This window comes from Lytechinus pictus, chromosome 9 (assembly GCF_037042905.1).
Source record: "Lytechinus pictus isolate F3 Inbred chromosome 9, Lp3.0, whole genome shotgun sequence".
Taxonomy (NCBI): Eukaryota; Metazoa; Echinodermata; class Echinoidea; order Temnopleuroida; family Toxopneustidae; genus Lytechinus; species Lytechinus pictus.
Genome location: NC_087253.1, coordinates 3,484,366 through 3,628,544, shown reverse-complemented (window position 1 = coordinate 3,628,544; position 144,179 = coordinate 3,484,366). Strand labels below are relative to the sequence as shown.

Below are 144,179 nucleotides of genomic sequence, written 5' to 3'. Positions count from 1 at the left end.
TTTGAATAAAAAGAGAAAAATCCAACGAGCATAACACCAAAAATTTCATCAAAATAGGATGTAAAATAAGAAAGTTATGACATTTTAAAGTTTTGCTTAGTTTCACAAAACAGTTATATGCACATCCTGGTCGGTATGCAAATGAGGAGACTGATGATGTCATCCACTCACTATTTCTTTTGTATTTTATTATATGAAATCTTAAATATTCTAATTTTCTCCTCATTGTCAAGTGAAACAGCGATTAATTCCTCCCTGAACATGTGGAATTATTATTGTTTAATACTATATGATTTAGTCAACTTGGTCCTTATTGTCAAATATATAAAAAATGAAATATTGCATAATTCAAACAATGAAAAACAAAAGAAATAGTGAGTGATGGACATCATCGACTGACCCACTTGCATGACATCGAGTTGTGCATATCACTGCTTTGTGAAAAATATGTGAAACTTTCTTATTTTACATCCGATTTTGATGAAATTTTCAGTGTTATTCTAGTTGGATTTTTCTCTGTTTATTCAAATCAACATTTTTCTGGGGTGGACTTGACCTTTAACTGATGATTATTGTTAAAACAATAAACTTCACTCTTAGATCGCGGTTTTAATTTAAAAAATATCAGAGTGAACAGCAAAAACTGTCGTGTTGATTGGTGTGCGTACATTCAAGGCAACATTCGTCATTTCACTCTGGTGTTGATTTCTCGTGTTAGCTTGATATACATGCACTAAAAAAAAACACTGAGTAAAATTTTACCCAATATTGGGTAGAAAGGGAACATGCATCTTTGCTGGGTATTTTTTTACCCCATATTGGACTAAATGCATGTTTTAAGGATACATTTTCGGGTAAATTTAAACGAAACATTGCGTAAAATTTACAAAATATTTGGTATCTTTTTACCCAAGCAACATGCAGGTTTCCATTTTATCCAGTATTGGGTAAACCTTTTTATATTTTTTTTATTAATTTTTTTAGAGTGTATGGGTGTTATTACAATACCTTCGATTGTTACTTTAACACACGTTTGGTTGTTACTTTAACACTGGTTGGTGTTATGTCCAATATCAAGCCTGGAGTAATATTAACACCATGAAGGATATGCTCCTTTAAGGACACCAACTGGTGTCAGTTTACCAAACCTGTTTGTTTTTTATAGTGTATGAATTTAAGATTTAAAGGTGACTTAATTTTAAGATTTTACCAAAACTTCAAACTGTCTCTGAAGTATTGGTTATGACGCTTTGCACATCGAACTTGAAAAGCGTACCAATTCATAAAACTTGATATAATTTCAAATTTGTAATGCACCTTTAAGCTACTGAAATCACTCGATTTGATTGGTTGAGAGTGAACGGTTTTTTAAAAGAGAAATTGTGCATTAGTTATCATAACGAGAGTTAGTGAAAAAAGATGCTTGTAAGCAAGCAACCAAAAGGACCGACGGCTTAAGGTCCTCTTCGAGGGACCGGGTAAATTAAATTATGTAAATGAAGATTGACATAAAAACCTACCTTTATGGCACATTTTGAGATTGAGTGGGGATTCCATTAGGGTGATCATGTGACTGTCTGTTCCTTAGCAACACCACGCGGGAAACTCTGTCAACCAATCACGTGACCTGATGAACTTTGACCTCAAATGACGTAACTGCACCCAGGGAATGACCGATCTGGGTAGGAAAAATTAGACAAATAGGTAACCTAAAATTTACGGAGAAGAACGCAAGCTATGCTGTCATATAGGCCTATATCCTATCATCCGTAATAAACATATTTTAGTGTATAAAATCTAAAAAGAATTGATAAATGATAACATTAAAAAGGTGACTGAGAATTAGTGTGACAACAAAAATGATAATTTTTGTTTATTTCCTTCATTAAAAAATCCGCTGGAAGTGCAAGTTCTTTCCCCATGATACACTGCCGTATTAAAACAAACATGGCTTTATCATGTATGCAGCAAATAAGGTGGCAGGGGTAACTGCCAACAAGTTCTGACAATTTACTTTATCATTGTAAAAACAAAGGGTGCAAAATTAATTAACAAATTTATATATTTATTTATTCATTCATTTATTTATTTATTCATTTATTTCGTATTATTTCGTATTATTTATACAGAATGGCCCCGTCAGTTGTCTTGCACTGTTTTCCAGGGGGCCCTGTAAACAAATATTTACAATATAACAAACAAATTACATAAGGGAATAACAAACAGAAAATCCAATATAATCGTAAGTAAATACATGCGAAAAAGATGATGGTACGTGAAGGTACATGAGTACAATGTAGGGAATAAGAATCATTTTCAAGTTTCAACCTCGAAATGAAGGATTAACTCAAAATTTAAACAAAACAACATCAAATGCGGTCGCTACGCTCCCTCGCTACCAATAGTTTCGAACATTCATACTACCCTCCCCCACCCCACTGAAAAACAGTAATGTGTACGGACCTCTCACCTTGTACAAAACCTAGTTCATCAGCTAATGTTAGCATTAATTAAAGAAACGAGTTTAAACCAATATATATTTATACCCCTATTATCTCGATGAAAATGTTAGATATTCAAAAACTTTATTGTCCGTCGTTCTGACTATTGGTATTACTTATAAAATTGCTCGTAGTTTTCGTACAGTACAGATGAACAAATAAAATGATTAGCGGACTCATCATAGTTCATTCAGGGAACTGTATTAACCCCCCCCCCCAAAAAAAAAAAAAATAAATAAAATAAAGAATAAGAACATAAATAATGAAAAATAGTGGTCATACTTCACCCCCATACTTGCCTACATGTTACCATTACTTAACACATAATCCTAGGCAATGAATCATGAAGCTAAAATTATTTTTTTACAAGACTTCATAAGAAAACATGACATTTGTCTGAGTGGTTATCTCTCGCTCTTCTCCTGATGACCTGTGTTAATATCATACGGGGCCCCGTTTCATAAAGACTTTTATGATAAAAATTTACGACCAGCCAATCAGATTGAAGGTTTTTAGTAGCTTTTAACAGTTATTGCAAATTTGTTACCATAACAAGTTTCATGAAAATGGGCCCCAAGAATCGCACTACAGGAAGACCTGATACGACAAGGTGAGGAAGATGGTTATCTGGACGTGTAAGCCTTTTAGTCTAGACGTCATCAGATACAATCAGATGAATAAGGACGAGGTCAACATGTGGTCAATCATCAGATAACCTTTGACCCCGATGACCTCTCACAACAGCCACAACACTCAGCTGTATAGTAAAGCTGTTTAAAGGGGCACGAGCATAATGTATTAAACATGCAATTAAAAAATCATTATTATTAATTAATATTGAACACAACAAATCAATACCACATTCAATCAAAACTTTGATATTCAATTACATTTTCAAACATACATAGAGAAAACACAAGAACAAAACTATACCCAGATAAAAAATATACATCAATGGTGCATCAGCAAAAACATGATAATAGAAATTGTTTATTGTTATTGAAATTAATAATATAGAATTATGGATGAAAATATAAGAATTGAAGTTGTGCTTGTTGAAACGCACAAACACAAGTAAAATTGATCATTACAGTTATTCCTTTATCAATGCGAAGACACATGGCATGGCACTTACATAACCTCAAAAAGCATAATTAAGCCGATACAATACCAAAGTCAATTTTTTTTCTTCATGTAATTGTGATGAGACAAGCACAATTCATGCACAAAAGTAAAAGCTAATTAAATGTAAATATCAATTCAATATTCAAAGCTAATATATCACTAGCATTTTTTCCAATTTGATTAATTTGAATTTAAGCTTGAAACCTCATTCAATGCGTAAGGTAGTCACTGTTGAAACTCATTTTGTGACATGGGAGACATACCATACACACATGCATGAAAATACATCATCTGCCCATCTGTTGCATATTCATGACTCCATGTATAACTGTCTGTCTTCATAAAATATTGCTAAACTTTAACATCTAATAATTTGTTATCTTTATTATCAGATTTTGGGGATATTTCCACCGTTTTGCTCGGTTGATTTTTATTCTAGTATATTTACTTTCAACCAGGAGTACCCCTTTAATGAGACCTAAAATGAAAATTGGCAATATACTTTCCTTGAATATGATGATCTCTAAATGCCTCGTGAAAATATAGTCCAAAGTCACCCCACTTTACCCCAATAAAGAGCGCTGACAGATGTTTCTTTTAAAAGTTTTCCCTTATCTTAGCAGCTTATGAATTTGTTTAGAGGCAACGATCAAGAGAGAAAAATAGAAGGTCGCATTTTTGCCCCTGCATAGAAAGAAAATCACCCGAGGCTAAACTCTTCGTTATTAGCGTTACGCGATTTTTATATATTTTTTTTAAACAAAAGATTTGAGGGGGAAAATCAGTGGCGTTTTATATCCAATGACTCCGACTCTTGCATCAAATTTCATACAGATATGATTTCCCTGAAATTATGTTTTTGTTTCTCTGGAATTATATATAAGTCAGGACGGCAATGGAATAAACATTAATATGCAAATTTTAATAATTTACCATACACCATTTCATTGATATTTCTTATTACACCAGATTTGGAGAAAAAAATGCTTGCAAAGGACGTCACCATTATATTATAAAATTGTAATAGCTTTTTAAATCTTTGATGGATTCCCTTAAACCCTAACCAATATCATTTTAATAAATTTCTGCTATTTTACAATAAACTTTATATCAGGGTGAGTTTTCCCTTTAATGAACTAAGTACAATACTTGGGATCCGAATTGTGCTTCAAATTTGAATATTAGAAGAGCGATTTGACATGAGACGGCTGTGAATGTAAGTCCAGGAATAAAATAAGAAAAACCAACTCGGGTGTTTTCAATTTGGTGCAGAAAATCTACAGTATGATTTTAAAATGTTACCCTTTCCATTAGTCAAACATTATAATTCGAATTTTCTTCTCAGAACCTTTCTTATTTAATCTACTGTACATGGGGGGCTTTCGGATTTTTTGGCATGGGGGTTCAAGACTAGCCATTATTACTTCTGCCATTTTTACCTTTGCCATTTTACCTCTGCCATTTTTACGTCTGCCATTTTTACCTTTGCCATTTTTACCTTTGCCATTTTTACCTCTGCCATTTTTACCTCTGCCATTTTTACACCGAGCCTGAACACCGAGCCAAATGAACCCCGGAGTTTTTGCAGTGTATGTAGGCATATTATTCTTTATTATATCGCGCTCGAGTATTGTAAGTATTGTACTAAATAGATATCATATCAACCTAGGCCCTTTTACGAAAACGAGAGAAAATAACATGTTAATTATTATCATGATTTGAATTCAAGATTAATTCACATTTTATGAACTCAAATAAAATAGCCAAAGAGGGGCAAAACCGTTCTGAAAGTAAAACAAACTAAACGAACTATGAAAAAAAATGTTGATAACCGCATCACGGTGATGTAGATACTCCCAGGTCGTGACGGGGAATGGGGTAACTCTTGAAGAAGGAAATTAGAATAGTAGTATTCAGTGGACGGAAATACGAACATTTTTCGAAAATATAATACAAGCGGGTGAGCGAAGCGACCGAGTTGATCAAAAGCCGCACTTGCATTCTTACATTGGATTCTGAAGGATCTGGTGAATAAAGTCCTACTTTGGCTAAAAGTTTGTTTGATCGATCCCCCGGCTACAAATGGGGGGGGGGGGGGGTATCCCGCTTTCCATTCAACCCCCCCCCCCCCGCCAAAAAGGAGAAATATAGAGCTGTGGAATAATCATTGTTTAATTGCATTAATATCGACTTGGTTGAGACTTTTAATCAATACAATTTGAGAAAAAGTGGAAATTGAATCAGATTGTCTATATTAATTCATCATTATCATGATTATGTTAAATTATATTAAAGGATATAGTCTATTATTGTACTACAATCTGAATAAAAATTATAAAGTAATCCAATAGCGAAAATAAAACCTGAAACATTAATTTGCCGTATTTTTCTGATCATTTTTTTTTAGTGTGTTAATGTGTAATAACTAGAACACGCTTACATGGATATCTTCTTCAAACATAATTGACGCTGCATTGAACCTCGTAATTATTGCTTAAAATGGCAGATTAGATCTAACAAGTGGAATATTGCCGAGGATAAGATTAATCATATGCTTCATCAATCATGATGATCGCATGGCGATGCATCTGTACTGAATTAGTAAAAAAAATATACGATATTGTAGCCAAATTAAAAGATTTCTGATACTTACTTATCTTACTATCTTCTATTGTTTCATCTACGTGTGAGTATGAGGGTGTGAGTGGGTGTGTGTGTTTGCTTTTCCTCTCTTGCTCTCTATTTGTTTTAGTTTTTCTGTTTGTTTGTTTGTGTTTAGTGTCTTCTTCTGATTGGATGGGGTGGGGAAGTGAGCATTTGCTTTAAAAAAAGTCTACATTCACTAATTCAATTATATCTGATCCCATTTATCAACTCTCTACGGTATATTCGTCTATTGCCAACCCGTCCACTCATCACATGGTCTACCTTCATTTAGTCTAAAATGCCATTCCGTCCATCAACATTTCGTCTCACAACTATTTGGTCCAATTATCACTTTGTCTAATCATGGACCTAGGTCCATGGTCTAATTGCCAGTTCGTATATGACTATTTCGTCTCATTACCAGTTGGTCTAATACCCATCTTAGTTTAGTTCATTTCGTCCAATTAACACTTAGTTCAATTAGACCAAATGATATATGGACTACATGGCTATTGGACCAACTGGCTATTAGACGAAATGGTGAGTGGACGAAATGGTAATTAGACCACGTGAATAGTGGACTGATAGTAGACCAAATTATAGTAGACGAGTTGGTAATAGGTCCATGGTAATGGGACGAATTGGCATTATAGCAATCAGAAATAAACCCTAACTACTATCAGGGACGTGAGTATAGCAGCGACGTTTTGAGGCAATTTTTTTAATGGGCCAGGCATTGCCTATGGCGCAAAATTTCTGAATTGCTGCCGGCGAGCAAAGCGAGTGAGCAGGAATTCTGATCTTCTTGATACAAAATTATGATTTTCTGAAAGGCCTATATTTTGGCATAGTATTCAGAAAATGACATATTTTCCCCTTTTCCTTTTTTCTTGGTCGTGAAACTTTTGGGGTCCATTCCCTTGAGCTCCCACCCTCATCCCTACGCGTGTGCTTATAGTAGTAATTATTCATTTAGAACTAAAATAATAAGTCCATATGATGGTGACGATTCCAGGCTACCATACAAATCACTCAAACTGTCTTTTCGATTAGGGCAACTACAAATGCGATCGTTTCCTTTCATATTCCCCGAATTATCTCCGACTTCTGCCGGTCTAAAAACACAGGCCATTGTCCTCAAAGTGCGGAAATCTGTTTGGAAATGCGTTGGGCCTGTCTTCATTTAATTTGTTTTCGATTTTACATGTTAGATCTCTCTGTGTGAACAGTTGAGGACTTCCTCACTTGTAAGGCTGCGTAATTGCGCCTTCGTAAGTGGTTGTGTTTAGACTTTTCAAGAAAGTAGACATATCTCTTAAGAAGATATGATGTATTGATGTTGAGCATTGCTACATCTATTTACGACAAATTAAAACGAAGAAAAATTGGGTGCCGATACGAATCCTACATAATTTATTTGCCATTTGCCATCAGCATGAAAAAAAACCCAGGGGTTTCACATCCCCCACCCACTTTCATTGAGGGTAAGAACGAAAAAAATATAATCTTCTTGTAATTTATTGCGTGGTACTGCCCATCCCCCTCTCGCAGACACTTTCAAAGCCGCTCCTTGGCCCCTACAAAAGTTCTTATCAATATAGTTGACGTATGTCTTTAAGGCAGTATCATTTAAGTTCCTTCATTGAAATTTACTTTCATTGTCTACAAGGGAAGGTATATTTTAAGATCAGTAGTATAAAAGGGGATCTTTACAAAAATCTTTAAAAAAAAACTGCGAGCGATCTCATGCTTTTTGAGTATTTTTCGGCTCTTCTAACTAGCAACGGAAGTGCCTTGCCCATGTAGCCAATTTCAAAAATCAATTCTTTATTTCTTTTTTTTTTTAATTGGTGACTCAAGAAAGCTAAGGAGAAAGGGGAAGTTGAGGGCAGTTATAACATTTCTGCAGATTTCCTTCTTTATACCAATTACTTCCGGTGTCAAACAAGTCAACCAAGTCCAGTATCCACGTGTGTTTCAAGTTATACACGCGACGTAGTCTACGTTCCAGAACTTTATGCAGCAGCAATAAAAATAACAATACCACTGACATATGATAAAAGGTTTTTTTTTTAAGATGTTGGACGGACAACGACCGATCAGCGGCGTAAGAATAGCAGGAAGTCACTTTCATTAATTAATGAATTAACACTTTGATGGAATGATAGAGCCTTTTTGCACTAATAGGAAAATACAACAAATCGAACAACGTCAATAAAGAATGTATGAACATATTAACATATTAACACATAAACATCGCATGGAGTCCGAGGTCAACTTTCAATAACTTGAAATCAAATAAACATCTTTCTATTCTACTGTACGTTCTAAATAGCATCAGGAGTTGTGCAGCGCAGTCGAATATACTGATTGTTGGATAGTTTTATTGCTCATAGTTTTATTATCATCATAATTTCGTTATCTTTATCTCTGACCATGGACCTTCTACTAGTACTACTCTAGTACGTCCATGCTCTGACTGACCAATTTTTTTTTTCTGGGCGGACAAGATATTTTATTTGGAGCAGTATTACAGCTATCAGCAATCTATCTTAAAGCTCAAAATAAATCATAACGCAAAACGTATAATTTGCAAAAGAAATTAAAAAAATTGAGACATATAGAAAACAAGGCTACCAATAATGCTCGATTATTTTCGGTTAATTATGGCATTGTTATTTTGCTCGAACCATTTTTTTTTTCAAATCAAATCCTAAGATTTTATAATTGAATCCGGGGAATGGTCAAAGTTCTTGAGTGATAAAAAATCCTTAAAAAGCTGTGTGCGCTATGAACGCCTAGCTTAGCCGGGTAATATAGGAGCGCCTTGAGCACCTAACAAGGTGGATATGAGCGCAATATAAATACCCTATACTATTATTATTATTGTGACTGGAGGAAATGGTGCCAACGTGCAAACGGGTCTGAATATCAAAGACTACAGACGAGACAAAAGGTGTATGAACGGGATATTACAAAGGTGATCCGGTCTGTGAAAATGATACTGTACTTTTAATTATTTCAAGATGCTCAGGTAAAAAATACGAAAAAACACTTCCATGACCTAAATATTTTGTTTGACCACAGAAGGAAAGGCGTTCATTTTGTAGGTGTACTTTTATTCCTTCACTAGAACTTTTTCAGACCTTTTTGGAAAAAATAACAGTCCCTTGTACTTTTTTTCATCTCGCAGAGATAAAGAGTGATTAGCGGGTAAAGTAGGTCCTATCCCGTTCAATTGAAGTTTTATAGGTCATCATCGAGTGCTTTGTAATTTGGAAGCAATCCCAAATTATTTGACAATATTAACCAATATTAAATAAATCAAACTTATCATATTGTAAAAAATCCCATGTTTACAAACTCCTCTCTAGTTAATTATGATTATTTCATTATTTAATTTTTCAATATTAGTATTTATGCTCTATTCTTGTCTATATTTGAATGTGTCACCATGTTTTATATTTGTGTTTGTTTACGAAGGGCCCAAACGAAAACCAGCTTTTTGCTGATTGGGCTAACCTTCTTTTAAATATTTGAAATAAATAAATAAATAGATAAATAAATAAATAACCCTAAAAAGACTGGGCAATTTTTACCCTTGTGATCTCGGCCGTCAAGCGATTTTAGAGCATTTTGGGATCTCACGTGTATTCACGAAATGTTGCGTAATTTCGGAACCGCGTACCCAGGCGTCGTAAAGTTGCGCACGACTTGAAAGAAAAAGGCTATGGAACGACGCGTCGTAAAATTTTCGCGTACTCAAGACGTCTTAAGGGGTTGGTCACTGAACACGTTTCAAGGACATTACCAGGAGGACTCACTCATCCAATCTTGACAAAGAGAGCGACATCGCTTGATGCTATTAAAATCGACCTTGTCCATGTTGTTAGCCAATCATGCTTCACATCTGTTCCATTTGTTAACACGCCATGCTTTCCATTCATTCTAATCTATTTCATGTTTCAAGAAAATGCTACCGTGACACCTACGAAACAAACTCCAAACCGACCGATTGTACGTCATTGGCGATGACGTAATAGATTTGATCGGTCTGGAGTCGGTATCGTTGGTGTGACTCGGTCTGATGAGAAGATTGCATCTGGGCCGCGTCATACAAAGAGTTACGATTGATCCGATCAACCTAAAATGTATGGAAATCCATCAGCATCATATTTTTTTCTACGGGAAATTTATGCAATGTCCTTGGCAAACGAAGATAGAGAATCGCCCTCACTTTTCAAGAAAGCAAAGAATGTATGAATAAACAGCATATCTAGAAAATATTTTGAACAAACATGTATTTTAGAAGTTGACATTGCTGGCTTTCCATAGTTGTGGTTGATCGGATCAATCGCAACCCTTTGTAAGACGGGGCCTGGACTCTGTCTCGTTGATGTGACATGGACATGATAAGAAGATTGCATCTAGTCATACAAAGAGTTATGATTGATCCGATCAACCTCAAGTATATGGAAATCCATCAATGTCATAATTTTTTTCTTGAGGAAATTTCACAATGTGTTTTAAAAACAAAGAGAAGCAGATTGAATTGGCATTCTGTTCGTAGCACCGTCAAGGAACCAATAAGAGTCGCTCTTTCTTATTTCCAATTGTTAAAAAAAAGGCATCCAGTTTGCAGATAGAGAATCACCATCCATTTCGTCTCGTTATATAAACATGATACTGGCATAAAGAATTAATTTCTAAGATTTCTTGTATCGTTTTTTATACTATATTTTTTGTTACTATAAGTTTTTTTTTCTGTGATATTTGTGAGTCACACCTCATCTGGTACGATGCGGTGTCTTTGAATAATATTACATGATGTGCATAATGTAAAAGAGTTTAAGGCCCGTATTCCGAAGTCGGGTTTAAATTGAACCCTGGTTTAAAGTTGTGGTTTAACTATGGAGAGCCATTTGGGGCACAAATCCCTAACAGTACACATTCAATTCTTTATCTCATATGACACCCAAATTGTTCATAATTGTCTGGGAATGATAACTGAAGTATTTTTCTTTATTGTGAAAACAAAAAGAAACAAAATAGTGAACATAAGACTTCAGAATACGGGCCATATGTGATTTGTTCGAATTATTTTTACATTTTTTTCTATGTATGAATCTAATTTGAGAGAAAAACAATATAACATCTTAAAAAAATATATTAACTTTCCTGTATTAGTATGCTGTATACGTTGTTGCAGACCGCGCAGCCATGATGGAAAACACACAGTGTCACACAGTGTAATCACAGTGTGTTCACATAAAGGAATATGTGAAAACATTATTCACACTGTTAAAATGTTCAAATTCAACAGTGTGAAGATGTATTTACACTATGGACACCTCAGCAGCATGACTGTTCACAATGTGTTCACATTAAGAATTTGTGAAAATATTATTCACACTGTTAAAATGTTCAAAATCCACAGTTTGAAGATATGTTCACACTGTGGACAACTCGAAAGTGTGACTGCTCACAGCGTGTTCACATGGTCAGTTGGTCACCAGGTACCCATTCACCTCACCAGGGTCGAGCGCAGCACAGTGTGGATAAATTTCTTGCTGAAGGAAAACACGCTATGACTAGGATTCGAACCCACGACCGTTTGTTTGAGAGGCGAGAGAAGTAAGAGAACTAGACCATAACGAGCCCAAAATAGATCTGGACAAACATGAGCGCGGATCGACAATGCCAGTGACCTGAAGATATAGTTTCTACTAAAATATAATTAAATTGTATACGAATTTAATCAAACCTGTTTTGGCTAAGGAATATTGAAAATATCTACAGATATTCCCTGGAGGTATATGATCTTTCCCTCAAAGAATATTACCTAATTAAATCACATAAAGTCAGCTAGAACAGTACAATTCTACAACCTCTATAGACTTTCACCCCAAGATTCAATAAAGCAATCATTATAATCTAATAATCAGAGATTAAAACGCTGGAATGTTGCAAGAAAAACTCTATTCCATAATTGGTTAAAGGGGAAGTTCACCCTGAAGAAAAGTTTCTGTAAAAATAGCAGAAAAAAATAATCAAAAATAATGGTGAAGGTTTAGGAAAATTCATTGAAGATTAAGTTATTAGAATTTTAAGTTTTGGATTTGTGACGTCATTAACAAGCAGCTGCCATATGTTATGTAATATAAAAGGCATAAATTATATTTTTTATTGGTTCGTGATGACCTATTTTTGTTTTCTTATCAGAAATAGATGCCAAATGATTTGTCTATTGTTTACTGAAGGTACAATGAAATAAATTCTGAGAAAATGACATTTAATCAATTCTTTTTACCATTCGATCAATATGTAGAAAAGCTGCTGGCATATAACGTCACAAATCAAAGAATTACAATTCTAATAACTTGTTATTCTTTGATGGATTTTCTCAAACCTTCGGAAATATATTTTTTTCTGCGATTTTCCAATAAACTTTTTGTCAGGGTGAACTTCCCCTTTAATAACCGAGGCAAAGATATTGCAGAATAATGGAATTTCTGATGGAACGATGAGTGTTTTGAGTGTTGGCTTCTACTGTGTAATTCACATATAAATACACGAGCACGTCATCACACAAACCCACATACACACAATCGCGCGAAACACGCATACCGCTAACGCGTCTCCTTTAAAGGGTAAATTGCCAATTCGTCTACTGCCAACTCGTCCACTCCCCACATGGTCTAGCTTCATTTAGTGTAATGCCATTTCGTGCAATTTGCACTTAGTCTAATTATATAGACTAAATGGCTATTGGACCAACTGGTTATTAGACGAAATGGTGAGTGGACGAAATGGCAACTAGACCATGTGGATAATGCACGAACTGATGGTAGACCAAATGCTAGTAGACGAGTTGGCAATTTGACGAATTGGCATTGGAGTGATTGGACCAAATGAAAATGAACCAATATACGAATTACATGTAAAGTACATTCGCAACATCAATAAAACTTTGACAATATTAAGAATGTGATAGGAAGGCCTATTTTCCAATCCTATATTGATTGTAAGTCCCCTGGGATTATATATCCAAATTGCTTCTCACTTACAAACTCATTGTAGAACATTCTTTTATTCGTCTTTATACCCTTTTTTCTCCGCTTCGGCAAATTGTTGAAATGAATTGAAAAACATTCGTTAATTCGATCGGGAGCTAAAAAGCGGAAGACCAAAAGGTATTTGAAATCAATGAATGACTTCTGGCCGGAAACGTTTCCAGTGCTATTTCAAACATTATACAGGAATCGGGAAACCTCCAATTTAGATTGATGTCGTTTACACGTAAAAGCGTAATTTTCTTGAGTTTCTTTTGATTGTGGGCGAATGTAATTGTGACTCTTTATTGATTGCTTGACTCCGTAGGGACAGGCTACGCTTATCCGAATTTCTGGAGCTAATCGCCTTATTATGCATTTATCTGATCCCACCTAAAAAAAGAAGGAAAAAAAAGTACGGACTGGGATTAAATAAAAAAAATACATTTGACTCCAATACATGGGAATGAAGAAAGTAAGCCTGCCTTGGTTTACATTTTCATTCATAACGGAACAGTTTTCCAGGATTGTAAATGCATTAATTTGTAATAATCCTTTATATCTTTCTTTTACAGAAAGGTTTACGAAAACAACATTCTCCGTAATAAAGTGATTTCAAACTATGTATCATTACTGGCGCTTTGACATGTTGACAAGTGTGTTTTAAAAAGTTAAAAACGCACACGTATAATTGCCGAAAGTTATCATTTAAACTCCAAATAAGGAAATGGAACTCTTCAAAAAATGTTATTTTCACTAAAGGGAGTTACTTAAAGTAATAGCTTATTAGTAGTAGGCCTAATAAATATTTACCTCCAAAAAGCCACAAAATTCAAACTTTCAAAGTAATGATAAAAGATAAATAGGTCAGATAAGTCGTAAAGTATACTGCTGTTGTGAAGTTTTTAACATAACATTGAGTTGATTTACCATTTAATATCCTTCTCATTCGTTGTTGATTTTAAAAGCAAGGTATGATGAGTTTATACCACTTGACGTACAAATTTCCTTTACATCAAGCAGACGACATAGGAACGGAACATAGGTTTGTTATCGGATTCATTGGCGGGAATAATTTCTTGGTTCCGAAGCGCGCTTCGCTGCCTCCACATACTCCGCAAGATAACGTGCAATAAGGCACTTGGCCTGGGACCGGCGAACTGTCAAGGTGAGGACACTTGTTGCACTTTTGATTCAACCTTAGCCTGATGTCAAGGCCGTTGAATTTTATCTTTCATCATTGCACAGCAGATGTCTGGAAGGATGATGTCTTTATTTTCATAGAGCTTGACCTATTTCTTTATTTTAGAAGAATCTTGTATCATTTCGTCGTGGTCTAGTGGTTCTGACTCTCGCCTTTCAAACAGGGGTCGTGGGTTCGAATCCTAGCCATGGGGTGTTTTCCTTCAGCAAGAAATTTATCAAAACTGTGCTGCACTCGACCCAGGTAAGGAGAATGGGTACCCGGCAGGATTATTTCCTTGAATGCACTGAGCGCCGGTGATGGTAGCTCGAGCTAAAGCCGGGGTAATAATAGCAGCGCTATAAATCCGGCTATTATATTTATAATTATTATTTCAAATGAATTGACCTCGGGATGTGACTGAAGAAAAAAAATCAAATCCTTTCATGACCGAGTGGTCTTACTTTTTGTTTTAGCCGCCTGACTATACACTTGAAATTCCGCGGTTCGAATCTCGGCACCTTTGTCTTTTGGTAAAGGATTTTCTTTCAGATGTTGACGTAAACGAAAATTGGCGCGCGTCTACAAAAGCTTAAAATGCAAACACATCCATTCAGGCGCGTAGCCAGGTACGATGGGTACCCCCCCCCCAAAAAAAAAAAAGTGGAGAGAAAAGAAATTCCATGAATCGCAGAATTTCCGCGCTTCGGGCGAGCAGGGAAAATCTTTTCCCTAGCATCATGATCATCTCTTACCCATGTTTGTGTACTCGTTATCAAGTTTTTTTTTCTAACCTTAGAGAACTCAATTGAATTAGATTAAAGACTAGAAATATTATAAATACATTTGGTTGAAATTTGATGAAAATATCAACTGGTCATTGATGAAACATCCGCCCTTGAAACCTTTAGTGGGTGTGGGTTTTCTGCTCCAGGCCTTTCTATTATTTTCTTTACTCTGTTTCGCTGCATAATCTCTTAACCAAATGAATAATTTATTCTGAGACTTTAATATTTTGCTAATATTTCAAAAACAGTAAGAGGCCCATACACATCATAGTCACAGTGATATGCAAATGAGAGAGTTGATGATGATGTCACTAACTTACATTTTCTTTCTATAATCATCATACAAAATATCAATTTTTTGCAGAAGGAAGATTTTCATCGAATCGCAATAAGTTACAATAATCATGAATAAAACAATTACATGTCTTCAAGTAGGAATCAACTTTGCTTCATATAATGTGGAGAAATTTAGAATATTTGAATCATGTTTGTGATATACTGAAGAAAATAAAATGAGTGAGTGGCGTCATCATCGGGTCGCTCGTTAGCGTACCGACCAGTATGATACTGTTTTTTAGAATTAGGTGAAACTTTAAAATGTCATAACTTTCTTACTTTACATCATATTTTGATGCCAATAAAACTATACCTATATAGTCTTTTATATCTTATATGCATAATTTGATAGCTGATATTTTTGGTCAGGTTGATTTTCTTCAAGTTCATTTACAAGTCGAGAGTGAAGTGAAGATACTGGTAATGGTATGGACGAGTCCGGTACCGCCATCTCTGTGGACCCCTTTGATACCACGGGTCATTCCCGGAGAGCTCCGGGCGCTAAGAATCCCGTTCTCCGTTACGATACCCGGGCTTAAAACATTTGCTCAAGGTAACTCTGATGTTGTGTGTAGTTGGTTGTTTGTTTGCATCGTTTATGCATGGAGCTCGCTATACTATCCATGGCTAATGCCACGATCGTTGCTTCTTGTAATGATGTAGCATTATGATATAAATAAAGATTTTAAACTTTCCTTCTAAAGCTAGTTAGAACTTAACTTATGGTAATGATATTTGCAATTTGATAATTTCTAAATAAGAATGTATAAAACTGTGCCCAGAATGTTCTGAGAAGAGGTCGTGATGCACTGGCAGACTGACTCGATGAACATGAATAATATTTTGCAATCATGAAAGAAGTTATTTGGAGCTAGTTGAAGCTAAAGCTCCTTAGAATCCTTGGAATAATAGCGTAACCATGGCAACCAAATTGATGTTATCTGAAATGTACTTAATATTAAAGCTTGACTGAACTGAGCAACATATGCATATTAAAACACGAATCATGGGTTCCAAAGAAAACTCTCCTTCACTTATTAGTTACATCCATATGACTTATAATGAACACTATTAATGTGAATAAAAGGGGGCTTAGCATAGCCCGGATTATTTGGAATTATTAGATTTTATCTCATGAAACTGGAAAATGGCAACATGCAGGTATATAGGCCCTAGTGATCCTCCAAATTGCATGTCTCACGTCACAGATATATTGCTATACATATCATCACCACATTCACAATCAGTACATCGTGACAAAACAAAGTGTGTTGTTTTCTTTCAAAGTATAGCTTGAGTTGTTCCCGGCCCAGAATGCATGGCATATGGACATACATACGGATACACCGTTACAACTTACAAGACAAACATATTTTCAGGCTGAGGGTATTAGCCTAAAGATATATAAGTGTATTCATTTAGATTTTTATATATGCAATTCAACGAAGTGTAGATATTCTTTCAGATCATGGATACGGAATTATTTGTCTGTAAATGTTGAATAATGAACCAGAAAGAAAAAAATGATCAAAGTGGAATAGAATATAAAAGTATGATGAAACTTGGGAACTTACCGATGATCGACGACCGCCCTGATCCAATAACGACGAGCTGATTATTCCAAATGTATAGCAAGATGCCCTTATGCCTTATTCAAACTTAAAATCAAAGTGATGTAAATGACCTCGTTCAAGTTTTTAAACTGTACTGTGGTTCTATCACTAAAAACAAAATCGATGATATAGCATAATTAACCGTGTTGATGGTGATTTCAAAACGTCGAAGTACTTCAAACGCAAAATAGTGAAACTTCAAAAGTATTCAAATGCGAGTAAAGTGTTCAAGATGAAATTGTTCATTGACCAAAAGAGCATGAAGAGACCAAGAAATAAATCTCACAAAGAAATTGCAGTTGGTGTCCAAATCTGTGCCAAAATTGAATTCCTACAAATGACGTGAGTTCTGAAATAATCCGATGGTTCTTTCGTGCGATAAATCAATCAGACGGATGATTTGGTAAATTCTTTTTGAAAATTGCCAAATACGCCTCGTCTCATCTCCTCCCCAGCGAAACTTCCAAACTTATCGCTCCCGAAGTTCCCCGACAAAATGACTTTAGTGTACGCCTCCTTCCACACGAGTGCTCAGACCAAAGTTTGTGGGTGACGACTTTCTTCGTACCTTGTCGCTCTGTGCAATGGGCGTTACATCTGCGTGCATTGCCTGCAAGATGCGTGGGGGATTTTCGGCAGTGACTGTTTATACGGCGAGCCTCGCACTCGATCAATGTTTAGAAACTTCCTCAGCTCTGCTTGGTTTGGGCCTGGTTGACTTGTTCGATTTTCACAGTTCATTAGCGCTCGGCAAAGGATAACTTTGTCCGATGTCTTTCTGCTGTTTGCACTTTTTCTCCGCATACCACCATGTCTGGGGTTTATATCTCAACCATTGCTGCCCAAAAAGGAAAGAAGCAAGACATGTTCTCTTTTTCAACATTTGATTCCTTTATACTAATACTGTCCCCCGTCTTTTCCGTGTTAAAATGTTGCTAGAATGACCATATTTGAATTACTAGTATGTAAAACCATGGACCTAGAGTAGTAGGTCCATGGTAAAACCCAGTCATTTCTAAACCTTTGTAGTTTTCCATTGATGAATCATGATAATGACTTAAAACTTAAAAACTCTGTATGATCATATAAACAAATCGCTTTCATTTGCTCATCATTTGAAGTATCTTGAATTGAGCGCTCTTGTTGTGTTACAGGGAAATGTCCCAGATTAAAAAAAAAAATGTCTACGCTTTCGAATTTCGAGACATTTGGACTGGAGAGGAATTAAAGTTGATATCTCAGTACCCCGTGTCTTACAAGGTGGACGTTATCCCACCGCTGCCGTCAAAAACCTAACCCTCAATTTCAAACACAACTTCTACTTAGTTGTAGGTCTTACTTCATCAGTATATGATTAAGCCTACACCGTGAACATGGATCTTCTATTCTATAGACCCTTTGTGGAGAAGAAACAATGGCGGGTTTCGAACCCATGACCTTGGAACCTATGAACTTGGTATATTATGTATGGGTACCTTCACTGTTTTTTTGTATGTAGTATAGCCAAAATTGTTGTTCGCTGTCAATGCAGTTTTCAAAACCTAGGTCTACTTTTGTTTGACCCAATGTATTCCGGATCGAATCTGGATCGTTTACTTCAACCTCAAAATACACTGCCCTCGTATGAGCTCGATCCCTTCGCTCGCTCGCTCATATGCATTTTCGATTATTTTAGGTACCTCCTCGGTCATGACAAAAAAACATGCGTGCAGTACATGGGAGTCGTGAATAGAATCATGGTATTGCATTTCTGCCTATGCAAGGGTGTAAATTGATTGTCAAGATTAATCAATGTAGGTTATGAAGTACAAATAAATCACTAAGGCAAACATTTCCATATTTCTCTATTTCAAATATAAGTAGAGTTGTAACCGTGTGTGTTTCTTGTAATACTTGCACTATTCTACTTCAGTAAATTGTTTGTTTAAATGGACACAGTTTAAAAGTTCAGCAGTGCGTGCAGAATTCAAAAGGGAAAGTGTATTGTATGGATTGACCTATACTTCATAATTATTTCCTGCAATTTCAAAGACCTCGTATCCGAAAATTCCGATGAATTACTTGGAAATCACGGTGCAGGTTTTCGTATGCACAATTCTCCCTCTGTATATTGTATTAAGACACCATTTCTTCAAGTTATATCGTCGAACTCGTGATGTCATAAAGGAGATTAACAACACGAGAGACCTCAAGAATAAGTAATCATGATAATACACTTACCACATTCATCAAACGCATTTGGAGTGGTGATCAGTGATGGAGCCTATAAAGTCAAATAAATCTGTCTACGGAATGGATTATAACAGTCTTCAACGTGCTTCAACACATTACACAACCGCGATGCGTTTGACCGTGATCTCGCAGACTGTCAAAAGTTCTCCTCGAGTAGATGACGAGAGAAAAGATGGTAATGACATCGATGATTACAGTATTAAATGTCGCAAACCACTTCGCTTCACCGCTCGAAGTAACCCCACACGCCAGCGAGACCCGCCTACCTCATCATCGGGCTACGGCCCGTCTGCGCTCGGCGTGGAGGTCCGCTAATTAATTCACGGGGTTGGGTTACGAGCCGCGAGGCATGGAACGATTTCGAGAGATGAATGAATGGTCCAACAATATTACCCCTTTTGTGGGGTGTGCGTGGAGGAAGGGGGTAGCTCGCCGGTATAAACACGGTTTTTGTGTCCTCTTTTAATGTATTCACATGGTCCCCTTTGTAGCAAATCAATGATTTGTGAAATTTGAACAAATTACGGGAACAAAGTTATGGAAGATGTTTCTTTCTTGGTCTGGTTTGGATTTGAAGACGAAGTTGGTCAAAACTCTATATAAAGTGAGTCATGGAAATATCAATGCAGACACCCACCAAGTGCACCATCATCATCAATTCGTCATTTTGTCATATTGTTATGGAAATATTATCAGATCATTAATATCTCCATGAAAATAGGTCCATGACATAACCATCACACTCACCACACAATCCATCATCATCGCCGTCATCAGGATCGTCAACATAATTCATGACCACTGACAATTTTCTTATTTTCATGTAGTATTCTGGAACCAATGACCACATTGTTGTCTCATCACGATCGTGACATCCAGCGCTTGCAACATCGTTACAAATCGTGCCACCTTTGGCGTTACAACATCTAAAACAACACATTACCACCATAGCAACTACAACTACAACCGGCACGGCACCATCATGACTCCTGTAGTCATTTACACCACTAGGCTACTATAACTTTTACTATACCATGTTCATCACTAACATCATCACTATCGTCATCATCATCCACTTCATCGCTGCAAGTGCAACCATGACAACCACATCATCACCATTTCCAACATGTCCATCACCGCAATTATTACCACCACCACCATCATCATCATCACCACCACTATCATTTCCATCATTACAATTACTATTACCACCACCACCACCACCATCATCATCATCATCACATCATCACCATCATCATCATCACCTTCACCACCATCATCATGATTACCATTACCATAGTCATGACCATCATCATCTTCACCACTACCACCACCATCATCATCATCACCATCACCATCATCACGGTCACCATCTTCATCATCATTACCATCAACACCATCATGATCACCTTCACTACCATCATCATCACCATCATCATTACCATCACCATCGTCATGGCTGTCATCACCATTGTCACGTCTTTCATCATCATCATCATCATCATCACCAACTACATCATCATTAATATCATTACCATCATCATCATTACCGTCAACACCTTTATCATCTCCATCACCACCACTACCATTATCACCATCTTCATCACCACTATCATCACCTTCACCACCATCATCATGATTACCACTACCATCGTCATGACCATCATCATCATCACCACTACCACCATCATCATCATCATCACGATCACCATACTATCAACACCATCATGATCACCTTCACTACCATCATCACAATCACCATCATCACATTTTTTATTATTAAAACAAATATCAGAAAAAAATTATAGATATACATATATCGACATAATACATTTTGAAATGTGGGAGACCTCCATTTTAAGCTTAGAGCTTGAAATTGATAAAGACCTCAATAAATCATCGATGAATGTGTGAAATAATACTTTCTCTTGGTTTTCTATTCATGCAATTGCTGAGGAGAGATAGAAGTTTTCAATGTATGGGGTATATCAAGATGACAGCTGGTCATTTTACCTCTAGGGGTAGATGTTTGGATTTTTCGCCGCCGAAGCCCAGGCGAGGTGGTGACAGTGATCCCATATATGAGCGTCTCTAGGCGATCGTCGCGAGATAAAATTGTCTCCTTCTGTTATCTTCTCGAAGTAAATAGACTTGTTTATGAATCTCACCTTCCGTGATATGGTATTATTCCCAAATCTGTAATTCACCCTTAGGATTGATTTGGCAATTGCAATTGTGGTTACCTATACCAACTAGCATTTTGTCTACACATGGAAGGTGTTACACGATGGTGGTTACACCATTACACCGTGGTGCCACCATCAACCATATTTATTATGGTTCAACCAGTGAATTGCTGGTTCGAGCAATGGTGCAACAATCAGTGGGACCATTTCATGAACCTCTCCATGGTTTCAATATTTCGGCGCTGGATGTATACACTGCTGGACCAATTGGTATGAATGCGCTGATGTAGGTTTTGTGGTGCATGACATTGGTAACAATTCAATGGTTCCAATAAGGAGCCACACCATGGTTTCCATCCCCATCATGCCCATGATGATGGTGTTGGTTTTGTGGTGCATGGCATCGACAACTGTTGCCGGGTGTGTCACCATTCATGGTTGTAATGGTGCTCCGGTGGTATACGGTGTGATATGGTTATTCCAAGGAGCTATTAATAGCTCCATGGTTATTCTAATGGTACAATACGGTACCAATGGTACCAAAACATGGTTATGGCTATCACATGATTAGTGGATTACAGTACAATAAGGGTCTTGCTCTGGCTCGCTTGTGGTTGCAGTATTGTGACGTCATGTTGATCTAGCTTTCTGTATCGGGAGTTCTTTTTTTTTGTTTTGTTGAAAATCTGACATTTTCTGCTTCAGATCATAATGGCACACAGGTGTTACATACTGGAGAGATAAACACCAGTTTTCAAGCGGGTCTATCCGTTCAGAATCAACAACTGGTTACTTTAAAAAAGTACAAACTTAAAGTTCACTCCCGACTAGATTATAAGTCAGATCAAAACACAGATACGCGAGACATCTCTCTCTCTCTCTCTCTTCAGATTGTAAGAAGAATGTACAGAGAGAATGAGGGGGGGGGGGGATGTGAATAAAGAGACAAAGATAGAGAGAAGCTAATCGCTTAACAAATGGTAGAAATGAAAATACAAGGTGAATGCATCTCTTTAAAAGGTCGGCAGATGAATAGGCTCTCATTGAAGTCGAGCCGAAGAGTGGCACAATCAGATTTTCACAATGCGCTCTTGATTACCTCAAAACGGTGTGCAGGAGAATGGCAGCGGTGGGATGTGCGCGTTCACACGGCCATTGTCTTGAGAAATATACACCTATCGGTGCGCCTCTTCTCTGTGTTTCCATAGCTCGCATCGGCGCTAGATTGGTCTTCGACTGGCAGTCTAGACGGGCCGGTCTGAAGTAGTTGTGTTGGAGCTCTGAAAGAGCATGTTTAGCGGAAAGTTGTGAAAAAAAGGAAGTGGTACTTGAAATGCAAAGGTTGACATAGCTTTAACACTTTAACTCTTTAACAAACCAGACCGAATGAATCCCTCTTGATTCGAACATTAGATGATTAAATACCTTTACTTATTTCTAGGAGTTGCACACTCTTCGTCATATTGAGGGGCATTTACTTGATGCGAAAACATTCCAAGGTGTATGGATAATTTGGAATATATGGCGGTGATGGTGGTGGTGGTGATGGTGATGGCAATAATAATAATAGATAGGCCTATTAATAATACTGACAATAATTGTTGCAACAATTACAATGATAACAATGGCAAGAATAATAATACTAACACAGTGGTAACGATTATAATAATCGTTATCACCACTCTTATCACCACCGTCACAGAAGTTCTTTGAAAGAACGTCATAAATCTCACAACGACAGTTGATTGTCACGTAGTTCAGGTGAATGTCATCAGGAACTAGAAAGACTTAAGGTTTTTTTTTACATCACATCTTTTGGAAGATTTTTTCTCACTACAAAATATACTGAAATCAAACCTGTAGGGGGCAACACACCATCACCACCAAGAATGATAGGGAACCGTACAGCTAATGTACATAAAAACGTCAAACAAACCCAAGTTCTGTCAGTCACGGTGATTTATTTACCCCTTTCTACCAGGGGGTATCGCGTGTTGACAGGCGCCACACCCCTTCCCAGTCAGAAAAGATTAACTAAAGTATGTAGAAACGAAACTCCCGTGGTTATTACAAAATGGTTTAGATAACGGTCAACGCATTGCGTCTACCGATTGCGTAACATCGTGTCTCGTGTCACTAGCAATAGGCTCACCACAGGAATTTTTTTTTTTAGTTTTTAGTTTTCAAAGTTTCACAACAGTGGTTTTGTTTCACGCGTGCATGAAACCATGGAACTATCTTCTTTTTTTTTACCTCCATGAGAAATAGATCCACGATTTGAATAAAATAGCATTCCGAAGTACACATTCAAAGTGTTTTCCTATCTCTCTTTTCAAATGAAGGTGTAATGGCGATATCCTGGGGCGCAATGAGGCGATAAAAACAATGCGGGGTTGCGATTGGGTGCAGTGCAAAACTTCTGAAAATCTGCAATTTGCAGACGAACAATGCGAATGAGCATGGAATGATCAAGAATTTCACATTTCTAAATGTTTTTATTGGGACAACAAGGGGGTAGAATGGGCTGATAAGTTGTTATCATGTCACCAGAATAATTGAAATCTCATGTTTGTGTCAGTGTTCTAATTCATCATCCCCCATCACCTTCATCTTCACCGTTGCGACCGTCGTCCTCATCCTTATCATCTCCATCTTCATTGCTTGAATTATGAACAGATGATTTTTCCTTGAAAACTATCACCATTGTGCTTTATAAATATATCAATTAAATCAGCGAGTTTTCGTCCCGGGTTACAAATTTCATGTTCAGCTTACAATGATGAAATTCCATATTATGCAAATTGCGAATGATGTAATATACATTTGATTCATGCCAATAAGGTAATAACCCTTTTATATTGGTTATGTAGTAAAAATGAATTATGAGCGAAAAAGAAAAAAACATATAAAAAAATCGAATCAAAAGAATGCTAGTAAATATCCATAACATGAAGACACGCTCTTTCATAAATGCAGATAATTAGTCTAAAACCTACAATTCATTATATAATAGTTTTCTCACACTTTCAACCATAATATATCATATTGAGTTTCGTCTTTTTTTTTATAACATCTCGTCCGCCCAACGCACCCCCCCCCCCCCCCGTTTCCTTTCCTTTCCTCTCTCTCTTACCAAATGAGCTGTGTTTATCGCCTGTAGGAGCAAGAAAAGACTGCAAAACAAAGGGTGTTTTTACTGCCTATTGTCCGCCATTCAAAGTTCGCGCAATGTAGCCAAGAAGGGCATGGCTAGCCCGCCCGTGCCCCGACGAAAAACGGAAGCACCTCGTATAACCTTACGCTCCTTCGCCCGGGGCTCGAGAGAAGCGTGTATGAATGAAGGCCTTTTCTTTTCATCCCTTTTCTCCTTGCTATTTTCCACTTCCTTTTCATTTTCTCTTCATTGGCAATGAATAGTTAAAAACATACCCCAGTTATGAAATCCTACACAAGTGCCAAGTAAAGTTAGGCCTATACGATCAAATATAAATATATTAATTCATATAGACACATCTGGTCCGTTGCTAAGAGTGCAGTTGATGGCATGAGGTCTTATTAGTTACTTTTTTTGAAGCCGATCAACATTTAAAAATTTTGAATAATGATGATGATGATGATGTTGATAATAATAATAATAATTGTAAAAATAATAATAACAAAAATAATGATGATAATAATGACAATGATGATGATGATGATGATGATGATGGTAATAATAAAGCAATAGCACACTTTCCATCTTAATTAGATGCTCAAGGCGCTTCAGAGAAAAAAAAAGGAAAAAAAGAAAAAAAAAGGATATATTGCAAGTTCGAACTACTGTATATAAGGATAGCCTTCAAAACATTCGTCCGTCAAAAAAGCACAATTTCACAGGTATGCTGCATTACAGTACAAGTCCACCCCCCAAAATAACGTTGGCTAGAAGAGCAAGAGGAAATCAAACAAGCATAACCCAGAAAATTTCATCAAGATTGGACGTAAAATAATAATTAAAAAAAGTTATGACATTTTAAAATTTCACTTAGTTTTCACTTAACATATATGAATAAGAGAGTACATGATGTCATTTTACTCTCTCTTTCCTTTAGTATATCAATCATGATTGTTAGAATTAACAATAATATATTTTTGAAGATTCGACAATAAGGAGACTCTTCACATTCTCCCTCTCAGTTGCTAAATTGTTGAGTGCAGTTCTTGTCGGCCTATAGATAAGGTAAAGTGTCTATTATTCCAAAACCGACACACATATATTTATTTTCATTCTTGACTTAATTACCTGACAAATGTCAAACTAATGCATTAAAAGATCTCACGTGTGGGTATTTTACAGGCACTCTGAATGTATTTCTAAATGTATTTATTATCATCAAAATTACTGGGCGTCACATTTTTATTCATTGCAACCATTTCATATCATTGCCATTAGCATCACTGTTTTATTTATTTATTTTTTTGAAACAAATGCACAAATAGTTACTAATAATGCATGAAGCTTTTCCATGTATTTGAAAGCAGGATAAAAGAGCATTGTAGATTAAATGCCTTGCTTACCGGCATAGGTGCCGCGGCCGGGGATCGGACCCCGGACTTTCCATGTATAGCCAGGCGCCTTAGACCACTCGGCCGAATATTCATATATGATTACTTGGGCACCTGATTGAAATCAATTGTCTTTAATAGAGCAAATCTGCCTATTAAACACTTGTGGGCTAACAAAACTGTTTTAGGGCATAATCATTCATAACATTTGATTTTTATTCGATTTCATCGTTTTTTTTCTGCATTCATATTCGTATAATAAGCCTGCATTTTTCCATAACATATCAAAAATATATATTAAAAACAAAGTGTTTTTGGCATGCATCATAGGGACAAATATATCGTTCTAAACAGAAAATCATGTACAGCCAAATTATTATAACAAACACAATTTGCAGGAGAAGGATGGTCATGGTAAGCAGATTGCTTGAAAGAAATATCTATTCATGAATGGGAATAGTGACAATGGAATTTTGAGAATTTAAGTAATTTATTTTTAGAAGATATTGATGACGATTATTTGATGGAATCTGAAACAAAGTCCAGATGATTACGTAATCAAACGGACTGTACACAATCAACACTTTCACGCAGCCCTCGTAGCGGCTTATCAGTGACAGCGATCCACCAATCCTCAATTAACAATGCTCAATAAACACCCCATTGTGTCGTCACAATTAATCTTATTAACTACCGAATCAAGTAGCTTTAATCAATTAAACTCGTGTACCACACACATATTAACATACTCTAGTTTTTGTACCACACAGCACACAAAACACACTTGTGTGGTATTATTGGCGACAAGCTTACTACGTGTTGATACCCAAGTGGACAAAAGGATCACTATTCATTGTCTATTAGCGCTGGCTAATTACCCGTTAAATAGATTGTGTAATGTTAACGGCGTCGATACAATTATCTGAAGAACACTTGTAAGAGAAGGCATTATATGAGAAAGTTTCCGACCTACGCTCTAAGAATGATAAATTCACGTATAGGTAAGCACTGAAGAAGAGGGGTTGAGGGCAATACCCCTCCCCAAAAGTTCAACTACCAGAAAACAAATAAGGAAGAAGAATCAGAAAGGAAGGGAAACGAAAATGGGTAATGATGCTGTTTTCTGAATATTACAAAATATATCACAAAATTATATTTTCATTTTTTAAAAGGTCAACATTTTTGCTTGCTCGGTTCGCTCGCTCTAGACTTAAAAACTTTAGGCCTATGCACCACACACGCCATTTTTTGCCTTCAATTTCTGGGATTATTACGTCACTGAAGAAAATCGAAAATGAAAGGGGTGCTACCGCAGGGAAAAGATAGCAAAACAAGGAGCTAGGGAGAGCTAAATGGGGGGTGGGGGAGATAAATGATAAAGTAGACGATTTAAACGGAAAGGAAATAAGAGCGAGAGAGAGAGAGAGGGGGGGGGGGGGCAAAAGACGCAGTCCATGGTGTAGAGAATGTGAAGAGGAGGTGGACAATATAGATTCAGGGGGCATGGGGTGGGGTGGGATAGGGGATACCGCCTACAAAAATGATGGAGGGGGTAAGAAAGAGAGAGAGAGAAAGGGGGATGGGGATGGATTCTAAATCAAATAATACTTGTTCGCACATTTTCAACAACAACACTTCGGATTGACAGGGGTCTTTCATCGGAGCAACACGCCTCTATTTTCCACCCTATTCAGCTCTAGTCAGACGCTTAAAGTTAAAACTTCCTGCCCCCTCGGCGGATTTCTTGCAAAAACTGTCAACTTTGTTCAAGTTTAATGCTAAACTCGAGATGCTGAGCCGATGAAACAGAAAACCCAACTCCATCCCCGGGACCGTAAAATGAGAACAACCCATTTGGATCTCTGTACCAACAGCGTTAAAGGGAAAGTAGATTAATATTTTTATAAAAAAAGTGTTACGGATGTTACACAGCAAGAAACTGTGGTAACTGCGATGTTTCAGTGTTCATTCACACCCATAGATGTTATCACAACACCTGCGGTTGTTAAATTTACAGTGTTAGTGTTCATTCAACACCCATATGACGTTATAACAACACATTTGATTGTTAAATTTACAGTGTTAGTGTTCATTCAACACCCATCGATGTTATTCAACACCTGTGGTTGTTACTTTAACACTCTTTGGTCTACATCTTTAGATGCAGACTACTACACCACTTTCCAGATTAACGTTACACTCTCTGAAATTATAATAGAGTGAATTATAATTACCAATTAATTACGTATAAAACTCTAAACGGTCTTGCTTCTGATTATTTATTCGAACAACCAACCAGTAATTATCCTATAATTATTCAATAATTATTCAATTATTTAATCAATCAATCAATCCATCAACCAACAAACCAATCAATAAATCAATCAATCAACCAATCGACCAATCAATCATCCACTCACTCACTCACTCAATCAATCAATCAATCGATCGATCGATCGATCGATCAATCAATCAATCAATCATGCAATTAATTAACCAACCAACATTCCAATCAATCAATCAATCATTTATTCACTCACTCACTCACTCAATCAATCAATCATGCAATTAAATTAACCAGCCAACATTCCAATTAATCAATCAATCGATCATTTAATCAATCAATCACTAAATCGATCAATCAATCAATCAATTAATTAACCAACCAACCAACATTCCAATCAATCAATCAATCATTCAATTTATCAATCAATCAATCAATCATTTAATCAATCAATCAATTAATCAATCAATCAACTCAACCACTCGATCAATACACTGAAAATCCTGAAAATTATTGTTCTTCGGTGTTTAGAACAGAAAACGGGAAACTGGGGCCTCTATGTTAAATCATGGACCTATTACGAATAGGTCCATGATTAAATCTATTTGAAAAAAAAAATTATAAAGTTCCACGTAGGCCTAATGCAAGATCGCTGAGTGGGTGAGAGAATAGACTCTCTACCTATTTCCATGCAGTGTTATAAATACTTAAAGGAATGGTCCGGGCTGAAAATATTTATATCTTAATACATAAAGTAGAATTCACTGAGCAAAATGCCGAAATTTCATCAAAATCGGATAACAAATAATAAAATTATTGAAGTTTAAAGTTTAGCAATATTTTGTGAAAACAGTCGTCATGAATATTCATTAGGTGGGCTGATGATGTCACATCTCCACTTTCCGTTTTATTATATTTATTACATAATGATAATTTTTTTCATTATTTCATACTTGTGTGAATAATATGTCTCCCTTATAATGAAATAAGTTGCAGCAATAAATATCTAATGCACTAAATCACTGAGTTGTCAATCCAATTTTTCTAGTTCTTGGAGAAAAAATTGAATAAACCTAATTTCATATAATAAAATACAAAAGAACAAGTGGGGATGTGACATCATCAGCCCACCTAATGAATATTCATGACGACTGTTTTCACAAAATATTGCTAAACTTTAAACTTCAATAATTGTATTATTTGTTATCCGATTTTGATGAAATTTCGGCATTTTGCTCAGTGAATTCCACTCTATTTATTAAGCTATAAATACTTTTAGCCCGGACCATCCCTTTAACACTTTAAAATGCCCAGATTTTCTCAATTGCATCCGATTTTGAAGGAGTTTCCAGTGATAGACCCACATATATATTTAATTTGGATCTACATTCAATGTTAGGATGTAAATCGCCTTTAAAGTTAAAGAATTTGAGAAAATGAAGTTGGGAAAACCATGGAATTTTAACGAACATTCGGAACCCCTTATGGTACGTTATCCCCTGTCAAAAAAGGTCCTCGCTCTTTATACCACATTTTGAAATTCCATGCTTTTTTCTACAAAGAACATTAACTATTTCACCTTGTCTTCGAGTTTAGTTTATTGACACCAGCATTAAAAGTGCAAATACCTTTCATCTTTATACCAAAGCTGCTGGATACACGCAAATATGCAAGGTGCCCGTCTTGATAAATTAAACGCGTCCATACATACTTGATAGGTGTGTCCGTACATACACTTCAATCCCATTCTCATATCATTTTCCATGCCCGTGCGCCGGCTTTCTTTCTACTATACCTCAGAATGGAAAATAGCGTATATGGACACGCCTCCCCCCCCAAAAAAAAAAAAAAAAATAAATAAATAAACTTAGTATTCTGAGTGATCGAAGTTCAAATTATCAGGCCCGTGTAGGGCCTACACTCTAAAACACAGAGTAAAATTTTACCCAATATTGGGTAGAATGGGAACATGCATGTTTGCTGGATTTTTTAAACCCCATATTAGGTTATTTCAAAGCAACATTGCCGTAAAATTAAAAGAAATATATATTGGGTATCTTTTTACCGAGCCAAAATGCATGTTCCCATTTTACCCAATATTGGGTAAACATTTTTGTTAGAGTGTACATGTTACACCTTAATCCCATACACCTTTCCGATCCATAATAAAGTGAAGGCCTACATGCTTTCCATTTTGTTATTTATGCATGCTGACCGGAAGACTCAACACTTTAGCCCCCCTCTTTTATCGTGAACAGAAATGTTCTTTATCAATATAATATCAGCGCGAAGCGCGGGCTTAAAAGTTTTATACGATGGTGCCTCGAAAGGGTTATTTCAAGCACCTTTGTCGGGAACATGTAAAGATAAGTACGATACGTAACTCAGTGTCCGAAAAGTAAGTCTGAATACGCCTAGAAATTAAGGGATACTTCTGATTGATCCAGGGTAAAACTTAAACAATGAAATCCGCCGTCTGGCATGTCAAGGGGTGGACGGTCGGTGGGTATAAAAGGGGGATGACCGTTCCGGAGCGTGGGTTGATGGGTGAACACAGCATCGGGATGACAGCATCTATTATGAGTGGGACTAAACAGCATTAGCCGAAGGTCTCCAAGCATCCTCTGGATTGAGACGGGTGAAGGCCCGAGAAAAGGGGGGGGGGGGTGCACGGTCGGAATTGGGCAGATGTATTCACATGGCTATACAATTCAATTCAAATTCAAAAGTTTATTGATATGAAATCCTGACATTGAAGGATCATCATCAAAACAAAGAAACATGAAAAAACAAATTAATATAGCGTAACATAGTAAAGAGGGATTAAAAAAATACAAATTTTTGATAAAGTGTTAGATGCGAGATATATACATATCAATGCATAAATATACACACACATACATAATATACCTAAACATAATACACCCATACCTATATAAATACATAAACATATATATTATCTTTTTCTTTCAAGTATCCTCACTCTATATCACATATTTTGCTGATATCCATGTCATTGCTACCTAATATCAATTGGAATTTGTGTTTGTTTGTTATACTTGTTTGGCTATAGGCCTATATGTATCTATATATTGGTTGGCACACTAATTAAACCTGCATGATCCGAGTGGAACTTTGTAAAATTGCAATTAAAAAAAAAGTTTATTGTCAAATTTCAGCGAATTCATCAATTTTTCATGGATTTTTTTTTAAAATTGATAAGAGCTTCCCATTCAAGCTCTCCCCTAACAAAAGTTCAAATTATTACTTACAGTAATGCCACTCCAAGGCCACCTTTTACGGGTGCAATTTTGTACCTTTCTCGTACAGAGAGGTGCAAATTGCACCATTAAACAGATAAATGTGTTTCAAACACAGATTTTCAAATGACATATTTTTGAAGGATGCTCCCACTGTGGCATTGGATTGCACATTTCAAAATGCAAAGTTGAACCTTTTACTCCTCTTGAGTGACATCCAGTAGCGATACCGAAGAGTTTTCCCCTTTCATGGAACAGTCAAACCATATTCTATGATATCTGAGAAAAGAAGATATTATTCATATTATAACAAATAAACAAAATAATGAATTAATGAAATGAATTGAAACACATCTTAAATAATACATATAATATAGCGCCCATCTCAATGCGTTGTGAAACTATTTGACATATGATTTTAATGAAAGTTTCTGTGTTCTTGTTTGATTTTCAGATATATTTGTATTCCAGTGAATACATCAACTTCGAATGGAGCAAAGAATTTGTTATATGTTTATTTTATATTCCGATGATTTAAAAGACATTGCATTTTTTTCAAAGAGACAAGCAATCTCCCCAAAATAAATAAATAAATAAAGATACGAACGAGTTCTTATATGAGCACACAGACACCTCATTACAACTCGAGCCAATCGGTCAATTAATTCCTTAACTGTAATCTTCACAGGCTTCTATATAACTTTTAATGTTTGTTTAGTTTTGTGTGAAGATCTAAAAACATCAATTGAAAAATCTAAAAAGAGAAGTCGACTTTCAAGCCTTCGGCGGGTTTTTGTCTGACCGGTATCACCGCCCCTCTGTCGTGGGATGAGGAACAAAGGAATAGAAGATAAGGATTCGATGATACCTTTAAAAGCATCTTCTTTCTTCACGGGAGCCCTAAAGTGAATAGTATAAGCTACAGTATCACATACTGGCAGACACTGCGACGACCCGCTTAAGAAAATCCGCTGGAGTATTCCTTTCTCCGACCCTTGTAGTAAAAGAAACTCCTGATGAGCTATTGTCTCTAAATCTAAAACGGAGTCGCGCGCGGGAGAAAAGAAAATAGATTTTTCTTTGTGTATTATTTGTTTTGCGCATTGTTCAACCGATTTCGATGGCTTATATGTTTTGATAGCAAGGCTAAGAGATGAGTGTGAGATGACTGTTTTTCTCTTTTGAAGTGGACATCATTTAACATTTCCTCTCCCGGCAGGGAGGGGGGGGGGTAGCAGACAGATGAATGAATTTTTGATGAAAGTGGGAGGGAAACAAATAAAACTGGTTTCCATGGTTTTGGTACATGAATGTCCAGTACTACAGTGCATTTTAAATTTTTCATTACGTGCATGAAATATTGTCCTCCGAGCTGTTCGATGTATTACTAGTATGGAGGAATAGGAAGAGAATTATTGGGTTCAGGAGAAGGAGCAGAGGAAAATAATACGAAGGAGAAGGAGGAGGAGAAGAAGAAGAAGGAGATGAAGACTAACAAGGAGAAGAAGAATAAGAAGAAGGAGGAGAAGAAGAAGAAGGGAAAAGGAGAAGGAGAAGATGAAGAAGAAGAAGCAGACTTTTTTTTTACTTTTCAAAATGAAACTTTATTTACAATCACACTATAAGATAATTACAAATAAAATATCAGAATTATAGACTTTGTAAGTACAAAAAAGGACTCATATAAACAAACCAAGAAATTACGAGAAGTCGAAGAAGAAGAAGAAGGAGAAGTAGTAGAAGAGGAAGAACAAGAAGAAGAAGTCGAAGAAGAAGAAGAAGAAGAAGAGGAGGAGGAAGAAGAAGAAGATGATGAAGAAGAAGGAAAAGAAGACGAAGGAGGAGAAGAAAAAAAATGTGAAGGAAGAAAGTAATTACGCCTTGGGTCTATGTATTATATCTATGCAATGGATGACTCTTGTGCTAAATTGATGCCTTTGTAATTTATCTTATTTTCTCTTCTTACAGTTGTTTGGTTGAACATTCCGTCTTCTGTCTTCTTTTTGAAGATAAATTGCTGAGTGTAACGTATCTCCTACACTATAATTAACGTCTTTTATTCATGTATACCTCCCATATTTTCGTTCGGGACTGAAAAGCTATAATCAAAGTGAATGGAAAACTAGATGATCATAATTGAAAACAAATAACCGTTATAAAGATGACCAACCAGGTTTCGAGAAGTTAAAATAAGTTCGAGATCAGCCAAGCGCGTCGCAGCCGTGTATCCATCATTACCCCGCTTTTCAGCGTCTCAAACTCGTGGATAATTGTCCAATTGTCCCGTTTGAAGTATAAATCCAATGCGCTAAATATTAGCCGGACGTTTTAAGACGCTTTTGTCCATCCCCGTTCTCCAAAGCGATCCTCTCACAGAAATCTATAAGAAGTACTAAAAGGCGATATTCGATCCATCCTCGATACTTTGGGTCTTCCTGTTTGTTTACTTGAATCTCGTTTCTCGTTCTTCAATCGGAAATCGATCTTTATGTCTGCGAAGCGATGGGGTATGACGATTTATAGTATGTCGCATCCCCCCTCAACCTCCTAAAAATGTTTAAGGTGTTTTATGAATAACAAATAATATCGTATAATTTTTCTGTTTTTTACAAATGATATTTATCAAGTAGACAATTACTTTTGGTATACCATACAATATACCCTATTATCACTGTCACCTAAGGAGATGACAGGGTATGCATTGGGGGGGGGGGGGTGGCATCAATTATTAAGATTGAGGGACTCATTTATTACTCTAAAAAAACAACAGGAAAAATTGATGTAAAAATTTCAATTTTGACAAGAAATTATTGATACAAATATTATAACTTATGAAAAGAGTTATCAATAACGCAGGCGTGCAATAACATAAAAATGAATATAAGGTACCCGTTTTCTGAAAAGTGACAATTAGTACAAAAAGTAATTATGTTGGGAAAGGAGTGTTAACTTTTTGGTGGTAGTTCAACACATATGGGTGTTATTACAACACTTTGATGTTTACTATAACACCCTTGTGCTATGTCAAATGTCTAGGATGTAATTTTAATACTTCCAGTGTAAAGTCGCAGAAAAGACACCATAGTCATGATAGTGTTTAAATACATGTATGAACTATTATTCTGGTCCTCAAGGGGGACCTACTGGCGTCAGTTTTAACACCCAATTTTTAGAGTGCAGTGTATTTTGTGCGGTCTAAATGAAATCAATGGAAAACGCTATAATGTTTAAAGAAAAAAAATACGCTGAAATGAAGCACAAAAAATAGTCGCAATTAAATTCAAGTTGTCTTCAAATTCGGTACACTATAATCATGATAATAATATTCAGAACTTTTGTTTAAGATGACGGGTCAGAGTGATAATGATGATGTCAATGATGGTGATGATGATGATGAGGCCCGTTAGCTCAGTCGGTAGAGCGGGGGTTTCGGATTCCGGTGACCCGATTTCGATTCTAATTTGGTGCCCTTTGGTAAGGCATTAATCCTCATTACCGGGTCCTTCGGAGAGGACCTTAAGAAGTATGCTTGCCTACAAGTAGTCATACTTTCTTAGCAATCAGGTAAAAAATCACCACCACCATGATGATGATGATTTGTATTTATTTGTATTTATTTATTTTCCGAAATTCACAATAAAAACACAAGTGTACAAATGAACATATAATAGCAAGATATAAAAAAATAACAAATTAGAACAGACATATACAAAGAAACAACAATATATCAAATAGACATGAGAAATAGTGAAATCGGAAGGACACCCAGTTCAGTTCTGCCCGTAAACAGTACTGTTCTTCCACGGGGTCCAAGGATTAAAACACAAGTAATTAAGAAAAGTCTTACAAAAATCTCTTAGAACAAAAGGGGGAAATAGAGGACATGGGGGGCGGGGGGTTCCAGTATCAAATTCAAAATACTTCATAGATCAGGGAGGAAGACATTGAGCCTATGTAAGAAGACTTTGAGACTACAAGGGACCTTTAGATTTGCAGGGAGATTATTGAATTGAGAAGCACCTCTGTACGAGAATGAACGTTTACAATAATTTGTTTTAGGTTTTGCTAATATCAAATTTCCATGGGACCTGAGAGAATAATTATACTGGCTACTTGTATGTTGGAAAAATACTTTTAAATATTGAGGAGCAAGTTAATTTAAAGCCTTAAAGACCATTGTATTTAGATGACAACAACGTCTAGTTGATAAGGATGATGATGATGGTGGTGATGATGATGATGATGATAATGATGATATTGATGATGATGATGATGATAATGATAATGATGGTGATGGTGATGGTGATGATGATGATGATGATGATGATGATGATGATGATGATGATGATGATTGTGGTGGTGGTGGTGATGATGATGGTGATGATTTTATAAAAAATAGCATCAAGAACTGATAAAGAATAATGATTATCATTAGCGATGTTGCAATTTTGCACATTCGTACAATTAAATTCAACAATCGTAATAATTAGTTTTCTTCCCTAACCTCATAATAAAGAAGCGAATAAATGGCAAAAAGTTCTTGGACAACCTCTAAGAATAATAATCAGTATCAATGGTTCAAAATGGAAATCTTGATACAAAGAAAATAACATGGAAACAATTGTCATCATTATCCCCTCAAAATTAATTCAGCGTGCAAAGTGTTAATAACAATAATAAAAAATTATCACGATAACAATTTCTAAAGAGTTATTGATATTTTTTTCTTGAAACAAAGAAAAAATTGTAATTTTTGAGTAAAAAGTAACACCATACCACATCCATTCATCCAGTATCAGCGCCGTATGTTATGCTTATATATAACAGACATGTACTGTTTTACTATGCACATTGCTATTATCTAATTCAAGAGCTGAGATAGAAAGAAACAAATAGTATCATCTGTAACAGATTTCTACTCGGCAGATAAAACGTACAAAGCAGGCCGCTATTCAGATATGGGACATGAATAAACAAGCAATACTTGGTAATTAACAATCGCTGGGGCACTCATTAAGTGAAGAAGCCCTATTCGTATTAAATTTTAGCGGGAGCTTTAACCTCGGAGATATGTATGTTATCTGATTCGCCTTTTTGTTCAGATCTCTCCCTTTTCTCCTCCTGCAATCTGCTTTATTTTCCATCCCTTCAATATACACACTTAAAATGTTGGGTAACATATTGTCCAATGTGTTGGGTAATGTATGTTGGTAAACAAATATAGATATTCTGGGCAATTATTATCCAATTGAGCAAATTCACTACCCAATTATTAGTTTTTATTACCCAATTTGGGCAGGTTTTAACCAATTGTTGTGTGGACAGTATGTTGCCCAGAGTTGGTTAAAAGTTGGGCATTTTTTTGCCCAACTATATAAGAGTGTATAACATTCCCTCGTATATATCCACCACACATTCATTTTCCTCGAAATTCCCTCCATTTTAAGTACCTTCCCAACAAAATTAGGAATTACATAAGATCATGTTTTATTTATTTCAAGAAAACCCAACAGAAAGTTGTTGCTTTTTTGACACTCTCTATTACTATTTTCGTTTTATTATTATTATTCAAATATTATTTAAATTTTCCCTACATGCTCCGTACAAACCAGCACCATGAATTACGGATTACAAACAACATGTCCTTTGTTTCAAAGTCTATCCATAATATTACCTGCTGCTCCCGCTCCCCCTATCTGTCTCTTATCTGTCCTTTTTGCCACGCCCCGTTTTCTTCTTCCAAGAAATTATATAGGTAATTAATTATACAGTATTTTCCTATCTCCCATATTCAACGAATAAAAAAAAAATGCAATGAAATTTCATTTCATTTTAATGTCCCTTTCATTATTTCCTTCTCTCTCTTTCCTTCTTTTTCTTTCTTTTCTTTTCTTTCTTTCTTTTCTTTTCTTTCTTTCTTTTCTTTTCTTTCTTTCTTTCTTTTTCTATTTCTTTTTTTCTTCCCTTCCTTTTTCTTTCTCTCTTCTATCTCTCGTCTTTTTTTTCATTTTCTTCTTTTCTTTTTATCTTTCTCCCTTCTCTTTAGTTCTTTTTTCTTCCATTTCTTATTTTTCTTTCTTTCTTCATTTCTCTCTCAGTTCTTTCTGGCCTTCTTCCCCTTATCCCTCTTTCTTTCCTCTCCTCCTTTCTTTTCTTCCTTGTTTCTTTCTTCCTTTTTCACTCACTCATTCATTCTTTCTTTCATCATTTTTGTTCTTCTGTAGTCCTGTCATTTTCATCGTCTATCTGTCTCTTTATTTTCCTCCTTCTCTCCTCCCTTTCTCTTTTTGTATCTCCTACCATGAAGCTATTAAGAGAATAGCTTCATGCTCCTACTATAGTTTCTCCCAATATTGTTGACATATACATTCTCTAGTAAAACAGTGAGTTAATGACAAAATACCAGAAACGAAGCCAAGTGTTGATCCTGTAAGAATGAATATTGAGAGAAATACTAATGAGTTATTTTCTGACAAATGGGTAACAACACAAAACACATGGGAGCTAATGGAAGAAGTGTTGTTCCCATTGCTGATGATAATGAAATCAATAACATCAATCGTGATAACGTTTGCGCTGTATATCATTGTAAACAAATAAAACTAAAATAAATCATTATTATTTCTGTATTGATATTGGGGAGAGGTGACACTGAGTGAAAGGGGGGGGGGTGAAAGTCTTCCCAATTCTCATTAGAGGTCAATGAGAACAACAAATAAGGGCATTCAAAGAAATTTTAATAAAATACTTTGCGACAAATTATGGAAATTTGCAACCAACAGGGCCTGTTAGATTTTGAATAATTAATTCAGAAGCATGTAAGAGAACATTGGGAGCCATGGGACACAAAGGCCCGTATTCTGAAGTCAGGTTTAACTGAGACCATGGTCTAATTCTGTGCTGAAATTATGGGGAGCCAAAAATTCAAAAATTATGTTTATATTGTATATTTATTTTGTTTCCTTTTGTTTTCATAATGAAGAATAATACTTCAGTTATCATTCCCAGACAATTACAAACAATTTGGATGTCATATCAGTTAATAAAATGGGTGTGTACTGTTATGGATTTGTGCTCCAATTGGCTCTCCATAGTTAAACCATAATAACTCTATGGTTAAACCACAACTTCAAACCAGGGTTTAATTTAAACCCGACTTCAGAATACGGGCCAAAGAGATGGGGATGGGTGGAGGAAGACATATAAGAAGAGAGACAGATATAGAAACATGAGAGAAAGAACGAGAGAGGGAGAGGGGGGGGGGGGAGGGGGCGAGATGGGGAGAAGTAGAGGGGATAGCAAGAGAGAAGTGGAAAGAGAGAGATAGAGAGAGAGGAGAAAACAAAGATGAAAAATCAGAACGCCTAACACACATCATTATTCATTAATTTACTTATAATATATTTTTTTATTAAAACATATCTGAATTAAATGCCATCATAGAGCAGAAGGGGACTGTGACAAACCAATGACTATATAAAGAAAAAAATTAGAAACTTTGCCAAATCAATAACAGTAATTTTTGACTAAAATAAAACAAAAAAGAAGTATCAATGTATAGCCACTGGCAGATCCAGGGGGGGGGGGGCAGCCAGCCCGTGCCCCCCTTTGGAGATGCACAATTAAAATTTGTAATGTAAAAATGCCCTTAAAACAGAAGTGTGCCCCCCCCCCCTTTGAAAGTGAGGACCTTTTTTTTTTCCTTGTCAATTTTTTCGTGGACGAAATGCCCTTAATTTTTTGTTAAACCCCCTTTTTTTGGCTTGACAAATTTTTCCTCGGGAAAATGTGCCCCCCTTTTGAAATATCCTGGATCCGCCCCTGAATGTAGCAATCTCGTTCTCAATTCAATTTATTAATGATTTATTTTGCGCGCAATGTTAACAGACCTCCAAAGCGAGCGCAGATGACATTAATGAAGATGATGATGGTATTAATGTGATTGCGGGGATAGGATCAAGTCCTTTGATGGTTGCCGGGCCAGCCTGGCCGGATTAAAAGACTGTCAGTACTTTGGTCTCTCCCTCAATCAAAAGAGAGTTTTAACAACCGCGAGGTGCTGATTAGCTCTCCGTTGATATAAGAAGTAAAGGGGAGAAAATAGATGATTTGTTTTCTAAAGAATATGTTTGGTATTAAGGCAAAAGTGAAACCAGATAACACTGAAAAAAAAAGGCGGTCGTCGTTTAGGCTTCACGCGCACCCGGCCGGCAGAGCGAACGTTGAGATAATTAGCAGTATAATATGGGCGGTCATTATGACAAAAATCGAGGGAATGTAATGATTAATGACCATAGAATGACCAAATAATTAAATCAACTGCGTTATTCGAGGGTGCTTTCTGTAGATGCTTCCCCCGCCCACTGTCCATACACTCCACTGATATGATCGATTGATTGTCGTTTCTATCTTGTAAGCGGTTGACTTTTGATTATTTGATTATCAATCATCACTATTATAATGATTAATCATCATTATTATTGTTATGTTGAACAATAATTATTAAAATTACTGTGGAAGGGAAAATATATAAAGAAAATATTACAATTAATTTCATTTTGTTATTATTACCATTATCATTACCATTCATGAATGAAGTCAAACAATCAGTATTATAGGCTCTATATAACAAACGCTGATTGGAAGCCGTTCACATAGATTATTATTGGTTTCATTATTAATATATTTGTTTTCTCCAATTTCTTCCATATTATGACCGCCCATATAAAGATTGGTTGAAAACGTCTGATTTCGTTCTGCCGTTTGATATATGTGAAGGAATATTAAATGGCAATTATAAGGACCCCCTCCCCCTCTCCATGTCCCTCTCCCCTCTCTCTCTCTCTCTCCATCCATCACCTCCTATCCACCCCCTTGTCTCCCCATTTGACTGCCATATTATTATTGATTCCAAGCTCTAGAAATCCCTTACTGTCTCACTTTTCAACCCCCCTCTTTCCCTTCTCTGCTTTTCTTCTTTATTTATTCATTTATTTATCTATTTATTCATGTTTCATTTATAACAAATGATAATATAAAATAAGGTCGAGGGTAGTTCGGTTCAGTTATAAAAACTGCTTTACAACGAAGCCCTCCTCTCTTTCCCATTTTCCTTCATTTTCTTTAATTCCAATTTATCACCTTCCTCCCTTCTTTCCCCCTTTTTTTAAATTCCATTCCCCTTTTCCTTTTCAATGTTTCCATTTTCATTTCCCCCTTATCTATCCTTCCCCTTTCGTTTCTTCCCCTCCCCCTTTCGGCTTCCCTTATCTTTCTCCCCTCCCCTCCTCCCCCTTTCCTTTCTTTTTCACCCATGTCGACCTTCTCCTTTACCTCTCTTTGAGTTTGTTCCCTCTATCTATCCATTCCCCCCTCTCTCTCTTAAACGAGTTCTAGTCCTGTTCATCTTCCCCCGATGCCCTCTCTCTCTCGCTGTCTTTCTTTCTGTTTGTCCTACCCTTCTCTGTCCTGTCTCACATCTCGCTCTCTCTAATGAATCTTTTGAAAAATTGTCCTATTTTATCGATTTTTTAATTTATTCAATCAAATAAACATTTAGTTTCATTGTCCATAGATTATAATTTTCAACATGAAATATGCAGAATCATTTGTCATAAAGAATTAATTACAACTGGTTTATTAGAAGAAAAAAAAGATTCCCTAAAAGCAAATAGCCTGGATGGTTAAACGGGGTTCTTGTTTACTCCTAAATATGAAGCATTTGTTATTACCCCCTTTTCTCATAATGATTTCATGCTTTCCTTTTCATTTCATTTCTCTCTCCCCCAATCACAAGAGCGAAAAGGGGAGAAAATCACAAAAGAAGTATTCGTCAAAAAGTCCGACTGTTTTCTTCGAAGCCAGCGTACAACGCATTTTATTGTATTGTTCGTGCGACTAATCAATTACACAAAAGAACGATTTCCTGTTTCAAAACCATAAAATTTGTTAGAATTGATGGAACTGCTCCCCCCAAAAAAAATAGCGAAAGAAAAAAAAATTGTGGTCAGCACTATTGTCATAATATACTAAGTGGCTTGTTTCCATTGAATGAATTACTATTTATAAACAATTTTGAGTGATTTGCTGTCTCTGTGTCGAGGCGGGGTACCACTATTTGTAAAAATTCCCCAAATATACTTACTCTTTTCATTCATTAATGCTGGGATGAAAAAAAAATGCAATTACAATAATGAACATCAAAATGATGCATTGAAATAAGGACTTTCTGAAAAAAAAATGACCATGTATATAATTACATAAACGATAACGTTAAAATGAAAAGAAAATACTCAAGTTATCGCAAAGGATTATATAAATATAAACTAGAAATCATATAATAATTTATTAAAAACATTAAAAATAGAATGGAAGAAATGAAACAAGTAAGAGGCTAGATTTCATGGAATTATAAATTCAATTTCAAAAGTTTATTGATTATAAAATCCTGACATTTAAGGATCATCATCAAGACAAAGAAACATAAGTAAAAAAATGGAATTATGTTTTATTGAATAGTTTGTAAAACAATTCTGATTGGTTTATAGTCAGTTTACTGAGAAAAAAAATGAGCGTCGAAACATTAAAAATAAAATGGAAGAAATAAAACAAGTAAGGGGCAAAATTTCTTGGAATTATAAAATTCAAATTCAAAAGTTTATTGATATAAATTCCTGACATTTATCATCAAAACAAAGAAACATAAGTCAAACAAATGGAATTATATGTTTTATTGAATAGTTATTTATAAAACAATTCTGATTGGTTCCTATAGTCAGTCTACTAAGAAAAAAAATGAGCGTTGAAGAGTGATAGGCTATTTCTGTTAGCGATTATTCGCTAGCCTTTGTGTTACGGGGCCCAGATAATAGAGCTTCCCCAGAAACTTTTTATTTACAACGTCTCATGAAAAGACTGTTTATTTTGCATTCTATTATAAACTACATTTTATTGTTTTTATATGAAATTCGAATGGAAAATTAACAGTTGAGGTCTCAGACTTACCCCAAAAATTGGTCAACATCCATGGGAGGCGCCAGAGGGAGGGAAGGGGGGGGGGGGGGGTAGGGGAGGAGGGCGACCGCCCCTATGAATTGTCAAGTAGTGAAAAATTAGATAGAAAATGAATGGGAGAAAGAAGTAAGAAGAGTGTAACTGAAGAAAAAATATGGGACCATGGCCCTGGGAAGCGGGGGTGCTAAATTTCCTTAGGCGTGCTGCGTGTATTATTCTCCTTAGGCAGCACCCGAGGTATTCTGCAAGATGTGTAAAAATGAAAAAAGTAACCAAAATGACCTTTATTTTGTAGTGAAACATTTTTTTTGTGCTTTGCTTTTCAAGTTGCTCGGGACTAATTGGACCTCCCTTTTGTAGTGAAAACCTTTTTTTCTTCTTTCTTTTCAATTTTCTCGGGACCAGTTTGATCTGCATTTTGTAGTGAAAGCCTTATTTTTTTTCTTCAAATTTACCTCAGCACCCCCAGTCCCGGCCCCCAGTAAAAAAGAAAATCATCCCCAGCCTGAGGGCCCTGTATGGGACATGCATGTAACTCTGTAGATATAATTCAATTTAGAAAAATATGCCGTCAGACCAGACGTTTCAAAGTGAACCTAATCATATTTGTCAAAAGAGGGAGACATTTCACAATTCACTCAAGGGAATATTTATTTACTCTTTTTTTTCGGAAGGAACGGGGCGGGTGGGGTGCAATCACTGATCTCTCCCTTATTAGTGGAGAGATCAGTGTGCAATGTAATATTGGGCCTACCAGGCGATGATGACCAATGAGCTACTAGGAGCTCCATGTGAGGACAAAGGCTTTATGATGGTGATTATTTTATTGATGATGATGATAGTAATGACCATGATCATGATAGGCTAATAATGCCGAATATGAAAATGGTGACTAGTTCTTGTTGATAATGTTGATAGTGGTGATGATCGTATCCAGTGAAGACTTTGACGACCACGGGAGGTAACTGGTATAGGATGATTGTCACGAAGACAGCGACTTAAAATGATGATGATGACTGGTGGAGATGGTACCATGAGTTGTGGTGGTGACGATGACTGATGATGATGGTGAAGATGATGGTGGTGGTGATGATGATGATGAAGATGACTGGTGATGATGCCGATGGTGGTCAGTGGTGAAGATGATGATGAAGATGACTGCATGTGATGATGCCGATGGTGGTCAGTGGTGAAGATGATGATGAAGATGACTGGTGATGATGCCGATGGTGGTCAGTGGTGAAGATGATGATAATGATGATGATGATATGGTGGTGGTGGTGCATGATGAGGAGGATGATGATGATATGGTGGTGGTGGTGTGGAATCGACCCGTCCGATTTTCAATCTGTGCCCCTCAGCTGCTCCCACTCTTGTTCCGTGGGGTTTAATCAAAGTGCTCGATCGCTCCCTCCCGGCTATGGAGCCGCCTGCGTCCCTCAACCATAATGCTGTCTGCTATTCATATTGTGTTTTTTTCTAATATCAAAATATGTCGGACTATAGGCCCTATGGGCCGAAATGCAATGCCCCCCCCCCAAAAAAAAATGGGTCTGTGAGCGGGCATTAATGAGTTTATTGATATAGCACAAGCATTGGCGGCGGAAGCCAAAAAAAATTAAGGGGGGGGGGGTCCACCTGAAATTTTGGGATGGACACAGGTAAAAAATTGGACAAGCAAAAAAAAAAAAGGTTATCAACTGAAATTTTAGGAGGGGGGGGGGTGGTCCGTCCCCCACCTCAAATTTAGGGGGGGAGAAAGGACCCCCCGTCCCCCCGTCTATGATCACAAGTCACATATGAGAGTAACTCACGAGTAACAATTCAATAAAGAGATAATTACTCTATTATGTTCTTACAGACCCCCCCCCCCCCCATTCGCGACCCAATCCCAATTAAGTCTCTGTTTTCATCGATATACCAAGCCAGGCAATACGCCCTGTCTTACAGAACCCCCTAAGTTTGTACAAAAATAATCCTTTTCGTATCCTCGTTGAATGTCCCATATTTATTCGACCAAAAACAAATCGATTCGCAATAACGGACGTACAAAATTTACAGGTCTATGAGAGATGTAAGTGGAAGTACTGAATATAATAAGGGCGAGATGGGAGTTCACTTCAGAAGTTCATCAGAGCGATCATTTTGCGCAGGCTAGCTATACGCTACGGCCATCGGTGGATCGGAACTCGAGAACTTGAGCTTGAGCAGCCGACGATTGTCGGAGTAAATGAAAGAATAAAACCACTTTCCTTGAGAAGAGACGAGACAAGAATGTTATTGGCAGATTTGAGTGTGGAAGATCTAACTTAATTGGCAATGATTGGTATGTAACTTATTGTAAGAAGCTAACGACAACGTTTTTTTTTACTTTTTGTGTTAGTGTTTCGGAAGTCGGAATTTTTTTCTTCCAATTGTCACTGAATAATTGTGTTCGGATCCGGCCGGGGATGTTGTCAATCTCCGTTAACTCATTCATTTCAATTTTCAGTGTTTTGTTCAGTGTTAATTTCATTATATGCATGTTCAGCAGGTTCATGAATTATTGATTGTTAAAAAACAACAACTTTAGCTACACTACAGACATGATTATGAGAACGTTTTGTCGTTGAGACTCTAAATCTAAATCTAATTCATCATGAACTGACAAACCAAACCACTGTTCACACTGACCACTGTCTCAGTCAGTCATAGACCAAAAGCTTCGGTCTCTGTTATGTTGGTTGTTCAGCTGAACTCCGTTGGCTTCACTCACCAAATACAGAGACCGAAGTTCTAGCGCGATCTGTACAGGGGACTCAATGGCCATATGTTTATGTGTATTAACATGATTAAGTTCGGATAAAACAGGGCAGTGAAGTTGCGCGACAGCCGAGGTAAGTCACTGTTTTTGTTCCTTTTAACTTGATTTTCCCCGTTTTTTGGCAATTAATGCCAAGAGGGAATATTAATTTGCATTTCGGTTGCGTTAATTTTCAAAAGTTTGATTCATTAAAGACAAAAATTGAAGAGCCCCGACGGGGGGATTTTGCATTGTAAGTCCCCTAATGGTGGCTGCACGATACTAGCGAGCCGTCTGTGTATGAGGAGAAATTTAAAAAACAAAAAAATGTTAAAAAACTCCTCGAAACAGACGGCTGCCAGCTGTCTAAGTCAGTCACTGACAGTACACTGCACTTCAGAAGTGTGTCAGTGCGTAGACAGGAATAATCGTCGTTTCTGGGGATTTATTCAACAATTTCTGACATTTTATTTTTACTATCATCCCCATTCACCGACGGTAGGCCTAACGTTAGTGTGTTAGTGTGAGCTCGCATGTGTTATCACATCCTCCCTTTTGCCGATTAACTGTCCACACTTCGATATGCTTTTTTACATCGAATTTACACTCTAAGGATTTATAATAAACTACAAGATATCAATCTTTCATATATAATCAATGAATAACTGTCAACGAAATAGATTAAAAGGTATGAAAATGGTACTTTACCAATGTTTACTTGCGACTTGGACTCCAGAATCACTCCCAAAATTAACAAGCTCAAAAATAGAGAAACTCTCAGAAATTACCCGTATCTCAGAAATACATGCATTCTCTCTGACTCTCTCAGAATTAAATTTTTTTGATAACATATATTCCTGCAAATTTGCAGTGCAAAAGCATGCAAATTTGTGGTAATGTTTTTTCCAAGAATTGTTTTAATTCCGCGTTGATTCTGCGGTTGTCTTTATTTCTGTCATTCTGTGGTTGCTTTTATTTCTGTAGTTATCTTTATTTCTAGAGTTTTCTCATTTTTTGAAATTGATTTATTTGCGAGGTTATCTATTTCTGAATGATGACATTCATTTGTAAAATATACTGCTATTTCAATTACGATGTTTTTTTTTTCTCAATGAGTCTTATATTTCTAAAATCTTTTATCTATGATTGACAAGATTTATTTCTTAGTTGTCTTATTTCTCAATTATATCCATTTCTGGTTACGTAAATATATTTTTTTTTCTGAGAGACTGCCTTTCTTTCTGAAAGACTAATTGCATTTCTGAGATACTACATTTATTTCTGAGAGTTTTTTTATTTTTGAGATTGTAAATTCTGGCCCTTTTGGCTGTCCATATATATGCAACTGTTGATTCACATCAATGAAGACAAACGTCCTGATAAAAGAAAATACGATTTGAGAAAAATCGTCCTCGTGGGAAGAACTGACTCAAACGCCAATCACGTCCGATCGGTTTTACCATTTTCAGTTCACTGGAAATGGTAACACGAACGTGATTTGCTTGTGCGTTTGTATGCTCAATAGCGCTTACAAATATGAACGTTTATCCATCCCACGGCCGAAGGGTGTGTATGGAGCACTTCGGTCTAAGGTGAGAAGGGATGCCTCGAATACAGACAAAGACTCACCGGAGCATAGGCCTACCCTGACCAAAATAGACTGATTTTTCAGTGTACGTCTAGATTTACTTTTGTTTTCCTAAGGATTTTGTCATCATCCACAAAACAAGTTTCTGACCTCTGAAAAAAAATGGGTGGAAAAAATTATCTTCTTGTTGGTGTTGTTTCTTTTATCCTTTTTGCAAAGCAAGTCTCCAATATGGGAGAGTGTCTCACCACTGTCTCCCATATTGGCTGTGCACCTCTACTGTTTGGCTTTAGGTGATTTCTATGATGTTGCTGAAAATCTGATGAGAAATTGTACGATTAGGATCGAAATTGTAGGCTCTTTAAAATGTTCTGTGACAAACTAATTTACAAATTACTAACATGCATGTGTCTTAGTTCGCCATCGGCAATGATCGGTGGTCTTCAACTTTGAATTTTTCTAAAACCAGACATAATTCTTGAAAAGTCACAAATCTTTGTAGAGTCTCCATTATGAGATATTACTTTGAAAGTATCTACAAATTTTCTCAAATATGACCACAAATTCTCACGAAATTGCTAACTTTTTAAGTAAAAATGTCATGAATTCATTTTCTGAATGGCAAAGTAATCAGTTGTATACAGTATGTCGCCAATTACACAGCCTTTTCACTAATCCGCACAAATAGGCTACCCACCAATCGTCACACAAAAATTTGTTGACTCGGCTTTGTTCTCAAACTTCAAAGCCTCTCTGTGTGCTGGGATCTATGTTACAGGCAGGCACCACCCCTCTTATTTTGGTATTACAATTATCAACCCCACATACAAAATGGGACGTTGCAAGCAATTTTCACGAAAGTAGTTTATGGTGTTGAAAAGTCCTAGAAAGGACTGTATATTAAAGTGGATAGAGATAGAACTTATTCAGAGTTTGTTAATAAAACTGATCCGGATCACATTATTGACATGTCAACAACTAGGTCTAGTGAGTGACTTTTCGGGACCATCTTCATTTTATGTTTGGTGTTCGTGTAAAAATTGACCTCACACCAACACCAAAAGGTCAACACTGAACTTGAAATCACCCAGTGGAGGTTAGAAAGAAGAGTATCATTCGGAATTGAGTGTTTATAAAGAGGACTTGAAACGAGAAAAGAGTTGATAAGCTGGAGTAGTTTGAGAGATGACAGGTGCATGAGCATTTGATGGAAGGCTAGCTTGAGCCGGCGAGTGGAGTTGTAGAACAGGAGGTAATATACATGTAATTCCAACTACATGTATGAGGCAGTTTTAGTTTATACAAAGTAACCCTTTTGCAAACAATTCTCTTCACTCGCTCACTCACTCGTTGCCCCCACTTGTACTTGAGAAACAGCTTAGAAAATTTTACAGTAGGAAAGTTAAAAAAAATCAATAAATGGTGTGCATTTTAAATTGACAGTGTTTTTATTTAATTGAGTCCTACTACATGTAAGTACACACCTTGTAGATGTGTTGTTATCAAATTATACCAAACAGGATGTGAACTTTACATGGGACTTTCTACATGTATATGCAGTAGAACTGATTGTACATAGTATTACTGTAGATGAACATTTTATGTTTGGGGTAGTCCCATGCGTGTAGTTAAAGGGATGGTGCGGGCTGAAAATATTTATCTTAATACATAGAGTAGAATTCACTGAGCAAAATGCCGAAAATTTCATCAAAATCGGATAACAAATAATAAAGTTATTGAAGTTTAAAGTTTAGCAATAATTTGTGAAAACAGTCGTCATGAATATTCATTAGGTGGGCTGATGATGTCACATCTCCACTTTCTGTTTTCTTATGTTATGACATAAAATCATATTTTTTTCATTATTTCATACTTGTGTGAATAATATGTCTCCCTTATAATGAAATAAGTGCACAGCAATAAATATCTACATGTAATGCAATAAATCAGTTGTCAATCCAATTTTTCTAGTTCTTGGAGGAAAAAATTTGAATAAACCTAATTTCATATAAGAAAATACAAAAGAACAAGTGGGGATGTGACATCATCAGCCCACCTAATGAAAATTCATGACGGCTGTTTTCACAAAATATTGCTAAACTTTAAAATTCAATATCTTTGTTATTTGTTATTCCATTACGATGAAATTTTCGGCATTTTGCTCAGTGAATTCTACATGTACTCTATTAAGTTATAAATACTTTCAGCCTGGACCATCCCTTTAATCTCTTTTGTCTCTAATATCACGCTACACATCACCCGATGCCCTGGATCGATGACCTTTTCATAAGGTTTAATCCACATGTACTAAAAGGGAGCAGGCAGCATTTTATGAAATTACTTGTGAAGTTGTCAGACATTTTATCCGACAAGTCCTGTATTATCTGTATTATCAACAGTACAGTGCTTCTCAGCTAATCAGAATCGAGGAAAGTTGTGAGACAAAAAATGTTGATGAAACGCTCCCTTGGACTCAAAGCTGTCTACAGGTCACTCACAGACATGCCAAGTCTTACGCCTTATTAAGCGTGTCCTAAAGGCCTGATCCCACTGGAAGACTTACATAAAACGCATTCATAAATGACACAGCGGACGAGCAAAATTTCGCCGGTAGCTCCATCCGTTTTCATCCGCTCCAGAAATAGACAAACTTAGCAAAAAATTTGCGAAAACATAAAATGGAAAAGAACGGATGTGGGTAGTATGTACATGTAGCTTGGATGTTCATCGGAAACCTAGCGGATGAAAACAGATGGAAGTTGATGACAACTCTGAAGAGGTTACCAAGGGTTTTGAATTCTTTATTTACATCCTTTGTATTTCCGTGCTACTAACTAACGATGTATATACGTTCCATGTACCTTATCTTTCCCCCCTCTTTCCATTGTTCAGCTGCAGTTGAAGCTTGTTTGATTACTCTTTCTGTATTAAAATCCATTTGTGCTGGTGTGGACTTGCCCTTCAACCTGGACAGAGACCAGCTCCGTAACACAAAGGTTTAGCGATTAATCGCTAAATGAAATGGCCTGTCAAGGTCATCCTTGCATGCCCATTTTGCTCTGTAGACTGACTAGGAACCAGTCAGAATTGTTCTTTCAAATTAGCAATTAATCGCTAATATTTGTTTTACGGAGCCCAGGAGTATAAGCAAAAATGAAAAAAGGAAGTACCATGCCAAAGGATATTGCATGCATCTACATGTAGTGCTTGTTTCCAAAAGTAGTGCTGTTCTTTGTGATCTTTGTATGCACTGTAAATGCTTTATTGGGTTTTCATTTTTACTTTGCAAGTTGTTGCTAGTCATCATGGAACGTTACAGTGTATTTTTTAACAGGATGTACCTGGGATTTCACCAGGGATGGTTTGAGGATTAAATTTCAGGGGATTCTACCAGCATTTCACTTTTGATTTCACTTTACCTTGACTGGTGTTCATTACATTACATTGAAAATCAAAACAAAACACAAAAAAGACAAAAACAATTCTGGGAAATGGCACTTAAGGGTGAATTTATGTTTTTATAATTCCTACATGTAATTTTTATAAAAGTCAACAATTCTTGCTGATTTGTTTTAAATGGGTAATCCAGGCTACATGTACATGTTGTTTTGAACAGATAGAGAAATATCAGGCAAGCCATACCTTGAAAATTTGATCAAAATTCGACAAGGAATACAAAAAGCAGGTCGCAACAAACCCGCTTGCCCGGGGCAAGTGAAAATGACATGCGGGCAAGCATTTCTCAAAGTCAATTGCCCGATCGGGCAAGTGGTTGTTTTGGAGAAAATAAATAATGAAATATCAGTAAATTTCAATATCTTATGAAGTCAAACCAGTCAAAAAACAGTGGAAACTGATGTGAAATCGGCTCCTACATGTATTACGGATAATTCATCGCCAGGTACATGTACCTCGTTTGAAGAACCGTGCCATCGCATCTTACGTTCTATGTGCACATGCGCTACTAGCTTTTGCAATTTGCCGATGCGACCCCCCCCCCAAAAAAAAAATACCAAAAGTGGCTAAAATTTTACATTTTTCATTTTAAAATCCATGAAATGGCCATCTATTTTCCATGATACCTTGAAATTGTTTTGATTTAGTTGGAAAATACCGAAAAATTGAGAATATTCAGCTCTTTCTTCTCTGATTTATGATGTTACACTCAGTAAATGTTTTTTATTATTGTAGTCCCACATGCAGACAATGGTGTTGACCAAGTGTAAAACGATCAAACGATCAACGATCGTTTTCAGTTAATGTTGCAACACCATGAAAGTCTACATGTGGGACTACATGTACTATAACAAAATATTGAACGAGTTTAACATCATAAAACGAAGAAAAGACAAGACTAGGTGAATATTCTTAATTTTCTTGATAGCTTCCAACTAAATCAAAAACAATTTCAAGAAAAATATGGAAAATGAATGGCCATTTCATGGATTTAAAGATGCAAAATATGAAATTTTAGCGACTTTTGATGAAGGGTTTCTTTTTTAACCTTAAAAAACGCCCATTTACAAAGAGCGAAAAGTTTTTTTTAAATAAACGTAATGATTAAGGCCTACTTTGCTGAAAAATACATGTATAAAACATAAAACAATTTATTACACATGTAATAACATAAAACAAAGGGAAGGGGGGATGTGACATCATCAGCTCACCGAATGAATATTTATGACAACATGCATATAACTGTTAAAAAACAATTGCCAAACTTTAAATTCAATAATTATTTGCTATGAGATTTTTATGAAATTTTCAGCATTTTGCTTGATGAATTTTGCTCTATAATAGATACAATTACTTTCAGTTTGAGTACCCTTAAAGTACATGTACATGCTCTTGTATGAGAGTGATGTATGTTGTATGTATTTTGCATTGTAGAGATTTAAACTTCATTGTTTAAAGGAGTAAAAAATGGTTCATGTTTTAAAGTGACTACATTCTTGTGAAACGGTGAAAGGCATTAAAACTGGTTTAAACTGGATAACGTTTAATACAGAGGTCATGTTTTACAAAGTTGTGAACTATGTTTTGTGTTTTAGATATTGATTAGATACAGATAATGAAACACCCAGGAAAATAAGAACAATCTGTAATTGCACAGACACTTTTAACTAGATCTGCGATTGAAAAGTAATCAATTTTTCTGCCAAGAACTACATCATACATTGTAACCCATTGCTGTGCAGCAGTTTATGGAATTAAAATATGGATGGAGTTTACTGTATTACAAACTTACATGTACATGTACGCCTACATTTTTAATTCTTTAAAGCACTGAATTATAATTTAAGGTGCATTTTATAATCAGGTTTCATTATATATCACAGACATTCAGACACAAATGGGACCTGACAACTCAGACTTTTACATTAAAATTAATGTTAACAAATGCCTTTAAGGAGGAAATAATGGTTCATTTAAAGTAAGACGGTAGGAAAAGCGACTGTTATTGCTAAAAGGTTGGGAGAGAGTTGTTGGCTTGTAGACGAGTTCCTTTCAACTCAACCAAGCTAATTTCCTTATTTAGAAGATTAATACCTTACTTCCTTCCAGGGGAGCATTTCAAGAAACAAATCGTGACTGAGAGATGTTATAAGCTACTGCAAAGCCTTCCATCTGATTGGCTCAGAGCAAAATAGTTAGGGAAAATCACCAACCATTTGTTTCATGACTCCCCTGAAGAACTTCACTAGACTTGAACAAATGAAACATGTATGTATGTGTGCAGACAGGCTCGATATTAAAGGGGAATGAAACCCTTGGAACAAGTGGGCTTGTGTGGAAAGAGAAAAATCAAAGAATAAGATCAAAGAAATTTTTAGAAAAATCTGACGAATAATGAGAAAGTTATGAGCATTTGAATTCCTCCAATTGGCAATGCGACAAATATGTGTGATGTCACATGTGAACAACTTTGAATGCCATATGGAGAACGATCCTCCCCCTTTAATATTCATTGATATTAATTTTGCAAGACTGCCTATAATGTGAACATATTACCATTTTTGCAAATGAGTAAAATTACAAATGGTACTACTTTTTTTCTTCTTTAGATTGAGATTAAATTTCTTGCAAAGTGAAAGTAAAACTTTAAAGATAATAGATGACATGTTTTGTTTATTTTTCTTGAAATAGATGTATTCAAATCAATGTTTTATATTAATTATAAAGGGTTTACTTTAAGCTAATCAGCTTGGCTTGCTAATACATGTACATATCTATATGTAGGTTTTTTTTGTAATTGCTCAGATATTTGAATATAAAAATAAAGTACATGAAAAACAATAAATTGCCACTGTAACATAATATGGAAACGCTAAATGTGTATCTCCACGCTCATTTAATTAGCTATTACATCTACATTGCAAGTTATCCTCCAAATTGTGCTCTTTTGAAATTAATTTTATTTTGAGATTATACTGGTATTGCCCCCATAATATACAATGTACATGCATGTACAGTGTACAATAAAATAATTTTGTTTATAAATATTTGCATCTTTGTCAGAGTCCAAGGTTGAAAATAATGTACATAATAATAGAGTAAATACCAAATAAATTCACATCATAGAGCATGTTTGTATACAGTGAGGACAGTTATTACGGTCAAACAGAATATTGCTTTTCTGTGGGCAAAGTGCGATCATGCTTTCAACTACGTACATGTAGTGTATTATACAGTAAACTACATACATGTACAATGTGTATCCTTTAGTAGCTTTTGTAATGACTAATATATAAAATGTGTGTACATTATGTGTGTTTGACTATTTCTACACACAAATGTACATATTCATAATATCCATTTCATATAATTGATATGTAATGTACAGTTTGCTGTATGCAAACACTGAAAACAATCCCACATATTTGAGGTTTTGTAAAAGTTACTTACCCCAAAGTTTGCTCAACATTCTTTTGATCAGGGATTCAGGATGTGTTTTATGTGAAATATACCCTTTGTTCATTCTAAAGTATCGGAATTGCATGAGTAATAAGGTTTATGCATCAATTAGACTATTGTCCTCATATTTTTTTGTTATCTACAGTTTATCTATTGTAGATCACTGCCAAATAATCCCCTTTAGTACACACTATGCTTTATTGATGATGTAAATTCACTATAGGTGGTTTCAAACCGCCTCGATCACAAGAATCCCCGTTAAATTACGAGAACTTTTTTAGGCTGAAAAATACCCATTAATTATTCCTGCATTCACACCGCCCTGAAACAAACCCTTCGGGATAAGTTCCTGAAGTTACGAGCATGCGCAGTATGGTCTGATAAGCAGCAAGGCGCGAAATTCAAAATCACTAGCCTAGCAGCAACCCATGCACGGCGCCGCACCCAACGACACGCTGGGCTAAAAGTTCCCGTAATTTGCTTTCAGACCGCCAAAATACCCACGACCTTGGAAAAATCCCCACGAAAGTTCTCGTAATTTCGCCAAGTACCTACTATTTATCGGGTATTTTCTTTCGGGGATATTACGCGTAGTTTGCTTTCAGACCGCCAAAATACCTGGTATTTTCTGATCGGGGTAAATTTCCCGATCAGAGAATACCTGGAACTGGCGAACTTCGAGGCGGTCTGAAACCACCTAAGGATTTATAATAGATCACCCCTCTCCTTGTGTACTGATATTTGTTTAAATAGTCGTTATTGTACCAGCCATGATTTTTCAAAGCTTGTTGAATTACACATTCTTCCACAATCAACTGAACATTCTCATTTTTGTAAAAGAACATTTATTTTTCTAAAAAAGGTAATGATGAAGAGAGAAAGTGGCTGGTACATGAATGGTAAAGATTAAAAATAGGTCAGTTATTGATAAAGATAATTGCTTCCTCACTGGAATGCTCGCTGCATTGTACAACCAACAATAAACCCTACATAATGTATATTGTACATGTAGATCGTGAGAGACATTTACCACAACCATTTCCTATTCATTGTTTCCGGTACTAATTGCTTTCAGTTCAAGTTTCATATTTCCCTCAATTGGTGATTTATTCTCTTGTATGTATTTTCTTTCTTTGTTCTTGCAGATCCTCTTGGGCTGTGGGTCAAACCCTTGACAGCTATGAGTATGTGAGCTGAGAGACTCATGAAATATCAATTAAGGACTTTGATTATGCTCATTCAACAAGGAGAAGTAGCTATTAAGCAGTGCTAAATCAAGTCCTGGTGTCAATGAACACATTTGGTGTGATTGATAAACAATATCACTGAATATGAATTGACTGGAACAGAAGAATTGATCGGGAAACACAAGAGGATAGAGTTCTTAAAGTGGGAATTACGAATGCTGTCAGTGTCCTGATGTTGGATATTGTCTTTATATGAAATTTAAGTCTAGAAACCGATAGTCAGGAGTTCTTGAACGTTGTTTAGTGGAGTGCCACACTCTGGATCTCTTCTGATGCCTTTGATACAGTCTTTTGTGGAGCAGAAGTGATAAGGCACTGGTCAGGATGAGTACCACTAGTGATGGCATGCGCCATGGAGGTCAAGGGGTCGGTAGCAGCGGTCAAGACGATCAGCTTGAAGCTGATATTCAGAGGGCAATGGCTCTCAGTTTGGAGACGGAACGCTTGGATGAGCTCAGACGAAAACGCCTTGGCATCCCTTCTTTGCCAAAGAGGTCTGTGAGTGACAAGAAGCCTGTAGCAGTTACCAAATCTTGCTCGTCTGCATTGCCACGGGGTGTGAAAACTTCATCAGTCCAACAGCAGACTTCATGTACCTTATCATCTGCTCCGAAGGGAGGTGATTCTTTAGGAGGCTCTTCGAGCACAAGCAGTGCTGCAGAGTTGGACCTCATGTCTTTTGGATTTGATCATGTAATGAAGAACTATAGTGGGCCTCCAGCAGGAGGTGCTGCAAGTGCTACAACAAGACCACCTGGTCCAGGGCCATTGCCAAGTCCTGTCCAGAGTGGAATGCCTTTGAAGAGTCTTCACGGCTTTGGTACGGGACATGGATTGACTAGGTCTAGTCAGTCTATGAGACAACCCACAAATGTTAGCATGGTATCACCTAACATGGAAACGATTTCTAAGAATCCATTTGCACCTTCATTTTTACCCTTGAACAGTCAGGCTTCATCTCTGTCAAGATTTCATCAAACGAGGGGCAGCTTTGCAGCACCGTGTAGCAGTGCAGACAAATTTGGACCTGTGCTTGGCATTTCACATCCTCAGAAACACATGAGTCGATCTTCACCTTCAAGTCCAGAAACGAGACACCGCTTGACATCGAAGTCGGCAACGACAACTCCAGCTGAAGGCAACACCGTCAATCAGGAGACGTTTTCTGACCTTTTGTCATCTCTTGGAGTGGAGATAGGAGGATCAAAACCAACCATTAATATTGAGAAAGACTCAACAACTACAAACAAATCAACAGCAGACGATGTAAGCTTGATAAACCTTGCTCCCTCGTTTGAGCAAATAACATCCATCCATAAGAGCAGTTCTGCATCAGGATTATCAGAACAGCCTCCTCCTCTCCCTCCAAAAGCTCGCAAGAATCCACAAAGCCATGTGGGCTCCCACCTTGAGGCGACGACGACGACTTCTTCCAGCATACGTCGCATCCATAGCAATCCAAGCTTTGGGACAATGGAAGCAAGTAAATCCTCACAAAACATCTCTAGCTTTGGCTTTGCTTCACAGCCAAGTTCACAAACCATACCCCAACAAGGAGAACTACTTTCATTTCCGCCTGCTACAACTCCCAGTGAATCTACAGACTCCAGTGACCTGATGCTCTTCCGTTCCAGTCTGGCCGACAGAGCCGACTTCTTTGACTTTAGCTACTTTGATCCTTTGCAGCCACAAACTCCTGAGCCAGCTCCAGAATCGACCACGACACCAGTTCCTAGTGAACCCCAAAGTCAACAGGCAGGGACTTCAACGGGAGCCCTGGGCAGCTCTGAGTCAAGGTCTGAAGATCTGGAAGTAAGACCCCGCAGGACTAAACCATCTGAGGATGGACAGAGACCAGCGTCCATTGAGGTTGAGGAATCAGAACAGGCAGGGAAGAGACCAAGAAGCTTGTATGGAGCTAAAGGTGCAGCTGTTGAGGTGGCTGAACCTGAGCCGTGGATACCTAAATCAGCAGTCACTACTGCATCAGCAAAGAAATCTAAGGTAAGGATCTATTGACTTGACAGACATCTGATGATGGTTCCTATACAGGTACAGGTTATCATCATCATTGTTGTCATCATCATCATCAATTTCATCGTCATCATTTTCATCATCATCCTCATCATCATCATCATTTTCGTCATCTTCATCACCATCATCATCATCATCATCTTCGTCATCTTCATCACCATCATCATCATCATCATCATCATCATCATTTTCATCTATATCATCTATATCATCATCATCATCATCATCATTTTCATCTATATCATTGTCATCATCATCACCACCACCATCACAATCATTATCATCAACATTATAATCACCACCACCTCCACCATCTGCCATTTTGATACACAGTGCGTGTATAAAAAAAGTAATCCACTTTTTGAGGGATTATTTTGACAGATTATTTAATTACATTTAATGAATTTACCAAAATATGAAAGACCAACTCCTCAGCTACTTTTTTATACTGTACGCTCTTACACCACTCTCGACTCAACTAATTGATTTTGAGGTCATCAGGTACGAATTCCTTATTTTTTCATATAAATATGTTTGAGATGAAGATTTCAGTAAATGCCTCTTCTGATTTTATTTCAAAAGCACTTTTGAAAAGGTTGCAGTTCCCTCAATGACCATTCAGTTTTCTTTCATTTCACCCATAAATACCAAAACTTGGAAAGAAAAATTGAATCTGTACATGATACTCTTGTTTTCCAAATTTATTCAGTCATGCATATTGATAATAATAATAATAATAGGCATTTATATAGCGCCATCTATCTAGAAATAAACCATTCCGAGACGCAGTGTGTATTATTATTATCACCCCGGCTTTAGCTCAAGCTGCCTTTCAGCGCTCAGTGCATTCAAGAAATTAATCCTGCCGGGTACCCATTCACCTCACCTGGGTTGAGTGTAGCACAATGTGGATACATTTCTTGCTGAAGAAAATTACGCCATGGCTGGGATTTGGTTCCACGACCCTTTGTTTCAAAGTCAGAAGACTAATCCACTGGGCCACAATGCTCCACATGATGTCAGTGGTGTACATGTATTATCAATAGAATGATGAGGAGTGGCTATTTTAATACCTTGAATATGGTACTTTAAAATAATATTCAATGATTATTTCATATATGTACTGTACAGTGTTCTAGCTGTCTAAATTTGGATTAATGGCATGCAGGCACACCTACATGTACATTACATGTCTTTAAGAGTTGTATCTGATCAACCACAAGTATGGAAAGCCAGCATCGCCAACATCTAAAATGCATTTAGTTCAACATATATGTTTTCTAGACATGCTTGTACATTCATTGTTGTCTTGACAATTCAGTGTGCTCCTCTTTATTTACAAAAAGGACATTGTGCAAATTTCCTGGAGAAAGAATTATGACACTGATGGATTTCCACATAGTTACGATTGATTGGATCAATGTAACTGAAACTCTTTGTAAGACGGGGCCCGGGACCCTGTCTTACAAAGGGTTGTGATTGATCCGATCAACTACAAATATGGAAAGCCAGCGTCGCCAACATCTAAAATGCATATTAGTTCAAAATATGTTTTCTAGATATGCTCATACATTCATTGTTGTCTTGACAATTCAGTGTGCTTCTCTTTGATTACAAGGGACATTGTGCAACTCTCTTGTAGAAAAAATTATGACACTGATGGATTTCCATAGAGTTACGAATCGTACCTGAAACTCTTTGTAAGAATGGGCCCAGGACCCTGTCTTACAAAGGGTTGTGATTGATCCGATCAACTATAAATATGGAAAGCCAGCATCGCCAACATCTATTATGCTTGATAGTTAAACACAGTTTCTAGATACATGTATGCTCATACATCATTGTTGTCTTGACAATTCAGTGCACTTCCTCTTTGTTTACAAAGGACATTGTGCAAAATTCCTGTCGGAAAAATTATGACAATGATGGATTTCCATATAGTTTAGGTTGATGGGATCAATCGCAACTCTATGTAAGATGGGACCCTGTTTGATTGTATTTATTGTTATTGCAAATATTTTATTTGCAGCCAGAGAAGGTATTCTTCGGAGATGGATTATTTGATCTGTCCTCTCAACGCGATGAAGAGGATGAAACATTCGCTCAGACAGTTAGCAGGTCGGTATCCAAATTCAATTCAATTGAATCGATTCAATCAAGATTTATTGCAAGAACATGATTGTTACTCACAGACCTGGTAGTTTCACAAAGATTTAGTATGACTTTCAGAGTTGCACTTAAATGCTGACATGTACAAGATATTCAATGCGCAATCTTATTACTGCGCGTCTTCTTGGCATAAATCTGACCAACGCAGTCATGCCTTTAATAATACACGCAACTAGGCATTTAAGTGCAACTCTTACTAAGTCACACTTAAATCTTTGTGAAACACCCCCCCCCCCTAGAATGTACATGTATGTAAAACTTTGCCCGTAAAATACAAGTATGACATTTAACAACAAAAATATTGAGATTAACAATTTGAACGTACACAAGATTGATTTTGAAAGAGTAATAGGCATCTACATGTACATGTATTTGTATGTGCAGGTAAAGATAGAGATAAAAAGAGATAAAAAAGACAAATAACACAGTTATTGTACAGCTGTCTACCGTTAAGAACTTAGATTTGCATATTGTTTGTTTAGAAATTGTGTTAGACTTCAGTTGGTATGAAGCACTTTTCTGAAATCTTGTCGTTTTCCAAGAATATTCCTTGATGTTTTAACATTTTGTAAACTTATTAGTTTGTTAATAATCACAGGTGGACAAATACATCACTCTGGAAGCAGTGTATCTTCCTTAGGATGTGTTTATTTATTTGGGTTCTTAATACATCTTTACAAAAAGAATTTAGTTTAAAACTCAAGTTTTCCTTAAAAATAGATCATAGTCAATGCTCATTTAACTGGTAGTGCGTATCCAGACTGCGTATGCATGCATCTACATGTCAGGGTTCCCCCAGTCATGGAGAATCCTGGAAAAATTTGTGGTCATGGAAAGTAAGGGAAAAGTCAGGGAATTTGGACAATTTGTGAAAAGTCATGGAAAAGTCATGGAATTGCATTTACCTCTTGGCTATGGCAGCTTTTCAGTTTGTTGTGTCTCGCAGCTCTCATACTCTGTGATCATACGCTGCTATTATAATTGGTGTTCATGACTTCCATTTTTTCCAGTTTTGTGACATCCCAAATTCTACATAACTCCCGGGACGTCACGGGTAGTCATGGAAAGCAGCAATTTAGTCATGGAAAAGTCATTGAAAAGTCATGGAATTCTGTTTTCAAATTTCTGTGGAAACCCTGACATGTAGATCTTGCTCAAACAAGGTACCCGTGGTGCCAAAGAAAGTCACTACATTTATCACTGTATGTGATGAAAATATAGGACAAAATGGAACAAAAAACTTAAAGGGCAATGCACTCTTATTTTGTTTGTACTCAACATAATTCATAACAAGTAATATGTTAACTACATGTATGTAGGCGGAAGTGATAAGTGAAATATTATTATTGTTCAAATGGAATAATCAATTTGTTGGGTGATAAGACAAGAAATAAGATACTGGTGTAGTAATCCAAGGGTTGTGGGTTCGAATTCCGCCTGGTCTACATGTACCTGTGATTTTTTTTCACAGCAGCTGAGCTCAACTTCACTCAGCAGTAGCGTGTTTTAATACCCTTGTGGTATCGTTGGAGACAAATAAAAGAGTAATATCTTGTTATAATTGTTATTGTTTATTTCGCCATTAGGTTACGTAAGAATTATCCCAGCATCGACACCCTGACGAATCGAGGCTTTGTGAGTTCTCTTATCTTCTCCAAGCGAATGCAAGAGGACATGGAAATGAGTGTGAAGGTTGTACTTCTCAGACCAAATGATAGCGGACCAATTACTTTCACTTGTGATGGTGAGTCTCTAATAATGATGATAATTAATTACAGTTGGATTTATATTGCATTTTTGCCAGAGGATACAAAAAATATATTACCCTGGCTTTAGCATGAATTACAGTACAGTACCACTGAATATCAGCAGACTCTTTACATTCAATTCACTTGGGTTGAGTGCAGTGCATTGTGGATGAATTCCTTGCTAAAAGGAAAATATGCCATTGTTGGTTATGAACCCATAAAGAGAGATAGTCAGAACCACTATGATGAGCCCACAGGGACATCTTCTTCAAAATGAATTCAATCAATCTTGTGACCGAAGAATTATAATTATACAAATGTAAATTTGATCTTGCTATTAAAGGGTTTGTTTTGAGATTTTCAAAGTCGACTTTCATAGAGATAACTGTGGAGTGATATTCATTCTGTTTTCTTCTTCTTGTGCACTCTCTCTTTCAGTAAACACATCAATTCAACATGTGATCAGTCAAGCGCTTTGCTTCGTAGAGGGCGATATTGATATATCAAGTGATTCCTTTGTTCTCAAAGTACCCGGGCATTCTGAATATATGTACAAGTAAGTGATCATTAATCAGTTATTAAAAGACATGGGCCTGTATTTGGAAAACTGGTTTAATTAGGCAATGGTCTATTTAACTCTGTGCTAAATGATGGGAAGCCAAACATGTCAGAATTTTGTTTGTATTGTATTCTTCGTACATGTACATGTATGTTCATTGTGATCTCCTCTAATTCTTTAATAGTAAAGACAACTATCATTATATTTATCTTTCCCAGACAGTTAAGAATGATTGGAGAGTCAAATGAGCTGATTCTGTTGGCGATATACATGTATGCCACAATTGGCTATCCATAGTTATACGACAATTGCATTCGATTTGTACAGTTAATTCACGTTTTTGAGCAGTTCTGTGTCTGACATGCACTTACTAATGTTGCATAATTTCGTAACTGCGTACCCGGGCATCGCAAATTTGGTCTCAAAAGTTGTGCAAGATTTGAAAGTAAAAAGTCAGGGAGCGGCGTGGTTGAAAAATTTTGCGGCGGATTTATTGTTAAAAATATAGAGGGGGGGCGGAATCCCCCCCCCCGGGCCTTTTAGGGTTAAAGGGGGAGGGAACCACCCAACACTTTGTGCAGTCTGTCATTGACTGTGTGTTATAAGTAACTAGTCTTCAAAACATACATTTTTAGAAAACCATCAATAATACAGAGAATGAATTAGCCTATAATTTTATTGAAAATATTAAAAGTATGACAGTGATACAGTACAGAAGTTGCTTTGATTATTGCTGTAAAAAAGTATATAATGTTTATGTCCACCATAGAAAATATTGGCATCAGGGTGCGACATAACTTTTTTGAAGCACTTGCCCAGTCGGGCAAGTAAATTTTCAAATAGTTGGAAAATACTTGCCCGAATATCGATTTCACTTGCCCGAAAAAATCCTTCAAAACAAAGTTTTATTGCTTCAAAACAAGTTAGAGCCTTATAGTTTTACATACCATACCATTGACGGCTTTAAAAATACATTTTTCAACATGACTACTGATGTACCTTGTAGTTGTATTTCTTTTTTTTAATGATTTTTATCTTGAACATCATGACAAAATAAATGGTAAATATGCTCTTTGATTAATTTCCTAATCTCATATATTTTCCATATATTTTGGAGGGGACTAGGACACACAATAAAAAAGGGGAAATCACTGAAAATAACCAGAGAAAAAAAATGAAGAGAGGGGGAGAGAATGAAAGAAAAAAAAGTAAGAAGAAAAACAGAAAGGACGAAGAAATAAAAGGAAGGAAGAAAGTAAAAAAACGAAAAAAAAAAAGAAATAAAGAGAGAGAGAGAATGGCTGCGGGGAAGAGAAAGATGGAAAAAAAGAAAGAAAGAAAGGAAGAAAGAAGGGAAAAGGAGGAAGGAAAGAAATAAGAAAGAAAGAAAAGAAATAGAAAAAAATGAGAGGAAGAGAAAGGAAGGAAAGAAAGGAATGAATAAAAGGAAAACAAGAAAGAAAAAAGGTAAACAGAAAGGAAGGAAAAGGGAAAGAAAGAAAACAAGAGAAAGGAAAGAAGGAAGATAGGAAGAAAGAAAAGGTATAAGGATAGATGGAAGGAAGGAAAAAAAGAAAAAAAGAAAAGAAAGATACAACGAAAGACAGAAAGAAATGAAGGAAGGAATGAATGAAGGAAAGAGAGAAAGAAAGAAAGAAAGAAAGAAAGAAAGAAAGAAAGAAAGAAAGAAAGAAAGAAAGAAAGAAAGAAAGAAAGAAAGAAAGAAAGAAAGAAAGAAAGAAAGAAAGAAAGAAAGAAAGAAAGAAAGAAAGAAAGAAAGAAAGAAAGAAAGAAAGAAAGAAAGAAAAAAACTGAGGGGAAGAGAAAGGAAGGAAAGCAAGGAACGAATAAAAAAAGAAAAAAGGTAAAAAGAAAGAAAGGAAGAAAGAAAAGAGAAAAAGAAAAGGTAAAGGATTGATGGAAGGAAGGAAAAGAGAAAGAAAGAAAATGAGAGAAAGGAATGAGGGAAGATAGGAAGAAAGAAAAGGTATAAGGATAGATGGGAGGGGAAAAAAAGAAAAGAAAGATACAATGAAAGACAGAAAGAAATGAAGGAAGGAATGAAGGAAAGAGATGAAGGAAGGCAGAAATAAAAAATAAGGAAGAAAAGAAAGGATGGATGGAAAAAAGAAAGATCAAAAGAACGAAATTAAGACATAAATAAAGAAAAACAGAAAGAAGGAAAGAAAGGAAGGAAGGAGAAAGAAAGAATGAAAGACAAAAAGAAAGGAAGGAATGAAGGAAAGAAATAAAGAAAGAAAAGAAAGAATGAAAGGGATGAAGAAAGTAAGGAAGAAAAAATAAAAGGAAGAAAAGGTAAAGAATGGATGGACGGAAGGAAGACAGTAAGAAAGAATGAAAGGAAGGGGAAAAAGAAGGAAGGAATAAAGAAAGAGGTAAACAAAGGTTGGATGGAAGGAAGAAAGAAAAAAAGATAGAAAGAAAAGAATGACAAAAAGAAAGACAGCTATAGTAACAGAAAAAATGAACAAAAAAAGGAAATTTAAAGAAATAAAGAGAGATTCAAAAGAAGGAAAGATAGGCAGAAAGAAAGAAAATAGAGAGGAAGAAAGCTCAAACTATCCAGTCATAAATAAAGAAGAAAATTTATCAATTTCCTTGGCTAAAAAAAATAGTTATGAAAGAAACCACGTTTATCAACATACACACAAATGCATATGTGGGACTGTCAAACAATGTATTTCAGTGTGTGCGATACAGACGATCATTCAAAACCCGATCTTTTTTAAGCGTAACAGAAGTGAAATTTTCTCCTTTTACTGCTTACAAATGACAGAGCTTCCCCAATTTTTAAGAAATATGGACATAACAAGAATTTTCAATGGTGAGAAATGTGAATTTTGACAGTTCTGTGGGAGTTTTCTTCCAGAGCAAACTTCGTTCTTGCAGCACCTTACACCGTAGAAACTTTACTACATGCATCGGCTGCGTGGACTAGGCGCTAGCTAGCTAGGTATGCTAGACTGCCATTGATTCTCTGTGTGTGTGTACGTCTCTGAGCTGTGTGTTTATTGCAGAAAATGGTGCAAATTTTGCAATTCGAATTATAAACTTTTTTGAAAGAAGAAATTAATGATATTGCTTTTTTTGTCTCTTTCTTTTCTATATTTTGATGGTGAAATATGGGGAATCTCCATAATTTCCATAGGAGAATTTTGCTTGCCCGATTCGGGCAAGCAGTTTTTGTATTTGCTTCAACACACTTGCCCGACTCTAACTTTTACTTGCCCCGGGCAATCGGGCAAGCGCTTATGTCGCACCCTGATTGGCATTAATATTTATTGTTTTGCATTGAATTCAACTTAATATTGAATATTAAAAAGAAATTAAATGAATTGAAATGAATGGTATTGTTGAATTAGTTTGAATTTATTACATTGTATTAATTCAATTCACAGTGAGACCAGCCTAGCAAATTATGAATATGTGCAAGAGTGCTACAAGTTTGACCAAGATGTCCGCCTTACACTCGTTAGACGGGAGAAAATGGATCTATCTCTGGGGAGAACGGTAAGTTCATTCAGCAAATAATCATCGTTGGTGAAGGTAATGGGCAAACTATCACATTTGAAGCAAGCTGGATGTAGCTATCGTTTTAAAGTGAAGCTGAAGAAAGATAGCAAGGACATCCAGGGTGGACTTGACCTTTAAATATTGTATTATCAACATATTGTCTGTGCAACTTGGACAGTGGTATTTTTCTTCATACAGTTATACGAATTTGGTAGGCCAGGGCCCCATTGCATAAAAGTTACTCTTCCGGTAACTTTGCCATCCAATGGTAACTACCTGGGTAACGATGATCAACAGCCAATCAGAATCAAGGATTCCATGCAAGTTACCATTGGATGGCAAAGTTACCATAATGGTATTAAACTTCTATGCAACTGGGCCCATATCTTCCTTTTGCCTTGGCAGCATAATCTTGTATCTCTTGCTTCTCCAATAATTTTCTGTAACTTGACTTTTTATATGAAATGCTGCTGAAAAATGAGATCCTGTACGTTATGATTTTATTCCACAGAGTGCCGATGATGAAGGTGATGTAGGAATGAGTACATTCTCCAATCTCTTTGATAGGCCAGTCACTACATCAGTATCAAAGTGAGTATCATCAAAACTTGAACAATTCCACATAGCATGTACGTATGTGACCGAAAAAAACGAACAATAAATTGCCAGGGAAGGTTCTCTGTAAATGGCAAAGATGGTAAATTTGGTATTCAAAAGTAAAAATGATAAAATTAGCTTGTCTCAAAGAATAATTAATTTTCTTTATACTCTCAACATTTATTTCAGATAAAAGATAAGATATTCAAGGGTTCCATTTTCTAGGTCAGTGTTTTAATGTTTATGAGAATATGAGAAAGGTTGCACCTTTGTTTTGAAATAAACATATTTTCCTTGTCCAGAAAGTTGAAAATTTAGGTACATATACTCTGATACATGCATGTATAGTTCAAGACTCTAGACTTGTAGGAAGGTGAATTCAAGTTTTACTGTATACACTCATGTTCATTTTCCAAATTCAAATACTGATGTTATTTTTTATTTAATTCTATGTCATTTGGAATTATAATAATGTTCCATTTTATTTTATCAGAATGGGAATCAATGTCTTAATGGATGCCTTCACAACAGAGTCAGAGAAACTCAAGAAAGCAGTTGAGGTATGTTTACAGATTTAACTCTGTCTTAAAGATAACCGAGTTTAGTTACAGCAAACACTGATTTAATGAGAAAGTCTTTAAAATCAAGGTAAATTGTGACTATATCTTCGTAGATTTCGATCTGGTACAGTTACATAAATTGAGCTTTGTGAAAGTGTAAAATCTAAGCTGAAAGACAAGTCACTCTGAAGATCACCAACATAAATATGCATATGTGGGAGAGTGTATTAGTATTGTTTTGACAAAATATGGAGATCATGCTCGAAATTCATGCTTAAATTCTCAGCAAATTGCATAATTTTTTCCAGAATTCTTTGGTACATATTTTATTTTTTATTTCAGTGCATACAGAGACTTGGATAGTACTTTGATTTGATTCTGTGTAATCTATTTTTGAAATCGTTACCATAGCTGGTACTTATCTTTAAGTGGGTACATTTTTTTCCAATTCTTTGAGGGTTCTTTGGCATTTTCTCCCGAGAGAGTTGCTCCTACCAAATATCCACACATTAATCTTAACATTGACCTTGGCCCCGTCTTACAAAGAGTTACGATTGATCCAATCAGCCACAACTATGGAAAGCCAGCTATGTCAACATCGAAAATTAACGTTTGTTCAAAACATTTTCTAGATATGATGTCTCTTCATACATTCATAGTTTTTCTTGAAAATTCAGTGTGTTTCTCTTTGTTTTACAAAGGACAATATGCAAATTTCTTGAAGAAAAAATTATGACGTTGGTAGATTTCCATATACTTGAGATTGATCGAGTCAATTGTTACTATTTGTAAGATGGGGCCCTGAACTTCAAACCTAACTCTCACCTTAATCTTCATCCTTACATCTTTGTGGACCAAAAACCTTACCACATTCCTCACCCTCACCCCATATTAGCAGAGCAGCGGTTGTTGCAGGAGCAAATGCCTAGTTATCCTTTTTGAGACATTAACCCATTGCTTACGGGAACCGGGTGGTCCCTGTGTAAAACCTATGGGATTCAAAGAATCTCGGAGGCAACGGGTTAAATTGAATCCTGTGATTATAGACTTAACTTACATGTACAGCGTTGCTCAAAAGTTAGTGAACCCCACCAGAAAAGTTCTGCCATGTGTTGAACATTCAAATGTGAAGTCGGGGGATAAAATATTACATTCAATGAAGTTTGTTTCTCTGGGCTCGCCTAACATTGTTGTGTTGTCTACATTCAACACTCGACAGGAAGAATTGCATTTTGTGATGGGGTTCACTAACTTTATTTGGAGCCAACTGCACTTGCAACCCTGGTACTAAGCAGAAATGATCCATATCTTGTTTCAGGCCAAGGTTCATCAACCCTACGTGGGTCCTCTTGTCCAAACGGTCAAAGCTATTTGCGCCACTCTCGCCTCCGTGGAATCCAACAGTGTGACCATGGCGGTCAAGATCCTTCAGACCGGTCACTCACCTCTCCTTGCCCTGGAACGACTGACCGATGCTGTCCTTCAGCTTGTTGATATCTACTGCCAGGCCTTTGATACCGATCTTGGACCGGAGCTGTCGCCGGGCGTGGCCTCCAAGAGGGGGACGATCGAGGCCGGTCTGGAAGACATCACCACCCTGGGACAGTGCTTAAGGGTCAAGATAGCTTCGGCACATAGGCTTCCTCTGCAGTGGAAAAATGCGTAAGAACTCAAATCTTTCAAGATTCATGATAGTGTTTTAACAGATTGGTGAGTAGTGGTTAGACCAGAGAAATCCTGCACAAAAAGATGTGTGTTATTTTGTGTGAATTTGTATGATTGATATCCTTCTTTTAATTCTGGCAAACAAATTTCTGTTTTCCCCAAAAGCATTTGACTTGGACAAATTTCCCTTTATATTCACTTCAATTTCATGCATCTCTCCAAACATCTCACTTTTTGAACCTTGTCTCTCTTTTTGTATAAATTCATTTGGGCTCCCTTGCTTCAATAAAATATCTGGAGGAGGTTTCATGAAACTTTTTATAGTAACTTATTTGCAATAACATCCTAAAGTTACCAATATCATTCAGTTTGATTGGTAAATTTGCTATAGATATTATGCATTTCTTATTATAAAAGGGCCCTGTCTTACAAAGAGTTGCGATTGATCCAATCAACCAAAACTATGGAAAGCCAGCAACGTCAACACCTAAAATGCATGTTTATTCAAAATATTTTTCTAGATGTGATGTATATTCTTACATGTATTGTAAGTACATTGTGCAAATTTTCAGTAGAAACAAATTATGACATTGATTGACTTCCATATAGTTGGGATTGATTGGATCAATCGTAACTCATTGTAAGATGGGGGTTGGTCTTTATGTAATAGAACCCTGACATGAATAAACTAACTCTCACTTTTTCAACTTTCTCTTCTTTTATGTTTGTCCATTCAGTCATGACATGTTTGCAGTCACCTGTCAGGTGTTTTATGGCGGTCAGCCGGTCCACACCCAGGTTGAGACATGGCCGTCAAGAATCTCCAATGGATTCTTTGATAAAGTCACATGGCATGAAGAGTAAGTATTCATACTTCCTAGGTTCTTACTTCAGGCTGAAAATAACATAATTAGAATGATAACGATAATATGTCCACTTACATAGGGATGTTACTATGTGCATATACTCAACTGCGCTTTGATTCGTGGTATCATATTATTACCTTGGCCGTAGCTGAGCCGCCATATCGGCGCTAAAGGGTCAAGGAATAAATCATACCAGGAACCCATTCACCTCATCTGGGTCAAGTGCATCACAATGTGCGTAAATTTCTTTCTTGGACGTCTTTCAGGTGTGAGGTGTGTGGAGCTTGGCTGTTTGTGCTTCACAGTCAGTGGGCAACATTTTGATGCGCTCTGCCAAACAAGTTTGATGGTGGTTATATAAAATATGAAATTACTCAATTTATGTCTCCTATTCTTTACAGTGTGGAGCTTCCGATACCAATCAGCAGATTGCCAAGAGAAGCAAGAATCTGTCTCACGTTATGTGGAGTGGACATGAACAGTGGAGAGAGAACGGTGCTTGGATGGGTAGCTGTACCACTGTTTAACTTTAGAAGGTATCCCGATGATGAAGATGATGATGTTGATGGTGATGATGATGATGATGATGATAGTGATGATGATGATGTTGATGATGATGATGATGATGATGATGATGATGATGATGATGATGATGATGATGATGATGGTGATGATGATGATGATGATGATGTTGATGATGATGGTGATGATGATGATGATGATGGTGATGATGATGATGATGATGATGATGATGATGTTGATGATGGTGATGATGATGATGATGATGATGATGATGATGATGATGATGATGATGATGATGATGGTGGTGGTGATGATGATGATGATGATGATGGTAATGATGATGGTGATGATGATGATGATGATGATGATGATGATGATGATGATGATGATGATGATGATGATGATGGTGATGGTGATGATGATGATGATGATGATGTTGATGATGGTGATGATGATGATGATGATGATGATGATGATGATGATGATGATGATGATGATGATAATGGTGGTGGTGGTGATGATGATGATGATGATGATGATGATGATGATGATGGTGGTGGTGATGATGATGATGATGATGATGGTAATGATGATATTGGTGGTGGTAGTGATGGTGATGCTGATGACCATGATGATAATGACGAGGTTACGATGATCATGATGATGATAATGAACATGGTGATAGAGATGATGATGATGATGATGGTAATGGAAATGGTGAGGATTATGGTGATGATGATGATGATGATAGTGATGATGATGGTAATGGAAATGGTGCGGATTATGGTGGTGATGAAGATGATGGTGATGATGAGGATGATGATGATGGTAATGGAAATGGTGAGGATTATGGTGGTGATGATGGTGATGGTGATGATGAGGATGATGATGATGGTAATGGAAATGGTGAGGATAATGGTGGTGATGAGGATGATGATGATGATGGTAATGGTGAGAATGATGGTGGTGATAATAATGGTAGTGGAGGTGCTGGTGGGAGAATGATGGTGGTAATGTTGATGAAGAATATTCATTAGACTGCTGAGATGCAAAGCCATCATACAGATGTTGGTTATATTGATGGCGATTCACCATAATTTAGAGTCATATTTATGCATCAATGCGATAATTTATTCTTTCCTGTGCAGTGTTCTTCTGACAGGCAGTCAGTTGCTGGGCTTATGGCCTGAGAGTCGTGCTAACCCTATTGGAACTTGTGCCTCCAACCTTCTCAGTCCAAACAGTGCTATTCTCCAGGTTCGTACAAAGTATATCATGAATAAAATGGATAATGACTTGTTGAATACTGAGTTATGCCATTAAAATTTTAAACTTTTAAGGGTCGTTTTGAGAATTTTTGTTCTTGTTGGAAATTCATTTATTTTGCTTTTTAAGGGTCGTGTGAGAATTTTTGTTGTTGTTGTTGGAAATTCATTTGTTTTTGTTGCTGAATAAGTTTGGTACTGTAGCTCTGGATTAGATTGGGTCATTGGGGCATGTCACATTCTTGTTTAAATACATGTGTTATGCTTTTTTGTGTGTTTTTTTGCCAAAAATCCTGATCTGTTTATCACTTGATTAGCTCACTATATGGGTTGACTTCCCACCAAGCTTGATGAAATTAGATGATTCGTGAGCAAATGATCTGCTGTATAGTTACGCTCAAAAGTAAGTGAGCCTCACCATGAAATGCACACCTTCATGCTGAGTGTTGAATGTAGACAACAACATTACAATATTCGTTAAGAACCCTCTGCACTATTCATATAAGAGTAGGGGGAAACACCGGTGTAGTGGTCCACCTGCACTCCCCCAATCAGTTATATCGGGAGGAGAGACCTGCGGGTCACAGTGGTTCAGTTCGCTTTAAGCCTCCCAGACACAGGCGACCCCAAACAAATGATGATGATAATCGGCGAGCCAAGTGGAACAAACTTTATTGATTGTAATATTTTATCAACTGACTTTACAATAAAATATCTAAAACAGGCCAGAACTTGAACACTTTTAACGTGGTAAGTTTCTGGTGGGGTTCACTAACTTTTGAGCACCACTGTAAGTTGACTTCCCACCAAATTTGATCTATTTTATCACTTGATTTGCTAACTAGGTTGACTTCCCGACGTTCAAGCATGTTGTGATCTTTCCTCCCATCGAGCCTAAGAAAGCGGTCAATCGTCCCACCAGTTTCACAGCATTAGAAGAGCATGAGCAGTATCGGCTTCATGGTATCCTCAAGAAAGACTCGTTATCACCGTAAGTTACTCCTTGTTCATTAATCTTCTTAATCATCGTCTTCATCGTCATTGTCTACCTCATCATCATCAGCATTGTCACTATCATCATCGTCATCATCATCATCATCACCATCATCACCATCATCATCACCTTCACCATCGCATTTTCATCATCAGGTTCCTTGTTATCATCTTCATCATCACCACCACCATTGTATTTTCATCATTATTGCCATCATTGTCATCTAAATCATTATCTTCATAATTATCATCATCATCATCTCATCATCATCACCATTATCATTATCATCATCATCATCATTCATCATCATCATCATCTTCATCATCACCATCACCATCGTCATCATCATCATCATCATCATCATCATCATCACCATGATCATCACCTTCACTATCGCATTTTCATCATCAGATTCCTTGTTATCTTCATCATCACTACCACCACCACCATCATCCTCATCATCACCATCAAGATCCCATGAACCATGATAATGAAAACAGATGCTCTTAAAGAAATTTCTATTGGCCAATCACATTGGAGGATTTCAGTAGCTTACAACATATACAAGCAAAATGAATAGGGTTCTTTGAAATATGTTATTGCTTTTTACTTTAAAGATATTCCTAGAAAACCAATGGATAACATAGAAATTTGGCAAGGAGACAGAATGTTATGTGCTCGAAATTTTGATTTGTTGTTGTTGCTGGATGGTTCAAAGAGGGTTAAAATGGAGAATGAATTGATGGGGGTAACAGCAATTCTTGTGAGTGTGAGGTAAAAGTGGCCACCTTTTAACAGGTACAAATGAGGATTAAAGTTTGGTCTTCTAAAGGACTTTAGGATGTTCTAGACTTTAGAATTTCTCTGATCTCATCGTTGCAGATTGAGGGAGGATGACGCTACGTTCCTGTGGAACAAACGTCACTTCTGCACCCGTATCAGCTGGGCTTTAGCCAGGGTCTTACAGGTAGCACCCAGCTGGGATTGGGCCTGTCTGGCTGATGTCTATGCTCTGATGGAGGAATGGGTTCCCTTAGATCCCCTAGACGCTCTTCAGCTTCTTCACCCAAGGTACGTTACAAATTTGTCTCGTTGGTGCAAGAACGCCCTTAAAGGGATGATCTGGGGTGAAAATATTTATATCAAAATAAATAGAGCAAAATTATCAGAGCAAAATGCTGAAAATTTCATCAAAATTGGATAACAAATAATGAAGTTATTGAATTTTAAAGTTTATCAATATTTTGTTATACATGTATGCACATCATCATGAATATTCATTAGGTGGGCTGATGATGTCACATCCCCACATTCCCTTTTCTTATGTTATTACATGAAATCATAAATGTTTCATTTTTTCATACATGTGTAAATGATGTGTGTCCATTATAATGAAATAAGTTGTAGCAGTAAATAACTAATGCACTTAATCAGTTGTCAATCCAATCGTTTTAGTTCTTGGTAGAAACGTTTTGAATAAACCTAATTTCATATTATAAAATACAAAAGAACAAGTAGGGATATGACATCATCAGCCCACCTAATGAATATTCATAAAGACATGCCTAGAACTGTTTCACCGGAATAATGCAAATCTTTAAAATTCAATAACTTTGTTATTTGTTATCCGATTTTGATCAGATTTTCAGCATGTTGCTCTGTGAATTTTATTCTGTTTATTGAGATATAGATGTCTCCAGCCTGGACCATCCCTTTAACACCACTCTTTCATGCATTGCATGTGTGCAACAACGCCTTAGCTGCACGCACAAGGGCATTGCATAAGGGCGTTTCTGTACAGATGGGGTGTGCGAAAACGTTTATCTAAGGGCGTTCTGGCATTGACATGACAAATTACAAATTGACTATGGAGGGGGAAAACCAAAAGCTGCCAGGGCTTATTGAGGATATTCCCAAATTACAATAATGATTTAAAGAACAAACTTTAAGTGTTTCCCCCAAAAAATGTTAAAGGCAAAGAAGAGAGAATCAAAGCAAAACAAGAGTAACAGATTGGTAATGAAAATGAGATTGGATTGTAGACAGAAAGAGAGATGGACATGGAGCATGTTTCTATGAATTGTATTACTTAATATTTTTGCATTTGTATCAGTTTGTATCAACTTTTATATTTGACCTACATATAAGTTTGCTGATCGAAGTGTCTAAAGTTTCTTTTAAAATGAATTATTTGATCTTTGTATATTTGACCTAGGTTTGCTGTAAAGTCAAAGGTTTTTTTTGCAAATTATTTGACCTTTGTATATTTGACTTAGTTTTGCTGTATTGGTTGAAGTTTTTGTTCAAAGTAAATTATTTGACCGTTTTATATTGAGCGAGGTTTGCTGATCAACATATAAGGTCAAAGTTCTTGCAAATTTATTACTTGACCTAGGTTTGCTGACCGACATATAAGGTCGAAGTTCTTTCGAATTATTTATTTGACCTTTGTATATTTTACCTGGGTTTGCTGTAAGGTTTACTTTATTTTTCAAATTGATCATTTGACCTACAGTAGATTTGCTGATCAGCTTGTAAAGTCAAAGTTCTTTCAAATTAATGATCTGACCTTTGTATATTTGACCTAGGTTTGCTGATCAACATGTAAGGTCAAAGGCTGTTCAGTGGATCCAACCTCTGGAAGACGATGAACTATGTGATTACTTGCCACAACTTGTACAGGTAAAGTATTGTCTGCGCCAGGTTGAAGGAATGACCCCTTCTCCATTGTAATAATCTAACTTTGCTTGTTTGATCACATCAAACATTGCCTAAATGACAAAGGGAAAAATAAACCCTAACAAAAAATAATGATTCTCCTGAGATTTGCACAATCTCCTAAGTGAAAACAGAGAATCACACTGAATATTCAAGAGAATGATGAATGTATGAATATACATCATATCTATAAAGTATTTTGAATGAATCTGCATCCATAGTTGTGGTTGATCGGATCAATCGCAACTCTTTGTAAGACGGGGCCCTGGTATGAATACACATTATGCACTCAAAATATAAATAATTCCAGAAAGTAATGTGGTATTGATTTGTGAAGTGTATTTTTACAGTTAAGAATATTGCTAATTGTAAGAGGTTGAGTGACTGATGATCAATTTATTTTCTACTATTCTTCTTTTCATTCTCAAACAGGCGCTGAAGTATGAGAGTTATCATGACTCTGCCCTGGCTAGTTTCCTCATTGAACGTGCTTTAAGCAGCATTCGAATAGCACAGTACCTCTACTGGTGAGTTGAATAAACAAATTTATCTCCGAAACATCTCTTCTGTAGACCTCTTCAAAAAACATTTTAAAACACACCTGTATATCTACAAACCTTGACTTGTCTTGTGCCATAAACAGTGCTTTGTATCCTCTGGAAAAAGCGATGTATAAATCCAATTATTATTATCATTATTATTTATTTCAATCTTTATTATGTCCCATGTAAAACACCTACCATCAATCAGGCATGCCATCAATACATGAACTCAAATAAGAATACTCTCCCCAAAGTTTTGGTTAAATGGTGGAGAAATGTGTGTAAGAAATTTGGCATTTCACATAGAAAGTGCACTGATACCAGACTACCAAACATAATTGCTGAATTGCTCTACTTGTTTACTACACACAATAATTCGGGGGAAAGGTATACATGTAACACCCTTATTAACAGTGTGTAGGGGAACCCAGATTAGTGTCTGCTGCTATAATACAAAGCATAGCGATTTCATTGTCCACACACTTAACGGGTGTTGCACAAAAATATTTGCAATCAATTGCCAATTTAAGATACAAATTTACAAGTGATTACATCAACTTTAACTAAATATAAAGCAAATCAATTCATACTTGTTGATGTAAGAGGCAGGTTATCAATTAATTGTAAATTTGCCATGAATTGACTTGCGATCGATTGCAAGTGTCTTGCATCGCCCCACTAGTGTCACAGAAAGAGATGCCATTCTCTGGAGTGTTGTAGAAAGAGTTGCAGTCATTCACAGATGTTCACTGGTAATTGTTGAAAATCAAGTTGAAATTGAATTTTGAAGTTATGTTTGATTGCAACTCTTCCATCGATCTGTTGCTGAGGTGATATTAAATCTTGGGCCTGCAACACAAAGCTTAGCAATCATTGGACAATTTTTTTTTAACGATTGATTGCATTGCATTAATGTACAATTAATCATTAAAATCAAGCGTACGATTAATCTCTAATCTTTGTGTTATGGTACCCAGGATGTAAAAAGGTGGATTAAATTATCACTGTCTGACCATTCAAGCAATAGTAGTAATACAATGTACGTGCTTCAAATTTGTGGAGCATTTCATGAGAGAACTTGTCAGAAGTTTTATCCGACAAGTCCTGTTTTATCTGACAGTTACCATTGGAAATGTGCTTCTCAGTCAGTCAAAATCAAAGGAAATTTGTCGGATCTGACAACTTGTCTGACGAAAATGTTGATGAAACACTCCCCTGGTCCCAAAGTTTATGAGGGTGGATTTCTCTCGTAGATACAGCTCTTCTTGAATATGGTATTTCTTTTTTAATTTGCTATTTGTAGGTACCTTCATGATAGCAAGCATGATCATAAGTTCAGTCAGAGAGCCGAGATGGTATTGTGTGCCTCGCTCAGCGTCTGTGGACGAGCTTTGCGTCAACAGTTCAGGAAGCAAGATGCTCTGATGCTGAATCTGAGCAACATCGCTGAACAGGTCAAAGCCGCTAAAGACTCAGTGAGACCGGTAAGCTATTTTAAGGAATTAAAAGCACTCTAAGAACTAACTTCGGTTAGATATCTGGGCAATAAGCTGTGTCATGTCCTTTATTAGGAATGCTGCTTTAGAGGTACTTTATGGCCCGTATTCTGTAGTCGGGTTTAACTTAAACTCAGGCTTAAAGTTGTGGTTTAAGTATGGACAGCCAATTGTTACATAAATCACTAACAGTAGGGATATAATGTATCAGCCCATTTGGCTCTCAAATCATTCATAATTGTCTAGGAAGTATATATAGATGATTGTCTTCACCATCGATGAATCAGGAAAGAGCACAGCAAACATAAGAAACGTACAACTTAATAAAAAAATTGATACTTTTGGCTGTCCATACTTAAACCACAACTTTAAACCCGAGTTTAACTTAAACCTGACTTCAGAATACGGGCCTATGTGTTTTATTCGCAGTCATCCCATGTAGCTCATTGTCTTGTCTTTGATGAAATATGAGGATTGGTAATGAAAAGTTGCTTGTGGGAAAGATATGGCACTTACTTTTGCAGAGGTGCATTATAGTCCAGTAGATATGTGAAAAAGATGCTCAAATCTGGCAGAAAGTGTGAAATTTGGCATACAGGGGTATTTTTGGGCGCTGGTTTCAAAAATTGCCGGCCCCAAGCGATTTGACCATCGGGTCGGCCGCCATTTTGAAATCCAAAATGGCCGCCATGAAAAATCATTAAATGTCATTTTCTTTAGTTTTTCATGTCATGTGACACTGAAATTTGGCATATAGGGGTATTTTGAGGCACTGATTTCAAATATTGCCGGCCCCCAGCAATTTGACCATTTGGCCGGCGACAAAATGGCCGCCATCTTGAAATCCAAGATGGCCGCCATGATATATTATTGCAATCATTTTCTCGAGTTTTATATGAACTGCGGTATTGAAATTTGGCATATAGGCCTAATTTGGGGTGCTAATTTCAAAAATTGCAGACCCCAAGCGATTTGACCATCGGGTCGGCCGCCATTTTGAAATCCAAAATGGCCGCCATGAAAAATCATTAAATGTCATTTTCTTGAGTTTTTCATGTCATGTGACACTGAAATTTGGCATATAGGGGTATTTTGAGGCACTGATTTCAAATATTGCCGGCCCCCAGCAATTTGACCATTTGGCCGGCGGCAAAATGGCAGCCATCTTGAAATCCAAGATGGCCGCCATGATATATTATTGCAATCATTTTCTCGAGTTTTATATGAACTGCGGTATTGAAATTTGGCATATAGGCTTAATTTGGGGTGCTGATTTCAAAAATTGCCGGCCCCAAGCGATTTGACCATCGGGTCGGCCGCCATTTTGAACTCCAAAATGGCCGCCATGAAAAATCATTAAATGTCATTTTCTTGAGTTTTTCATGTCATGTGACACTGAAATTTGGCATATAGGGGTATTTTTAGGCACTGATTTCAAATATGGCCGGCCCCCAGCAATTTGACAATTTGGTCGGCGGCAAAATGGCCGCCATTTTGAAATCCAAGATGGCCACCATGAAAACTCATTAAATGTCATTTTCTTGAGTTTTACATGATATGTGACACTGAAATTTGGCATATAGGGGTATTTTGAAGCACTGATGTCAAATATTGCCGGCCCCCAGCAATTTGATCTCCAGGTCAGCGACAAAACGGCCGCCATCTTAAAATCCAAGATGGCCGCCATGAAAGATAATTTGCTCAAGTCTTACGTATGGCCTGTAACACTTTAGATTTGGAGAAAAACTTGATCTTTGCATCGTTGATCAATGAAAAGAAGATAATAAATAGATGCTATTTTGAATTCCAATATGGTTACCAAGTTTGAATGATGTACATCATTATAATGGTGAGTAAAACCCATAGTATAGGCACTGAAAACAAATCGAACACAAGCACATCTTTGTCCGTTGCAAGGATTACAATACTTTGGCACCCTTAATTGCTGATATAGATGTTACTTAAGTATGAAGCACCATACATGTATACACAAACCAGCTAGATTCTTCTGCAGTTACACATTTGAAGTGGCTTTGGTTGAATAATAACCATCCGGAACAATCATTTTCTGTTGAGAGGCTGTAAATTATAATAATATAGGGTATTTATATTGCGCACATATCCACCTTGTTAGGTGCTCAAGGCGCTCCTATATTACCCGGCTAAGCTAGGCGTTCATAGCGCACACAGCTTTTTAAGGAATTACTTCCTACCGGTACCCATTTACCTCACCTGGGTTGAGTGCAGCACCTTGTGGATCAGTTTCTTGCCGAAGGAAATTACGCCATGGCTGGGATTCGAACCCACGACCCTCTGTTTCAAAGTCCGAAGACTAATCCACTGGGCCACAACGCTCCACTTATTTCTTCATATGATCTGCAGTATTGCACTTTGACATATCGACGGAGTGTGGGGTGCTTATTTAAAATAATGCTGGCCCTCAGTGATCTGATCCCGAGTCAGAAGCAAAATGTCAGCCATCTTGAAATCCAAGATGGCTGCCATGAAAAAAGATCATTGAAAAAAATCACTTTATCTAGTATCACATAACGTATTATTTTAAAGTTTGGCATCTAGGGATATTGAAAATGCCCCCAGTAATCTGTCCAATAGATATGCTGCAAAATGGCCACATCTTGAAATCTAGAGAGGAACTACTGTCATGAAAATTCATCAAAATCATTTTCTTGGTTTTAAATAATTTGAGGCACTGCATTTTAGACATACAGGCAAGTTTTTGGCCTGCTGGTTTGAAAATATTGCTCCAATAATTGCAATATTTAATTACAAATCAACATGAAGAAAACTGCTCCAGACTTGAAGTACTGATGGTTATAGTGGTATGATGATGATGAAGAAATTAATATCAATGATGGATGATAATAATACACATTTTATTGTTCAAAATAGAATTCAGTAACAGAAATGCTCCGAAAATTTATTTTGCCCATACCCTGTAGATCGTGAGCCCGGCAGCAATTTGGCAGCGCCACACAGTCAGACGTTGCTCTATCCCTTAAAAAGGGGAGTTCACCCCGGAGAAAAGTTTGTTGTAAAAACAAAAGAAAATATGATATAAAAATGATATAAGTGGATCCATCAAAGATATTAGAATTTTAAGTTTTTGATTTGTGACGTCATATAGGCTACTGTACGAGCAGCTGCCCCATTATGTTGTGTGATATAAAATGCATAAAGGGTTCATCATGGGTATTTTTTATCTTTCTGGAGCGGGTGTGAAATCATTTGTTTGTTGATATACCGAGGCTTCAATAAAAACATTTTGATTTTTTTAGGAGGCTACATTTCATTGATTTTGTACTATAAGAAACATGGGGGAACTGCTTGCATCTGACGTCACAAATAGACCAAATGAAATTCCAATAGTTTTTTAAATATTTGATGGAATTTCCTCAAACCTTCAATATTTTTTCATTATTTATTCTGTTATTGTTTCAATAATTTTTTTGTCAGGTTGAACTTCCCTTTAATTCGTTGACTGCCAAACAGGTTAGAAGGAACTCCCCTCTTTTAAAATCTTTTGGTCTGATGCTGTCGGAGCTTGAACTCCCGATCTCCCGATCGAGAGGCGAACATGCTCCCATTGTCAGATTGTCGAACACACGATGGTTATCCAAAAATGCCAAATTTCAAAATAATGACTACGTTATAATTATGATACTTATTTTTTTATGAATTTTTTTATGGCAGCCATCTTGGATTTCAAGATGGCTGCCATAAATTGGATGAACATTACTGAATTCGAGAGAAGTCTATGGAGATCACAGGGAAATCCCAGTTGTGGGCGATTCCATCAAACTTAAAACACGTGTAGAAAGCAACTCGGACGCAAAAAGAAAGCTTATTTTCTTCTCTTTCGACTGATGATACATATATTTTGATTGCTTGAAAACACTTGGTTATTTACCATCTAATCAAAAGACACATAACATAATTTCACCCAAGACCACAATAATATATGCATGTGCGTAAGCCCGTTTTTATACAGTATTCAATGGGGCTTCAGCAATGTGCCCGTACCGCACGTTCCAGGCACAAATTTTGTGTTTCATTTTTAGCCATCGAACCCATGACGATATACATTGTTTAGCTCAAAATTTTACATTTTCTTGTCGAAAAATTATGAATTCCACGATATATAATTTGCAAGAGAAGTTCAGTTGTTGAAATCTATCATATGCGATATAGCTCCCATCGTTTTGCCTGTAAAACGGGAAATCTACGCAGTTTCAGACTCGTAGCAAGGATTGGCGATAGTACCATGACAAATCTGTGTGGTGGAATAGTGTATTCCATGGAGGGTGAAATCAAGCTCATACAACAACGGTCACCCTTCGCACCCATTGTTCACCTGACATGTATATCTACCATGCACCCCTATCGACGTGTCTTTATGTATTGGTGATACGCTTAAGTGCACTCGAACGTTTGCAGTGAAAGGGAGAAGAAATTTGAGGTCTTATTTTTCGATATGCATGGCGGCCATCTTGGATTTCAAAATGGCGGCCGACCCGATGGTCAAATCACTTGGGACCGGCAATATTTGAAATCAGCACCCCGAATTAAGCCTATATTCCAAATTTCAATACCGCAGTTCATATAAAACTCGATAAAATGATTGCAATAATAAATCATGGCGGCCATCTTGGATTTCAAGATGGCGGCCATTTTGCCTCTGACCACATGGTCGAATTGCTGGGGGCTGGCAATATTTGAAATCAGTGCCTCAAAATCCCCAAACTGCCAAATTTTAGTGTCACATGTCACGTAAAACTCAAGCAAATTACATTATTGATTTCTCTTGGCGGCCATTTTGGATTTCAAAATGGCGGCCGACCCGATGGTCAAATCACTTGGGACCAGCAAAATTTGAAATCAGCACCCCGAATTAAGCTTATATGCCAAATTTCAATAGCGCAGTTCATATAAAACTCGAGAAAATGATTGCAATAATATATCATGGCGGCCATCTTGGATTTCAAGATGGCGGCCATTTTGCCGCTGGACAAATGGTCAAATTGCTGGGGGCTGGCAATATTTGAAATCAGTGCCTCAAAATACCCATATATTCCAAATTTCAGTGTCACATGCCATGTAAAACTCATGAAAATGACATTTAATGATTTTTCATGGCGGCCATCTTGGAGTTCAAAATGGCGGCCGACCCAATGGTCAAATCGCTTGGGGCCGGCAATTTTTTTAATCAGCACCCCAAATTAAGCCTATGTGCCAAATTTCAGTACCGCAGTTCATATAAAACTCGAGAAAATGATTGCAATATTATTTCATGGCGGCCATTTTGGATTTCAAGATGGCGGCCATTTTGCCGCCGGCCAAATGGCCAAATTGCTGGGGGCCGGCAATATTTGAAATCAGTGCCCCAAAATACCCATATATGCCAAATTTCAGTGTCACATGCTATGTAAAACTCAAGAAAATGACATTTAATGATTTTTTTATGGCGGCCATTTTGGATTTCAAAATGGCGGCTGACCCGATGGTCAAATCGCTTGGGGCCGGCAATTTTTGAAATCAGCGCCCAAAAATACCCCTGTATGCCAAATTTCACACTTTCTGCCAGATCCGAGCATCTTGGCCATTTTTTGTCACATAACCGCTCCACTATTAATCCAATGGGTTGGACAGGAGAAAAATAGCATGAGCTGTATTGTGTAAGAAATATGGACATGTAAACAAACAAATATATGTAATTCTTTGTCACACCGATGACCAGTGAAGTTCATCCGATTTGATCCCAAACATTAATATGTAGCAATGCCAGGTTTTTGTGTAGACCCATGTACTTGTTTCTCTGCTGTGCATTTTTTTTTATTCCAAACATCCCTGTCCATACACTGTATCACCATGATCCTTTTCATGTCCAGGCTCTTCTTCACAAGGCTCTAGGAACTCTTCCTGCAGACCTGTCACAGAAGGTTCGTCTACCAACCAACCCAAGCTTGGAAATCAACGGCATCGATGTACAGGTAGGTCATTCTTTATCAGGAACCTTTGCATTCTAATCTCGGCGGTGTTCATCTGGGTCGAGTGTTCGAATCCCACCATGGTCTAGCGTCCTTTGGCAAGGCGTTAATCCACACTTTGCCACTCTCGACCCAGGTGCTAAATGGGTACCCGGTAGGATGTGAAAGTCATTGTAGCTTGTCCAGTACTCGGTGGGCCTCACCGGCGACTGACTGGAATACTCCCCAGGGAGTGAAGGATGTGCACACATTGTATGTGGGAATGATTGAATCCGATGACTGGGATACTGATACATGTATATCTGTAAAGCGCTTAGACACGTCGTTCCGATGTATTTAGCGCTATATAAAAGCGGATTATCATCATTTTAATTATTATTATCTTGGAATTAATGGTTGTTTAGATATTATGGGGTACAGGATTTGCAAACTCATTTTGGTCCATCTCTGGAATAATCTCCCTATGGTTATTACATACATGTAGGAGACTGCACTTACGTTGGTAGATTTAAATGTTACCTTAAGACCACCGCACACCTTACGACCCGACTGGTCGGCGACTGGCTTGCGACTGAGTGAGGGGAGATGAATCGCAAGTTAGTCATAAGCCTCGACACCGCACACCTTGCGATCCGATCTGCGACTCACGCATGCGCTTTTTGCTTTTTGGCATTGCAACTGAGGAAGTGCGCTTACTACTGCGTAAGCGCATTGTTTATCATATACGCGTCGTGCAACTCTGCTGTCTGATTGGCTGGAAGTTGGATTGAGCTTGCGATTTAGTCATAAGGATTCGACATGTCAAATCCTTCCGATTTTCCTTGCAACTTGTCTCTGACCGGTCTACGACTCGAAGCTGACAAGAGCTGTGACATCACATTTCCCCTCACCCAGTCGCAAGCCAGTCGCCGACCAGTCGGGTCGTAAGGTGTGCAGTGGCCTTTAAAGGTAAAAAAATCTAGTTGCAGCAAGCAATTATTTCATGAGAAAGACTTAAAAATCAAGGTTAATTGTTAGCCTATTCTCTTCTATTTTATTCAGCTATGTTCATACTTCATGTGTTTCGTGTTCACGTGATATGATTATTTCTCGTTTCTATTTATCTAGGTGTGTTCATACTTTTCATCCTCCATGTTCAAGTTATATGATTCTTTGTTCTATTTTCTCAAGGTGTGTTCATACTTTGCATCATTCATGTTCAAGTATTACGTTTCTTTTTCTGTTCTATTTTATCTAGACATGTTAATGCTAAACATCCTTTACATTCAAATGATATAATTCTTTTTATCTTGTATTCCATCTAGGCATGTTCATACGTCACACCCTTCACGTTCAAGTGATGATTCTTTTTCTATTTTGTTTTTTTATCTAGGCATGTTCATACTTTACGTCTTTCACTGTTCCTCTGAAGCTACATTGCCGTAATATAGATCCAATGGGAGAAGACATAGTCATTATGTTCAAGGTTTGTGCAAACTGGGTTTTAATCTTATTGATTCATCATTAGGCACAGTATGTTCCACAACTTGAATCCCGCTAGAAAGCCGTTATTTTAATTTTATAGGGGCTTTCCAGCGGACTATTTCATAAAGATTTACAATTGTCAAAACACAAAGTATGAAGTGGTTTGCGTAGAAACCAGTGTGCAGTGTGCAAATCTTGCAGATCCATGTACTTCCTCAGTTTTCATCCAGTGCCAATGAAACTTGGTACACACATTGTTCTGGGATCGAATACATGTATGGCACATATTTTAGATGTGTTGGATATTTCACCGCCATGGTTACAACATACATGTATATAGGCAAATAAAACAGGTTAAATTGTATTAAGCCCTATATAAATGTTACATATTAAAATTATTTTTATTATAAATGATTTTTTTTAATTCATGTACATATATTTTATTCAAATAACATCGTACTGATTGGGTCTTCAGTGATATTTCTTGTTTGTGACGAGGCCCTGTAACACAAAGATAAGCGATTAAAGCTAAATGAAAGTAGTTGCAGTAAAACACTGATTTCATGAGAAAGTCTGTAAAACCATGGTTAAGCATTACTATATCATCGTGGATCTAGATCTGGTACAGTTACATAAACTGAACTTTGTGTAATCATAAAATCTAAGCTGAAAAAACGATCACACAGAAGATCGCTAACACAGATAGGCACACGTGGGACAGTGTATATTATTATTGCTGGAATAAAGGCCTGACGGAAGTGCCAGAATCCTTAGGCACATATTGTTTCTTCATACAAACAGGCACTTGGGTGGTCATTATATTGGATTCTTTAAAAAGTCATTTTGAGATTGTTACCACAACTGGCATTTATCTTTAATCGCTAATTTGAAAACATTTTTGATTGGTTTCTAACCAGTCTATTGAGCAAAATGTACATGCAAGTATGGTCTTGATAGACCATTTCATTTAGCGATTAATGGCTAACCATTTCAAGAGCAATGTTTTATACATAGCAATGTTTTCCCAGCTTTAAGCCAGGAGTGTGGGTGCGTCGTGGTCTAGTGGTTCTGACTCTCGCCTTTGAAACAGAGGGTCGTGTGTTCGAATTGTAGCCATGGCGTATTTTCCTTCAGCAAGAAATTTATCCACACTGTGCTGCACTCGACCCAGGTGAGGTGAATGGGTACCCGGCAGGAGTAATTCCTTGCATGCACTGAGCGCCGGTGATGGTAGCTCGAGCTAAAGCCGGGGTAATAATAGCAGCGCTTTGTATCCTCTGGCAAAAAGCGCTTTATAAATCCAACTATTATTATTATTATTGTTAACCTTTGTGTTAGGGGGCCCTGGTCAAACTTTATGTCTGTCTGGTCTTTTTTTGTTCAGGCTGGGGAGGATATGAGACAAGATATGTTGACAATGCAGATGATTCGTATCATGGATAAACTATGGCTAGCTGATGGTCTAGATCTAAGGATGGTCACTTTCAGATGCATGACAACAGGAGCACATAGAGGTAATGGAATAGAGATTTGAACTTCAAGGAGCTTTTTTTCGCAAAGATTTAAGTATGATAAATGCTCTTAAATGAGAGAGTTAGTAATTTTTCCTCAAGATTTTTACTACATGTACATTGGAAGAGCTGTGGTCTATTGGTACTGACTCGCCTTCTAATCAGAGGCTCGTGTGTTCCAATCCCACTGCAGCCTAGCGTCCTTTAGCAAGGCATTAATTCACACTTTACCATTCTCCACTCGGGTGCTAAATGGAAACCTGATTGGGTGTGAAAGTCTTTCTAGCTTGTCCAGTATTGTGTGTGACTCATAATGCAACTGGCTGGAATACTCCCCAGGGAGTGGAGGATGTGCATACATTGTGTGCGGCAATGACTAATAACCCTCATGATTTGGGTAATAATAAATCCCAAAGCGCTTAGATACAAACAATGTATGTCTTAAGCGCATTATAAATAACCAGATTATTAATACTGTTATTATTTTCATTATTTCACAATCTTTGGCTTTTTTGACAATGTCAGAACTTTATTGCCTTGATTTTAAGAATTTTCGATAAAGTATTACTCATTGCAACTATTATTTCATGTTTAGTTTCAAGGCAAGCTTCTCACTTTGTATACTCCCTCTAGGTCTTGTTGAGTTGGTTCCTGAATCTGAAACGCTTCGGAAGATACAGGTCGAGCATGGGGTCACCGGATCCTTTAAGGACAAGGTCCTAGCAGAATGGCTCCAGAAGCATAACCCAACGGAACTCAACTATCAGAAAGTAAGGATCAGGATAATAGCTGATTGGATGAAAGAAGGAATGAAGGAATAAAGAATGATGATGATGATGATGATGATGGTGATGATGTTGGTGATGATGGTGATGATGGTGATGATGATGATGATGATGATGGTGATGATGATGATGGTGATGATGATGATGATGGTGATGATGATGATGATGATGATGATGATGATGGTGATGATGGTGATGATGGTGATGATCATCATAATGATGATGGTGATGATGATGATGATCATGATGATGAGGGTAATGATGATGATGATCATGATGATGAGGGTAATGATGATGATGATGATGGTGATGATGAGGGTGATGATGAGGGTAATAATGATGATGATGATGATGATGAGGGTAATGATGATGGTGATGATGGTGATGATGATGGTAATGATTATTATGACAATGAAGTTGATGATGATTTTGATGATAACGATGAGGATGATGATTATGATCGATATGGCGATGATAGCGATGTTGTTAAGATGATGATGATGATAATATCATCATCCCTGATATCATATTCTGTTTTTCTAAGTAAATATTGCTTGTTGATTCTTTTCATTCTCAGGCCGTGGAGAACTTCACTTACTCCTGTGCTGGGTACTGTGTCGCTACCTACGTTCTCGGCATAGGGGATCGTCACAACGACAACATCATGGTCACAAAGACTGGTCACATGTTCCATGTGGACTTTGGTAAATTCCTTGGGAACGCCCAGATGTTTGGCAACGTCAAGAGGTGTGTGGATGAAATCATAAAGCCCAAATTATAATTAAGGTTTTTTTCATTTATACCCTGGTACAAAATCTTTAAGACTATGCAGATTGCTTGTATTGTCGTTCTTCATTCAAGCATGAACTTAGCACCTTTACCAAAAGTGCTCAATCAATTGGCCGATTCTTAACCCTAAAAGTACTGAGAGGCCCATCATGGCTCCCTCAACATTCGCGCAATATTTCCGAAACGCAAAAAGATAGTGCCGCAAAAGTTTATGACATCTTTCTTTAAAGTCTTGCGCAACTTTTGAGACCAAATTTGCGACATATGGGTATACCATCGCGACGTCACATGACTTTTTACGAGACAATGTCATGCCGAAAATGGCTCATTTTATACTTTGTGTACAAAGTCTATGGGAGATGAAATTCATAAAAGGGTGATTATTTTTCGTTCTAATTTGTCTGCTTGATTAAATTAAGGTTTAATTTTGTTGTTAAATGGTCTGTAATAATTTCCATTGAAAAAAAGAATGAAAAACAAAAATGAAAAAAACAGAGAAATACATAAGAAATTCTAAAAACAAAGAAATATATAAGGTAAAATTGGCTTTTGCAATTTTTCTTTGTGGAAACCTTTGAATAAGAAAAAAAACTTTATTCTAGCTTGTAGTTTATGTGGTAAAGAATGTGCATGCCAAATTTTGGCGCGATCGCGCAAACATCGGCCAAGATCAGAAGGGGGGGGGGCCATAATGGCCCCTTAGTTCTCAATACATCTCAAATAGCCCAGTCCTTTAATCGTTAAAGGTCAAGTTCACCCCAACAAAAAGTTGATTTGAATAAAAAGAGAAAAATCCAACAAGCATAACACTGAAAATATCATCGAAATTGGATGTAAAATAAGAAAGTTATGACATTTTAAAGTTTAGCTTAATTTCACATAACAGTTATATGCACTTCCTGGTCAGTATGCAAATGAGGGTACTGATGACATATCACTCGCTTACTATTTCTTTGTATTTTATTATAGGAAATATTCTAATTTTCTCTTCATTGTCCTGTGAAACAAGGTTTTATCCCTCCCATGCAGTATTGCCATTGTTTTAACATTTTATGGTTCAATTGTAAATGTTTGTCCTTAATGTCATATTGGTAAAAATTGAAATATTTCTGAAATAGTGAGTCATGAACATTATCGACTTTCTCATTTGCATGTCACTGAGTTGTGCATAAACTGTTTTATGAAATATAAGCAACATTTTAAAATGTCACAACTTTCTTATTTTACATCCAATTTCTATGAACTGTTCAAGCATTATGCTTGTTTGATTTTTCTCTATTGATTCAAATCAACATTTTCCTGGGCAAGACTTGACCTTTAATGTATGGGATGAAAAGCGTATTTGTTTCTCAAAATCTGCATAGTCCATGGTTTTGTACCATGATGTATAATTGAAACCACTTTTGTGAATTCATTCCTCAGATTTTAATTTTAAAACCCCATGCATATCAGTTTGAATCAACAACGATATCATCGTCACTAATCAAGCATTTCAAGAAACTTGTAATCAATTACAAAGCTATTTGAGTTCCTGAGATCAGTCATATGTTTTCCAATTAATTGAAATTTACAAATGATTGCTGATTTTCTTATTGCCGCATGGAGGGTAAACAGGGCCCCGTTGCGTGAAAGTTACTATGATAATTTTGCCATCCAATAGTAACTACCATGGTAACGATGATCAGCAGCCAATCAGAATCAATGATTCCATGCAAGTTACCATTGCATGGCAAAGTTACCATAATGGTAAATTTTATGCAACAGAGCACTGATTTGGTGCAGCATAAATTTGCTATTGATTAGAAATATCTTTCCTTGTACCATTCCCTACTAAAGACATGTTCTATATGGACTTTGGTAAATTCCTTTAGAATGTGCAGATGTTTTGCAGTGTTTACAAGTGGCCATGAATGAAATTATATGATTTTTTCTCTTAAAACCCAACTTATTAGACATTTCAGATTCATGAAATTAAAAGTTGTAGCTCTTCTAAAACTGTCATTTTCATGATAAGGTTTGTGATGTAAAAAACAATGGAGTTATGCCTGCATCGTTGATTTTGAAATATAGTAACAGAAGATTTAAAAATAAAAATTAGGTACTTTTTTCAGATGTTCACCTCACGAAAAATCTAATGCCTTGTCTGTAGTGAAAATAAGTTATAGGGAGTTTTCTCAACTGTCACTGCTTTCCGGAACATTGAGAATCTATTGTCAAAAGCCTTTCACGACAAAGCAGCCTTTGTCATAAATCTGTCAAAAAATCGGCGAATCAAAACATCAGCATCATTCTGGTCTCTGGACAAATGACATACATGTATTTTCAATTTTTAGTCAGCTCCGAATCTTGAGGATGATATGCTGTTCACCAATTTTGACAAAGACCTCTAAGCTGATCATTGTGATTTGACTATTAGTCTTGTCCAATTGCTAAAAATGCATTATGCCAGTCTCATAAAAAAGCTCAAACCTCTAAACTTTTAAGTCATTTTCTCAGAAAAGCGATTTTCTAGATAGACGGTTTTACCATCTGACGGCCGACCATTCCCTAAGACATATTTTGTATGGACTTTGGTAAATTCCTTTAGAATATGCAGAGCTGTCTATTGTATTGTCCATTGTGATTTGACTGGCATTTTCAATAGATTTACTATGTTGCAGAATCTGTCCCTTTTGCAATTGTGAAAACCCAGTACTTATTTTACTGTTTGAAATTATTCCTGTTGCTCTTTACACTTGATGAAACTATGATTAAAGTCCAAAATTTAATAGCAACTTTGCAATGATGACTTCTAATGCAAAAGTATTGAAGGGCCTTGAATATTATAATTCAAGTCCTCAACAATGCCATGTTTCAACTTCTCAACCATTTTTTTTTGGTTGCCACAGGGACCGAACGCCTTTCGTATTGACCTCTGACATGGCGTATGTCATTAACGGAGGAGAGAAGTCAAGCAGTCGATTCCAAGAGTTCATTGACCTTTGCTGTGAAGGGTTTAATCTCGTCAGGAGGCATGCTAACCTCTTCTTTAATATCTTTGGCTTGGTAAGTTATTTTCCTAAGCCCCCGTTCCACTATGCCGATGTTGATACGATTTGACAAACCTTGAGATCGGGTAGGATCGGGGAAAAATGAATCACTTTACGGGGAGTCAGCGAAAAATAATTTGCTGTAATATAAATTGTCCAAAGGAACAGGGTATTAATTATGTCCACGTGCCACTGCAAGTACGCCAGGAAAGACCTGGTTACGCTCGTCCCACGACTGCGCACCGTGTCGTCTACACTTTTTCCGCACCCCCCATGTTTTCTGATTGGGAAGATCGGCATGAAATTTTGAACATGAATATGAGGCCTGCTGTTACAACCAACGTTGCCCCCGATTTCAACCGATTCCTATTTCGCTCTCCGCCGATGTAATGGGGTTTCAGATCGTGATAGTGGAACAGGGGCTCTATACTTTACACCTTCAGGAAATGATGGTGATAATGATAAATAAATTACTGTAACTTCTGAAGTTTCCATGGCAACGAAGAAAGAGTGTAGTGGTTTTACGGAACACCATGTGTTCGTTCCTGATTGGAGGCATGCAACTGTTTTCACAACATTTGCTAAATTTTAAAATTCAATAACTTTGTTATTTGTTATCAGATTTTGGTGAAATTTCCTTTGACATGCTCTGTGAATTTTTCTTTCATTAAAAATATTATTTTCAGCCAGGTGGCCGTTTCATAAAGTTGTTTGTAAGTTAAGAGCGACTTTAAGAACGACTGGTGATCCTTTCTTGTGGTAAATAATATGTTCATTGGTGATTACTTAATGCGTAAGAAATGTTCACCAGCCGTTCTTAAAGTCACTCTTAACTCATGAACAGTTTATGAACACCCACCTGGACTACCCCTTTATTACGATGTATTATAACATTTTATTCTTGTCCATCTAGATGCTGAATACTGGTATCTCCCAGTTGTCTAAGGCTGAAGACCTGAAGTATGTCCAGAATGCTCTCAAGCCACAGGCCAGCGATGTTGAAGCTACTGCTATGTTTACCAGGTAACATGCTTAAATAAACCCTCTCTTATTGGTCAAGTCCACCCCAAAGAAAAGTTGATTCTTCTTCCTGTTACTGCAGACAAACCCCAAAAGTGGGATGTAATTGCTGCAGGCATGTGTGGCTAGTGATGAATTTGAATTAATGATGTGCCCCCCCCCCCCCCCGGATGAAAGCAGACATTTCAATTTTTCTTGACCTTTTGATTAAAATTTTCAGCATTAAGCCCGTATCATTTCTCTTTTAATTAAATGATTTTCTTCTTGGGGTGTCTTTCCCTTAAAGTTATAATTTTTTTTACAATTATGGTTGGCAGTTCTGTGTGTCGTTTCTAAAAGTTGCTTACATGTAATTTATAATTTTTTTTATTTATAACTCCTTGTGCTTTTAGGATGATAGAAGCAAGTCTTGGAGCCAAGTCGACTCAGATCAACTTCTTCTTTCATAACCTGGCTCAGATGAGTTTCTCGGCGTCCAGCAGCACAGAACTATCCTTCGCACCAAAGAGATACACGTAAGCATGCTATAGATCCGGAGGGTGTGTCACTAAGAGTTAAGTGTGACTAATGGGGCGTTGCAAGAAACCTGCGATCAATTGCAGGTCTATTTTTTGGTCCCTAAATCAACAGGGTTCCCACATTCATGGAAAGTCCTGGAAAATTTGTGGTCATGGAAAGTCAGGGAATTTGGAAAATTCGTGAAAAGTCATGGAATTGTGTTCAATATAATTTTGAATTTGTGTGTTGGTGAAACAAAAATGGTACCCTGGTCAGAAAAAGCCCATATACTAATGATAATGGATGTACATGTCATGAGTAAGATAGTGGGTGGAACGGATGGCTGTGAGGGGAGGTGGAGGCCATCATAACGGGTCTGATTTTGGAAACCGTGCCAGAAAGGAAGTCATGGAGAGCAGCACTTTAGTCATGGAATCCTGGGGGGCGTTTCATCAACATTTTTGTCCGACAAGTTGTCAGATCTGACAACTTTTCTGGATTTTGATTGGCTGAGAAGCACTGTTACTATGGTAACTGTCGGATAAAATGGGAGTTGTCGGATAAAACGTCTGACAAGTCATTTCATGAAACGCTCCCCAGTTTTCAAATTTCTGTGGGAACCCTGATCAGTCACAAGTCTAGTCTTACGATTAATTGCATTTTTTTTGTAATTGATTGCTAATCTGCTTCTTGGCACAAGCAATGTATAATCTGATTTGCTATGGTTAAAATCGATCTATCAGTTGTAAAATTGCAACAGAATTTCTGCAATTGATCGCAAATATTTTATTGCAACACCCCCTAAAAGAGAAATGCCAGATGTGGTAATGATAAAAAAAAATTGAACATTATCCAATAAAATGACCAAAAATGGCTATTGGACCGACGGGTTATTAGAGGAAATGGTGAGTGGACGAAATGGCATTTAGACCCTGTGGATAGTGGACAAACTGATGGTAGACCAAATGACAGTAGACCAGTTGGTTATTGGTCAAATTTGCATTCGACCAATACAAAATAAACCAATGTGAATGACCCTTTGTTTCTCTTTTGATTTTTACAGTCTTGCCACTGATGGGAAAATCCAAGAAGCTTCAGTCTTTGGTATACAGAAGAGATACGAGACCGAAAAATATTATGTGAGTATATCATCTAGACCTTCAGTCATTCCTTAACCAACAATAAGTCGCCAAAAATTAATTTTGAGATATATGTTTTGCTTGGAAAAGCATATCCTGGGCTGTATAGTAACTGATGAGACTATATAGTAAAATTTTCAAAAAGTTAATTGTTTATTTTTTTAATTAATGGATTATGCAAATGAGTGTAATTTGCCCTAAATGTGTTTTCGCCTTTAACTCGCTTTGTATCGTAACATGTAGTAGAATGCTAATTTGGGGTGAAAAATATGAATTATTACATTCCTATATCTACAAAAAAATTGGCAAAACATTACTTATTTCCGATGTATTCTATTGTTTTTGTCTCGCCTGCATAGCAGAGCGAGACTATAGGCGCCCCTTTTTAAATGGTGGCGACGGCGTCAACATTAAAATCTTAACCAAAGGTTAAGTTTTTGAAAAAACATCATAACTTAGAAAGTATATAGACCAAGTTCATGAACTTAGACATAAGGTTAATCAAATATTACTGAACATTCTGCCGGAGTTTCTGGTCACATGATTAAGGTCAAAGGTTATTTAGGGTCATTGAACTTGGGGGATTCAACATCAAAATCTTAACCTGAGATTAAGTTTTCAAAATGTCATCATAACTTTAAAAATTAATTGATCTAGTTCATAAAATTTGGACATTGTTGGGGACCCTTTTGTGATCATAAGTAATATAAAAATTTTCCATTTAAACCAGCAAAAGTAAAGAAAATCATACATTTACGATTTTTGGTTGAAAACACATTGGTATTGAAATTGTAAACTAACTCGCGTTTTTTTAGCAATTTTGGGGCTGACATGCACTTACAAAATGTTGTGAAATTTCTGAACCACATACCCGGGCATCACAAATTATGTCTCACAAGATGCGCAAGAATTGAAAGTAAAAAGTTATTGAACGGCGTGGTCAATAAAAATTCTTATTGATTTCATAATTATCACAGGATTAAAAACCAAAAAGTACAGAGAAAAACTGTGATAGAATATGACTCAGAGTGTTGTTTACAATGTAGTGCATCTTATGTAATTGAAATAATTCCGATGTTTGATACAACAAAACCAAATATGTCTTTCATCTGTCCGTAGGTATACATCGTGAGACTTCTGCGAGTTGGTTCAACCGTCCCCACATTTATCTTCCGTCGATACAGTGAGTTTGAAGAGCTCCACGACAAGCTTGGTCTCCTTTACCCTCAGCATGGGCTGCCTCCTCTTCTATCGCATAGAAGGGTCGGAAGGACGCATGTCAAGCAGGTCGCTGAACGCAGGAAGAAGGAGCTGGAAAGATACCTCAGGTGGCTCTTTACCATGCCTCCAGAAGTTTCCCAGGTTAGTTTCATTTATATCTTGAGTCAGAATGTGTACACTCTGTTTATGTCCATGGTGGGCAAAGAGTTTGAACAATCACTAAAAGTAGAACCGTTTGGCCATTTTGTCAATCGTTTGACCATATGAAAAAACAAGAAACCACCAAAAGGTGCTTGGCAATTCACATTTCTTCTCTTTACATCCATGAATTGCCCATCAGGCGACCATATCACAAAGCTTGGCGATCATCGTAGAAGAATGTCTTTACGTTTGATTGCATTGATGACTATGTTCAATTAATCATAAAAATCCAGTATATGATCAATCGCTAACTTTTGTGTTACGGGACCCTGGTGTCCATATCTCTTCAAAAGTATGTATCTGGTGACCAGAGAGAGAGAGAGAGAAAGGGGAAGTAGAGACAGAGGCAGAAAATATGATGAAAGGAAGGATTGAAGAAAGAAAGGAAGGAAAGAAAGAAAGAAAGAAAGAAAGAAAGAAAGAAAGAAAGAAAGAAAGAAAGAAAGAAAGAAAGAAAGAAAGAAAGAAAGAAAGAAAGAAAGAAAGAAAGAAAGAAAGAAAGAAAGAAAGAAAGAAAGAAAGAAAGAAAGAAAGAAAGAAAGAAAGAAAGAAAGAAAGAAAGAAAGAAAGAAAGAAAGAAAGAAAGAAAGAGAGAAGGAAAGAAAGGAAGGAAAGAAAGAAGGTAAGAAGGAAAGAAAGGAAGGAAGGAAAGCAAGAAGGAAAGGAAGGAAAGAAAGAAAGAAAGAAAGAAAGAAAGAAAGAAAGAAAGAAAGAAAGAAAGAAAGAAAGAAAGAAAGAAAGAAGAGAGGTTGGGAGGGAGAGAGGGAGGGAGATGACCCCCACCACCTGACCTTATAACTTGTAGGTTTAAAAGAGGTCACACAACATTAGCCACTGTATACTATGATATTTTGCACTATTCTGTACACGTGTGTACAGTTTGTATCAAGAGTCTGATGTCAACTTCTGTGATTTTAATGAATGTATGAGTAATAAATTTCATTTTTTGTGTGTTTCTACCATGCAGTGTGACTTGGTCTACACGTTCTTTCATCCATCCTTGAGGGATGAGAAAGATGCTGGTCAAGCAACAAGTGACAAGGTCAAAGGTGAGAGGTCAATGAACTTTTTAATCCTTGTCCATTGTTACCAGGTGCAGTGCAAATATGTGATTTGAAAAGTTGTTTTGAATCACTTCAATGGACAAGTAGCATAACAAAAACAGACAAATATATTTTATGAATTTTATAAAAAATAGTAAGTGTGAGCCCAATACTTGGTTATATTTCTGAAAGCTTCCATTGACTTAAAAACTTGCGAGATATTGTATCTTGCCAAGTCGACTTAATAGCTTTATTATATTGAAATGGTTATCTTCGCCAAGTTGACTTATGAAGAGCGGTATGTCAAAATGACGAGATACATTGTAGACGTTTCTTGCCATCTCAACATGAAGCTTTTAATACAACAATTTGGCGAGATAAATATCTCGCCATAATGATAATAGTTATGATACATGTGACTTACAAATCGCCAAATCCACTCTGTAGAGTGCTAAAGGCGCATTAAGAAAATAGGAAGTAAAAAAGAGCCATGACTACATAATAAAGCTAATAAGTTGATCCTCAAGTAAAATTAACAAGATAACATGTAGGTTGTCATTGCGAGCTATTGTACCTCGCGATATCGGCATACCACTTTTAAAAAAATCAACTTAGCAAGATAATGTCTCTCCCCTTGTCAACATAATACAACTATTCAGTTGACCTATCTATGATGATAATTTAGAATTGGTAATAAAAGGCCGCTTGCCGGTTTTCTGTGCAAAAGATGCGGCTCTCACTTTTGACAACATTCCTTATTAAAGATCATATGCAACAGGGCCCAAAACTTAAGTTTCTCTTTGAATATGTGGATTGAATTGAGCTGGTGAGAAGAAGAATATGATGATGATGATCCACAGCATTTATATTGCTCTATATTTCTGTGAAAATCATTCATAGGCGCAGACTCGTCCAATTAAGCTAATTACTACACATCTGCTGAAATAAGTGAGTTTTGAGGGACGATATGAAGAGTTTAATGTTGTCAATTTCACGGAGCGAAGAAGGGAGGGAGTTCCAAAGATGTTGAGCAATAGATGAAAATGCATGGTCTCCATATCCTTTTCAGTGTGTGATGGGTGTACATGAAGAGTGACACCAGTACTGGGTGGGCGTTTCATAAAGCTGTTTGTAAGATAAAAGCGACTTAAAGAACGACTGGTGATCCTTTCTTTTGGTAAATGGGATACACTATGGCTATGGTTTGGCGCATAAGAAAGGTTCACCAGTCGATCTTAACTTATGAACAGCTTTATGAAACGGCCCCCAGGTGAGCGCAATCCAGGAATTCTATTAGGGAAGTTATATAACCTGGAGCTAAACCATGGACTACCTTGAAAGTCAGAAGAATTTTCGAATTTGATCCCATACTTAATAATAAGATTTCAATTTCTAATTTCAATCACAGCGAGTACGAATGAAGAGGAAGAAGAGAGTGTGATCCATACGAAAGGAGGTCAGGTCGGAGGTCAGGTCAAACTTGCCATTCAGTACCGACAGGGGGCGCTCTTCATTATGGTCATTCATGCAAAGGACTTGGTAAGATTTTTTATTTAGTTAATTTCTTGTATAATGCAAGAAAAAGAATTATCCTATATATGGATAAACTAAACGAGATGAAATTAGATATGGCATTTATCTTCCAATCTATTTGTAGTTCTGTCTTGATTGAAGACTATCTCTGCAACTTTTGATAGATTTAAATAACTAAATTTAAATCAAAATGAATTTATTTGAATAATTGCCTTTACCAATTGAAGTGCTACATGTACATGTATATTTATCAATATACAGAGAGGGATCACATAAACCACCTTGATATTTGAAAAATCAAGCATTTGTACTTTTATAGTAGTTTATATTAAAACCAATTCTTGAATAAATGTTTTATTTTTTTCTCTGATGGCCTTCAAAAACATATCTTCAAGAATTATCATATTTCCTTCTTTACTTCAATTATATTTTACCTGTTATTACAATGGAGACCAGGTGGGTGTTTCATAAAGCTGTTCATAAGTTAAGAGCGATTTTAAGAACGACTGGTAAACCTTTCTTGTGGTAAATGGTATATTCATTGGCGATGGTTAAGCGCGTAAGAAATGTTCACCAGTCGTTCTTAAAGTCGCTCTTAACTTATGAACAGCTTTATGAAACGGCCACCAGCTCTATGTTCAGAGATATTGGAATGATTGTCAAAAATTTCTGTGAAAACTATTGTGATCAAGAGTTAGTGCACCATTTGGAATTAAATTGCCACACTAACGATCATTTTACTTTAGAATATTATTCAAAACTTAAAAAAACTGTCAAAACTTCAAGATTTTGATAAAATTCATTTGATCTTGTTCTTGTACCAGTTGACTTCTAAATATTGCAATTCTCACAGGCTTTTTACATGGATATCCAGGGGAGCATTTCTTGAAAGGACTTGTCAGATGTTCTATCTGATCAAAACCATTGTAACAGTCAATTATCGGTGCTTTTCATCCAATATAACTCAAGGAAATTTGTCACATCTGACAACTTGTTGAATGGCAAATGTTGGTAAAAATATTATCCAGATATACATGTACGAAGGCACCAGATTTAAAGGAGAATGGAACCCTTGAAACCACTTGAATAATATATAAAAGAGAAAAATCAAAGAAATATATTAAAAAAGTTAGAGAAAATTGAATAAATACTAAGAATGTTAGGAGCGTTAGAATATTGATATCACTAACACTATATATATCATGCAATAGGCAATAAATCAAAGAAATAGATTAAAAAAGGTTTGAGAAATATTGAAATTATAATAAGAACGTCAGGAGCATTAGAATATTGAGATCACTAACACTATATATCCTCCAATTGGCAATGCGACCAAGATCTGTGTTGTCACATACATGTACATGTATGTACACCCTCCCCATTTTACTTCGTATACATTTTCACTTAAATTTTCTCTTGTGTCTAGTTTATCACGTGATATGGTTTTCTTTATATGAGAGGACATGTAATAGAGGTTTCACATCATTATATCATGGATGATTGTTTGTCCTTTCATTAAAATGAGAGAGAGAAAACAAATGTTTTGATATTTCTAGTGCCCAAAGGGGCAAGTTATTCATGTGTGACAATAACATATTGCATTGCAAATGGGAGGATCCCCATAGCATTATTGGTTCTCAACATTCAAATGCACAAACCTTCCTTATTGTTTGTCCAAATTTCTTTTGTTGATCTTATTCTTTGATTTTTCTACTTTTACTCAAGCTCACATGTTCTGAGGGTTTCATTTTCCTTTAGACATGACTTCTCTATTATCTTCTCTATATTTTATGATTATTGTTGTGATTGATTCTGTTTGTAATTATTGATTCTTCCATATTGTTAAATTCCCAGGGGTCAACGGACGGTGGTGACCCGGATCCCTATGTCAAGACGTATTTGACCCCTGACCCTCAGAAGGTCACGAAGAGAAAGACGCGAGTGGTCCGCAAGACGCGTAACCCAACATACAATGAAATGGTAAGTTTTACTACTATTTATTTTTATGTATTGGTATAGTGGGAATCCCGCAAGCGGCCTTTCATTACCAACTTCCAACACTTCATCATAGGCAAACAGTTTGGAATACAGGGGCCCGTCTTACAAAGAGTTGCGATTGATCCAATCAAATGTAACTCTCTGGAAATCCATCAGTGTCATAATTTTTTCTGCAGGAAATTTGCAAAAGGTCAATTGTAAACAAAGGAGAACACACCAAATTGTCAAGAAATCAATGAATTTATGGATATACATTCATACCTAGAAATTTTTTGAACAAACATGCATTTTATATGTTGACTTTGCTGGCTTTCCATAGTTGCGATTGATTGGATCAATCGCAACTCTTTGTAAGATGGGGCCCAGGAAAGCGACTATAAAAAGATGCATAGAGCCTTATAGTGGGATACCCGTTAAACAGATGCTGCACAGGCTTTTGACAAGGATAAGTATCAGTTTGATATAATAAGTATTTGGTCCACCCATCACATGGTCTAATACTCACTTTTTTGTCTCACCTGAATGAAATTGGGCAGAGACTATAAAGTAATCACTATAGTCTGTTGGTCTGTTACAATAATGTTGAAGTTTTTGTTCAACTTGCTCTCATTTCTTTATTTCTGCGTCAATTTTGATCACATATGATTAAAATGATCTTTGGGTAATACCACATGTGTGTTTCAGAGGATGATGGGGTCAAAGGTCATCTAGGGGTCAAAAGGTCAAATGATATGAGATCATGTCCACCCTTTTTTTCAAGTGCTCTCATTTCTTAATATCCGTATCAATTGTGTTTATTCTCAGTACAAGTAATCTGTGGGTAGTACTGCATGTGTGTTCTTGAGGATGATAAGGTCAAAGGTCATATAGGGGTCAAAAGATCATATTGCATAATGTATTGATTGTGAAATCAGGCAAGAATCGTGGTTCGTTAACCACCTTGTTTTGCCATGTAATGCCCAGATGGTCCGATTTCCACTTCCTTTACTTATTATTTTACACTTTGTCAAATGGAAATTTGGTTTATAAATAGATCATCTGTTCATCAATTTGTGTGTAGATGTCAGTGGAATCAGGTTTAGCCAAAGTGGAATTAAGACATAATGGTAAATTGGCTAAACTGAAATGAGACCAAATGGTTTGTAGATGAACAGAATGTACATGAACTAGTACCCCGCTCGCACTGGTTTTCAAATTTATCCTGGTGCTAGCGCGGGACGGCGACACCGCTATAAATGCATTCATAGTAGAAAAGTTTACCCGGCACAGTTCGGGGATAAATTTCATGTTTCCATTCACACCGCAGAAGGTGATTTTTGTTACCTCCCTAACAAAACATGTATAGGCTTGTGACCCCGTGAGTGATTCAACTCTGATACATCGGAAATACTTGACAGCGGGGAATCAAACCCACGTCCATCAGATTGAAAGACAGGAGTCATAACCACTAGACCATGACGCCCCCACATAGTAAACATATCACGAGTGGTTTGTCTCGGTATAGTAGCAATGTGCCTTCACACTGAAGGAACACTGCGACAGTCGCGGGGCTGTCCCGCTGCTATTACTATGGCTTGCCTTGTGATAGTTTGTTGCAGAGTTAATGCTATGCGAGGTTATCCCGGGGTAGTTTATTGTGGGTCCGAGAATTCACACCGAAGGCAACACCGCTACAGTCTCGGGGACAGTCCCGGGGTAGTTTATTGCGGGTCCGAGAATTCACACTGAAGGCAACACCGCTACAGTCTCGGGACAGTCCCGGGGTAGTTTATTGCTGGTCCGAGAATTCACACTGAAGGCAACACCGCTACAGTCTCGGGACAGTCCCGGTACTGGAGCGGTGTTTGTGGCCAGTGTGAAGAGGGTATAGGATTAGACCAAACAGAAAATAGACAAAGTGGGTGTAGACCAAGTGGCACATTTTCTAAGATGGTAATTTAGCGGAAGTCTACTCTGCAGGCACAGACCCTTGGTTTTCCAATTTGCATAGTGCATAATGCAGAGTCTGAATTATTGATACTACATTCATCATATGCTGTGGCAGACATAACCAGAGTTTTGACATCTAGTCTTTACTCTAGACATGGTGTTATTGGTTAAAGTGTCAGATATTAGTCTGTGCCTACATGTACAAGCTAGTAGAGGCCTGCATAGTGTGCTACTCATTACAGTAGACAGCTATAAGAATGGAAATTGATTTTTTGTGGTTGATTAAAGGTCAAGACCACCCCAGAAAAAAGTTCATAATTTTAACAAAAAATGAAACAAGCATTATGCTGAAAATTTCATCTAGAAATAAGACATAAAATGAGAGAGTTATGAAATTTTAAAGTTTCTTTTTTGTTCAAAAGTGTCATGAAGCAGCTTAAAAAGGAAAATCTTGATGAATGGGATTTAGGATTGAAAATAATTGCAACATCGTTTAACAGTCTGTAGATGGATCTAAAGGGTCCTTAAAGGAGAATGAAACTCTTGGAGCAAGTTAGCTTTTGTGAAAGCAGAAAAATCAAAGAATAAGATCAACAAAAGTTTGAGTAAAATAGGACTAGCAATAGAAGAGTTATGAGCATTTCAATGTCGAGATCACTAATGCTATGGAGATCCTCCCATTGGCAACGCAACCAAGATCTATGATATCACAGATGAACAACTCTCCCCTTTTGGACACTGAAAATATACCCCAAAACATCTCTTTTTGCTCATTCTAATCATATGACAAACGATTCATCAATGATATAATGTTGTGAAACCTCAGTACTTAATTGTCCTCTCATAAAGAGAACACCTCACCTTGTGATAGATTCTATAAAAGTGAGAATATAAGTGAAATAAGTACTAAAGTAATGAGGGAGTTGTACGTGTGTGACATCACAGATCTTGGTCGCATTGCCAATGGGAGGATCTACATGGCATTAGTGATCTCAATATTTAAATGCTCATAACTTTCTTATTATTCATTCAATCTTCCTCAAACTTTCAACAATATGTTTCTTTGATTTTTCTCTTTAATATGGATTCAGCTAGTTTCAAGGGTTTCATTCTCCTTTAATGTCACATCAACTTTCTCATTTTCATCTTTGAGTTGTGCATATAGCTATTTGGGAAAAAAATAAGCGAAGCTTTAAAGTGTCATAACTTTCTTATTTTTCATCCGATTTTCATAAAATTTTCAGCATTATGCTTGTTTGATTTTTCTCTATTGATTCAAATCAACATGTATTGATTGTGAAATCAGGCAAGAATCGTGGTTCGTTAACCACCTTGTTTTGCCATGTAATGCCCAGATGGTCCGATTTCCACTTCCTTTACTTATTATTTTACACTTTGTCAAATGGAAATTTGTTTTATAAATAGATCATCTGTTCATCAATTTGTGTGTAGATGTCAGTGGAATCAGGTTTAGCCAAAGTGGAAATAAGACATAATGGTAAAATGGCTAAACTGAAATTAGACCAAATGGTTCGTAGATGAACTGAATGTACATGAACTAGTACCCCGCTCGCACTGGTTTTCAAATTTATCCCGGTGCTAGCGCGGGACGGCGACACCGCTATAAATGCATTCATAGTAGAAAAGTTATCCCGGCACAGTCCGGGGATAAATTTCATGTATCCATTCACACTGCAGCAAGTGATTTTTATGTCCTCTGTAACAAAACATGTGTAGGCTGTGACCCCATGAGTATCCCGACTCTGATACACCAGAAACACTTGATGGCGGGGAATCAAACCCACATCCTTCAGGATTGAAAGACAGGAGTCATAACCACTAGACCATGACGCCCTCACATTATAGTAAACATATCACAAGTGGTTTATCTCAGTATATTAGCAGTGTGCCTTCACACTGAAGGAACACTGCGACAGTCGCGGGGCTGCCCCGCTGCTATTACTATGGCTTGCCTAGTGATAGTTTGTTGCAGAGTTTATGCTATGCGAGGTTATCCCGGGGTAGTTTATTGCGGGTCCGAGAATTCATACTGAAGGCAACACCGCTACAGTCTCAGGACAGTCCCGGTACTGGAGCGGTGTTTGTGGCCAGTGTGAAGAGGGTATAGGATTAGACCAAACAGAAAATAGACAAAGTGGGTGTAGACCAAGTGGCGCATTTTCTGAGATGGTAATTTAGCGGAAGTCTACTCTGCAGGCACAGACCCTTGGTTTTCCAATTTGCATAGTGCATAATGCAGAGACTGAATTATTGATACTACATTCATCATATGCTGTGGCAGACATAAACAGAGTTTTGACATCTAGTCTTCTCTCTAGACATGGTGTTATTGGTTAAAGTGTAAGATATGAGTCTGTGCTTGCAAAAGCTAGTAGAGGCCTGCATAGTGTGCTACTCATTACAGTAGAGAGCTATAAGAATGGAAATTGCTTTTTTGTGGTTGATTAAAGGTGAAGACCACCCCAGAAAAAAGTTAATTTTAACAAAAAATGAAACAAGCATTATGCTGAAAATTTCATCTAGAAATCAGACATAAAATGAGAGAGTTATGACATTTTAAAGTTTCTATTTTTTGGTTCAAAAGTGTCATGAAGCAGCTTAAAAAGGAAAATCTTGATGAGTGGGATTTAGGATTGAAAATAATTGCAACATCGTTTAACAGTCTGTAGATGGATCTAAAGGGTCCTTAATGTCACATCAACTTTCTCATTTTCATCTTTGAGTTATAGCTATTTGGGGAAAAAATAAGCGAAGCTTTAAAGTGTCACAACTTTCTTATTTTTCATCCGATTTTCATCAAATTTTCAGCATTATGCTTGTTTGATTTTTCTCTATTGATTCAAATCAACATTTTCTGCGATGTACATGTACTTGACCTTTTATGGTACTTTGATCTAGTTTCAAGGGTGTTGCCTGGTGTCACTCTGTAAAAACAAACCACAGAAATATCCCACAAAACAATTTAATTATTTTAGGGAAAAGGAGATCTCAAATCAATCACAAATTATATTTAATCTCAAGACTTACAATTGATTTTTTTAAACCTGGAATTGAATTGCAATTATTCACAAGTTTCTTGAAATGCATTGTGAAGAAATCTTAAACTGATGATTTGGAATTTTTTATTTACATAAGATAGCAAAACTATTCAGATTTTGAATGAAATGACTGTTTTATGTACTACACATGTATTAGTCCCCAGTGGCTCGTTATACTGTAATGAGACATAAAACAAACCCCCAAAAGTACACACATCTGTGGAAAATAGCTTGATTTGATCCCACTAGCCTTAATTATGCTAGTTTCCAGTTATAATTATTCCCCAGGAATTATTCAACAGTTGAATATAAAAAAAAAACCAACAGTGGAATTTGTATTTGTCATTTCGTCACCCCTGCCATTAGAGGTATAAATCCACCACATAAAACATTATAGATGATTAGAAATGCGCATGAAGGAGAAGACGATGAGGAGAAAAAAAGGATGAGAAGGAGAAGGGGAGGGGGATGGATGAGGGGGGAAGGAGATGTAGAATGAGAAGAAGGAGGAGGAGAAGAAGAAGCAGAAAAAAAGAAGAAGAAGAAGAAGAAAAAGAAAAAGAAAAAGAAAAGAAGAAGAAGAACAAAGAAGAAGAAAAAAAAAGAAGAAAAAGAAAAGAAGAATAAGAAAAGAAGAAGATGAAGAAGGAGAAGAAGAAGAAGATGGAGAAGAAGGAGGAAGAAGGAGGAGAAGGAGGAAGAAGGAGGAAGGAGAAGAAAGAAGAAATAAGATAAGGGGGAGATGAAGAAGAGGAATAAGAAGAGAATGACAAAGAAATAAGAATATGAAGGAGTGGAAGAAGAAAGAGAATATGAAGGAGAAGGAGATGAAGATACAAATAAGAAGGAGGAGGAGGGGGAAAGTAAAAAAGGAGGATCTACAGGAGGATTAGAAAAAAGAACAAGAAAAAAGGAGAAAAAGAGAGAGAGAGAGAGAGAGAGAGAGTGATGGGGTAAACGAAGAAGATAATGAGGAGGAGGAGAAGAAGAATACCATGCAATAAGTGAAAAAAGTGGAGGGTGTGTATTGGTGTTAAAGCAGATACTGTACAGGTTTCATTTTACTATTATTTGGCAAAAAATATCCTTTATCATAAGATATGAATCATAATTACATTACAAAATATACTTCTGTCTATTGGATGTACATGTACATGGTTAGGCTGCCAAACATTGAGCAAAATGAACCGAATATGAGGGGTTTCACACATTTGAATTTTGCGTCATTTGAATGCTGAATTGTAATGACGCTCGAATTATCTTCTGTTCATGTGGCTGAGGAGGCTGCGCTAATTCTGTGGTTTTCACATTTCGCACCGATAAGAACCGGTGTTGCTTCTTTTGGGCACCCCGTCAATCACTCGTGGATAGCCAGAATCGGCCAACCAAGCAAAAAATGGCAAGAAATAGCGTTTTTTCTGCGGCAGTGGTTGAAAGGTCACTGTGAGCTTGCCCCCAGACTTACGCTTTGGAAATCCAAGCACTCACACGGCTGTTTTACTCCGTCATTCTCGAATATCGTCACGAGAAGCTCATTTGAAGAATGCAAATGCGAACTACGATGTTGCAGGTCAGGTGTCTTTATGAAAAAAAGCACACTCTCTGTTGATTTGAGTCAAGGGACCTATTAGCCCATCCATTGTCTCCCTAAGTGTAATTAGGAACATTTGTCCTTGTCTGCCTCTTTCCCCTTGTGAGTTTTATTGATATTTACCACAGTTAAATGCTGAAATAATTAAAAACCATAGACAAAATACTTGAAAACTGCTTCTTGTTTCTCTTTTCTCTATTCATTCGGATCAGCCTGTCGCTGAGGTTGACTGGGACTTTTTTATTAGGATTTGAGTTTAGTTTAAAGTTTCGAACCATGTCCCATACTTGATATCATTGTTCAATGCTCCATTTAGCTTTGCAAAGCACAAATTGTATATTTAAAACCATTCAATTTACCCAATTTAATCTAATTATCAACAATCCCACTCAACTGTGCCCATGGATACGCTTTTGTTCTCCTTTGTCTCTCTTTTTTTCTGTCAGTTTAATATTGTTTTTCAAACTGCTTAATCAACCTCATACCGTACCACCAATCAATTGTTTCCTCTTTTTTCTAGTTATCTTTGCAAGGTTGGATGGAGACCGCCCTTTCTTGTGTATATTGATTAATCATATTTCATATATACATGTATATTATTTTGTATACTGTTCTGTCAAATTTATTTGTGAAACTTTTTACCACGTACAAATATTTATAATTCAGCCATTGGCTGCCAAGAATGTTTTGAAAATGCATTATTTCAATAAAAAGCACCCAGAAAAGGAGAAGCAGGTTGTTACACAGTATACCCTCCCTTCTCATTTAACTTTTACCTGCCCTGCCTATAAGTAACTCTATTGTGTGTGTTCTCTGTGTTGTAAACAATTCGAACATTTTTTTTTTCATTTCTAGGCATCACATTTCAATAATGAATTCTCATTTATAAACTGATGCCTAATGATTGCTAAGAATAATAGAGATTTAATTTGATTTGAATAAAAAGAGAATAATCCTACAAGCATAACACTAAAAATTTCATCAAAATTGGATGTAAAATAAGAAAGTTATGACATTTAAAGTTTCACTTAATTTTCACAAAACAGTGATATGCACATCCTGGTCGGTATGCAAATGAGACTGATGACGTCATCCACTCACTATTTATTTTGTATTTTATTATATGAAATATGAAATATTCAAATATTCTCCTCATTGCCAAGTGAAACAACGATTAATTCTTTCCTGTACATGTGGAATTAACATTGTTAATACTATATGGTTCAGTCAAGTTGGTCCTTATTATCAAATCTGTAAAAAGTGAAATATTGTATAATTCAAACAATAAAAAACAAAAGAAATAGTGAGTGATGGACATCATCGACTGACCCACTTGCATGTCACTGAGTTGCGCATATCACTGTTTTGTGAAAAATAAGCGAAACTTTAAAATGTCATAACTTTTTTATTTTACATCCGATTTTGATGAAATTTTCAGCGTTATGTTTGTTTGATTTTTCTCTATTTATTCAAATCAACATTTTTCTAGGGTGGAAAGGAGATTCGACAGAGTAGGGGATGAGGTAGATAAGGGAGGGTGGGGAAGATAAGAAGGACAGAATAGAGGGGAAGGAAAGAAGTAATACACAGCAGATATAATTCTGATTTAAACCCCAGGGTAGTGGTCTGCCTGCATCCCCCCAATCAGTTATATCGTGAGGAGAGACCTCTACAAAACTGTTTCAGAGAATTTGAATTGTAATAGCCATATTTTTAGGGGATTTTTACTAAAACTAAAGATAGGCTCTAATTGGTCGAATTTTTTTTTTGTTGTTGTTGATTAACAGCTAGTGTACAAGTACTCCAAACAAGAGATTGAGAGACGGACTCTACATCTGACTGTGTGGAACTCGGACTTACTCAAAGAAAATGCCTTCCTGGGTGCCACAAACATCCCTCTCAACAAAATGGACCTGTCCAAAGAAACCACTAAATGGCACCATTTGGGAGATCTCACCTGAGTGTAACAGGGGTGCAAAGAACTCGATCTCACAGAGAATTGATTAAATTTTTTTCTCCAGATTTTGTAAATGATCTGCCATATACTAAACTTGGTAATTGAGTGTGTATTTCATGTGTAAGAAAACATGCTTCATTATGATAATGATTTCCTTTCTCTCTATTTTGGTCTTATTATATATATTCTTACTGTCGACTACTAATGATAGTTGAAGATTTTTTTACCCCCCCCCCATAGTTATTCAGGGGAAGTTCACCTTAACAATATAACTGGATTTAGTAAAAGAATTAGAATTAGAAAAAAAAAATATTGGAGAAAGTTTGGTGACAACCAGTCAAAGATAACAGAGATAAGAACTTTTTAAAGTTTTGATTTGATGACATCACAGGTAAGCAGTTCCTTCATATTTCATTTAAGTATGTGATAAATGTGATCTGAATTTAGAAATATGCCATTTTCTACAAAAATTTGAAAGGATTTATCATCAGATGCATCATGTTCGGTTCAAATAATTGAATTTATTGAAAGTTTGTATATAACCCGATATATTGGGGAGCTGCTTATATTATGACATCACAAATAAAATTTTTAAAATCTGATATTCTCTTAGGCCGTTTTCATACTGGAGGTGAAACTCCCCCAAGCGGAAATGAATGAAGTTTTTCGTGAGGTAGGTGATACCGCGCTGCTGGTGCGGACTTACTCCGTTTGTATGGTAACCCTCTTCTCGAAGTGGGTTGAGTACTCCGCTTTGAATCCGGATCAAAATTATCCTAGAATTTTCATACTGCCCTCCAAAGTGGCGTAACTCCTTCTGGAGTCTGGAGTAACTCCACTTTGAAAGTCAGTATGAAAGTGGTATGATAGACTTCCATCAAACATTCACCAATATTTTTATCAATTTTTTTCTGTTTTAGAAATAAACAACCTATGGTCTGTGTGAACTTCCCTTTTTATTGTACAGACTGATGTAATTAGTCTCAGAACTATATCGAGCATAAACATAATAAACTGCCTTCATAATTTGTATGTTAGTAATTCTTTGCTTGATATTGTTGTTGTGGTTAGGTCAAAATGGTGTCTTATTGGCCTATTTTCTGGACTTCAGTTTAAAGAGAAATTCCAGTAGTTGCAGTAAACACTGATTTCATGAGAAAGTCTGTAAAACCAGGCTTAATTGTCAGTATATCATCGAGGATCTAGATATGGTACAGTTACATAAACTGAACTTTGTGAAATCTTGAAATCTACGCTGAAAAATGTTCAGACTGAACTTCCCCAACACAGATAAGCGCACGTGGGACTGTGTATAATTAGTGCTTTGAGCGTCGGGCCCGACGCTCTACCCGAATCCTGTGCTTATTTGCTGATTTCTCAGCAATTACACAATTTTTTCCAGAATCCTTTGGCACATGCGTTTTATTTATACAAACAGACATTTTGGTGGTCATTTCATTGGATTCTGTACGAACTCATTTTGATATCGTTACCAAAACTAGCATTTACCTTTAATTTGATCTCTGGGCGTCTTCTTACAAAGAGTTGCGATTGATCAGATCAACCACAACTATGGAAAGCCAGCAATGTCAACATCTAGAATACATGTTAAACCACAACTTTAGACCGGAGTTTAGAATTAAACCCGACTTCAGACTAAAGGCCATAGAGTTTATACATGTATAGCATTATTTTTGAAGAACTGGGCTCCATAACACAAAGCATAACAATTGATCGTACGCTTGATTTTTACGATTTATTGTACATTGTAGTCAATGCAATCAATCGTGAAAATTTGTTCTACGATCATTGCTAAGCTTTGTGTTACGGGCTCCTGACTATGACTTGTATCAAAATATCTATCGTTTGAAATGATGCAGCCACACCAGCCAAATTTACTGTGAACTGACCAATGGACTGTCATTAAAAATAACATGATAGATTTTGTTGGTGTGACTGTAACCATATTGAAAGTACAGTGGACAGCAGGTCCTGTTCCTATTGTATTAACATTATGTACAATTTCTGAAGGTTTCCATGGCGAAGAAGAATAGTGTAGTAGGTTTCACGGTACACCATGCATTCTTTCTTGGGCATATGTTGGTCCTGAAAAATTTGTGTGTTGTCACCCACGTCTGCATATGTGGATGTCATGTGACCTATCTAGCCAATCAGAGACATGTACCCTGCGAGATACCGTGCATACGGCACTTCGACAGAGTATATAAGGCCTGCTTTTACTAACTTTGCTCATTCTCCTGAGGACGACAAGAACACACTTGTCGAAACGTCGAGATTGGGTGGTCCTTTTCAGGACCAACATATGCCCAAGAAAGAATACATGGTGTACCGTGAAACCTACTACACTAACATTATGTACGTTTTGTTTTGATTGAAAACGTTTCTGTATCATTCACTTTCCAATATTAAGAATGAACAATGGATAGATGTGCTGCTGAACTTCAGAAAATTTCCCAAAGGTGTCAATTCATCTATTTTGATTGTTTTTTTGATATACTTTGAGATGAATCTAGCTTGTTGCCACATATACATGTATTTTCCTCTGGTTCAGTCACTTGCTTGTGTCATATGCAGGATAATGCAGTGAAGGCAATTTGATTAAAGTCTCTGCTGCGTTTTTTTTAGCAGGAATCGCGTTATAAAGTCGCTTTTGCTCTCTTAACGGCTATTCCTGATTACATGTAGTTTGCCTAGGATGAAATGTGAGGATTGGATTTTAAAAAGCCGCTTGCAAGATTCTATTAACTTTTGACAAGGTGCCTAAAACTGCCATCTATAATACACAGTCACAGTTGTGAATGACTCGTTTTACTCCCATGTGGAAATTGATCATGCCCAATCAATTAAGGAGTTTAAAAAATCATGTCTTTGTGACTTTAATAGTACCGGTAACATAATTCCTATGGAATGCTGTTCTCGAGAAACATGGATGTATTCATGTACTCTCGGGCGGGGGACGGGGGTGTTTCACACGGAGATAGGTCCGACTATTAAAAATTGATGCTTAAGCGCCAACACGCATTTCATTTAAAGCATAATCTTGTTGAGTAATATGATGTAGCGTGTGTTCCATAAGCGTGGTATGACCAAAGCATTGTTGCGTTATACATGTAACACACACATAGGGAACTTAATGTTATATGGGAGATGGCTTTTATGGATTTATTATATGATGACCCTAGATATTGTTAAAAGCAATGAAAATACATTATTGTGAAGCAAAGACTCTATTACAATCCTAACTCTAACCTTATGCCCTCTGTCATAATATTAAGACCGGAGCAAATGTCGCCGGAGCAAATGTTTTGTCACCAAAATAGAAACTTCTTTGGGGAAAGCAAACTTGATGTACCACCAAGAAATTCTTCATCCAAGCTTACACTTATTCAATTCATTCATAAATTTCAGAAAATGCAAAGCAGGTATATATACAATAATTTATACAAAAATGAGGTATGCTTGGCTTAGCCCTGGGCAAATGTTGGGCCAGTGAAGGAATGATGTCTTTGGCACTAGGCGATTTACTTCGGCATTACAAAACGCCTCTTCCACACTTGGTGTGATTGACCTCCGAATAGTTTCAAATTCCCCTTGAAAACAGGCACCCATATGACTTTAAATACAATTTGTAGTCAAATCTTGGATTAATCTTCTGACTTTGAAACAGAGGTTCGTGGGTTCCAATCACAGCCATGGCGTAATTTCCATCAGCAAGAAATTCATCCACACTGTGCTGCACTCAACCCAGGTGAGGTGAATGAGTACTCGGCAGGATTAATTCCTTGAATGCGCTCAGCACTGAAAGGCTGCTCGCGCTAAAGCCGGGGTAATAATAATATTAAAATTGCGCCTCGGAATAGAATATTTCTAGATAGATGGCAATATATAAATGCCTATTATTATCATTATTATTATTAAAACAACCCCAGATATCTACTATCCCACTTTGGGTTTGTCTCTTTCTTTGAATAGTACGCAAATTATTATTGACTATGCTGATATCCAAAGCTTAGCATTATTTGGGTTGCAATAGGGACTCTAATATAGTAAGTTATATATTTTGTAATATCTTTGTGTACAGGTACATGTATATTTTAAATTGGAAAATATATCCAAGCATTTAGTCACTGTTGTATCGTAGATCTAAAGAACTTTTTTTGGTATACTTGCTTTCGTGAGATGCTACATGTATGTGTGATTGGAGAAGTGCAGACAGCTTTGGCAAAGTAAATTATTAAGGATATGGATACTGACAATGTAAAATGCTGTTGCACGCAGTTGTTTTTTTTATTTGTCTTTTAGAATCTATTAGTATCATTGAACATGAGTCGGGCTAGATATTGATATGGTATTATTATTTTTTTTTTACTTTTTAGCGTAAAGTGAAGTACCTGATGTGGAGGCAAATATTGATTTTATGAGAAAGTCTTTAAATTCATGGTTAATTTAACTCTGAAATTATTACATCTAAGCTGATAAAAATTAACCACTCTGGAGATCACCAACACACATGAGCACATGTGGGGCAGTGTATTAATATTACTTGGAAAGAGACGAGACATTTGGCTCAAATTCCATGCTCGTTTGGTCAATTTCTCAGGTATTACACATTATCTACCCGAATCGTTTCACACATATTCTTTTACCTATACATATTAAAGTTTTGTAGATCATTTTATTGGACTCTATTGGATCTCATTTTGAGAGTGCTACCAAATCATCTTTCATTCGTTCATATTAAGTCTGGTGTGCATTAGCTACACGATCCATCTGTGATCCGATTTTTATGTTTTCTTCAATGTCATCCCTGGGAAAGATCAGATAACTAACATTTTGACAAGACAGATCTTTTAGAGATTTAGAAATAAAAACGAGAATCTAACCAAACTGTCAATAATCCGATGACTTCCTATTTATGCTGAAATCTGTACTTGTTACTTGGTTAAATAATAATAATAAAAACAATAATGATAATAGTAATAATAATTATAACAATAATGATACTAATTATAATAAAAATAAAAACAATAATGATAATAATAATGATAATAATAACCACATTAATAATGCGCACCTATCCTCTGTGAGGAATGCCTAAGGTGCCTACATGATAATATTATTATTACCCTGGTCTTAGCAACGCTGCCAGCAGGCGCTCAAGCATTCAATAAATTTCTTCCTACCGGGTACCCACTCAACTCACCAGGGTTGAGTGCAGCACAATGTGGGTAAATTTCTTGCTGAAGGAAAACAAGCCATGGCTGGGAATCGAACCAACGTCCCTCGGATTGAAAGACAATAGTCATAACCACTAGACCACGATGCCCCCTGTGGTACAATTTCTCATTACTTGCTGCCCTTTCACATGGTAAAAGAAAATCGGAATTTGAATGATGATTCCAGTGAAAAATAAGGCTAATGACAAATCTATAGCACGTGTGAAACCAAACTAGAATCACGAACGCTAATCACAATCACAAATTCAAATTCTACTCCGGAGGTGAATTCCAGTTAAGTTTCACTCAAATTACGGTACAAATGTTCTGTGTGAAAGGTCCGATGATTCTAAAGACAATTGTAATCATCATTACAAGGATGATTCAAGATTCATGTGTGAAAAGGCCCTTGGTAAAATGGAGTTATTAGTGGCCCTGGTAGTACAGTTATCCCTTTGAATCATTCTGACTTTGTTTTAGTACAAAGTATATCATCATTGTAGGGACAACATGGTCTAGTGGTTATGACTCTTCTTTCAATTGGAGGGACGCGGGTTCGAAACCATCTTTCAATTGGAGGGACGCGGGTTCGAATCCAAGCCGTGGCATGTTTTCCTTCAGCAACAAATTTACCCACATTGTGCTGCACTCAACGCAGGTGAGGTTAATGGGTATCGTATCCGGGAGGAAGAAGTTCTTCGAATGCTTGAGCGTCTAAATAGGCTGCGCAGCTAAAGCTGGGGTAATAATAGCAGCGATTTGTATCCTCGGGCAAAAGCGCTTTATAAATCCAGCTATTTTTATTTTCGTTATCATCCGCAATTGAATGGCAGTGGAACAAAAGACTCGTAAATTTGTTAAAATACCTGGGGAAATATATACTGAATTTTTGTTTATACAACTTGCAGTGGAGTATGGCTTAGACGGACTATTCCCAGTTAAAACTGTTTAAACTTGAATTAATTATTATACATTTTGAATTGGCAACATAGTGGTGAATAACAAAAATCGGTGTATAATGCAAATTTAGCAACTTTTTTTAGTGGAATCTTGCTGAACTCGCTGGTATTTTGTCGTGTTTTGTTGGGGGGGGGGGGGGGGCTAAAATGGCTTGAAGTGAATAAATGAAGATGGCCGTTGGTTTGTTGCACCATTCACCATTACTGAACTTAAACGATGCGGGAATTTGTTGTGATTGATTGTCACTTAAAATGAGAACATTCTTCAATCTGTAGAGACTTTGGCCTTATTGCACGTGTTCTTGAAAAGGGCATGTGGGCTAAAAGACCTTATTCTATTATGTTTAAACTTGTTGTGTTTAAATCTGACTTTATTTCATTATGTTTTATAAATCTTTGTGACCGATGTTTATAGAATGCATATATAGTGTATGAGTATGTTAACTTGTCAAAGGCAAAAATTAATAAAGCAATTTATCTGACGTAAACCGGCAGTATACAGTGTAATAATTAGTTCAGAAGTTCAGTTTGTCTTTTGCCACTTCGTCTTATAACCAGGTGGTCTAAAAGCCAATTTCTTTTCATTCATTTCGCCCAATTAACACTAAGTCCAATTAGACCAAATGGCGATTGGACCAACTCGTTATTAGATGAAATGGTGAGTGGACGAAATGGCAATTAGACCATGTGGATAGTGGACGAACTGATGGTAGACCAAATAATAGACGAGTTGGTAATTGGACGAATTGGCATTAGACCAGTTGGAAATAAACCGATTATTGCAAGCAAAATATTGTCGATAACACGATACTACTGCCGTGTCTGAAAATTCATGAGGTGTGATTCTGTGAGAGTAGGAAAGGGGGAAATGAAAGTGGGGGTTTTCTTGGTGCTTTAGAGCAATACAGAGTAGCATTTGTGGTCGATAAATAGTGAATAGAGTTTCATAATTGACAATATTTTTGTGTATGGTGTGACCACAAAATATAGACATAATCATTAAACCATTATTGAAAATTCAGTATTTTTTCAATATGGCATAATTTCAATATTATCTGAAATATCGCCCAGCTAGTAGTCTTGTAGTACACCAAACAGTGGCACTACACCATCAATCCCTCCACTTGACAGGTACTGGTGCTTACCGGAGTGGTTTGTCCCATGTCATTGTCTCCTCAATGTGGAAAACATTCCGTGCCCCCAGAATGTTGTACGGAATTGAGGCTCTTAAGGGATAGTCCGGGGTGAAAGTATTTATAGCTTAATAGAGTAGAATTCACTTAGCAAAATGCCAAAAATTTCATCAAAATCGGATAAAAAATAACAAAGTTATTGAATTTTAAAGTTTAGCAATATTCTGTGAAAACGGTCGTCATAAATATTCATTAGGTGGGCAGATAATGTCACATCCCCACTTGTTCTTTTGTATTTTATTATATAAAATTAGGTTTATTCAAATTTTTTACTCAAAGAACTAGAAAAATGGATTGACAACTGATTTAGTGCATTAGATATTAATTGCTGCAACTTATTTCATTATAAGGGAGACATATTATTCACACAAGTATGAAATAATGAATAAATTATGATTTTATGTAATAACACAAGAAAACGGAAAGTGGGGATGTGACATCATCAGTACACCTAATGAATATTCATGACGACTGTTTTCACAAAATATTGCTAAACTTTAAACTTCAATAACTTTATTATTTGTTATCCGATTTTGATGGAATTTTCGGCATTTAGCTCAGTGAATTCTACTCTATGTATTAAGATAAATATTTTCAGCCCGAACCATTCCTTTAATCTACCGGATAGAGATAAGAGGGCCTTGGATGTGATGCAGAGCCACCTTTTAAAAAAGCTACTTGATCTTCCAAGGACAACTGCACAGGAGGCTGTTCCTCTGCTTACAGGGATTCCCCTTCTATCTGACTCAATCTCCTACATCTGCGTCTTCTGGGAAAGATTATCTCACTTCCTCAGGACAGAATTGAGCACAGGATCTTTTCGAGTGTTGTCTGCCAGGAGCCTACTATTCCTAAAGTCATCAAGGACAAGGTTCTTCTAGAGAAGTACAATCTTCCATCTCTACTGGATCTCCTGCAGCAAGGTTGCTCGTATCTGACACGGAAGAAGAGAGTAACAAATGCAGTGGAAAGTAAGGCCCTTGCATCCCTCTCCGAAGAAACCTCCCTTAAGTCGTCCCTTCTTCAGTTCCATGATATTGACTTGGTGCTTCCCAATCATGTATTCCCGTCCGTCATTCACCCTGCACATCTCCAGGTAGCCATCAATATGAAAGCTCAGCTTCTTACCAGCACCTATCTCACCCAAAGTCGACTGTGCAAGATCTCCAGACTAGTTTCCGACCCAAGTTGTCCTGCTTGCCATGCACCTGCAGAAACTGTCTTTCACTTTGATAGTGAATGCATAGCCCTATACCCATCTTAGAAATAATCTTCTGAAGCATTTTCCAGAGGTTGCCATTAAAGTGCTTTCAAGCTTTTCAAATACAGACTCCTATCTTTATGTTGCAAGAACCAGACTTATCCTCCTTGGTGTCGTTGACAATGTCTCGTATCAGTTTCCTGACTTCAATCTTTTTCTCTTCAATTTGTGTTTGATATACATTTCTCAAGATCGACAGCGCCTTGTTGATCAAGCTGCTGCAAACAGTGACTAATAGGCCATTGTTTTACCAGGCTGTACTGCAACTAAAGGCTTGCAGTTCTCCGGTGAACGGAGGAATTCAACACAGAAGGAGAAGAAGTAGACTAGCATATGGAAATGTATCAGTGGCATTCTTGAGGGGGGGGGGCTGGTTAAGATGTTAGTATAATAATATGTCTAAGGAAAATAAGAAAATGGACACCACCCCCTCCCCTGCAAATATTATCACCTTCATTTCTACCTTCGGCCAACAAGAAGTTTTAAGTTTCAAAATGTTTTGATCAAAATCCACACATATTGGATCATTTTCAATTTTACAAACACTAATATGGACAATTACAGTGAAACACAAAGTTACAATTCCAACATATAATATATAAATAAATATAAATTCGTAATACAGAGAGAAAGATATATAGATAGAAATATAGTGGGCCCCTTACAGATAATAGTTAAGAAAAATTAAAAATACTAAGGTCACATTCTTGAAAAATTATGGTTAACAATTTTCATGTTGAACCCTAAAACGTATTCGATACATATTCAAATCAATAATTGACCTCTTATAGCATAGGTAAAATTATATATATATTTTTTTCTGTTGAAAGTTTCTTTACACGATTTTTAAATATGTAAATTTTACTAGGCTCAAATTAAATCAAATTAAGTAAAACAGCCTATCAAAAGGATGAGAATTATCACAGGAGGAAGGAGTGAGAGTCTGCAGTGCAGGACCCCCACTCCATCCCTAAATAAAGTAAAGGTTGCAAAGGGCAAATATTTTTCAATTTTAAGACTCGGAAATAAACAGAAATATCGTAGTTAAATCGGTTATAATACTATTTGACGTTCTAATGGTTTCATAGAAATTATTACCATTCCCCATTTCGTGTAAAGCTCTCAACTTATATTGCTCACGTCACATACCATTTCTTTGAATGTGTGTTTGATTCGTGATTGATTATTTGATTTTCTAATGCTTTGCCATACGTTCCCATTCTTTATATTACTTGATTTTTCAGTTACACATAAATTTAATTACTTTTCTCAATATTTTATATGGTAGCTTAAATTCAGTTGATATCTAAGAAGTCGTTTCCTTGAATATACTTTGAGTATGAATCTTGATTTTTTTTTCTCAATATTTGTTATATACTTACTTTGCTGTTTTTGATTTGGTTAAACCCGCACATAACCGTGACAAATGTCATGTAAAACAATTCATTTCAGACTCTCAAAATTCAAGCAATTGAACTTACAATCTCTGTTTCTAATTTGATAAATGACTAATTGCTGATTTGACCCAATCTGCATTCTTTCTTAAAGTATTAATTCGATAACCTTGTTTTTTTTTCTCTCTTTTCATATTACGATGAAGGTTAATTTATATACAGAAGTATTGTAATTACATATTTAAATTTATTGCTATTTTGTGTTATTCCATGTAGGCACCAGCCAATGTGGAGAACATCTCGACAGAATTTTCAATTCTTTTAGGTGATCCCCAGGCATTGGCTGGTGCTCAATTTTACATTTCTTTTGGAATGTTTCTATTGCTGTCACGCTTTCTTGCCTTGAAATGAAATAAATATAAATAAAAATAATGGTATAATAATTCAAAATAACCAAAATCTGATGATGAATATCTAAAGAGGACCAACAATGACATAGTATAATTTCATAATGTGACAATTAAAGAAATAGTGATACCGGACGTAGGAAGCTTAAAGAGAAAAATAACAATAATAACAAGAATGATTTTCTTTTTCAAAACAAGACCCCTTCTAGGAGCAACCCCCCCCCCTGGGAAAAAAAATGTTATATGTTTTATCCCCCCCCCCCGATTACAGTTCTTGGTCCTACAATTTCCATCATTTCACTAGTTGAACATGTGTCTGTAAGGGTTTGGGCAAGCAATACGTTTACATGTATTGATACGACTCGGCTTTTGTTTTTGCCAAATAGGTCACTACTATAATAAAACGCGAATGTAATCTGTATTTACGATGTTTATTTCAACATGTCCACATTTTTAGATTAAGCAGCATCTATAAAGTCGTCACAACCAGGCTATAATATTAAATATATTTTTTTTATGGAGCACATCTGTCTAGGGACGGTTAATCTCTTTATATCTTGAAAGGTAGTGTAGGTGATAAAAACTTTGTATTATTCTTCATATAGTTCTGTTTTCGCTAGTAAAATACTGTGTACAAACGATTTAAAATTTGCTAGGTACCTGATTTTTTTTTCACAAGATGAATATTATTTTTTCTTAATTGTGGAAAATATGGGTTTTCTGCACTGACCAAGCCGTATAGTTCGGAATTTTGCTTTAGTCAACACTAAATTGCATCGTTTTACGTCCAAGAGATGATAATGGATGAGACGTAGCTCTTCCAGGTAATGTTTCATTTTATTCTTTAATTCCGGCAAGCATTTTGCCATATCGACGGCCTTCATTACGCCTACAAATAACGAAATAGAAGGGGTTACCCGCGAGCGATGTACGCAAGGTCATCAAGTTGGCACCCTAACAAGCTCTTCAGGAGAGATATCGTCAAAACACTTAACGGGTACCACTAGCGATGACTTAGCACCCCGGAACAGCCAGACTCGTCTCCAATGTCACGAGCAACACCTCTATCCTCGAAAGAAACCCGGGAATGAAGAGAATATTCAATGAAACACACATTGTTGCCTACAAAAAGGACAAAAGTTTGATGGACCAGAATGAAACCACTCGCAACTTCAGCCACGTACGGAGCCTGTGTGTGAGATCCATACCTGCTTAAACATCCAAGGCCTTGAACGGGTTAAGCGCAGAGCTGTGAGGTTCGTCACAGGAGACTACACATCTCGCAACCCAGGCAGCATCACCAGAAAAGCTGAATCTGCCAACACTATCCTCAAGACGACAGTTCCTGAAGCTGAATCTTCCTTCTTCAAGGTGGTCGAGGGGTTGGTCAGGTACCAGCCCTTCCTAGAAATTCTTGATCAAATCAAGACCAAAACGACAAGTCAAAACCAAACAATTTTCAAGTTCAAAATATTATAGAAAGACAAGCAGTGAACCACAACAAATGATACACTATTCGTCCAACTAAAACTGAGCAATTTCTTTTTTTGGTTTGAGTACCCCTTAGGCTTGAAACCATCTCCCATCAGAGGTAGTGAACAGTCCATCAGTGTAGAGGTGTTCAAGTCAAGGATTGAAATGAGCCACCTACGATACGACTAGATATCATCGCACCCTCTCTCACCCGCTGCATTCATACCAATTTGGGTCCTACCTCGGGGTGGGGGAGGGGGGGGGGGGTCAAATGTATTGCTGTACACATGCGTGACCAAATTATTTCCAAACGCCCCTAAACGAGTTTTTCTCTCTTTGTGCAAAATAGACCCCCTCAACAAGTTTTTCGCGGGCGTTAATTTATACATTTTGGCCCCTATACAAGTTGTCGCCAGAATATGACCCCGGGGAAAAAACTTTGGGAAAAAACATACCCCACACACGTTTGGCTAGGCTTAAAAAAAAAAAGCTTTGGAAAAAAAACACACCCTAAATACGTTTGACCCCACGATTGACCATTGACCAGACTTTTAAAACCACCTTTTTTTGTTAATTGGTGTTTTTTATACCCTTAACAAATGCACGCGCGGCTGGCGTTCAAAGGAAAAAAAAAAAAAAAAACAACCTTTAAACGCGTTTTTTTTTTTTTTTTTTTTTTTTTTTTTTTTTTTTGGGGGGGGGGGGGTGTCACGCATGTGTACAGCAATATATTTGACTGCCCCCCAGGGGGTCCATCACATCCAGAAGCAAAGGATAGCATGTAAGATCAATTAGGTTCAACACACAGGGTGTTCCTGTCAGTGGCCCGCCACTTTAATTTGCCAGGACAGCACGGAAGGAGGCGATCGATGAGGACAGAAAGCTCTTGGAAGAGATTATCCATCGCCCTTGGATGTCTCCAACCCCATGGACTTAGTGTATCACTCCACTCCTTCCCTCTGACGTATATATGCATTTTATTTTTCTTATCTTCTCCTCCTTATCATTCACTATTTTTCTTTTCCGTAGGCCTACCGCTCCTTTTCTCTCTTATCTCTTTCCTTCTCCCTCTCTCTTCTTTCTCTCACGCGCTCTTGCTCCCCTTCTCAGTTTCCCCCTCTCTCTCTACCCCCATCTGTCTTCTTCCGTTTCCCATTTATGAGGTATCCCCTTCATCATCATCTTTTGTGCGCTTTTGCTCACTTTTTTTTTTGGATACGCGCATCTATATGATGAATTATCTTGACGCAGGCTTACGAGGTAGTCATAACTTGACGAAGACCGAAAGACGAAAATTTGTTAAAAATCATTGTCTGGAGGAGACGGGTCGGTCTGAAGCGGATGGATGCATGCTGGTATGGTCGTGAGAGCCTGAATGCAGTAGGGCCCATGCATAATTATGGTCGAAGAATCTTTATAAACACAGGGGAACAGAGACCAGTCGACGTCGTTGCGGTACTGAATAGACGTGGTCGCTGTACTGAACAGACGTTGTTGCGGTACTGAATATACGTATTTGTGGTACCGAACAGACGTGGTTACAGTATTGGTCTGAAGCAGGCGGACGGAATCTGGAGCAGACGACGGTGGAAGACAACAGAAGGACCCTGCCATTTACCTATGGTCGAGAGAGCTTAACTACACAAGCCAGTTAGGCTATGGTCGGATGAGCTGCTTGAGCTGACAGCAAAGAGTCGTAGCAGTCTAGTGGTTGCCTGGTGGTGGTACTGGCAGGATCGAGGATTGTTGCAAGAGTCAACTGCGTCAGTATCTCTGTCAAATGGATCCGCGACTAAAGTTTGGAAATCGACGTGGCAAAGTCAGGGGCGTAACAGGGGTCGGTGGCCAGGGGGGGGGGGGGGGCAAGAGCCAAAAATGTCCCGGTCATATCAAGGTACAGGCAATGGCGTGATGAGCCAAAAAAATTTGAAAAAGCGATATGGTGTATCGGGCAAAAAAAATGCGAGCGAGCGAAGCGAGCGAGCAAAAAATATTTCCATTTGAATTCCAAAATCCAATTTTGTGATAGATTTTGACATATTGTTAAAAAAATCATATTTCACCCTTCTCTCTCTAGCCCTCTCTCTTTTTCACGCCACGGTGATCAGGATATTTGTTATGATATTGTGCGTATAAGGGCGAAGCTCTGTATGCTCGAGGGGGCCCAGTATGGCGCATGTGACAAGAAGTAGCGTAATATAAGTCCCGAGCGGAGCGAGCGAAGCGAGCGCGATAAACAAATCACCTTTTCATGAGAATCTAACATGAATATAGATTTTGACGTGAAATTCAGAAAATATAATACACTTTTTTTTTGCTTTTCTTTCTTTCCTCCTTTTTTGTGTTTTGTTGTAGAACTTTTAGGGGTCGTGGTCCAAACTCATCCATACAACAGTGCTATGTGGGTCTGGTCCAGGGCGGAGCCCCGGAACCTTTTGATATTAAAGACATTTTAAACCTTACAGATGGCCACTGATTTTATTCAAATTGCGCGTATATTATTATAGCTTTCACACAACACATAAATTCAATGCAGTTGTGTACCGTAATCATCCAAATATTTTGAGGGGACACACCTTAGCAAATGTGGGAAAATGTTTAAAAAGTCGCCAGCGAGCGAAGCGAGCCAGAAAGAAAAATGGCCTTCTGAAATGAAATTTTAATTATGTGATAGACTACTTAAAGTGATTACCCCATTTTATTGTATTAATATAAATCATTTCCTGTCCTTGCTTATGTTCGCATTAGTGAATTGGTAAGATATGTCTGCTCTTCATGAATTCCTAAACCAGTCCTTAAAATGTCCCCTTTTCTGATCTGAATATCACAAAATTTCAGCTCGCGCTTCGCGCTCGCATCATTTGGTTAGTGAAATACGTATGGTCTTAGTGAATTCAAAAATTTCAGCTTGCGCTTTCAGCTCGTATTGTTTGTTTAGCGAGAAAATACGTATCATGATTACAAAAATTTGCTTATAATGTCCATTTTTAGGTCTGAATGTCAAAAATTTCAACTCGCGCTTCGCGCTCGCATTACTTGAGCAGTGAGATACATATCCCTTTAATGTCACAGTCCTTAAAATCTATTATAGGTCGGTATACCTGGCAATCGAGGGCGCTTTGCGCGCCCACTAGGTGACTCAAAATTTTGCTAGTGCCCCCCCCCCAATGCCGTGACCCACGGTACGCCACTGCAAAACAGTGATATACACCACTCAGTGACATGCAAATGAGACAGACGATGATGTCCCTCACTCACTATTTATTTTGTTTTTTATTGTTTGAATTATACAATATTTCATTTTTTTCAGATTTGACAATAAGGAGCAACTTGACTAACCATGAAGTATTAAACAATGCTAATTACACATGTTCAGGGATGAATTAATCGTAGTTCACTTGACAAGTGGGGAGAAAATTAGAAAAATTATATTTCATATAATAAAGTACAAAAGAAATAGTGTGTGGATGATGTAATCAGTCTCCTCATTTCCATACTGACCAGGATGTGCATATAACTGTTTTGTGAAATTAAGCGAAACTTTAAAATGTCATAATTTTCTTATTTTACACCCAATTATGATGAAATTTTCATTGTTATGCTTGTTGGAGTTTTCTCTTTTTATTTAAATTAACTTTCTGTTGGAGTGGACTTGTCTTTTAAGTAAGAAAATCGGTCGATAACTCCTATGCTGCAAAAACTCCAGTGTTGATTTAACACCAGCCCAGAATCTATAAATGTCCACATCAGAGAAGTATTGAAACAACACTAATTTGGAATCAAACCGATGCTGTTTTAATACTAATTGGTGTTGTATAAACACCTATCTGGTGTTAGACCGAAACGAAACTGGTGTTGTTTAACACTTATCTGGTTTGGACGTATTATATAGATTCTGGGCTGGTGTTAGATCAACACCAGAGTTTTTTGCAGTGTAATTAAATCGGGTCCTTACCTTATTCCTTTTTATTGTATAATGGTAATAATTGCCCGTTTTTTGAGAAGGTGACAATTCTTTAAAGGCCTATTTTATGGCATCATTAAAAGCATTTAAGTCACTAATTACCTGTCAAAATGTGATATAAAACTCTTCATTTAATCCGTCATTTCCTCGATCGGGATTTATTTAATTGCCTTTTGTTTAAAACTTCAATACAATCGCCTTAGCTTATTTTCCCTTCGCAATGATTTCTTTTCCGCTTTGTTAAGGCTAGTTATTAGGGGGAATTTTTTTATCATCTAAATCCTACCTATCTTTTAGAATATAAAGTAGAATAAAAAACCCTCTGATTTCTTTTAAAATACTAGTTTCTTTAATTACATTTCCATTCACTTAAGTTCTTTAATAAATTATTTCTGTCGATTGATTTTGAAACAAAATCATTCCCGTTGATTGAATTTGTAACGAAATCATTACAGGGTGTTTTTGTTACAACATCATTGATTTTGAAACAGAATACGTCGCTTTACGCTTGGCGCCCAATAGCCGGTTTACGTGGTCGGCACAGCTCAGTTTCGTGCTTGATGTTATGACTTTAATAGCGTTCTATACAGTGCGTCCCACAAAAAACGAAACCGAGATTTTTCGATGATTTATCATAACTTAATCACAAATACAATAGACAAATGACCTACCGTTGTAAAGCTTAGAATCTCCTCTTTCATCTGAAATTCCTTAGATTATTTCTCATTCACGCATGAGTGAGCAAAAACAATTTGAAGAGGGGATACCAAAAAGTAATTTGGCGGGCTGTATCTGGGTTTCAAAAAGAAAACCACATTTTTAAAAAGTTCAATATCTGCTCTTTAATTTGATACCTCAATTACAGAAAATAGTCAAGAAAAAACAAAGTTCTGGTTATTTGAAATAAGACTTGAATTTCAATAACTTCATAAAATTAAGAGGTTCTAAATCTACAGGCTAGCGTTTAAACTCACTTGACACTCCGTTTTGTTGATGATCAGCCATGCATTAAGTCTTTTGTTAACAATGCGATAGCTTCTGTGGGTAACCGGTGAAAACACGTTTATTTAATGAATTATGGAAATACAAGCATTGTTTCTAGGGAACATAACTTTTTTATTTCTTGACCATTTTTTGTGATTAAGGTATCAAATTAAAAAGCAGATATTAAACTTTTTAGGCATGTGATTTTCTTTTTTAAATTCAGATACCCCCGCCAAATGAGTTTTTGGTATCCTTTCTTCAAATTGTTTTTGCTCAATCATGCGTGAATGGGGAATAATCGTAGTAATATCAGATGAGCTAAGCTTTACATTGATAGGTCATTTGTCTATTGTATTTGTGATGAAGTTATATGATAAATCATCGATAAATCTCGGTTTCGTTTTTTCTGGGACGCACTGTATAGCTTATTTTATCCACCTCTGTGGGAGAAAGTATAGCACGCAGGGGCGTCGATCCATTTTTCAGATGGGGGGGGGGGGGATCATGAATCAACGTTCCAAAGGCGATCGATCACACAAAACAAACACACACACACACCCTCACACATAGGCCTATATATATATATATATATATATATATATATATATATATATATATATACATACATACATACATACATACATCCAAACAAAGATTATTGCAAATCGAAGCGGGAGTTCTTTTGAGGTTTAGAACTGAAAACGGGACATTCTATCCACCTATATAATCATGAAAAGTATCGGTTTTTGCAACAGAAACGATGCGAGCGCGAAGCGCGAGCTGAACATTTTTTATATTCCAATCTAAAAAGCGGACATTTTGAGCACGATTTTAAATAAAGAACGAGTTGTGTATCTCAATCTCGCTTGATGATTTCTGTGTAACATTACAATCTTATTTTCAAATTTTATTTTTGCACATGCGGAATTATTGGGGGGCAAAACGATATGTTTGCCCCCCAATATTTTCATTGGTGGGGCGATCGCCCCCTGCCCCCCAGGATCGACGCCTCTGATAACACGTGATTAACTTTTGAGTGTATAGGGTGGCTACTCATGGCTACTTTTGGGGTTCAACTACACAGGTGTTATCTTAACAAACCAAAACAGAACTCTCTAGACTTGGTTCAAGGTTAGGGTGGAACTGCCGAAGAGCACATGACCCTCTTAATTCCTCTCTCATTGCCAAAACCCTCTGATCAATTAACATAATCATTGACCAATCAGCAAAGAGTGTGTAGTGTATCCTCTGAGTGCATACATGCACACTGTATCCACATTACATAACACACAGTGCATTAAAGAGTAGGACAAGTCCATCCCAACAAAAATTGATATGAATGAAAAGAGAAAAATCCAATAAGCATAAAACTGTAAATTTCATCAAAATCGGATGTAAAATAAGAAAGTTATTTTTAAGTTTCGCTTAATTTCACAAAAGAGTTATATGTATATCCCGGTCGGTATGCAAATGAGGGAACCGATGACATCACTCACTATTTCTTTTGTATTTTATATTTGAAATATGAAATGTCCTAATTTTCTCCCCATTGTCCTGTGAAACAATGTTTTACTTCTCCCTGAACATGTGGAATTACCATTGTTTAACATTTCATGGTTCAGTCAAGTCGGTCCTTTTTGTCAGTAAAATATGAAATATTGTATAATCCAAACAATAAAAACAAAAGAAATAGTGAGTGAGCATCATCGATTCTCTCATTTGCACGTGACTAAATTGTGCGTATAACTATTTTGTGAAAAATAAGCGAAACTTTAAAATGTCATAACTTTCGTATTTTACATCCGATTTTGATGAAATTTTCAGCATTATACTAGTCTGATTTTTCTCTATTGTTTCAAATCAACATATTTCTGAGGTGGACTTAACCTTTAAAGAGTAGTGTTAAGATTCATAGACAGGGCAGCGTATTCATGTGGTCATTATGGTTATCATGCAGAGTACATGTTTGCACAGAGAACAAAGAAATGACATTTACAATGACTGAACTTAGCCCCGTCTTAATACAAAGAGTTACGATTGATCCGATCAATCGTAACTATGGATGGCCAGCAACGTCAACATCTATTATGCATGTTTCTTCAAAATATTTTCTAGCTATGATGTATATTCATGCATTCATTGTTTTCTTGAAAATTCACTGCGCTTCTCTTTGCATACAGAGGACATTGTGCAAGTTTTTCGTAAAAAAAATTATGACACTGATGGATTTCCATAGAGTTACGATTGATCGGATCAATCGTAACTCTTTGTTAGACGGGGCCCAGGTGAACTGAATTGCATCAAATATTCAAACTTGCTTATAGAAAGTTCTCTGACCTATAGAATACCGAACTGCATCTAAATACAAAGGTCTCGGACCTCTAAAATAAGGCTCTACATAAGCAATCCCACGATATGGATTTGGATTATTAAACAGACCTTATGGCTGCGCGAGATGGTGTTTAAAATATGTTTATTATTTTGCTTTGAGGAATACTGATGAGGCAAACCTTGTTAAAAATATAAAAAAATACCTGACAGTCATATCGCGTGTGGGAAGACATAAACGTCATGTCGTCTTCCGCACTAGACATTCGTTTGAATTTTTTCTGTTATTTACATTGTTTAGAGCGATTTAATTGCAAACGCCTATGTAATACTGTCAATAATTAAGTGACAGAGGAATCTAAAAACGGTAAGCCATTTCCTTCATGTTTAAGATATTTCATTATTTTTTAATCAGATCAGAGAAAAAAGAGGTTCAAAGATTTTATGTTTTCTTTTAAGTAGATATACCAGTTCAGATGAGGATAGACAGAGAAAATAAAAGCGCTAATAGAACTAGAGGACATATATTATACTGATATGAATAAAACGAATGATTAAAGAAAAACTTTGAGAGACGGCCAATGAACTCCGATTTTATGTTTTCTTTGAAGTAGATATACCAGTTCAGATGAGGAAAGACAGAGAAAATAAAAGAGCCAGTGGAGGTTCGACATTATTATACCGATATAAAGAATACGAAGGATTAAAGAAAAACTTTGGGACACGGCCAATGAACTCCACTAACTGGCCTAAGAAGCCTGTTCACAGTTGTAAACTGCGCATGAGCAGTTACAATTTAGACAACCAATCGCAACTAAGTTTGATATTCATTCCTTAAAAACGGACATTTAAAGGGGAATCCAGCCTTGGCCATAAAATGTTGTGTTGGGATGGAGAAAAATAAATTAAACAGAATGCTGAAGGTTTGAAAGAAATCGGACAAGCAATAAGAAAGTTATAGCTGCTTTAAATTTGAGATCACTAATAGTATGTAGATTTCAAATTGGCAACTGGGTAAGTAAATTATGACAAGGGGCAAGGACAACTTTCCCATAGGCCATGTACTTTATTATCAGGGATTTGTGGTTTTCTTTTAAGTACCCATTCCCCTGGGGCAGTAATCTGAATATTACCCAGGTAGTATATTGTTTAATGTCCTAATGAAAGATAAATGTAATTTGAAACAAAACTTTTGGGAAAAATGACATTTTAGCCATAATATGTATTGGAGTACATGGAAGAGTAGTCCTTGCCTTACATCACTATGACATCCCATATGTGGCCAATTTGAAGTCTCCATGAGTTTAGTGATTACCAATATTTACAACTTTTAAAAATGCATAGCTTTCTTGTTGTTTGTCCAGTATTGTTCAAACTTTCACCTATCAACTAACCTGATTTTTCTTTTTCTTATAAAAATAAGTTTTTATTTGGGTTGGATTCCCCTTTAAGGACGTCTGTTAGGAATTCATAAAGATCACACGTAACTCAAAATTACACCTAGCCAAGCGCGAGCTCATCATTTTGTATTCAGACCTAAACTGCGACATTTTCAAGCACTTATCATGATTATCAAAGAGTTTGCCGATATCCTTTTGGAACCGGCGTACCCCCTATCTGGAAATTAGCGGATGTTACCACAGTACCAAATATCAGCCCACCTGTGTATATTAACAAACTGAGACATATCTCTAATCCTAGTGTTGGCAAAAAATGAAGAAAGTTATGTTTGTAAATGGATATGGAATACTTACCATCCAAAAGCCGATCCAATCCATTAAGGGAATATCTTCAACTGTTTCTCCTCTAATTGAATTTAACAATAATTGGTCGTTTGAAACAGACGCTAGAAATAATGATAAAAGAGTTTTGTGATAAGATTATAAGAAAGCATCCGATAGAATTAATCACAATTTGTTTCTTATAAATCTAAAGCAGTTAGAATTTTATTCCACGATTGTAAATTGGATATTAGAGCATTTCCTTTTAAAAGACAACAGAGAGTGAAAATAAACCAAGTTATGTCTGACTGGAGAGCTGTCCATGGGGGGCGTCTATCAGGGATAAAAAAACTGGTCCATCGCTGTTTGTAATCAATGGGCCTATATGCGACCTATGCTCTAACCTTCCTGCTGTTAAATATATTGACAATACAACTATATGTACGAAGTCTGTCCAAAATGGAACAACGGTACTGTTCAGAGCGCTCTCATTACTCTGATCGATTGATCCCATTCAAATGATATGCAAATCAATCCAATTGAAACTAATGAGATGATTATTTGTTTTTACGAAAGATCATGTCGAGTTACCTAACTTCACAATCAGTGGCGTACCTAGGATTTTCCAAGGGGGGGGGGGCAAATTCGTCTGCAACCGCAAGTAAAGGACATTTCGCACTGGTCAGAAAAAAAACGGACAAGCAAAAAAAAAAAAAGGTCTTCAAGTTCAAAGGAAGGGCCCACCTAGCTCGTCAGGGATCAGTTTGGACTCGTCAGGGGGGGGGGGGGGGGCAGAGATACGTCCCTTGCATGTGTTGTGACTCGTCAGGGGGGGGGGGCACTCTGCCCCCCTGCCCCCCTGAGGTACGCTAATGTTCACAATGACAGGAAACATCGTACAGAGAGTTGATGAAGCCAAAATTTTGGGTGTATTTATCAATAACAAGTTGAACGGGGAGAGCCATGTTAAGGAAATCTAAACTAAAGCAGCAGCAAAACGTTTGTAGGCCTAGGTCAGTTTGATACGTGCAATTATTATGTAGGCTGCATTAGATCTGACATTGAATATGCATATCGGGACTAATAAAGAACAGTCTGATAAGTTAGAGTCAATAGGCCCTACAGAAGAGAGCACTGAAAATCATACCTCCAGGAATACAATCTAATTTCTCAGTCTTGATATCTTATGCGACAGTCGAAGAAAGCTCTGTCTTAACTTTTTTTTTCAAACGAATGCAACATCCTAGCGACAATCTAAACTGTTTCTTAACTGCAAAACGGGAAACTAGATAGGCCTACAAATGATCTTGATTTGCCAAAGTGTAGAACCAACAGGGGCCTGTTGCATAAAACTTTTTACCTGAGAAAACTCTGGTAAAAACTGAAAATTAAGGTTAGTCTGATTTCTGCCATTGACTTTAACACAGGGCAAAAACTCCGGTAAAAACAACCTGAATTTTCTCAGGTAAAACGTTTTATGCAACGGGCCCCTGGTATATATAAAAAAAATAGTTTCATACCCTGGTGCTCATGTATGTAATTTGCAATGATGATAAATGTGACAATAAATTATGCACATTTTAGTAAAAACTGAAGAAAAAAAACAGGTTTGACGGTTATAATCTGATAATGGAGTAAAGATTGATGGTAGTGGTTTATAAGACAAAGTCAGGGGTAGCATTTGTCGAGGTGTGTGAGGATGTGTGTGTGGGTGTGTGTGTGTGTGATGGGTGATTTGCATCAACGTCCAATGCCATTTCGTCCAATGACCATGTCGTCTAATGCCATTTTGGTCCAATATCATTTTGTTCAATTGTCATTTCGTCCGGTAGCCAGTCATTCTAAGAGCCATGCACTTCGTCCACAAGTCACTTCGTCAAAGAGCCACTTCAGGCAAAGCCACTTCGTCAAATTCTTCCAATAGTCACTTCCTATATGAGACATTTCGTCTAAATGCCACTTCGTTTAATAAATATTTCTTCCAATTGCCAGTTCGTCTAACTTCATTTCCAGTTGGTCTAATACCCACCTGGACCTATTGACAGTTGGTCCAATTCCCACTGATAACCGTTACTGGGACAGGCGCGGACCAAGGGATTAAATGGGTCCCCCCGGAAAAAAAAATGTTGTGAGAAAAAGAAACACACCAAAATATTGCATGAACAACTATCGTTTAGACACAAAAAGCGATTAACGATTAGCCTGATTTTCATAACCGTCTCTGCGACGCATTCATATTGGGCCCAGTTTTCTCAAATTTAACCACTATTGGTGTTGCAATTTATTCTCCTCATAAATATCAAGTCATGTGAGATTTGTCCATCAAGTAATGTGAAACCGAACCTCATGTTCCTGCGAACTAGACACTCGAATTTTAAGAACAACAACAAAACAAAATACATGTATATCTTTGACCCCCCTCCTTTTATGTTCCATTTGTTTTTTGTCAGAGTTATCCAACGAATGTAATCAAATATTGGAGATTATATTATTTGGTTTTTTTTTCTCATTTGATTTCTATTACTAGTGGATGTATTTCATGAGTCTGGCACCGTTTGAACTAAAAACCAATGAAAATGTGCAGTGTATTGTTCATTAAATATTAAGCTCCCCCAAAAACATTTTAATGTTTTTTGGGGGAGCCTAAGTTTTTGGTTTAGGTTGGCACCAAATATTGCGTTTTTTTAGTATTTGTTTCCTGCTCTCTCCCTTTCTCTCAATTTCTCTTTTTCTTGCGCAAGGCGTAGGATAATTTGGACATTGAGTTATTAGGATTTATGCGTTTGTACTCCATGGAATTGTTACTTTTTTGTCGTGATTTGTTTTGTTTGTGTGCTTTTTATGAATACGATTACATTTTCAATTTTGAGATCTAAAGAGAACATTAATTTACATTGTATATTTGATATAGGGAAAGTCAATAGTTTTCACAAAAGGGGTGAATGTGTGCATGTGTGTGTGTGTGAGGGGGGGGGGGCGTAAAAGGCAAGAGCCGAGGGCGTTCACACCTGTTATTACCACGCGATTGCGGAGACTTATACACATTAGACCAAATGGGCATTGGGCCCGGTGAACATTGGCCCAAATGTCAGATCAATTGGGTATTGGACCAACTGTCAATGGGACCAGGTGGTTGTTGGACTGAATGGGACCAGAGGACATTAGACCAAATGACCTTTGGCCCAACTGGCTATTGGACAAAATTTGTATTGAACGAAGTGGCATTTGAACGAAGTACCTCTTAGACGAAGTGGCTATTGGACGAAATGGATCTTAGACGAGGTGGTTTTTGGACGAAGTGACTAATAGACGAAGTGGATATTAGACGACATGGCTCTTACACAAGCGGCCTTTGGACGAAGTGAATCTTGTCAAAAGTCCATGCACCGTTCTATACCGTCTTTACTGCATCCGGGTTTTCGCTTCGGCTTTCCTGCCCAACGTTCCCTTCTCTTCAAAGGAACGGCCGCCATCAAAGGCCCATTGATGCCACCGTTCTTTTGTTCGTCTTTCCTGCAAGTCTTAATTTCTGTAGAAAAACCGGAGAATCTATTCTAAATAGCTCCCTCTACGACCAAAACAAAGGCGTGCCTTCATATTTATTGTCGGATCGGAGAGTTCGGGTCACTGTTCTGAACTATGGTTCGCATCTATAATGGAAGTTCGGGTGCATTCATAAAGCCACAGTAGCTTAAAGGTCAAGTCCACCCCGGAAAATTGTTGATTTGAATCGATAGAGAAAAATCACACAAACATAACGCTGCAAATTTCATCGAAATCGGATGTAAAATAAGAAAGTTATGACATTTTTAAGTTTCGCTTATTTTTCACAAAACAGTTAAATGCACAACTCAGCGATATGCAAATGAGAGAGTCGATGATGTCCATCACTCACTATTTCTTTTGTTTTTTATTGTTTGAATAATACAATATTTCAATTTTTAAAGATTTGACATTAATTACCAACTTGACTTAACCATAAACTGTTAAAATAATGGTAATTCCACATGTTCAGGGAGGAATAAAACTTTGTTTCACTTGACGAGGAGGAGAAAATGATAATATTTCATATTTCATATAATAAAATACAAAAGAAATAGTGAGTGGGTGACGTCATCAGTCTGCCAATTTGCATACCGACCAGGATGTGCATATAACTGTTTTGTGAAATTAAGCGAAATTTTAAAATGTCATAACTTTCTTATTTTCCATCCGATTTTGATGAAATTTTCAGTGTTTTGCTTGTTGGATTTTTCTCCTTTTTTTCAAATCAACTTTTTGTTGGGGTGGACTTGTCCTTTAATAAAAAATCACGCACGTGTCATAAATCGTTACTGATCTTTCGAATTTGCTGCAATAACCATGAAAACCTCCTTTTTCGCATTGGAAGAGGGTCAATTCATGATGTTTTAGGTGGGAAAATAAGATTCCACACATTTTCGTTTCGTAGGCCCAAGCCATTCGTACAATTCACGTCAACTTGGAATATTTATTATTACTCGCATCTGAAACAAGTGTCGGGAGCCCCCCCCAAAAAAAAAAAAATAAAAAAAAATAAATAAAGAGAAGGAAATGGAAAGATGAAATTAATATGACCGGAACAGCTCGGCACTATAAGGCATAGATAGATCAAAGATTTATTAGAAACTGTTAAAAATAGTTTGTTCAATTTTTGGACGGGCAACCATTTCCCCAGGATAACATAATTATAGTCTCTTAATTTTCTTTATCTCCTTGTTTTAAAGAAGCGGGACCAAAAGAGAAGATGAAACGAGGAAAAAGAAAACTAAGGATAGGGAGAGAAAAGGAAGGGGAAACAGAGAGAAAATAAGAAAAAAAAAACATTGGGATGGAGGAAGAGGAATGGGATGGAGGAAGAGGAAGGGTGAAAAAATATGGAGGAAAAACAGTTGAAAGAGAAAAAAAAAAATCGAAATTTGAGAGGGGAAGAAATTTAGGATCGAATCAACGGGAGAGGGGGGACAAATTGGAATATGGAAATGGATAGAGACAGAAAATAAGGGGAAAGAAGAAGAGAGATCTGGTGGACGATGGGGGGAGAAATAAAGGGGAAAAGGGAAAGAGTGAAAGGGGAACAGAGGGGAAGACATGCAGTGGCGGAGGCTGGATCCGCCCCTGATTAAGATTTACATTTTATTCACCCCATCGATCCCCTCTCGGGGTATGAGAGTACATATAAACAACTTATAACAGACTAAAGTATGTAACTTCATTTAATTGGTTTAACATATTAAACGTAATGTTCGGAATTGAAGATGAATACCAAATGTGGTAACGATCTGAAAATTAGTTCGATCAGAATCCAATGAAATTTACCAACGGATTGTTTGTTTGTATAAATGAAAAATATTTGCCAAATAGCCCTGTGAAAGAAAATCGTGCTGAGAAATGAGCGATATAAGCACGGAATTCCATCAAGTGTCAGGTATTTTTCGAGGCAATATTATAATACACTGTCCCACGTATGCTTTTCTGTTTTAGTCATCATCAGAATTATCGATATTGAGCGGCGATTTCATTATTCTACAAAAATTAGTGTATATTAATGTACTAGATCTAGATTTATGATTAATATTTCGTATCGAAATCGTCATGTAATCATATTTGAAATTGCGTCTGATACTTTGTGCTGTACATGGTCTATGACCTCTCATAATTATCGATATCGTCATCACCGCTGTTACGATCGCAATCATCTTCATTTCTCTATTATAAGTATTATCTTCATAAACATTTCTATTATTTCATTATAATTTTATCTTCATAAATCGATGAGGTGGGAGAAGGAGGAGGAGAAGAAGAATTACCAAGGAGAAGCAGACGTACATGTAGAATGGGGGAGCAGTAAAAAGGGATGAGAATAATAATGAGAGATGAGGAAGAATACGAAGAGGAAAAAGGAAGATAAAGAAAAAGCTTATCAGTATATTACATCATCTGATCAAGTTTTTATTCTCATCTCGATCGTTCTCTGCATGGGTAGTGTTTAATTTATTGTTCTAATTGTCATGTTAAAACTCTTCGATTAACTTTGGTAAATAATACGTAATTTTGTATTTTGAATTTTGTCGAGTATTAACAAGCATTTTAAAATGTTGACAAAAGTGCAGTGGTCATCGGATTTTTTTCTTCAGATATCATGAATCAAGCACCATTTCTCGATGATGTTCTATTTTAGAAATAACCTTTTGAGCACCAAACGAAGTATGTTGCGATGTTATTCAGACCTACATCTTGAAGTCTGTCCCGATAGATGGTTTCCAATTCAAAATACACAGACATTTTGATCGGTCGCCAAATCGCTGGAAAAAAAAGAATGTGTGAAAAGGGCTAAATTTTCCAATAAAACACATTTGATTTCATACCTATCACATCACAATCACTTTAGGGCCATGCTCATATAATCAAGGAGATATCATCTCCTTGATATTATATAGTACTCAGGAATGGAATGGTGACATGAACTTTTCTGACCGGGATTTACCAATATAATTATAAACTTAAAAGCTTTAAATCATCATCAAGAAGGAATATAAGCGGACACAATTCAGTTAAAAAAATAAGAATAAACTAAATGGGAGGCTTACAAGTTGCACAAATTGTGTGTGATTTTTATTTCATCTAAAAGTATGTTTCTAGGTATTATTCATTGAATGTGTGACTTTCGTAACTTTCAGTATTTTTATTTGTCATAATCACCAAGGCTACCACTACCACATTCACCATCACCGCCACCACCACCATCATCATCATCAGTTTTGATTATCATCACTATCATCAGCAGCATCATTATCGTCAACAGCAAATCATCTATGTCATTATCATAGTTATTGAAATTAGGATCCTTTTTTGTAAGGAAATAATGAAAGGGAATGAAAGAAAGGTTGTAGCGGGAAGGGAAGGGGGGGGGGGTGAATTTGTTCTAAAGTAAAATCAATGTGAGTAGAATTAACTCTATGTTTTTATCTATATTGCAGTGATGGTAAAAATCAGTACAATACTAGGATGCCATGATGTTCAATAATTTAAACTTTAAATTTCAATACTTTACGGGTGAAGATATGGGGCCGTAAGCTTCAGGGTGATTATGTAGAATGATATTAACATTAGATCATTACTCTTAAATAGATGAAAGATAATTATTATTTATCATCTATATCAGGTTGTACACAACTGGCCTACAGCAAAAGCAAATAGTGCCATGATATAGTCTTCTCCAGCAAGAGAATTCAACATTATTGACCTTTCAGGATTACTTGGCATTGATACTCATCGAACTGTTCTTAGTCATTGCCCAGGCCTATGATCATGAAAAAGCAAGATCACTCACCCGTGTAGAGAATCATTGACAATGGCATGCTCAGCGGGTTCGCCACAGACAACAATGAATGGGAGAGGCGCTCAGAGAATAGTTCCCCATATCCGCTGTCGTGATTATTGTCATAATTTCAATAGATGAACCTATTTCAAAAGACCGTTGGCCCGTCCGATGGGGAATCTTTTGTACTATAGTGTAATAAAGTACGTGTATACAGTAACTACCGTCCCGACTTCTTTCTTTCACCATCATCGAGTAGCGATTAGCGTGTAAAATCGCATAAATTATCTCACAAAACGGATTTAATGTTCATGATTACCAGCATCACCATTATCATTACTATTACCTTTCATATATTCTTAATTATATAAATTATAAAATTGATATTGGAGAACGATTGGAAATAGATACTGAATGAATGATGATGGTGATGATGATAACAGTGAGATATGAGGGCGCTTTTGAGGTGTTACGACGCCTCTCTTCTCTCCTTCGTTCAATTTGAACTTAAATCTTTGGAAATCGACTTTTGCTATTATTATTTTTCTCTCATATTGAAGGACTTTTACAAAGGAATATCATAGGACATTTACATCGTGAGTATAATTTGGATTATTGTCCCGTTTCCGAGATGTTTGCGGAGAAAGCTACGCCACTCCCTTTATTTCTTCCACAAGGTCCCAAACCCGTATTTCTACGTTCAACCGACATCCGTAACGTAGACAAGAAACCACTTTCGGGAGAGGAACTTTACAAGAGTATCGTAAAGGTCGTTGACCCTGAGAATATCTCAGGTATTCAAGAAATTCGACACCTATGGAGAATTTACCTAATCTCATCCGAGGATAGAGTTTCATTGATTTCAAACGGCCTTGATCTACGTGGATCCTTTGTTGCTATCCATGACGTCAATCCTTTTACAAAGGCGAGGGATGAGCATCTTACCAGGGTTGTAGTGAAAGATATCCCCCTTTCTTTAAGTGATGACGTCATCAGAGGAGAGATCTTGGCGCGAAAGCAAGAAATAAAAGGAGATATTCATCGGCAGAGGTTGCGGGTCAACGGTCAGCTGACCAATTGTTTGAATGGCGATAGGGTCATCTTCATCACCCCTCCAACCCACCCACTCCCAAGAAAGATGAGCTTCGGTAACCTGTTCACCGGTAGAGTTTACCATGATGGCCAACCACAGCAGTTCAGCAGGGGTCAGGTGAAATGCTCGAGATGCTTAGAAGTTGGTCACCATGCATCCACCTGTATTAGTGAAGTAAAGTGCCTAAGGTGCAGCAAGTTTGGGCACATGAAAAGTGCTTGCCCTGGCAACGAAAGTGCTGATGTGTTACGTAATATCGCGGCATCTAGTGATACCATGGATACAGCGTACGCTCCCGACCCTGAAGCGACCACTCAACACAAAGAGTTTTCTTCGAGTCATCAAGAAGCGAAACGTCAAACGAGCCTCGCGGATTTCCTGACGAAACCACAGCAAAGTGATCGTAGTGGCGCGAGTACATCTTCACTTCCTCCTCGTAAAGCTGCAAATCGTCAGACATCGTACGCGTCAGACGGAGCGATCTCCAACAATCGAGAGCAGCGACTACAGAGAAGGCAGTTGAATAAGGACGTAGAAGCACAAGTGAGCAGCAGCGAAAGCGAAGTTGACTCACCTTCAACATCATCATCATCTGAAGTTCCAAAGGCTGTTTCGAAAGGTAAAAAACCCGCAAAAAGAAGGCGAAAAGGATCAAATAAAATCAAATAAACTTCGAATACGTTCCTAGACAAAGTTGATCTTATTCTCTACTTTTAATGATCGGTGCTTCAGTACACTTTATATCCTTGAATGTGAGAGGGCTTCGGGATCATCTGAAGCGAAGTAAGATTTTTCTTTGGTTAAATCAACAGAAAAGTGATATCGTGTTTTTACAAGAAACGTACTGGACAAGTGATCTAGAACCTAAAATTAGAAATGAATGGAAAGGCCAATGTTATTTTAATCATGGAACGAACCATTCGAAAGGGGTTGCAGTTCTGATTAAAAATAAGCTTCACATTGAAAACATATGTAGCAAAGCTAAAGGAGATGGTAGAATACTTAATTTGTCTTTCACATGTCAAGGTGAATGTTTTAATTGTATTAACATTTATGCACCCACCAAACGATCTGATAAATGTTCATTTTATAAAAATTTTATGAGTTGGATTAAAAACGTTGTAAATCCAAATGAGAAAATAATTTTTGGTGGAGATTGGAATTATGCTCAAAACAAAAAATTAGACACACAAGGAATTTTATATACATATGGTGCAGATGATTATATCTCAAAGCTAAAAAAACAATACTTATTGTTAGATATCTGGAGAAAGTTATATCCAGCATGTAAGCAATATACATGAGGGCCGTCTGCACCATCCCGAGTTTTCAAATTAGCGCGCTATTTCTGATCCGGCAAATTATCCCGATCTGAAAAATCTCGAGATAGTTGGCGGTGCAGACGCAATTATCGCGCTAGTTCGTAGGATTAATCTCGAGATTGCAATCCCAAGTCAACTCGGGTTTATTTGCAAAATAGCGCGCTATTTTACGAATTATCCCGCTAATTCGTCGGTGCAGACGCACTCGAGATTGGACTCGGGGTAATTTATTCATGACGTCAGTCCATAATGCAATTCGCGTTCCACTTCCGCCTTGGTCAAAACATAAACACGTGCGGAAGTCAACTTTATACATGCGAATAGCGTTCATAAGCAACGATGGTGTCCCACCAGTGAATGGATTTTGGGAGAGACCAGACCGAAGGGGGAGCTCGGAGGCGCTCATCGACGATGGTCATATTCAATAACAACACTGACAGCAGTGTTGTCTTCCTTCGCAAAATGTGAGCAAATAGCATTTCTTTCCTCCTTCTCTCCCCCCCCCCCCCTCTCTCTCTGTCGTTGCCTCCTACTCCGCCATCATATTTAACGAAGAATACATCACTTCTTCACTCGCTGAGCTGAGAGGATTGTTGCATAACACCGGTTGAATTCGGCGAAAGTGCTAGCTAGTGAAAGGAGTACATTGCTTGCATATCGCGGGAAGTTATTCAAAAGCGCGGGCCGTTGAAACTCCAAGATCCGAAAGTGCGCATGCTCGTAATATCGGGCTTGTTGCCTCGCTCGAGCAGGAATCGCTCTTCGTGGGATGGTGCAGACGGGGTTTCTTGAATCTCGAGATTAATCGCGAAGAGGGCTGATCGGGCTAAAATCTCGAGATTGAGCAAACTCGGGATGGTGCAGCACCGCCTATGGAGGCAAAATTCCCTCAATTTATTTTCTCGTTTGGATTATTGGCTTATTTCAAGAGACCTTAGCCAATATGTTCTCTCTACGGATATCAGACCATGTCTCAATTGTGACCACAATGCTATTTCATTGAAATTAAAACTTTTTAACGACGTGCGAGGAAGGGGTTACTGGAAATTTAATAGTGACCTACTTAAAGATGATATATATAGGTTGAATATCGGAAATGTAATATATAAATGTAAATTGAAATATGAGAACCTTGATGCTCAAGGAAAGTGGGAAATGTGTAAAGTTAGAATAAAAGAATATACAATTAAATATGCTACAGATGTACAACGAAAAAAGAGAGAAAAACTTGTTCAATTGGAAAAGCAATATTTTTTATTGAACAAAGAAATGGACAGTAGTCCTAATGATAGAAATGTCGAAGAAATCAATAAAATAAGGAAAGATATCGATGATTTGTATAATTATAAATGTAAAGGAGCTTACATAAGATCGAGAGAGAAGTGGATGGAGGAAGGTGAAAAATCAACAAAGTACTTTCTTGGCCTTGAAAAAAGAAACGGAAAAAAGAAAGAAGTTGATTGCCTAGAACACAACGGTAAAACCATCACTGATAAGGTGAAAATATTACAGAGATTACGTAAATATTATGATGATTTATATAAAAACCTTAATTCTATTAGTGATTTGGAGTACGAAAAATATTTATTTCATACAAATATACAAATCCTAAATGAAAATGAAGCATCGAGTTGTGAAGGTGATATAACCGAAAAGGAATGTGCTGAGGCTCTGTCAAGAATGCAGAATAATAAATCACCGGGTAGCGACGGCCTCACAGCCGAGTTTTATAAATGCTTTTGGAGCAAGCTAAAAGAAATGTTAATGAACAGTTTAAATGAAGGGCATAGAAAGCAGCAATTATCTCCAAGTCAAAACATGGCCATGTTGGCGTTATTGTTTAAAAAAGGAAATAAAAACATCATTCATAACTGGAGACCAATATCAATCCTAAATGTGGATTACAAAATTCTTGCACAAGTTCTTGCCAAACGACTACAAAATGTAATAACGAGCATTGTATCTCCCGATCAAAGTGGTTTTATTAGAGAAAGGTCTTCAGCCGAAAATATACGTCTAGTGCAAGATATAATTGATTATTATCAGGGCATAAAAGCCCCGGGCATAATTATGTTTCTGGATTTTGAAAAAGCCTATGACAACATAAGTCATAATTTTCTATTTTACCTTTTAAAAAGATTAAATTTTGGAAATTCATTCATTCGGTGGATTCAATCGATGTATAAAAACGCAAAAGGCCGTGTGCTAAATCATGGCTGGATCTCTGAATCTTTTCAAATTAAAAGAGGTGTAAGGCAGGGGTGCCCCCTCTCATCACTACTTTTTATTATAGTTGCAGAAGTTTTGGCGACGAAAATTAAACAGAATCATAAAATTGAAGGTCTCAGTTTACCGATTTCGCAGTTGAATGATGATCAAGTAGAAGTAAAAATATCCCAATTTGCAGATGATACAACTATATTTATGAAAAATAAAAATTCTCTTTCTAATTTGATGGAAGAATTAATACTATTTGGTTCAAATGCTGGGCCAAGGATTAATTTGCAAAAAACCAAGCTGCTGAAGCTTAATATTGATATTGTCCCCGGACAAATAGAATGTACTGAAGAACCGATAAAATATTTAGGTATATATGTTGGGAAAAATGAGAAAGATGTTGAAGATTATAATTGGCAAAATAAACTAGATAAGATACAAAATATTATTAGAGTATGGAAACTAAGAAATCTAACATTTTTCGGAAAAATTATTATCATCAAAACTTTGTTGGTGTCTCAAATTGTGTATCCTGCAAAAGTGATTAGAGTTCCCCAGAAAGTAATCAAATCTCTAAATAAAATGTTATATACTTTTATTTGGAATTCTTCAAAAGAAAAGGTTAAAAGAAATGTTTGTATAAATAAAACAAACGAAGGTGGTCTTGGTATGATCCACTTGGAATCGAAAATTGAATCGCTTAAGATTTCGTGGATAAGCAAGTTGTTAGAGCAAGGCGAACGTAGTTGGAAATTTCTTTTTAATTATTGGTTATCAAAGATTGGTGAAATTCCTTTATGTTTTGAATACAATATATCAACAAAAGATATGAATTTTCTTTGTACAAAAGCAAATATACCTAGTTTTTACCATGATTTTTTTTGTAGCTGGTCTAAGTTAAGATATATTAGTATATTTGGAGTAAAAAACATTGAAAATGAAATCATTTGGAATAACAGCAATATTACTTTTAATAAACGTATGTTGGTATATAAGAAATGGAAGCATGCAGGTATAATTAGGGTTAAAGATGTTATAAGAAATCGTCAGTGGTTAGCACCAAATATTTTAAATAAATCTGTCTATTCTTCTCAGCTTTTATTTGATTTAGAATATGCTAAATTAAAAAAGTCTTTCCCTGTTTATTGGTTGAATAAGTTGTTTAAGGAAAAGTATCCACTCGAATTAAAAAAAAGTGAACGAATCTTAATTTCATTAAAAAGTGGAGAACAAATAACTCTAGATTATCTACCAACAAGAAAGATATATTCTTTATTATGTTCGGAGGTATCGGAAGAACCAGGCATTGTTTCTTTTTGGTCTAATCTTTTTTCATTACCAGTTTCCTTTAGTTGGAACCATGTATTTTATTTTAAGTTGCATTTAATTGTGGATAATAGAATTAGACAATTTAGTTTTAAATTTTTGAACAAGATTTTACCCTCAAGAGACAATTTATTTAAGTGGCATGTAGTAGAAAACAACTCATGTAACATTTGCGGAGAAGTTGATACCACTTTTCATTTCATACTGTATTGTAAATATGTTCGATTTTTTTGGAAAATTATAGAAAGGTTGGTATTTTATATTTTCAAGATTACTATTTCTATAGATGAAAAAACATTAATCATAGGTTATGATCTGCAAAGTTCCAGCAATGTTATGTGTAATTTATTTTGTGTTATTGCTCAATTTGTTATTTATCGAAATTACATAAAAAGCATATTCAAAGGAAAAAGATATGATGCGAATTCTTTATGGATTGAATTCAAGCTTACTATGAATATTTATTTAGAAAGTTTATGTAAACAAAAAAGCAAGTTCGGAATTTTGAAAAAATGTGATATTCAAAAAATTATTGCATTATTGAAGTGAATTGATTTTTTTTTTATTGTTTGTATATATATGTACATGTTATTGTGAATAAATACCTCGATTAAGAGGATAAAAGAAAAAAAAAACAGTGATGATTATATAATGATAATTATAACTTTGAAGTGATATTAACGGACATGATAATACGAATAATAATATCAGTGATGATGATTAAATTATAACAAATGAAGATGATTGGTATATTTTGCGGCAATGAACCATGTATAACTTGAGACGCATTTTTCCTTTATCATGTTTGTTATAAAAGGTTTTCATATCATGATCCTGAAATACATAGATTATATTTAGATTAAAAAGAATGAGAATGGATGGCCTTCATCTAATTTTGGAAAAGATTTTGCGGGTTGTCAAGTCCGACGCAGTATCAAACATGCTTGCATATCGAGGTCGATGCGATTTTTATATCGACATCATCCCCCAGAGTCTATCAAGTTATGAATTTGTGTGCATTTTCGCAAAATTGACATTTGTAATACGAGATTATTCTAATGTTAGAGTACTGTAACATCCGAACTGCATGCCATCCCGGCTACGTACGTTTTGAATACATCGGCTATTTCGATTTCTGGATGCATGATACCATGCAGTTAAAGCGGTGTACGCCTGAATCATATTGATTGTATTAACTTTATTATAACGTCGACAAACAGAATTCATCAGATTCATCATCTTTATCATTACACCAATGACATGGACTTATGCACATATAGGCCTACGTCTTTTGCTTGATTGAACACTGACCCTCTCCCCCTCCCCTCCCCCATTAGAGCGAAAACAATGAAATTGCGCTCTCTCATTAATATTGATTTCGATACGGAGATCGGGAAACGCACGCCACTAATTTACATTATTTGTATACCACTTAGAACAAAACATTTATCTAAACGCTAAGGAAAAAATATATAGAGAGAAGGAATTTCACCAAAAAATAAAGTAGTTGTACAGTTCACAGTAGGCTGTAAACAATTGAGGGGCTTCACATGCGGAGGGAAAGCTATATTTAACAAAAAAGGTTTTAACACGGATTTGAATTTCTCTCTTGAATCTGCTTGTTTAATACTTTTTGGTAGATTGTTCCAGAGTTGGATCCAGGGGTGGGGCAAGGGGTCCGCCCTCCCTCCTCCCCCTATTGGCGGAGCAAAAAAAGGGGGAAGGAAAGACCAAAAAAGGGAAAAGAGGGGAGAAAAAATGGTAAACATGAGAGGAGGAAAACGAGTGAATAAATAAGATGAGGGGAAGACTTCGAAAAAAAAAAAAAAAAATATTTCATGTCATTATATAAAATTTTCGCTCGTGCTTTGCGCTCGCATTACCTTTTAGGTGATTTACATATATGGAACTTTAAATATCAAATTTTGAAGTCAATATACATAACATATTTCAGCTCGGAAATTGAACTTTCATTTTAAAATAGTGTTCTGTAAAAATTTCTTTTTTATTGTCTGAATATAAACATTTTCTGCTTGCGCTGCGCGCTCACAAAATTTGATTTCCAGGTACCTATTATTTTCCTGTATTCCATATATATTTATAAAAATATCCCTATTCAGTTCAGATTGTAAAAACGTATCAGCTAGCGCTGCATGCTTGCATTTTGATTGGTGAGTTATAAAAATTTAAATATTAATTCTATAACAAACTACTTAAAATCTCCATTTTATGACAGTTTATCAACAATCTTCGGCTGGCGATATGCGCGCACATTGATTGTTAAAAATATATTAACTCATGCATCTTATTCATTATTACAAAAGCGCTTTAAATTGTTCCTTTTTCAGAATGGAATATCGACAAGTTTCATCTAGCGCATTGATAGGAAGAGAAATAGGAAGACAGTCATAATTTTCATACGATGGAATAATGTTCTTAGAATGTCCCGGTCCTACATGTATGTCAAACTCAAAGTAATAATAATGAAACATATCAGCTCCTTTTTAAAGGGGAATCCAGCCTTGGCCATAAAATGTTGTGTTGGGAAGGAGAAAATTTAATTAAACAGAATGGTGAAAGTTTGAAAGAAATCGGACAAGCAATAAGAAAGTTATAAGTTATTA

At 36.7% G+C, this 144,179-nt stretch overlaps 1 protein-coding gene across 1 annotated transcript; it reads left to right on the top strand.

Moving 5' to 3' along the window:
- Positions 1–55,193: 55,193 nt before the first annotated feature.
- Positions 55,194–109,183, top strand: LOC129267985 (phosphatidylinositol 4-phosphate 3-kinase C2 domain-containing subunit beta-like). Its single transcript, XM_064104490.1, has 30 exons — positions 55,194–57,300; positions 59,360–59,448; positions 61,086–61,243; positions 61,686–61,803; positions 65,226–65,337; positions 65,852–65,931; positions 66,431–66,497; positions 67,816–68,159; positions 68,900–69,022; positions 69,430–69,564; positions 70,699–70,807; positions 71,661–71,806; positions 72,692–72,880; positions 74,398–74,491; positions 74,960–75,054; positions 76,373–76,553; positions 82,472–82,573; positions 83,943–84,035; positions 85,419–85,548; positions 86,179–86,315; positions 86,908–87,077; positions 90,008–90,164; positions 91,062–91,171; positions 91,561–91,683; positions 92,730–92,805; positions 93,925–94,167; positions 95,195–95,276; positions 96,679–96,809; positions 98,658–98,783; positions 107,168–109,183. Exons 1-30 carry the CDS (start codon positions 55,621–55,623, stop codon positions 107,339–107,341), a joined length of 5,574 nt encoding a protein of 1,857 aa, XP_063960560.1. The 5' UTR covers positions 55,194–55,620; the 3' UTR covers positions 107,342–109,183.
- Positions 109,184–144,179: the final 34,996 nt, after the last annotated feature.

Bases quoted from the DNA above. Each gene is read 5' to 3' on its own strand.
- LOC129267985 (XM_064104490.1), top strand. From the start codon at position 55,621: ATGAGTACCACTAGTGATGGCATGCGCCATGGAGGTCAAGGGGTCGGT. The intron at 57,301-59,359 runs GTAAGGATCTAT...TTTTATTTGCAG, and splicing joins CATCAGCAAAGAAATCTAAG to CCAGAGAAGGTATTCTTCGG. The intron at 91,172-91,560 runs GTAACATGCTTA...TTGTGCTTTTAG, and splicing joins GCTACTGCTATGTTTACCAG to GATGATAGAAGCAAGTCTTG.